This window comes from Mya arenaria, chromosome 4, assembly GCF_026914265.1.
Source record: "Mya arenaria isolate MELC-2E11 chromosome 4, ASM2691426v1".
NCBI classification, from domain to species: domain Eukaryota; kingdom Metazoa; phylum Mollusca; class Bivalvia; order Myida; family Myidae; genus Mya; species Mya arenaria.
The window spans coordinates 40,795,853-40,935,907 of record NC_069125.1 but is presented as its reverse complement, the minus strand read 5'-3'; the positions used below and the strand labels follow the sequence as shown (position 1 = coordinate 40,935,907).

The window sequence follows — 140,055 nt, the reverse complement described above, 5'->3', positions numbered from 1 at the left end:
GTGGCAAAAGAAATGAGTGGGTTTGTCCGACGTGTGGACAAAGAAATGAGTCGGTTTGTCCGACGTGTGGCCAAAGAGATGTGTGGATTTGTCCGACGTATGACCAGTGAAATAACAGTAGCAGGGTTAAGGTCAAGGTCAAAAAAAGAAACATTATATGTGTGTTTTGGCTTAAACTCTTTGGCCGGGATCGTGATGTTCCAATGAGTAAAAGTGGTCCTATGACCTTTTGGCAGTTATATCCATTGAAAGTCGGGTGAACTTTAACATGCTGATATTGATAAGGACATCAAACTTAAGATGTGTTGTGATGGAAAATGGTGACAAATGGTGGAGAAGGGGTCCGTCTTGCAAATTGTGTGGATATGACTTATGTGTATGTTTAGTAAATTGTGTTTATGTGAAAGCGTCTTGCAATATCTAGACATGAGGAGTATTTTACTCAGCTCATCATACCGTTACAATAAGCAATATTTATTATTATAGTGCTGGAATTATTTCACTGAAACTAAACAGATCATAACTGTATTCAAGTGAGTGATATACAGCAACATTCGTGTTTCGAAAATGTGGCGTCTGTTCCGTGTGCGTTTGTTTTCAGAAAAGCAAAAAAAAACAGGATCTTTTTATATGTCTGTTCAAGAATTTAACGTGTTAATAATGTGTTTATAATGCATACATATTTGCATGCCCTTTGAGCTGGCATAGATCTGAATTGTACAGTGTTTAAATCGTTTTTGCAATGTTGTACTTTTATATTCTTGCCATATTTAATGTGTACAAATATGTCATAATGATCTAATACATTGATATAGTTAATTGCCCAATTTGAATTCCTTTTATGTCTGTTGAATGCATTTGATGTTTATTGATTTATGTATGTTTTTTTATATATTTTGTGCAAGTAAAATGAATTGATATTTTAATTAGAATTGTGAATCAGATAATATAATAAAATTTTGAAACGCCAGTCTTGTTAATGATCTTAAAAACTTCAGACGATCTCCATGGTACCCACGTATTTATATTTCAATAGTAAACAATGTATCTGTATGTCTGGGTTCAAACATAGTAAAATGTGAAAAAATGAAAGTTTAATAAACCCCTCTCTGCTATACAAAATAAAGAAAAAAATGACATAAAAAAGGTCAAAGTCTGTAGATTGCTGAAAGGAAATATCCAAGATGGCGCCTAAGATGGCCGCCATAAATTGTCAATTCACTAAAACATTTTGTCCACCTGGAAAACAAGCGATTCAATAATGATACAGTACTGAAGTATCTATCACTATGATGCATACACAATTAATCTTTATTGAATTAAATCAACTGTAAGAAAGAGAAAAAAGAGAGCCTTTTCTCATGTAATGGGTTAACCAAAAAGCTTCGTAACAAGTATTAGTAACCCTTTTCATTATGTCAAATTTCTTTCTAAACCTTGATTTTACTAATTGAAAAAGTTGACCGTGGTTACCATAAAGACCGTGGTTCATTTTAAAGCCGATACTTCTAAGAATGTCAATATTAAACAAATAATACCTAAAATATAGTTAGCTTAGTTTAATCCTTTTTTAAGGGTATCAAGATGTTTCGAAATATTGGGTCATTGTACTGTAGCCACGGACGTCGTGACTGCTTATTAGTTGTTCGAGCACGAATCCAATGTGTAGCATACATCACACTGATCCGAAAATCAACAGTCAAGGTCGCCAATTTTCCATTCAGCTACTAATCGGCTCTACACCTTTTCCATCGAGGTCAAGGTCATATACTATATGTATATGACAATATGGGGCTGTTTACTTTGGTAATGCATTTCAACATTCTATCAAGATAATAAGGGATATAAGGCAAATACATCCACTTTATGTTTATTGAAGATCATACAAGTCCGAAAACGAAAGGTCACGGTTATACCGCCAATATGTTTGCAAATGAAGCTGTAAACTCTTGCAGTTAATTTTAATATCCTATTAAGATTGAATATACGGCAAATCCATCCACTTGATGTTTAGTCAAAATCATAGAGGCCCGAAAATCAAAGTTCAAGGTCGCCCATCTTTCTATCTTTCCAAATGATAAAATGTGAAGTTATCGGCTGTGCACCATTACCGTCAGTTGGAAATCAAAGGTCAAGGTCGCTATAATAAGCTGTAGACTCTTGCAATTTATTTCACCATCGTAATAAGACAATATATGAGGCAACTGTATCCACATTATGTATATTTAAGATCATACCGTACAATAGTTTATATAATCGTTTGACCTTCTTGTATTTCTTATGAAGTTTAGGCCCCAAAAGAGCAAGGGCAGAATTCAAGCACACGGTATGTTTATAAGTGAAGAATAATGCATATATTATCAATGAGAGGACATTATTTTCTTAATGGAAGACTAGAAAGAAAAAAAAATCATTCTTAACAACAAACACACAATAAATAAAAAGTGTAAAGAATATACTATGTGTGAAGACATGTTCATATATACATTTAACCATTATATGTACATTCGGAATTTGGAAGACATATTGAAAATGATATTGCAAATTGTTATATTGCAAAATGTAAAAGGATACAATTCTAACAATATAAATATTATTCACCAAATAGTCAATATTTCTGGTACATTTTACCACTGGTTCCCTTACAAGCCATATCCTATATGCCTGCTGGGAATCGCAAATGTTCATTTTTCACTAAAATTATAGATTTACGAGTCAAATAAACACCAGGGTACACATAATGTGCCATGTCTTAACAAGAGAAATCCTCTAATAATCCACATCTTCACAATTACGTTATGTTCATCACTTTTCGAACCCCTTATTTAAGCCTGCCGATAAAAAGCATTTGGCGTGCTAACTGTAAAGTAGGGAATGGGGGAGAGATTTTGGGGAGAGGGGTTGGTTTATCAGCGGCTGCAGCATCCATTGTTCCGCTCCGCCGCCTTGTCGTGGAGTTGCAAGCCGCATGTCTTTACCTCCAGGTCCTCATTGGCCCGCATCAGTCTGATATTATAAATTAGATATAGATATATTGAGATTGGAAACAAAATGAAGATTGACATTATATGAGGGCGCGTAGTTGACTGAACGTATATACGAAGCTGCGTATTGAAATTTTGACAGGTCAAAGTTTTGTCATAACAAAAAAAACGTATTTGAAATAAAAACCGCAGGTGGGTAGGGGTTTAGGGGCCCGTCAATGAACTAATTTCGATCTGCATAATCCCAAATTGGCCCTAGCTATTCGCCTGTTATGGCCTAACAGTATACGTGAACTAGAAATCGTGACACAGTCAGATGGATTGACTATGTTATAATGACCAAATAGATACATAGACTGAATTAATCATATACAGTCAAAACCCGTTGGCTCGATATCCTAGGGAACGGCCAAACTACTTGGAGCCTCGCGAATATCGAGTCAAGTAAACATTGAGCTTTTCTTATGAAAGCAAACATGATTCTGCTTGAAATGAATATTATAACACAATATAAAAGTAATTAACAACTCATTTGTTATATCATTTGAAGTCCACACAGTACCTGGTCAGTTCACTGACCGCCTCCCCGATATTGGTGCCGTCTTTGGCGCTTGTCTCGATAAACAGGGCACAGTATTCCTGGAAATAAATGGGGAAAACATGGTAGGCGTAGATTGTTCCAACGCTTGAAACTGATACCTATATAGAAATTGTAACGGATACCTATAAGGAAATAAGTAAACATCATTACGTTGGTGAAAGAAGTGTCTAAGAGTATGTTTCTGGATAGTATCCGTTTACTTGTTGTCGGCCTAATTACGTTTTTTTTTTCAGCAGAAATGAATAATTCAGATGTCAACTTAACAACTTTATAGATGGAATTACTGAAGAATATCAATTTTAGAAAATTAAACCAATCTCTGCTGATATTAAGCACGAAATGTGTCTCTGTAAATCAAATAATTGATATAATGGTTCGACCTTGACCCCTGACCATTGGGAGTATAATAGTCCTTATGTTATGAGGCAAGATCAAGCCGTGGTTCGTAATAACTGTGTTACACAATGTAATGTTGATAAGGAATAAATGTCAAATTACCAGTAAAAAGACACTTAATGACTGGATAGATGAGAAGCAAATATGGATATATATAACCTATATTATAGCAATCGTACATATATAACATGAACACGATCGACTGACGGATAGAGAAACACCTGGCACACAAACGAACAACAACAAAATTAAATCTGACAGACCGACATACAAACAAACAGGCAGACAAACAAACACACATCCATACACACAGAAACACATACAGTAAGACATGCACACAGATAAACCAGACCGCTCGAAAGACAGACAGACAAACCTTCACACACACTATAATATACAATAACAGACCATGGGCAAAAACTTTGCTAAAGTCAACAACGTTGTGACGTCATCGATGTTAACTTTAAAAAATGAAATAGGCTATGGTGATATATTTGCATAAAATACGAACAGCTAAAACAGTTTTCGCATATCTTGTTCGAAATAACTGCAGATAACAAGTATATTCATTTAACTTCCAGAGCCATAAAGATTTGAAAGTTAACAACGATGATGTCCACAGCGATGTGAACTTTAACAAAGCTCTGAACAATCGGCCCAAAATTAACTTAAATGCAATGCCATTGCTTAATAGAATTAAAGATACTCTCTTACTTCCAAATAAGATTTACTTCAATTCATAGAATTGTGTTAATATTCCAAAAAGGATGAACACATGTCGAAATGCTGAGAATAATTTGAAAGAAAGATGCAGAAAACACGGTATTTCTACCTTATGAGACCATAGTAGATCACAGTAAATCTTTTAGCATTCACCAATCATTTAAAACTTTTGCGTTTTCAGCTATTCAATCTTGTTATCAGTGTTAAATATTTTCCATAAATGCACTATGTAGTAAGTAGTTAAAGGTTTATCACTCAAAATGTATGTTTGTCATACATGTGTATGTATTGATTTCAAATAAGAGTGTCACGTTCAGACAAAATAAAGAGGAACCTGCAGCATTATGCTCACCGCTCCTTACCCTAGCAAGCCTCTGTCCGTCGTCATAGCTGACGGTCTTCCGGCCCTGCTGGTCAGCCTCAGTGCGCATGTCCGTCTTGTTCGCGCAAAGCATTATGGGTAGTTTCTTGATCGACCCGTCCTGTGAAGACTTCAAAATCAAATTATCTGAATTATTTTAAGGTTATGTGAATAATAATTACATAATATCATTTCATAGTCTTTTATAACACTGTTATAACGTCTCTTTGTGTCAAAAGCCGTATTTATTTACAACACTGCTATGTGTTACTGTGTTGTTTTATTCAGTCGAGACGCAGACGCCTTCATGGCGTTGACAATTTCCTGACATATTTCTATGAAAAACCACAACACCAAACCACAGAACAATCCACGGGCTAAATATGCTAGCGTCTCACTGACTTCCTTATTTTGAATGTATTTCCTTAATTAAAAACTATATTTAAAAAAAACGCAGTCAATAACTCATTGAAAAAATTTCTCCAACCCCAGATAGGTAGGTCCAAATAAATCGACATTCTCGAAACCCTCATCTTGCACACTGGCAAAGATAGAAAGTTACCCGTATGTAATAAAAATAATTTTAAATACCTCAATAGAATCCATCCACTCCCGGATGCTCATGAACGAGCGTTCGTACGTCACGTCATATAGCAGGAGCACGCCATCAGCACGCCGGAAGTAGGATTTGGCGATGCTGCGGAATCTGATAGTGGATAAGATAACAAAAAACTGTCATTATGACGTGTAATCGATGCTTGTACCAGAATCCTACTATTTAATGCACTTGAACAAAGCAAATAAATATGTCCATATGTAGGCTGATCAAAATAGCAATTATTTTGCTGCATACATTGACGTTGATCATCAGCCAACCGTAAACAAGTAATAGACTAGGTATTCCTTATGTATGAATGGAATCGTAAAGCGGAAAGAATAAAATCCGTGTGTTTCACCTTTCCTGGCCCGCTGTATCCCAGAGTTGCAGCGCCACCGTGCGGCCGTCAAGCTCGATCATCTTCGTCTGGAAATCCACGCCTGCATGGGGACAGAGAACAGGGTTAACATAGACAAAGAAACAAACTTGATGTTGGTCGCTTTTTGTTTTTGTTGTCAGAATTTTACTTCAGACACAAGTTGTAAGGGAATGAGGCTTCAAATGAATATTAGAACGTAAAATAGGCCAAGCCAAGTCTATTTCCGGGACAAAATGTATTAAAAAGGGAACGTGTCAAACCATGCAGTTTTGATATGTTGCAAGCGACTGTCACATACATAAACAAAGACCAAGCCACACGTCTTACCGAGCGTGGAACTGAGATTCTCGTAGAATTTTCCCTTACAAAGGCGCATGATGAGGCTCGACTTGCCGACGGCAGCGTCCCCGGCCAGAACCACCTTGAACATCCGCTCAGGCTCCTTGCTCAGTCGTGCTGTGTTCTGGGATAAGAAAAAAGGTAAAAGAAAGATAGCTAAGTTGTAACGATTGGTAAATGACTAAGGGTGAGTTCGGTGGTTCGAGCCTCGAGATGTGCACCACACACCCAAGAGTTAGTGGAGGCGGGCCACACCAGGGTGAAAGTTGTCTAGCGGTAGACTGGTCCGCCAATCATCCAAAAGCTAATGGGCTCAAGCCTCACCAGGGTAAGAGAGGATTAGCTGCCCGCCTTTCACTCAAGAGTTCATGGGTTTGTTTTCTAGCAGAAGAGCTGTCCACCCCTGACCCGGCTTTGGTCTTGCAATTTAGGTGTCCGTCTCTCACAAATCGTGTGTTTGAGCCCCTAAAGGTCACGCGATGGAGGTGTGAACCTCTCACTGAGAGTTTGTGGATTCGAGCCGCAATATGATGAGAATGGTCTTGCATTTTAGGTGTCCGCGTCACACCCAATAATTGATGAGTGTTGTCTAGTGGTAGAGATGTAAGCTCGTGGGTTCTAGCCTCACTAGGATGAGCGTGGTCTAGCGGTATAGGTGTCAGCCTCACGCGCAAGAGTTGGTTGGTTTTAGCCCCACCGGGAACTTGTGTTCTTGGAATTATTAAACAGGAAAACAGCACTTCATTCGACCGAGAGTGTTTTTTTTAGCTTCCAGCTGTCTTAGAGTTAAATTAATCCGTATAACAAAATTATTATAAATCATTTATTATAAATATTCAAGTTTTTAAATACAGACACATTTATGAAAGAGAATAACATAAACATTTTATTTAAAGAAACCTTTTAACATTATATAAATTATACATCTATAAATATATTTTAAAGACGCACAGTCTAGACTCAATTAGTCTTAATCGACCAGCACATCATTACGTGGAAAAACAATCATATCGGCTACTGTAGATGTTTTTGCACTTTTTCCCTAAGCTATTCTGCTTATAGCACTTAAAGCTTTACCTTAGACCAATAAATGCCACTATTCCCGGAAAAATATTGGTTTAGTCGTTTTCATTGACGAAAAATAAGCAAAAGAGTATAATTTCATATCATTTATTACCGACAGAAAGAAATAAATTCCAGTAGTTAAACTGTAATAATAATATACGGGTTTATGCAAATGATGTTTGTTCCTCCACCAGTAATTACAATTTAGTAACCTTTTCTACGGCTTTATGTCATTTCAATTTAAAGAAATGACAATATTACGAAATTAATTGGACCAAACGGCTTTTCCCTTCAATGAATGAAAACACATAAATATATCCTGTAGAGGATTGTGCTTTTGCAAGAATTGAGCAATTACGATGTCTAGCAATGCTCTGTAGTGTTACTACTAATGATTCTGTAATAACAAAAATATCACATACGTCTTGCGTCAACGTGCTTTGACGTCGGTTGGCGTCACGTGACCGTGAGCTGCGCGAGGATGACGACCGGCTGCTGGCGGATCCGAGGCGGCGGCTGTCGTTCAACACGTGCCGGTAGAGACGTCCGTCGCCTAGCTCCTGTGGAAACTCAGATTCTGTTTCTGTGTCATCAAGGGTCTCGTCCTGAATGAAATAGGGTGTTGAATTATATGACATACAATAAAAGGTTTAACATTGTAATTTTACGACTACCAGGTAGCCATATGAATATGAAACATTACGGTACTCCTAGTATATGTTTACAGTTGAATAACACCTCAACATGAAAAAGGGTTACTAATCAACAGAGTAAGTATTTACGTGAGTGTTTCTGAACAAATATTCTACAAAAGTAGATCGAGCCCATCCCTCCCTCGATTTTTAACAGCTGACAACGACCATCATCATCCAGTAGTTAACCGCTCATGTGTATGAAGACTCCATAATCATCATCTGTGGTTTGTTACGCCGTATGTCGGCTAGGACAAGTTTTGGTAGTGTAACATTCTGCGCATTCGGTTCATTACCAAAACTGGTATTGATATTGACATACGAATACATAGTTTACTATTATTCACTGCAATAAATAAAGACTTTTCTGGATTTTAAAAAAGCACTGTTCGATGCTGCTGCTGCTGCTGCTGCTGCTTCTGCTGATGATGATGATGATAATAATGAGGATGCTGATGATGATGATGATTGTTGTTGTTGTTTTTGTTGTTGTTGTTGTTGTTGTTGTTGTTGTTAATGTTGTTGTTCGGTAAGTGTGTCCATATCAACCACTACCAAAACTCGACGCTACCAAACTACGGCGTAACATAGCTTTGATAACTTGTTATGCAACATGAAAACAAATAACTTTAAATCAAACTCAAACATATAACATTATTTAAGATATAAATTGGTGTTTTAAACTTAACAGTGATTGTAAAAGACGCCTTCTTGTAAGGGATGTTTTTCTCTTGTGATTTGTACGTTTCCTAAACCTTTAAATTTCTTCATGTCTTTTTCCTAAACTTTACCTTATTTCAAACTGACGGGTTTGAGGCGGATTTGATTTTGATGTGTTCAACTTCACAATGATTGTATTATAAATCTATTTAAGAGAGCAATTCAAGAGACATTTAATTCAGAATGATGGATTCTTAGTAACGCATCAATCTTTCGTAATTTGCTCGGAAAATTTGACCGTAATTGCTGGAATTTCTTCCTACTATCCCCTAAAATTGAGGAAATTCTAACTATATTGTAATAGGTAGAGGATAAATGCGTTAAATGCGAAGAACAGGGAGAAGGCTGTATATGGTAGGTAGCTTTAAAGTGGGAGAAATCCGGCCATAAGTATAATATCAAGATTGCTTGAGTAATGCATATAATCAAATAAGAGATCTGAGAAAAATACTAAAATCATAATTGGCTTGCGAGTGTTCCTTCTTTATATTCAATTATTAGGCTCCTTTTTATGGTCTGGTTTATAAACCGTTGGATATGTTATCAGGGGCGGATCAAGGTATTGAAGTTAGAGCGGGCTTAACGTATTTTAAAACTTTTGTTCTATGATATTGACATAAAAGTAAACTTGGACGATTTTCGGTGGGCGGGGGGGGAGACGATTTTCGGTGGTGGTGGTTTGGGGGGGGGGCGATGTTTCCGAGTTTCGGCATATTAAACACGGCTATTGTGTAGCACTATGTTTCCTCCCCGACAGAGTACAAATTCGGAAAAAATGCAAAATGTAAGATATTACTGTTCAAGAAACTTACGTTTTGGATACAATAACATGGAAAGTCATACAAATATTCTTTAGACAAAAACATTAGAATACGAATTGGAAAAATATTCCTTTTCAATTTTGTTTATTAAACTACGTGATAAACATATAATGGCAAAGAAGTTGATACTCGACAGAAGCATTATCATCAGCACTTCGGTTAAATGAAAAGAGGATTTGTGTCAAGTGAATTTGAAATCATCCATATTAAAAAAGACTTGCGGAATCAAAGAGCAGACACAAACCATTTGGCAGAGAAGCGCAGACTGGACAAGAAGCAGTCACAGACTGCCATATCCCCCGCCGATATAAATTTAAAAGAATCTAGTGTTTGAAATAAAAGAAAGGGAAGTGATAGGAATTTGCTGCAGACAAAAAATAAGTATATAACTGAACAACGGGCAATTAGCAAATAACACAGAGTTACGGTTCTTTAATTCTACACTCGTCTTTAATAGAATGTATCTGTGTATGAAGTTTGAAATCCTAACCTCAAAGAGTTGAAAAACATATAAAATGAGCAATGGATGATAACTTTAAAACATACCACAGACTGTTATGGTTCCGAAGAAATATACTTCTCCTCAGTAAGATATATCTATTTATGAAGTTTGTTGTCAATACCTTAAAGACTTTTGGAGTAATGCTCCGGAGAAAAAATAAATATATTAAGAGACACTCCAGTTAAATTATGAAATGTATGGTTAAAAAAAATGCGCGCTGTAATTTATCTCACTATCTATCTACATTCCAAGTTCATTTTAAATCGTTCAGTTCTTTTTGAGTTATAGTCCGGACATGCAGCTTCATAATTAATGAAAACTGAAGACAAAGGGAGAGTTAATTCAGCAATGACTGAAGCTATAATTATGGTTCTTGCGCACCGCACGTGTGCACATTGCCCGCTGACTCTGTGTCACTTTTTTACGAAAATCCTATCAGTAGTTTGGGCGCCTTTCTCCAGACAAGGGTGTACCGGACGGACTGAAGGACGGAAAGACGGGCGGACAAAGGGACGAAAAGACAACCGAACTTAAGGTGGAAAGACGGACTGACAAAGGGACGAAAAGATGGACGGACAAATGGACGGACGCACAAAAGGACGGTAAGACGGGCGGATAAAGCGGCGAGTATATGCTCACCCTGCGGGTAGCATAAAAAGTTGCCTCCCTTATTTATTACACTGTTATTAATATTATGTCACTAGTGGTTGAGGCCACACATGATGCCTAGGTAAAGGACATGAAATTACAATGTTTTAACCGCATGGTTTCTTGTTCCAATACATAAAATACATCAAACGTTGCGTTGTGAAAGCAATTATCGACAATTTCATAGTAATTCCAGAAGAAAAATTCTGCCTACAAATACTAATAGTTGAAACTCTAATAATTGGCAGCGCTAATTGGTATGTTCTGACAGACTGTAACTCAATTAAAACACTGTTCCCATAATTACTAGCGACGATTCCGATCATTTAAAATTACATTTAAACATTTATGTTTCCAGATTTGAGTTCTAAAATGTCGACAAACGTCCTAATGACGATGACTTTTAACAATTACATCATTCGCGTTTAATGGTGTGGAGCATAGCCATGATGTGTTCTAATGGACAATTCTTTTTTGTGAGAGTTTTCAAAATTTTATACCTTTTTACAAAATACATTATTTTAACGATCTTGTAATGAGGGGGGTATATTTCTTATTATGTTAAATAATTCACGCACTTATGACATTTAAGTCCAAACATTACAGACTATTACACATACTTTCATCTATAAAAGTCACTGTTATTTGACGGCTCCCAACCGCCCTCCGTTACATTACACACTAATTATGTCTTCAATGCCTGTTCCACGCGTTCTGTTTCTGGTGGTCTCACTTGTGGAAACGAGTGCCTTGAACGACGTCAACAGGGACGCAATGACGCCAATGCGATCAACGTTAGTACATTAGAAAATGCTGGGGGTTGGGCACAATTTGTTTTTATAAAAATATGGAAATAAATTGTTTTTGTCGTTTTTATATACAAAGTTCAACGTGTATAAGGTATAAGGGGGTTTATTGAGCTTTTTTACTCTCGTTTCAGGTTACAGTCATGCAGCAAGCGTGTGTGTTTTTAAAGAAATACAACGTTTCAATACAGTACCTCGAGTAGAGTCGGTTGACTAGAACGGGGACGGCGGGTGCGTCTGGCGGCTAGCAGCCGATGCATGGTCTCGGCGTCCTGTAAGAAGGCCGTGTCCTGCTCACCATCTACGTCATTCCCCTCCCGTAACGTCGAGTGGCCACTGTCTATGGAAATACGTTAAATAATGATATAGATTTACTAGTCCACTACACGGTATTGTAAATATGACAAGGGGAAACAATTCGAATTGTTACAGAAGTATCCAAGCTCTATACAGTTGTGTGTTCTTGCAGAGACCATTTATGAATGAAAGAAACCGACAAAATTTAACACATATGTTTATAAATTATATGTTTATTTCAATATATATATATATATATGCTACATCGCGAGTTTTGGGCTTCGGGAAAAAATAGCATATGTAATACACTTAACTATAGCAAATGTCAAAATTAATGAATTCTCTAGAGTGTTTTCATTTATTCCACACTACTTTCTTTAAAATTGTTGTCATTGGGGTGGCATTCTCTTCATGACAATTAATTTCCCCATGTTTCCATAGCAACAACAGCTCTCGTCTCGACTCATATTGGCTGCATTCAATATGTCTGTTCAAACATACGAAAATGAATCATCAAACATTTCTCTATGTATGTTCCATAAAGATTCCGTGTATAAACAAGTATCCGACACGCACCTATATCCTCGAGGACACCGCCGTCTGACTCGCACGTGTCCTGGTGTGGCAGCTTGACGGACACCTGCCGCGGGGCGCCACGGCCCAGCTGCTGAACGTTCACGGGCGCAGGCTCCGGCTCCTCCACCAGGGAAGTCGTGGAACCCATCCGTGACCGGATACTGTAAGAGAATATATTCATGAATAAATCTTTAATGGACATCTACGCTAAAAGAATGATAAATAGTTTATACCATTTTAAACTTATATTGCGTATACAGCATTTTTCCTGATTCTTTAATTCAAACATATTTCTGTGCTTGAGAAGACATTGCTCGTTTCTTATTTCGATTATAGACAAAGTCGTTTCGCTCATGATCTAAACTTGCAAATGTTTTTTATAAGTTCAACACTAAATGTAAATACTACATTATACTTCAACAGACTCCTTCTACGTACAGTGGTGTGCTTTGGAAGTACTCGCTCATCAGGGAGCCTCGCCTGTAGTCCGGCATCGTGTTCGTCGTCCGCACCGTGCTCGCGTTTGACTAGACGGGAGCAAACAACGTGTAAACCGGTGAAATAACTTATTTAACTTGATTATAAAGGAAAAACAAGTAAAGTATGGTCCGAAATTAAATCACAACTTATTTTAACTATACTACGATTTTACACACGAGGAAAACCGTCTAACGAAAGAGTACTGTACCGAGACAGACTGTTGTCGGATGGGAGAGGCCCGGCGAGCTGCTTCCATGGCCTCCCGGAGGTCGTCGTTTGTATCGTGCAAGCGCTTGTTTGCGTCACTGTAATGACAGTTTTGAGTTTGAAGATGGGCAAATTCATATTTAATTTATATTTTTAACTCACATAATCATATTAGCAACTCGATCATAACTGTTGAATGCGCATCATCAGACCGTCTTAAAGGGCATTTGCAAAAACTGTAATACCGTTGTAAGAAATGAGCAAATATTACCAGTATATGCATGTATTCTCATACTAGTGACAGTGTTTGCTAACCGTCATGCTTTTGTTTGATTTATATTCGTTTTAACCATCCTACACGCCGGGATATCTGATTAAAAACGTGTGCCGCCTTCTCTACCCTGTTTCTATCACATGAGTGTGATCGGGACCGGTGGATGCGTCCTTATCTCACCTATTACAGACCAGTTACTGGTAATTTCAAAATAAGGGATTCGAAAATTCCTCGACTTTTTTTTCTTCGTGCGCCGTCTTTTTCATGAACTGTAAATTATTTGTTTGGTTTGGGGAAGAACATGTTGATTGGATGGATAAGCATAACATAGGCATTCTTATGTAGTTGATTAATTATGCTTGTTTTTTTCTACCATAGATTGGCATAATGACATGAGGAGGAGTGAGGTTCTCCTATTCCACGTGGTCTCCAGTAGAAGACCACATACGTACTATAATTACTCACTGTAGGAGGTGGAGCTGGCGAGTGAGGTTCTCCTGTTCTCGCTGGTACTCGCAGATTGTCTCCTTCTCCCTGTAGCAAGTATAATATATACAAAATATACTAAACATTGTTGATTGTGATAATGTGTATGAAATACTGTGTAATGAAAAAAAAAATAACATGAGAAAAAATGAACGGTTTTAGGATTTGTAAAGGAAGTACATAACATCGAATTAGAAAAGTGTTAGTTATAATACGACGGCTTTACAATTTTATAAATATATGGCAATAAAATGTTATCATTACAATTCAGAAAAATATGAAATATTGTAAATTAATGCAACGATGCAAAACTCGAGACAGAGCTTTCAATGATTTAGAAACAAATCAATTGACGATCGAAAAGTCATTAGCTGGTATATACATAAAACATAGACGTCGTTAAGATGTAAAGATAGCAAAACAACTCAGGGCAGTGAAATGAAATATATCATCGTACATTTCAACCTCATGCGCCTTGTCGCTGATCTGTTGTTTGGTGTTAGCTAGTTCCCCCTTGACTAATGCGAGGTTCGTCTGTGCGTCTGTCAGATCAGAGCGGAGCTGTCGGTTGGCAAATGTCATTTCCTCCACCTGGCCCTTTAGGTGCAGCAACTGCTCCTCGATTTCGCTATTTTTCACTTCCGGTCCCTCCTTAAGATAAAATTGATTATATGACGCGGCGAGATATTAACAACAAGAATACAGCGAAGGCTTGTGTGCTTTGAATTGGCTGTATGAGCAGGCGTTTAATATTTTTCAACACTTTCCAATGGAAGTTTATACAAAGCATACGAATACTGCTCAGCACGTGAAACGTGCCCATGGAAATATATTGTAGCTGGAAGATAAGCCATAAAGAACAATTTGCTACTAGTTTACTATTTCCTTAACCAATCGCATTATTGAATTCTCAGATTTTCTCTAGACTCTTCCCTCTATTTGTCCTAAACCACTAAATTCGATGTCAACATCAGCAAAATATTTAAAAATGTGTGCAGATAAAAAAATATATCCTGGTTAGGTTTTAGTCATTTTGAGCCAGAATGCGGACTATACCAAAGAGTAATTGGCATATACCCTCATTTATGTAAATAAACTGTTGTCTGACCTGCTGCAGTTTCTTTAGATTTTGTTGGAGCATGGTTATCTCCTCCTGAACCTTCTCCCGCATAGAAGCCATCTCCGCCTCCTTCTTCTCTTCCTCCTGAAGAGTAGCAACAACCACGTGTATTATTCAAGAATAGTCCAAGAAAGTCTTAAATGATAATGTTTTGGATTTAAAGTAAAAATGAAAATATTAATCCACCGATAGAATAAAACTTCAGGTTAGTTAAAGTTAATGTTCGAGCAAAATTCATCTTTCAATGTTAGCGTATAGTGTTCCTCTATTAGATCACAGTTTGTTTTTGTTTTGTTTTTTAGAGTTTTATAATTATAAAGGTCTGTCCGCGCCAATTGGCTGCATTATGGTCTAATCCTAAGTGTACCATAAATGAACTAGATATCAGTAGACTAGAAAAAACGGAGAAGGATACAAGGAAATCCTGGTGCGATCCCCTCGTTCTTTTGGAATAGAGCCCTTTGGTGCATAACATGCCAATTGAATAACACCCATACCCTGGAAAATACTTTCCTGGGTTTGACCAGTACTCCAAATTTCCCAGTACTACCATCTACTGCCGAGTGCCAGACAAGGGAGCAATTGGTGCCATATTTTAACGTCTTTTTGGGACCCATACCCGAAACGGACGCTCTACCAGTAGGCTATCGGATCGGTTCGTTTCAGTATAACGGCGGCGATATTAGCACACCCATAGTCACGACCACTGACCCGGATTGTGTTCAGGTTTATGTAACTCACGGAGTGCCTGGCCCGCTGCTCCACTCGCTGTACCTGGACCTCCATCTCGTCCTCCATCTGCCGCATGTGGCGCTCGTGCTGCTCCTTTTCTCTAAAAAAAACGATCCATATACTTATAAACTTCCATACAGAGCTGGAACATACTTATGGATTCGCAGATGACCACATTTCAAACTTTCGGCTTACTTCGGTGGCCAATGAACCAAATGCGGTCAAAGAACTTGAACAATGTACAGTGGCAATAAACAGATGGATGAATGAAAACAAACTAAAATTAACACCTTAAAAAACTGAAATTTATCAAGCTTGGCAGAAGAGCACAGTTCAATAAATGTTAAACATACAAAATAGACATAGCTGGTGTATGCACTTTGGTCTATAGTCTTGTTATAATGTATTTAGATTCTTACTTGGACGAGACTTCAAAATTGTAGGTTCTACAAAACCCCTTGTACGTTCATTAGTAATTTCGTACTCAGATTATATAGCACTTTTGTTATAGTAGTTTAATACACATAGCTGAAATATATCCTGTTTTCATTGGCTTTATTGTCGTGTCGTTCATATAATTTAAACAAAGTCTTTCATTCTATTTTTTATGTACATTTTTATAGTTTCCAATGTCCGTTTGTGTCTATTTGTATGTATAATTGTATTTACATGGTTTATACTTATGTACAACGCCATTGAACGTGACTTTGTACAGAAATAGGCGTTAAAGATCGGTTCAAGGTACTCATCATCATCATCATCATCATCATCATCAGCAGCAGCATCAAAATCGTCGTCTACGTCGTCATAGTCACCACCACCACCACCACCACCACCACCACCATCGTCATCATCATGCACTTCCAAAACTCGTCGCAACCGAAATACGGCGAAACAAACCTCAATTAATTATTATAGAGTCTTCATGCACATGGGCAGGTAGATACTGGATGGTGATGGCAGCAGCAGCATCGTCTCCACCATCGTCGTTGTTGGGTAGAAACAAAGTAAGACAATAAGCAAGTAAGGTGCTAGTAAATGAGCTTACCTTTTGAATGATTTTTCCAATCTGTCATTCTCGACGGTCTGCTGTCTGAGGTCGCGGAGGACGCTGAGGATGACGGCCTCGAACGTTTCGAGGAGAGTCGGATTTCTGGTCTGGTGTAACTGCTGATACAAATCAACAACCTGCTCCTGGCTGAAATAGTTGAAACACGGAGGTTAATGGAGTAGATTATGCAGTATATTGGTAAGTTTCTAGGTCTGGTCTTACGTCTGGAAGAGCTTTAAAACATAGGTTTTACCAGTTAGGTCAAAGGTCGCCTAAGCCGATAGTCAGGTGCGCATTTATTTTATTCAGAAGTATATCCGCTATATTTAGAAGCCCGCCTCTATTATAATGTTGGTATTTAGCCTCTAAAAACAGATATCTTGAATGAACTTGTATTCAGTAGCATAGGAAAGGATGCACTTCTATACTTACGTTTTATATTCTACCAGAGCTTAAGGCTCTGTTTTGTCATGTTCGTGGTAATCAAATATCAGATTCAAACCCCAGAATGGTTTAGTATTTTTTTTATAAAGGTCTATATCAGTAGCACACATTTTTAAAAGATTGTCTTACCCATACCCATATATGGTCACACCTATGTCACGTACATAACGAAAGAAAGAATCTAATTATAAAGAAATATGGCTCTATTATTGTAACACTAATTTTAAATACGAGCCTATCACATGGTATCGCGATGTCTTGGACAAGCAATTTGTGACCCACCTATTAGCGAATCTTTGTCATACATCAAAGCGATATTGCATACACATTTTCTGCATCCTTAAGCGGATTTCATCAAACTAATGATTGTACACAAAGTTACATATATACGTAAAGACTGCAGCCATTCATTCCTATATCAGTTTTGTCATTTCTGTCTGACCGGCGGCAACAACAGCAGTATAATATGATGCAACATCAATACCAGCCCGAGTAACATCTTTGTTGTCATATACTCGCTAATCTCTGTGAAACAGGACACTCTGTAGGCGTGTAACAGTATATCATTGATTTGTGCACAATGGCAATTTCTTAATTAAACATAATCCTAAGATATGTGTAGTGGTGAGAGTATATCTTGTATAATATATCTTTCCATACATTGACAGGTCCTCGATATAGCTGACGCATTAAAATGATGACTAAGAGGCAATCATCCAAGATGTTACCTTCCAGATAAATAGCTATGATAATAGGCGAAAAAATACAGTAGATAACACGATATGATATTATTTTTACATTGACTACAGGTTGGTATTTGAAATAATTATAACCATGTCTACATTCAGGTGAATTATTCGAATAATTCATTGTTGAACATTATTAAGCCCGTCCAGTAGATATTTCAATAAAGATACCCATTCAGGTCGTGTCAAAACGAATAATTCCATGTAAATATTACGCTTGTAACAGATGTACGTCGTCATATGAAGTTTAGATTAAGATCTCTTACGTTCATAAACAAAATGTAAATATAAAAGAAACTCTTTTATTCTGCAAAAAAAACCAAAAACGATTGTAACGATATTGAAAAGTTGTTGTTTTTGTCTGGAGTTTATTGACTGACAAGTTTCTATTTAAATATCTGTATGTTGTAGTGTAAATAGTATTGTTCATAATCTGACATTTAAAAAGATTACTCTGTTTAAACACATTTTAAGCATGTAATATATCTGAGTCAATTTAAGGTATTAACATATCATAATCTACTAAAACGTCATTATTATATGGTTTCTTTTAAGGTATTCCTTGTACGAAAGGTTTATATACGTGTACTATAAATAAGGATAAATAAAAAAAAATCGATCAATAAAAAATGATTCAAGCTTTGTCCATGATGTATTCTAACTAACAATCCACCACCAAAGCAAAGAAAAAGCAACTGACCAATCATCAGCAAATAATGTGAGGTCATCACCCAGTTCTGAGAGGGTATCCACTTCATCCGGGCACTTTTCAAACACAAGGGGGTTTTCCCGTTCCAGCGCCTTCTTACGGAGTTCCTCTGACGTAATCACTCCATCCTCGTCACTGTCAAGTGCGGTGAAGATAATGTCTACTTCCTGATCCGTCAGGTTAAGGTCCTTTGAGATCCTTGCCAGTGTCGATCGAGTTATTTTCACATCTTTTTCGTTGCCTGGGTTACCGTTCTCTTCTCCCGAGATTATCGCGAGAAGTCTCGTGGCATCGAGCTCAAACGAGTTCTGGGAAACGAGACCGAACGAGCGTTTCTTCTGAAGTGGTTGTTTGGTGACAGACGACATGATCTTCATCCCATTATGAGTCAAGCAAATGTTCTGTCACATTTTTCTTGTTTAAAATCACATGATATCATCATAATAAAAGCATAGTTCACCAGAAAAAATATCACGATTGTGGATTTATATGCTAATGATTATTGATTTCACCTCAAATATACATTTCTCAAAATTGAAAGTACTTGTATGACCTTACGGATGTTTAATATCGAGAGCTAATTTCTTTCAAGAAAATTGAACATATATCACTTGATAAGATTCACTAATGTGTTCGCCCATACAATCATGTGTCCCTGGCTCAGGGTACTTGAAGATTTCTACAGCAACCATTGTAATTCACCAACCCATCTCCTTATCTATACCCCTTGCTGAAGGGTTTTATCATAGCTCCATTATCCTTTTGGTATGTAGATCTGCATTAAATGACATTTCTTCGGTGTTCTTTAATCTTATATATTGATAGTTCGATTTATCCAACGTATCATAAATGTAAGGTTTACTCCGCATATGTACCATTTTAACTTAAATTAGACTCCATTACCGATAAAATTATCTTTTCATCAATTGTTCAACAGGTGTGATTTAAAGTATTCGCCCACTTGAATAAAGCAAACTATACATACATACATATACAAATAATCCAACTCAAACCCAGCTTCCCGTATATTCCCTTAAGGTAATCATTTGTTGTATTTGATAGATATCAATTTACAAGATTTATAGTCTTTCATGTTTCGAAAGTTTGAAAGTTTCAACTAAGTGGATATGTTGAAGTTTTGAAATGTTCTTCCTCACTATATACGGGTACGCCAGGGGTAGTTTTGTATGCTTCATTGAACCAACGTCTCATTATGTTTGTATATTTGCTTTAAGTTTAATTTCTTCAGCACGAACCTGTAGTATTTATACACTTTAGAATAATTGCCCACCAATATTTGTCTTTGTAAGTGGATATCATTCAAATTATGTTTAACTGTTTACAAAATTAGTTAAATTACTAATATAAATTTAAAACTCTAAATAGAATTTAGTAATTTTCTTCTCTACTTAAAATAGATTTACTTACAAAACCTCTGTAACAAAATTAAAGTATTAACACTTAAAGTACGTTCATTTTATTTCAGTTGTTTATATATTTTATGGCTGTTTATTTTTCTTTTATATAAGTATAACACATGTCATGATAGCAGTATCTCTACAAAAGGTTTTAAGACATTTTATTACTTTCAACTGATCGATGTTTAAGATTCAATCTGGGTGCTGCATAACCGGTCCGGTGATTACAACTACTTGAGTTTTGAAATAAAATGAACGAATGTTTATATATTTTATTGGTGTTAATGCTTTCACATCATTTAAAAAAAAAACAATCGAAAAGGAAAATCCAGATTCGCATAATAATGTATTGTGTGACGGTGTGTATTAGCCAGGTTTTAAGAAGGGCAGGGTGCTGCGGAAGAGGGACAGATGCTTAGGGTCAATATCACAGAACATTTAGGGTTTGCGTTTACTTGAAAAGATATTAGGTTAAAACTGCCAAGTATGTTAAGTGTGCATGTATTTATAAACACATAATAAGTTTTAAGAAAAATAAATATATTTTATTATCTATGGCATTTAATTCTATAAAGACAGAAGGGTGCACATGCTGATCTCCATGAGGGCAGAAGGGTGCACATGCTGATCGCCATGAGGGCAGAAGGGTGTACATGCTGATCTCCATAAGGGCAGAAGGGTGCACATGCTGATCTCCATGAGGGCAGAAGGGTGTACATGCTGATCTCCATGAGGGCAGATGGGTGCACATGCTGATCTCCATGAGGGCAGAAGGGTGCACATGCTGATCGCCATGAGGGCAGAAGGGTGTACATGCTGATCTCCATGAGGGCAGATGGGTGCACATGCTGATCTCCATAAGGGCAGAAGGGTGCACATGCTGATCTCCATGAGGACAGAAGGGTGCACATGCTGATCTCCATGAGAGCAGAAGGGTGTACATGCTGATCTCCATGAGGGCAGATGGGTGCACATGCTGATCTCCATAAGGGCAGATGGGTGCACATGCTGATCTCCATGAGGACAGAAGGGTGCACATGCTGATCTCCATGAGGGCAGATGGGTGCACATGCTGATCTCCATGAGGACAAAAGGGTGCACATACTGATCTCCATAAGGCTGAATGGTGCACATGCTGATCTCCATGAGGGCAAAAGGGTGTTAGAAGGGTGCATAATGAAATGTGAACTTCAAGAGTAAATAGTGCGATCAGGCGGGCTATCGAACTTGGCCGATATATTAAACACTGTAACTAAGTTTGGTTGAGATTGGATAAGAAAAAAGAAAACTGAAGTCGCCCATCACCAATGAACTACAAATGACCTTATCAAAAGAAAAGCGTCAAAAATAAGTGGAACTCACCAACTGAGCGTCTGCAGCCCCTCATCCAGGTCGCCTATAAACTCCTCTACGTTCACTTCATCAAGGGAGTTCGTGCTCTGCACGCGCGACCGCCGCCGCCCCTTCAGAGTATCACTTATCTCGCGGAAGCCTCGCGAGAACTCGTCCTTCCCGATCTTACCGTCGCCATCTTTATCGAGGGCCACAAAAATCGCGTGCACCTCCGAGTTTGAGAGTTCCGGGCATATGTTAGCTAGCTCCGCCTCGTCTATGTAACCGGAACCGTCCAAATCGCATGCGCGAAACAATGATGAGACTGAGCCCGCGCGGTCCATTCTTCAAATAAAGTTCTACGTTGCAATTAATAAACACGTAGCTTTTCCATGGAAAAAATCACACACTTACATTGTTGGCGATTGTTTTTTATTGGTAAAACGACTTCACGTTTGTTTTTCAATTATATAAATACTTCACGTTTTCAAAAAATAACCGATTCACTCACAGCATTTTACACATGCAAATCAAATAAAATTACATTAAGAACTGATGCCACTAATTCTTTAAATATGTATATTGAAATAAAATCCGGCTTATCGACTTGCAGACATTAGTTTTAATATATATTATCTTACTGGCAACTTGTCATAACAGAATATTACCAATCATCCCGGGAATGCGCAGGGCACTGTCGAGGTTGGCGACAGCTGCATGGACAATCCGCCAGTGATATTGTAGCTTATAAACACAATTACATACCAACGTATATAGACATTTTCCATTGATCGACGATGATGGCAAATGAATGTTTTCTCAAGTTTTCAGACGGTTAATCTCATGTGCTTATTGGTGGTGTAGTTTCTGGGGGCATCCTTCATCTTCAGTGACTTTTTAACTTTCCGGTAATGAAAGGAACGTTCTTATGAAAAGTGTGTTTTTAAGCTTTAGTTTTTAATACATCCACAAGCGACAATTTAGTAATCTACTTGCATCAGATGGTGTTGTCCAATAGCTCATTTATCATATTTGTTTTCTTTAATTGCATCTGCAGATTAGCCGTACTATGCCTGTATGTTATCAGCAAACTTTCTATTATTTTTATCAGTTCTATCAAAAATATTGTCACAAGGACGATGTCGGTCAATGAACGACTGTTTGGAATCAATACCAACCCTAGATTGAATCGTGTGGCATTGCAACACGACACGATGCATAATGTACGTACATGTCACACGAAAGTGACTAATGCTCCCCAAAACAGATTTCCGTAGAATGCCATGCATGTTTGTGGCTACATGTTGTTTTTTTGTGACGTAATTTATTATGTGATAACATTCCAAATAAAATATTGAAAAAATATAAGGTTATTCAAGTTAATAAAATAATAGGTATATTTTTAAAAGTAAAAGTGTGTTTTTAAACCCACTGGAAGTTTTGATTTGTTAAACATATTTGGGCTTGTAACCATAAATAAGGCTTTGACCATTTCAACTGACATTTAAGCAGTACCTCAGAGCCCTCAAACATTCTCACAGAATTGGTACAAGCCCAAAATCATTTCTGATAATAACAAATACGATTACATGTTTTATATTGTTCGTACTACAAGTTAAAGACAGTAAATGTTTACTATGTGGCCCATTCTAAAACACAGATATTTACTACGTGTGCCATTCCAAGACAAAAATGATTACTAATGGGCATTTCAAAGACATGAATGTTTACTATTACCTTATGATACATAAATGTTTACTACGTTGCCCCTTCTGATACATAACCGTTCACTATGTTGCTCCTTCTGAGACATAAATGTTTACTACGTTGCCCCTTCTGATACATAACCGTTCACTATGTTGCTCCTTCTGAGACATAAATGTTTACTACGTTGCCCCTTCTGATACATAACCGTTCACTATGTTGCTCCTTCTGAGACATAAATGTATACTACGTTGCCCCTTCTGATACATAAATGTATAGTTCGTAGCCCCTTCTGATACATAAATGTATACTTCGTGGCACCTTCTGAGATATAAATGTTCACTACGTTGCCCCTTCTGAGACATAAACGTTTACTACGTTGCCCCTTCTGAGACACACAACGTTACTACGTTGCCCCTTCTGAGACACACAACGTTACAACGTTGTCCCTTCTGAGACATAACCGTTCACTACGTTGCACCTTCTGAGACACACAACGTTACTACGTTGTCCCTTCTGAGACACACAACGTTACTACGTTGCCCCTTCTTAGACACACAACGTAACCACGTTGTCCCTTCTGAGACACACAACGTTACTACGTTGCCCCTTCTGAGACACACAACGTTCACTACGTGGCCCCTTCTGAGACACACAACGTAACCACGTTGTCCCTTCTGAGACACACAACGTTACTACGTTGCCCCTTCTGAGACACACAACGTTACCACGTTGTCCCTTCTGAGATACACAACGTTCACTACGTTGCCCCTTCTGAGACACACAACGTAACCACGTTGCCCCTTCTGAGACACACAACGTTACTACGTTGCCCGTTCTGAGACACACAACGTTACTACGTTGCCCCTTCTGAGACACACAACGTAACCACGTTGTCCCTTCTGAGATACACAACGTTCACTACGTTGTCCCTTCTGAGACACACAACGTAACCACGTTGCCCCTTCTGAGACACACAACGTTCACTACGATGCCCCTTCTGAGACACACAACGTAACCACGTTGTCCCTTCTGAGACACACAACGTAGCCACGTTGCCCCTTGTGAGACACACAACGTTACTACGTTGTCCCTTCTGGGACACACAACGTTACTACGTGGCCCCTTCTGAGACACACAACGTTACTACGTGGCCCCATCTGAGACACACAACGTTACTACGTGGCCCCTTCTGAGACACACAACGTTCACTACGTTGTCCCTTCTGAGACACACAACGTTACTACGTGGCCCCTTCTGAGACACACAACGTTACTACGTGGCCCCTTCTGAGACACACAACGTTACTACGTTGCCCCTTCTGAAACACACAACGTTACTACGTTGCCCCTTCTGAGACACACAACGTTACTACGTGGCCCCTTCTGAGACACACAACGTTCACTACGTTGTCCCTTCTGAGACACACAACGTAACCATGTTGCCCCTTCTGAGACACACAACGTTCACTACGTGGCCCCTTCTGAGACACACAACGTTACTACGTGGCCCCTTCTGAGACACACAACGTTACTACGTGGCCCCTTCTGAGACACACAACGTTACTACGTTGCCCCTTCTGAGACACACAACGTTACTACGTGGCCCCTTCTGAGACACACAACGTTACTACGTGGCCCCTTCTGAGACACACAACGTTACTACGTTGCCCCTTCTGAGACACAAAACGTTACTACGTGGCCCCTTCTGAGACACACAACGTTCACTACGTTGTCCCTTCTGAGACACACAACGTTCACTACGTTGCCCCTTCTGAGACACACAACGTAACCACGTTGCCCCTTCTGAGACACACAACGTTCACTACGTTGTCCCTTCTGAGACACACAACGTTCACTACGTTGCCCCTTCTGAGACACACAACGTTACTACGTTGTCCCTTCTGAGACACACAACGTTACTACGTGGCCCCTTCTGAGACACACAACGTCACCACGTTGCCCCTTTTGAGACATAACCGTTCACTACGTGGCCCCTTCTGAGACACACAACGTTACTACGTTGTCCCTTCTGAGACACACAACGTTCACTACGTTGCCCCTTCTGAGACACACAACGTAACCACGTTGCCCCTTTTGAGACATAAACGTTCACTACGTGGCTTCTGAGACACACAACGTTACTACGTGGCCCCTTCTGAGAGACACAACATAACCACGTTGCCCCTTGCGAGACACACAACGTAACCACGTTGTCCCTTCTGAGACACACAACGTTCACTACGTTGCCCCTTCTGAGACACACAACGTTACTACGTTGTCCCTTCTGAGACACACAACGTTACTACGTTGTCCCTTCTGAGACACACAACGTTACAACGTGGCCCCTTCTGAGACACACAACGTAACCACGTTGCCCCTTCTGAGACATAACCGTTCACTATGTTGCCCCTTCTGAGACACACAACGTTACTACGTTGTCCCTTCTGAGACACACAACGTTACTACGTTGCCCCTTCTGAGACACACAACGTTCACTACGTTGCCCCTTCTGAGACACACAACGTTCACTACGTTGCCCCTTCTGAGACACACAACGTTACTACGTTGCCCCTTCTGAGACACACAACGTAACCACGTTGCCCCTTCTGAGACATAACCGTTCACTACGTTGCCCCTTCTGAGACACACAACGTTACTACGTTGTCCCTTCTGAGACACACAACGTTCACTACGTTGTCCCTTCTGAGACACACAACGTTCACTACGTTGCCCCTTCTGAGACACACAACGTAACCACGTTGCCCCTTTTGAGACATAAACGTTCACTACGTGGCTTCTGAGACACACAACGTTACTACGTGGCCCCTTCTGAGAGACACAACATAACCACGTTGCCCCTTGCGAGACACACAACGTAACCACGTTGTCCCTTCTGAGACACACAACGTAACCACGTTGCCCCTTCTGAGACACACAACGTAACCACGTTGCCCCTTGCGAGACACACAACGTTACTACGTTGCCCCTTCTGAGACACACAACGTAACCACGTTGCCCCTTCTGAGACACACAACGTAACCACGTTGCCCCTTCTGAGACACACAACGTTACTACGTGGCCCCATCTGAGACACACAACGTTACTACGTTGCCCCTTCTGAGACACACAACGTTACTACATTGCCCCTTCTGAGACACACAACGTAACCACGTTGCCCCTTCTGAGACACACAACGTTCACTATGTTGCCCCTTCTGAGACACACAACGTAACCACGTTGTCCCTTCTGAGACACACAACGTAGCCACGTTGCCCCTTCTGAGACACACAACGTTACTACGTTGCCCCTTCTGAGACACACAACGTTCACTACGTTGCCCCTTCTGAGACACACAACGTAACCACGTTGCCCCTTCTGAGACACACAACGTTACTACGTTGCCCCTTCTGAGACACACAACGTTACTACGTTGCCCCTTCTGAGACACACAACGTTGACTACGTTGCCCCTTCTGAGACATAACCGTTCACTACGTTGCCCCTTCTGAGACACACAACGTTACTACGTTGCCCCTTCTGAGACACACAACGTTACTACGTTGCCCCTTCTGAGACACACAACGTCACTATGTTGCCCCTTCTGAGACACACAACGTTGACTACGTTGCCCCTTCTGAGACATAACTGTTCACTACGTTGTCTCATCATAAAAACACAATCGCTTTCTACGTGGCGCATCCTGAGACACACAACGTGTACTACGTGGTCCGTTCTAAGACACAAATGTTTACTACGTGGCCCCTCTTTGGACATAAACGTTTTCTTCGCGGCCCCTTCTGAGACACACACCGTTAACTTCTATCTATTGCGGATGTTAATATCATCATTTCTCCATTGCAATATTTTATAAATGCGTTAGATTATTATAGCCAGGGCATAGATATTATATTAGTTCAAGTGGTTTGTACCCCTAACAGTATCATCTTATTATCATCCGTGTGTTCATGCAATTTTACCTTAGAACAATTCCTATTAACCTAAATTAGGCCTAACTATTTGCGGTTGGTCAAGCGTAGCAAGAGTTAAAATCTGCCATTTCTCTTGGCAATTGCTTTATAATCAACGCTTATTATACGTTCTTATCAGTTGTTCTACCACTGCATCATTAATTTGTTACATTTGTATTGAACCGTTTATTTCTTTATATGACTTTAGTTAGGATTACATTCAGCAGAATATCATTATTTATGTATACGGTATTATTCGCTTGACAATTGCTTAACTATCATAATGGTTTAATGAAAAGTATCGCAAAGTCAGACGCTTTAAAACAAAATCACCCTTAATAAAGCAAAAATAATGTAATGTGTGTGTGTGTTGGGGGGGGGGGGGGGTTCACAGCCATGTAAAAATCGTGTGACCCCTTCTGAGACACACAACGTCACTACGTGGCCCCTTCTGAGACACACAACGTTACTACGTTGTCCCTTCTGAGACACACAACGTTACTACGTGGCCCCTTCTGAGACACACAAGGTTACTACGTTGCCCCTTCTGAGACACACAACGTAACCACGTTGTCCCTTCTGAGACACACAACGTAACCACGTTGCCCCTTCTGAGACACACAACGTTACTACGTGGCCCCTTCTGAGACACACAACGTTACTACGTGGCCCCTTCTGAGACACACAACGTTACTACGTTGCCCCTTCTGAGACACACAACGTTACTACGTTGTCCCATCTGAGACACACAACGTTACTACGTTGCCCCTTCTGAGACACACAACGTTACTACGTTGTCCCATCTGAGACACACAACGTTACTACGTTGCCCCTTCTGAGACACACAACGTTACTACGTGGCCCCTTCTGAGACACACAACGTTACTACGTGGCCCCTTCTGAGACACACAACGTTCACTACGTGGCCCCTTCTGAGACACACAACGTTACTACGTGGCCCCTTCTGAGACACACAACGTTACTACGTTGCCCCTTCTGAGACACACAACGTTCACTACGTTGTCCCTTCTGAGACACACAATGTAACTACGTGGCCCCTTTTGAGACACACAACGTTACTTCGTTGCCCCTTCTGAGACACACAACGTTACTACGTTGTCCCTTCTGAGACACACAACGTTCACTACGTTGTCCCTTCTGAGACATAACCGTTCACTACGTTGCCCCTTCTGAGACACACAACGTTACTACGTTGTCCCTTCTGAGACACACAACGTTACTACGTTGTCCCTTCTGAGACACACAACGTTCACTACGTTGTCCCTTCTGAGACATAACCGTTCACTATGTTGCCCCTTCTGAGACACACAACGTCACTACGTTGTCCCTTCTGAGACATAACCGTTCACTACGTTGCCCCTTCTGAGACACACAACGTTACTACGTTGCCCCTTCTGAGACACACAACGTTACTACGTTGCCCCTTCTGAGACACACAACGTAACTACGTGGTCCCTTCTGAGACACACAACGTTACTACGTTGCCCCTTCTGAGACACACAACGTTACTACGTTGTCCCTTCTGAGACACACAACGTTACTACGTTGCCCCTTCTGAGACACACAACGTCACTACGTTGCCCCTTCTGAGACACACAACGTTACTACGTTGTCCCTTCTGAGACACACAACGTCACTACGTTGCCCCTTCTGAGACACACAACGTTACTACGTTGCCCCTTCTGAGACACACAACGTTACTACGTTGTCCCTTCTGAGACACACAACGTTACTACGTTGCCCCTTCTGAGACACACAACGTTACTACGTTGCCCCTTCTGAGACACACAACGTTACTACGTGGCCCCTTCTGAGACACACAACGTTACTACGTTGCCCCTTCTGAGACACACAACGTTACTACGTTGCCCCTTCTGAGACACACAACGTTACTTCGTTGCCCCTTCTGAGACACACAACGTTACTACGTGGCCCCTTCTGAGACACACAACGTTACTTCGTTGCCCCTTCTGAGACACACAACGTAACTACGTGGCCCCTTTTGAGACACACAACGTTCACTACGATGCCCCTTCTGAGACACACAACGTTACTACGTTGCCCCTTCTGAGACACACAACGTTACTACGTTGCCCCTTCTGAGACACACAACGTTACTACGTTGCCCCTTCTGAGACACACAAAATTCACTACGTTGCCCCTTCTGAGACACACAACGTTACTACGTTGCCCCTTCTGAGACACACAACGTTACTACGTTGCCCCTTCTGAGACACACAACGTTACTACGTTGCCCCTTCTGAGACACACAACGTTCACTACGTGGCCCCTTCTGAGACACACAACATTCACTACGTTGCCCCTTCTGAGACACACAACGTTACTACGTTGCCCCTTCTGAGACACACAACGTTACTACGTTGCCCCTTCTGAGACACACAACGTTACTACGTTGTCCCTTCTGAGACACACAACATTCACTACGTTGCCCCTTCTGAGACACACAACGTTACTACGTGGCCCCTTCTGAGACACACAACATTCACTACGTTGCCCCTTCTGAGACACACAACGTTGACTACGTGGCCCCTTCTGAGACACACAACGTAACTACGTTGCCCCTTCTGAGACACACAACGTTACTACGTGGCCCCTTCTGAGACACACAACATTCACTACGTTGCCCCTTCTGAGACACACAACGTTGACTATGTGGCCCCTTCTGAGACACACAACGTAACTACGTTGCCCCTTCTGAGACACACAACATTCACAACGTTGTCCCTTCTGAGACACACAACGTTGACTACGTGGCCCCTTCTGAGACACACAACGTTACTACGTTGCCCCTTCTGAGACACACAACGTTACTACGTTGCCCCTTCTGAGACACACAACGTTACTACGTTGCCCCTTCTGAGACACAAAACATTCACTACGTTGCCCCTTCTGAGACACACAACGTTACTACGTTGCCCCTTCTGAGACACACAACGTTACTACGTTGCCCCTTCTGAGACACACAACGTTACTACGTTGCCCCTTCTGAGACACACAACGTTCACTACGTGGCCCCTTCTGAGACACACAACGTTACTACGTGGCCCCATCTGAGACACACAACGTTACTACGTTGTCCCTTCTGAGACACACAACGTAACTACGTGGCCCCTTTTGAGACACACAACGTTACTACGTTGCCCCTTCTGAGACACACAACGTTACTACGTTGCCCCTTCTGAGACACACAACGTTACTACGTGGCCCCTTTTGAGACACACAACGTTACTACGTTGCCCCTTCTGAGACACACAACGTTACTACGTTGTCCCTTCTGAGACACACAACGTTACTACGTTGTCCCTTCTGAGACACACAACGTTCACTACGTTGTCCCTTCTGAGACACACAACGTTACTACGTTGCCCCTTCTGAGACACACAACGTTACTACGTTGTCCCTTCTGAGACACACAACGTTACTACGTTGCCCCTTCTGAGACACACAACGTTACTACGTTGCCCCTTCTGAGACACACAACGTTACTACGTTGTCCCTTCTGAGACACACAACGTTACTACGTTGCCCCTTCTGAGACACACAACGTAACCACGTTGCCCCTTCTGAGACACACAACGTTCACTACGATGCCCCTTCTGAGATACACAACGTTCACTACGTTGCCCCTTCTGAGACACACAACGTTACTACATTGTCCCTTCTGAGACACACAACGTTACTACGTTGCCCCTTCTGAGACACACAACGTTACTACGTTGCCCCTTCTGAGACACACAACGTTACTACGTTGTCCCTTCTGAGACACACAACGTTACTACGTTGCCCCTTCTGAGACACACAACGTTCACTACGTTGCCCCTTCTGAGACACACAACGTTCACTTCTATCTATTGCGGATGTTAATATCATCATTTCTCCATTGCAATATTTTATAAATGCGTTAGATTATTATAGCCAGGGCATAGATATTCTATTAGTTCAAGTGGTTTGTACCCTTAACACTATCATCTTATTATTATCCTTGTGTTCATGCAATTTTACCTTAGAACAATTCCTATTAACCTAAATTAGGCCTAACTATTTGCGGTTGGTCAAGCGTAGCAAGAGTTAAAATCTGCCATTTCTCTTGGCAATTGCTTTATAATCAACGCTTATTATACGTTCTTATCAGTTGTTCTACCACTGCATCATTAATTTGTTACATTTGTATTGAACCGTTTATTTCTTTATATGACTTTAGTTAGAATTACATTCAGCAGAATATCATTATTTATGTATACGGTATTATTCGCTTGACAATTGCTTAACTATCATAATGGTTAAATGAAAAGTATCGCAGTCAGACGCTTTAAAACAAAATCACCCTTAATAAAGCAAAAATAATGTAATGTGTGTGTGTGTGTGTTGGGGGGGGGGGGGTTTCACAGCCATGTAAAAATCGTGTGGGGACAAAGGCCCTGATTTCACCTTCATGCGAATGCTGTCGACGGCCCTAAAAAGGTAGTACGAATACCAACGACATTGTAGATACAGTAGATAACGTACTATTGTACCACGATACGTCACGATCCTATAAGTATTGACCACAGTCTAATAAGCTTTTCCACGATTGCGTTCAGACCTTGTTACAAAAGACGATTACCGGCAATTACGTACGACCATGCACGTTTGCAGTAAAACAGTAGCAAGATGGATGACGATGAGTTACGGTGTACGACAAACCAACACTTTTCAGGTTTCAGGAAGATAACATACATATTCATCCATATTTTTGAACGTCTGATAACTCTCCGACATCGGTCTGTTTAAAGTATTTGAGTTATTAACAAGTGATAAAAATATTGCTGGCACCTGGCTTTAAAAAACCTATAACTTTACAGAATTGCAACGATAAAGAGCGGAAAATGATACTAGCACCTCGAATATAAGGCACAACTCGTTATGCCTTCCCATCAAGAATCGTACTGTTAAGACAAATCGTAGGTAATCCTTATGAATCGTACAGAGGTCGTATGGAGTGCACAGAGAACGGTACAGTGTCGTACTAGAACGTAGGCCTTGCTTTGTTACCTGTCGTGATAGAAAAGAGCGGCGATCATTCTCGACAACCAATATGGCTGTTGTACCAACGTGCCCGATCGAGCTTAGAATATACTGAGATTGCGCTTCGGTTTCAACAATCCGTAACTGCACTACAAAGGTTTTGAACGCTTCTTAAAATTGTCGATGTGCTTCACGATTCACAAGGGTCACGCAGGACTCGCCAAGATTCGCGAAGATAACTAACGACTACAGTCACGATCTGTCAAGAATCAAGAATCAGTCACGATATTTTATCTACCGTGGCCAACCGTAGCCAAAACTATATAATATTTATGCCGGTGAGAGCCATGCTTTAGCCAAATCCATTCTGCACAAATGAGTCAACAGTCACTAGTTGTAAATACATACGTAAGAACAGAACGCAAACAGTTTTCTTTGACGTGGTAACACATTCCAAAGGACATGATTAATGATAAGAAACAAAGTGCACTAAAGTTATTTACAGCCCGCATTATGCACAAGAATTAATGTATTAACTTCCAAAACAGTACGGCTTAATTGTGCTTAGGCAAAATTATGATTTTTTTTCTCATTGAAAGTACATTTTTTTAGGGTGACCAATGTGTACATGATTTAATTATTGTTTTAACGGTGGTGCATGCGTCGTTAATCGCTTTAAAATTAAATTGAACGCAATACCCTTTCAATTGACACCAAAATACCATGGGGTTCAAGCATCAAAAATAAACATTAATATGGTTTATCGAGTTACCACAGGACTAGCTGATGTTGTGGGTCTGATTTCTTAAAATATATGTGCCAACAATTTGCACCAATTGTTTAAACGTACAAAACATTGCCGGAACTAGCACAAACTTAGACGGTAGGAGGTATTACTCACGGTGATCAATACATCCAGCCGTCACATCTGGTATATCTCGGTCAAGCCATGTAATAAGTATTGCATTAAAAAAACTATGGCCCGAGTGTTCAGAACTTTGTTTAAGATAACAACGTGATTTACGACATCCTTGTTTACTTTGGAGTTACAATATTTTACGATGTGCTCATTTATTTAAAAAAAATAAACAGTTGTCTAAAATCTTTTTAGATCTTTAAAAAGAACTGCAGATCACAATGGTATCCGTTAAACTTTCAGAGTAATACAGATTGAGAGTTAAAAATAATGACGTTAACAACTTTAACAGAGTTTTAAACAATCGCTCCATTGAGCCATATTTCTATTTTACATACAATGACCATGTTTAACATTTCCTGCCTTAATAGTATATGTTGCCTCCCAACAGAACCTAAACATTGAGATGTGAAAACTGTAAACGAACAGTGTAATTTTTTACCTTGACCCCTTTGGTGCCCTTAAGAGAGAAAAATGGTCATTTTAGTGAAACTAAAAATGTTGTTAGTCAATGCTGAATTTTTGGCGGCATTTTCATGAAGACAACATTGTTTTGATGAGCCTTATATTAAGCGAGGACTCTAATAATAAATAACTTGTAACTGCAATAAGGGAAACATTTACGGAATCCTGTAGGGCCATTGCGTCTTTGCCCTTCGCCCTTTCAAAAGTATTAACATAAGGCAATAAAGCAAAAAATACAGCACCCAGAGCGGTGGTTTTTAGGCACTGCACGTCTGCTTCATGAGATCTATCTGTATATTAAGTTTGAAATCAAAACTTCAAACACTCTTCAAGGTATGCTCTGACGCACTCACGGCAACACGCCCGCCATTCCTATGTCCCCTTTGCTCTTAGGTTGGAGATAAAACAAAAATAGTGCTGACAACAGCAGATTTAAAGTGGGGTGCATCCGACGCCTCACCCCCTTTCCACTAATATCGTCCAAGTTTACTTTGTATGTCAATTTCGGAGATTTTTTTTTAGTAAAATACGGTTTAAGCCTCATTTTCCGTAAAGACTCCAGGGTTCATATTATCAACTTACATGAACGTATCATACACGCTTCTTCCACTCGATCTTTTTGCGGCTATGCCGCTTTTGTAATGACTACATGGGAATTTGAGGGGGCTGAAAACGCCGCTTCACACATCTCAGTACGAGGCCAAGTAGCTCTCAAACTCATGAAGGAAAATCTAAATACATTGAGGTTTATCTTGTTTAACGTTTCATCGGCAGTGATTTTCATCGATAAATATTGAATAATCTACTTTTTTTTAAATTTAACGTACTTGTTATGCACAAATAAAAATGAATATATCACTCCACGTCTATATAAAAAGCCGAACAATTTTGGATAAGTGAATTGTGAATCCGCCCGAAAAAGAGTTTCTAGATATTCACCGTTTAAACGTTATTTGATTTATGATGTTCGAATATTAAACAATTCGACCAATTTAACAGTTTTTGTTGCTAAAATGGCATGTACCTGAACCATATTGGAGTTTCCAAGATGTTATTTGCGGACATCTACTGTAAGTCTACTGTGGCGATAGCTTTATCATGTACCATTTTCTGATACCGGTCGAATAAAACAGCAGCCATGTTGGATTTTACAAAGAAAAGAAAGAAGCATTTAGCATGAATTTTATACAAGTTCAAGAATCAAGTGAAGTTATTCAGCAAAAGCAGATATTGAGTTTGGCTGTCCATGGAATGATTTACATTATCATATGGATTAATTTTACACTAACCGTGAGTAACATGGAGTAAATGAAATGAAAATTTTCATGAAATTCAATTTCGTGGCATATCATTGCAACATTGCAACCGGAACGGAATTGAAATAGAATTGAATTTAAAATATGTACATAATTATGCATACGGTGTCTTCCACAATGAAGCCCAATCATGAATATGTACAAAGGCACGTAAACGATTAACAGATGAAGGTGATGCAGGAATTGATCAAGGTAATTAAAAATATGATTTAGTAGCATTAACATGTTAGCTAAGTGCGCTTATGTGTGCTGCATCAATAGATATGACGATCAAAAACAAATGTTTCATCTCACCATGTAGTTCTAGTAATGCGCCAGTAAATTGTATTGCTGGGGATTTTACGCGGGATTGGCTGGACCGAAAGTCAAAGTCCCCGCTATTCCCCGGACCTGGGGGCGTGCTTACAATTGACTAGTGCATAACCAGGGAATATACAGCTATACATACTAAGATGTAACTTAATTCACTTCAAGTATTAAAGTAATGTCAGCATTGGGATAAAAACTATTTTATAGTCCCAGAACAGCAGCAGAATGTGTCTTCAACGCTTGACCAAATGGTAATAACTAGTTGATCATTAGGTCTATCTATTGCAGAGGCAAGACCAAATAATTGTATGTCAACATATATTTTTACGACTTTTGATATACCAAATCCTGGAATAGAAGAATCCCGTATAACACATCTGTTAATATAGACTAATGAAGAGGCTTGCTTGCCTGGTAGTATTCTGATTTAGTACATCAAAGTTCGCCGAAATAATACATTCAAAAGCATAAAATAATGGTCAAAAACTCACAATTTTGACATTTTTGAATAAAAGGCCATGATATTATATTTCATTTCCAACCTCATCAAGCATTGACTGATTAGTTTGACTAATTTTGCATTGATTGCGAAAAAGTTGTATCGATTTATCAGTTTATATAACTTGTTTCACAACAGCCCATTCCACACTTGTTCGGCCACACGTCAGAGACTTTCGGTATTTCAAGTCATGTGACGAATGATTGACTGCGTTCGCCAATCAAATGACGAAAGAATTTTTGCTTGTCAAGAAACATGAAATGTATATAATCAAAATAACATTACCATCAGTTTAAATCAGGATATAACCTTATATGCCATATTAAACAAGCAGGATGCAGGATGCGTGTCTTTTTGAGGCACCCGTCAGATGTATACAATAGGATATGGGGTTTTTCATAAACGCATGACGTAAGCAGGTTTAAAGAGCCGCCGTAGGAAAGATTTTCAATCGGTTAAATTTGCATTTGTTGGTGTTTAGGGTTTAGTTTATCATTGTCCATGTTACAGAATTGAAAATAGACACTGGAAAAGCCCCCCCCCCCCCCGTGTTTTTAAGACATGCACATTTAACATTAATGGTATGAAAATATCTTGATTTACGACGTAACCGTACACACATCCGCATAAATTCAGATGAATAAGTGTGCATAGCGCTAATATAAAGTGGTAATAACAGGTACAACCCAATATAGGGATGAACTACAAATACACTTCGTCTGTTTCACTCAAATTTCGCAAACAAACTTATTAAGTAGCTGCCAGGTTGAAATATTGCAAAAACAAACCTGAAATATTGAGTGAAGGAATAAGCTGTGAAGGCCTTTTACTCTCGAAATGTGCTGACCAAATTCGCAAACCTTCAAATTTTGCACTTCTTTTTTTAACAATCAACCCGAAACAACCATTCTTTGCAAAAGTGTATATTTTTACATTGAAGTGCAACCCTTTAACCAAGCAGTTTGTATGCATAAATGACCTGGTACACTTGGTCAACCCCCTACACATAACTATGTTTTACAGTTGTATGTCTATTTTGAACGTTATTTTTTTCTACCAGCATTTCATTGGCCAGACAACCATGTTCTTGGATACTAGTGTCTGTCGATTTCCAAACAGGTCCGCAAAAATCGGGTGAAATGGACTTTGGTTGTAAAATGAATACTAAATCACTCTCATTGGCATGATAGTATGCGAGCGAGTTGTGTTGTGTAGTGTTGTGGAGATTCACTTGTCCCGCTCGATGACCACCAACCAATGCAGCCTCATGTAGTGGTTCTTCACCAAGACTGTACAAAAAATGGCCTGTGGTCAAAAGAAGCCCGGTCCAAGCGGTCCCTGCTTTCCTTTTTACTTAATTAGTAAGAACTTTCTTTAAAACACAAGGCCAAGACTTTTAATAATGTGTATGTATCCTCATGAAGTGGCTGTTAACCTTAACCTAAAATAGTTCAAATTATGTTCCTGTTGTCAAAGTGTGCCTTGCCTTGGGGTTCCTAGGATTTCTATACGGTTGTGCTCTTAAACCGCAGACCCTTGATATAAGGCATGAAGCCACATGTTATGGTTCTTTACCCAATGTGTCCAAATTATGTTCTTGGGGTCCAAACAAGGCCCTGCCCCTGTGGTACCAGGTTTTAAAGTATTATTTTTAAAATATTTTCATATCAAAACTAAATTTCCCAGACCCGTCTAATGAAGTGGCTCTTACCAAAATTGTTCAAAAAATGCCCCTGGAGTCCAAGCTGACCAGCCCCCTGAATTGGTATTGATAAAATATCTTATGATCAGTAATAAACTGAACTTTGAAATGACTTATGCAGGGAAATGACTGAAGATGTTTTAAGAATACTGGCCCAGGGATCCCAAGTTTTCTATATACTTATACAGTTATATCTCATCTAATACTGCACGACCACCACCTTTGATCATTGGTATTTAGACTCATGTAGTGTTAAGTAACTAACTGCTTCTATAGTAACCAATGACTTTCTTAGCAACCAGTGACTTCCTTAGCTGTTAATGACTTCCTTATCAACCACTGACTTCAAAAAAACTTTCTCAGCAACCAGATAAATACTGAGCATCAACTTACTTACTTCATTTTCAATATCATCCACAAACTTATCGGCAACCACTCACTTTCAGAGCAAGCAAAAACAACCTTAATACCCACTGATCTGTTGGTCACTTTAATTAGGTGAGCGACATAATGTCATTTTGTCACTCTTGTTTTGTTTTTGAAAGTTGAGCTGAAACGATATACAACATTTCACAATAAGAATCAAACTTTGCCGCGGCATCGAATGTTGAAACTACAACATTTATATAATGTACAAATGGCGACTTTGCAAGTTTTATATTATGTTCTTTGCTAAAGATGCTTCAACAATTTTTTACCAAATTTCCTAGACATATACAGTCGAGACCCATTGGCTCGAACTTGATTGGCTTCATTACCTCATTGGCTCGAACTTGATTGGCTTCATTACCTCATTGGCTCGAACTTGATTGGCTTCATTACCTCATTGGCTCGAACTTGATTGGCTTCATTACCTCATTGGCTCGAACTTGATTGGCTTCATTACCTCATTGGCTCGAACTTGAATGGCTTCATTACCTCATTGGCTCGAACTTGATTGGCTTCATTACCTCATTGGCTCGAACTTGATTGGCTTCATTACCTCATTGGCTCGAACTTGATTGGCTTCATTACCTCATTGGCTCGAACTTGATTGGCTTCATTACCTCATTGGCTCGAACTTGATTGACTTCATTACCTCATTGGCTCGAACTTGATTGGCTTCATTACCTCATTGGCTCGAACTGGAGGTAAAGGACTGATTTCTTTAAACTGAAGTTAAGCATTCCCGCTTCGCTCGAATTCCCCAATACACGAGATACTTTCGCCCGTCCCTGGGAGCTCGAGCCAATGGGGTACGACTGCATGCTTAATATTTTGACATTTTTGTTTTCCATTTAAGCTTGCAATATTTTGCTTTTCTTTTAACATTGTATTATAAGAATTTTTTATAGATATAAACATAACACTACATTATGGGGACTTGGAAATTGTATTTGATGATATGTTCATAAGCTTGAGCTTTACTCAATTCAGTCGAGATTATAAGTCTCAAGTATTCATACTTGATGTAAGCCTAAGAATAAAGTTTCAGTACCATTTGATAACACACTTGACAGTTTTTTTAATGTTGAAAGCGTCTACAACATCTTCGAGTCTCAGACCAATGATTATTCACCAACATTTCAACGTTGAATAATGGCTTCCAATGTTAAATTGTCGTATCTACTGGATCTTTATAAAATGATGAATATCGACTCAGTCAATAATTAACATTATTGCACATTTAAAATTCTGATGTTGCTACTTGAACCAAAGGTTTTTAAGTTGTAAGTTTTAATATTATTTAATTTATTTTCACTTTTAGCAAACAAACAATCGATAAAATCAAGGCATTGCCGCATTCAGCACTTTCAGTGCTTTGATGTAATATAGTAACCAAACCCAACTTAAATGGTCAGTTGAGGGTATTAACGTAATACTTCATATTCAATGTATGACACTTACTTATCAAATTGAAATTCATGATATTTGATATTTTGTTCTGCACTAATCATCATCATCATCATCATCATCATCATCATCATCATCATCATCATCATCATCATCATCATCATCATCATCATCATGATCACGTAGATTGATTGTTTTAGAGTTTCTGAGGAGACTATAAGTTAATGTAATTGCTTTAAATGCCTGCGATGCAAAGCGTATTTTGTTTGTATAGAAAGAACCTGTTCTACTAAGCAGCACATGCACTTAGATATTTCCGGGGGGTCCGACGTGTTTTGTGTTTTCCGAATTTTTAGTGAGGGAAATGTATGATGCGGAATAAAATGGCGGTGTTCGAAGAGATTTTGGTGTTTCGGGGGATATTTTCACCAGGTAAGTAAGTTTTATCACTGTTCTCGCAATATAAATATGACTAGCCGGCGGCCACAAGTGTCAGCTTCTATCAGTTTCTTTTAACCTCTGTTTTTGGAGGCACCAACAAAACAGTTATTGACTGTATAAGCTGAATTCGGCCGTATATAGTGCCTATGTGAGTGCACTTATCGTCGAAAAGAAAAATATCAATAAAAATATCTAAAATAGGTACAAAAATGGTGCCCTTTGACTAAATACACAGTTTCAAGTCACGAAATTTTCTATTTTCACTTTGTAAACAACCAATTATTCAGCTTAATAATAGCTGCTTGTTCATTAAATAACTTTTTTGTTTCTATCTATTACTGTATCAAGGGGTTGATTATTTAGTGAAAAAATGTGTCAGTCTGCATCAAACGTAAAAAAGCTTCAGGACCTGGGAAAGTTCATTGCCCTTAGTCTGACTGAAATTCCGACTGCGGCTGACTTTGACTTGACTTGACACGTTGATGTTGAAGGGACGTCATAGACTTTATTGTTCACGTCCACCATGTTTCACGTTATACCCAATGTGTAAATAGCCTAAAATAACGAACCATTTATGAACAGTAGTTATGAAGTAGTTTGTGCTATTAATTTCTGAGGTAACATAATATTGTCACGTCTAGAGTTTTCTTTGAACTGATGCTGCTCAATTTAGTTGAAAGGCATTATATATAGAAATAACCGAGAATTTACGCCTAGAAGCAAAGGGAGGTTAATATCAACTGAACAGCTGCATTCCCTTAATAGAGGTTGTTTCCCTTAGAAAGTATTTTTCAATGCAGCTGTGTCGCTGAATAATAACACTTTCTAATTATTGATTATTTTCTCTTTTTCCCATATTTTTCAATACACATTAGATGAAAAACCCTTTAACACTTTGAATAAGATATTCCGGATTTTTAAATAATTTGGACGGAAAATATAGACAAATGTAAGTCCATGTACATGTAAACGTACTTCTGAATCATCCCTGTGGAAAATGGTGTCGACCGTTTTAATGCATATACATGTAGGTTATATGGGCATTAGTAAAATACAATGTTATGCTCTAAAGAAGGCAAAACGTAAATATATAAACATAGTAGCCACCAAAGTTACCTCGAATGCTCCATTTGCAACTCTCTAAACAAATATTTCAATCTCGTTCAGTGCGGTGTACGAATATCTCGTTCAGTGCGGCGTATAAATATCCCCTTCAGTGAGGTGTACGAATATCTCGTTCAGTACGGCGTACGAATATCTCGTTCAGTACGACATGGATATCTCGTGCAGTGCGGCATATGGATATCTCTTTAGTTTAATCCTAGTTTATTGCTCTTTTCTGTAAACAGTAAAAAATATATACAATTTACACGTACACTTAAAATCAAATCAAACAAAAAGAACAAATTGGTTGGCTTACAAGTTATTACAACAACCCTTCCCAGGCGTCAATATAACGTCAGTGTCATTTAAATATATGCCCGCAAATAGAAAAAAGGAGAAAAGGCTAAGTTAGTTAAAGGATAAATCGTTCAGTGCAGATCTCGTTCAGTACGGCGTACGAATATCTCGTGCAGTGCGGCATATGGATATCTCGTGCAGTGCGGCATACGGATATCTCGTGCAGTGTGGCATATGGATATCTCGTGCAGTGCGGCATATGGATATCTCGAGCAGTGCGGCATATGGATATCTCGTGCAGTGCGGCATATGGATATCTCGAGCAGTGCGGCATACGGATATCTCGTTCAGTGCGGCATATGGATATCTCACGCAGTGCGGCGTACGGATATCTCGTTCAGTGCGGCATATGGATATTTCGTGCAGTGCGGCGTACGGATATCTCGTTCAGTGCGGCATATGGATATCTCGAGCAGTGCGGCATATGGATATCTCGTTCAGTGCGGCATACGGATATCTCGAGCAGTGCGGCATATGGATATCTCGGTCAGTGCGGCATATGGATATCTCGTTCAGTGCGGCGTACGGATATCTCGTTCAGTGCGGCATATGAATATCTCGAGCAGTGCGGCGTACGGATATCTCGTTCAGTGCGGCATATGAATATCTCGTACAGTGCGGCGTACGGATATCTCGTTCAGTGCGGCATATGAATATTTCGTGCAGTGCGGCGTACGGATATCTCGTTCAGTGCGGCATATGAATATTTCGTGCAGTGCGGCGCACGGATATCTCGTTCAGTGCGGCATATGGATATCTCGAGCAGTGCGGCATACGGATATCTCGAGCAGTGCGGCATATGGATATCTCGAGCAGTGCGGCATACGGATATCTCGTTCAGTGCGGCATATGGATATCTCGAGCAGTGCGGCATACGGATATCTCGTTCAGTGCGGCATATGGATATCTCGTTCAGTGCGGCGTACGGATATCTCGTTCAGTGCGGCATATGAATATTTCGTGCAGTGCGGCGTACGGATATCTCGTTCAGTGCGGCATATGAATATCTCGTACAGTGCGGCGTACGGATATCTCGTTCAGTGCAGCATATGAATATTTCGTGCAGTGCGGCGTACGGATATCTCGTTCAGTGCGGCATATGAATATTTCGTGCAGTGCGGCGCACGGATATCTCGTGCAGTGCGGCGTACGGATATCTCGTGCAGTGCGACATATAGATAGCTCGTGCAGTGCGACATATGGATATCTAGTTCAGTTCAGCACATTTTCACACATATTATGTTGATTAACATTATCGTTCAATATTCTAAAAAAGGATTTCCACAGCCCAAAAAGTACTCGACGAGTAAAACTCAAAAATAATTCTAAAAACAATCTAAAAGATATTGACCAAATTTTTTAATCAACATAATGAATGAGAGAATGCGATTTTAAAAAGGTTAAAACATTTACAATTTTGAATCATATGATGCTGTAATTTGATAAAAAGAGTTGAGAATGAGATTGGGATTTGACTTGAGTATTTTCGTGATATTGGGGCTTTGTCTATTGACCGACCTACCAATCGACAGACCTACCATCCAACCGACATTTGCAAATTGATATATTTTCCCTGCATCCGCCTCTGAACATGTGTATCAAATTAAGAACATATTAATGATTAGAAGAGCATGTACACAGCAGTAAACGTGTTTGTATGTATGTAAAAATACCGGTGCTGCCGCCACTTGTGTTCCGCCGTTGTTACGTCCGGTGACATAGCTGTTCGCCTTGATGTAGCCGTCCATCGCCAGCGTGTGGACAACTTCCATAATTATGTAGCATACAATCGGTTCATATGTTGGCATGTTCTGCGGTACCGAGAGTCCACGTACTTGATCATGAGTACTGTTACTATAGCTTAGTACATAATTGTCAACTAATCGTACTCCTGTCCAGTCCCAAGATATACGGAGGTAAATTTCTGTCACTTGATTGTTGAATTATATTTTTGTTTGGTCTTGATTCTTGAGACGATTTTTTGTGATAAATAATCACATGCCAACATATAAACGTCGACGTCCATGTACTGAAATATTTGTTTCAGATAAATGGTTCCGGACAGAAAAATCATCAGTTTCGTGTTTGGAGGATATGTGTCAAGTGAATTTGAAATCATTCATATCATTTGCTGAATAAAAAAGCAGACACAAACAGTTTGTAACAGACGTGAAAATATACAAGATGTAGTCACATACTGCGATTTCCCCCGCCTAAATAAGAACAGAAGAATATCAAGTGTTTGGTATAAAAGCAGGGGAAGCCATACGAATTATGTTTCAGACAAAAAAAATAAGTATAAAAATTAACAAAAGGCACTAAGACTATAAACAGACTTCTAATCCTTGTGCACTACACTCCTCCTCAAGAAGATCTATTTATGTACGAGGTTTGAAGTCCTTACCTCAGACTTTTTTTAAATATGCTACGGAAAAAAACCAGTTAAATTGCAAATATTGGAATAGCCATGCACAGTTCAGACTTTGGTTTAATGAATAACGGTTCTACAAAAATATCGTGTTCGATAACAAAACGAAAAAGTGCGGATCGAAACCAGTTATGTAATACAGCTGACAAAAGAGCAATATGCAGTTTTCATATCTACGTTTGAAAATTGGTGTTTTATGGCTAAAAGGGTTACTAACGCTTTAAGAAAAATAAGATTTTCGGCAGTTTCCAAAAGAAATAAGATGTGTTCTATTGTGAGTTATCTGATATGACTGAATTGAAGGCAATGATGCCAAAAAGAGCTGATTCTGAGACAGAAAATAAAAAAGGTTAAAATTAAGTGTAGTTTTAATTGTAATTAAAGTATGTTCAATAACCTAAAACAATAAATAACTATTGGATTAAACACAACAACTATTATTACTGATATTTTAATATTTTATTTCAGGTTAATAAATACAAGAAATAAAACAAAAAATGACAAATAAATAATTGGATATGACTATGAATATTCCAAATGGATGAACATTGAAAATGCTCAAAATATACTAGAGGATAAAAGAAACTGTCCCAAATACTTAGTTTGTCCACCGGGGGCAGAAACAATTTAGTTTTGATTATTTAAGCCTATATGTATATATATAGAATATATATATATATATAAACATATAAAAAAAATATTTTGTTTCTGCCTCCTGTGAGTTTGTCTAATATAGTGTCAAGCCATTCGATGAATATACGATGTTTACCACAACTATGCAAGAAATTAATGTAACCGCGATACAGAGAGGTACTACCTCAAAGCAGGTACTCCCTCAAAGCAGGTACTACCTAAGAGCAGGTACTACCTAAAAGCAGGTACTACCTCAAAACAGGTACTACCTAAACAGTGAATTTTTTTTCGTGAAATTTACCGCCGAATAACGGCTGTTTCCCCTCGCCGAAAATCGTCCAATTTTCCCAAAAAATAGTCACATTTTCCCAAAAATTGGTAATCAATTCCCCTCAGAAATGAATAAAAAATACAATTATGAATTGTCAGGGTTTTTTTTCGGCAATATTTAAAGCCGGTTGTCATGTTCTCAATGGCAAAAAGTACCCTTTTTCCCATTTCTGAATAAAAATTTCCAATCTGGAGTTCTAAAACTTTAAAAGAAATTAAGAATAAAAGACGATGAAATTATAAACAAAACAGTTACTTCCCCTACATGCAAGCGTCTATTCACAGAAACATACAATGATGTAATATCCGCGTCATGGTGAAAGGTGGATTTTCATTGGTTTAACTCCATTTTTTCATTTAATCAGAAAGCATGTAACAAATTAAGAGTTAAAATCATTGTGTTAAAAACATGTGTCATTGTCAACGAAAGGATTTATATATTTTTTTATATTTTACCACATAAAACCATAGTAGGATTCAAAATCTTGTATTTTTTCACTCTTTTAAAAAACGTTAATTCTCACAGAATGTGCTCTTAAAAAAAACACCTTTTGTCAATGTTTCAAAGAAAACTATTTCTAAGGCAATACTATAATTGACTGATAATTATTGTTAAAAGCCAAGTTCAGTACTACTCAAATACATTTTTTGCTTTAATCTTTTTACCAAAAGTTTTTTATTAACATATTCTATGGGGATATGCACCTGAAGTGTAAAAGCATACAATTTTAATAACTGTGGATGTTTTGTGGTAAAATAAGTTGAGATTGGGGTTTGTCTTCAGTGCTTTCATGATATTTTGGCCAGATCTCAATAAATAAAATTTAAACAACAAAGAAGTACAGAAATACAAAACCTCAACACAACCAGACCACGTTTATCATATATTTAGCATATAACATCACAGGGCACTATATTTAGGTCACTGATTTCCAGAAGGGCTTATCAGCATATGAAATTAAAAGAATGATAAGCTGTTTTGGCCGAAATTTCTAAAACGTTCTTTAACTATACACACTTGAGTACCTTTAATATTTCAACTAGCAAAATTACTGGTTTTACAAGACGAAAAATTGTGTTATGTGATTAACTTAAAAACATAAAAACAGCTCTCTTAAAAAGTATCTTTAGGGAAGATAATACACAATTTAAACAGAGCAAATATGCTGAGCTTGAGTCTAGTAAAAGGGACAGACAGTTGAAATATTTGGGCACAGAGCTCTCAATGGTCAATTTTTTCTTCAGAGAAAATGTAAAATTATACAGTTTGTACAGTTTATGTAAGAACATACATTTAAGCACCAAAGTACCTGTATGATTAAAAACACTTTTGTGATCAGTTCATACCAATTGCTCAAATGTTGGCCGAACACACTTTAAATTCTTTCGATGTGGTAGTCTTACAATATTCTATGGACAATGCCTGAGATTTGTACAGCATCATTTTCCAAAATATGGGATAAAATGTCCTTGTCTATTTAAAACAGTTGACTATTTAGAACAGTAAAGCAAACATACTTGAAGTGTAACAACTTCACAAAGGGACTGCTTTGTTATGGTGCCCTTGTTAGAAAAATAATAAAACAATGTACAATATATTACCAAATTACATTTGACATTACATTGCATTTCAGTACATAATTTTCAGTAATCAGCAAAGATGTCAAAGGCTTTAAAGTTTGAAATGAAATTTTGCTTGACCGTTATAAAACAACTTCCCAACTAAAATAAGTGTTTAGTGAAAATAGAAATAAATAAAATAATAAACTAGAGGTCAGACTTAGCGCCACACAGATATATTAAAGAAAAATAAAAAAAGATATTGTTCTGCAAAAGAAATAGGCTTTTTTTCCAATTTAATGCCATAAAGCCAAAAATATAACATACATGTACAACACGTAATAAACACGTTAAGGGTTATAAATATTAAATAAACTTGGAGAACAAGCAGTAGCTGAATATGGTAATTTCTGTCTAGTACATGTACAAAGCATTAATCTCTCCACATAGTTCACTCTAGCTTGGCTTTGAGTTTCTTTTTAAAGATGACAGGAAGTAGAGAGATGACTGCGAAGACGGCGAGAATTCCCATTGAGCGGTACGAGACGGCGTCACCTGAGGACGTGAGTTGATGTAGGGTTGTGCCTCCTTGAATGGCTACAAATGAAGGGGGAGCCACTCCTGCAATAAAAATAGAACAGTTGCAATTGGGATATTATCCCTTTGGCTTAAATGTTCAATTGCAATACTTCTAAACACATTTAATCTTTGCTAGATTGATGACTAGAAATAAATCGTTGGATAACAGTAATCCTTTGATGCATGTACATGTATGCATGATCTGTCTTTTAAGGTGACGGAAAATATTGATTACTGATAACAAGATTAAAAGGGTGTTTTTAGTAGCTGAAAACGCACTAATATTAAATGACTGATGGGTCCTTAAAGGCTTACAATGAACAACAATTGTCTCATAAGGTAGAAACAACATGCTTTCTGCACCATTTTTTCAAATTAAACACTGTTTCCTTCATAAAAACCATTGCTTTCAATATTTATTCATCTTATTCAGTAAATCAACAAGAGCTGTCACAGTATGTGACGAATGCCCCCGAATGTGACATTGACCTATGAACAAGGTCAGTACAAGAAAAGTTGATCTTGCCTTTACGTGTCAAATACATATGGCAAGTTATTTTAAATTGCCACTAAACATAAAAAAATACCACCCAAAGTTGACAACCTACACTGTTATGTCCTTATAAGCAGCATTCCATTGTGAATAAAAACCAAGTGTGACCTTGACCTTAGAGGTAGGGACATGGGTCTTGCACGTGACATGTCGTCTTGGTATGTGGAACACATGTGGCAAGTCATTTTAAAATCTGTCCATACAAGGGAAAAATACAGCCCGGACACGACAACCTATACTCTATGTCCTATATGCAGCACTCCATTGTGAATAAACACTAAGTGTGACCTTGACCTTCGAGGTAGGGACTCGGGTCTTGCATGTGACATGTCGCTATGGTATGTGAAACACATGTGGCAAGTTATTTTAAAATCTGTCCATACAAGGGAAAGTTACAGCCCAGACACAACAACCTATACTCTATGTCCTTATATGCAGCACTCCATTGTGAATAAACACTAAGTGTGACCTTGACCTTAGAGGTAGGGACACGGGTCTTGCAAACAACACATCGTCTTGGTATGTGGAACACATGTGGCAAGTCATTTTAAAATCTGTCCATACAAGGGAAAGTTACAGCCTGGACACGACAACCTATACTCTATGTCCTTATATGCAGCACTCTGTTGTGAATAAACACCTAAGTGTGACCGTGACCTTAGAGGTAGGGACAAGGGTCTTGCACGCGACACGTCGTCTTGGTATGTGGAACATATGTGGCAAGTTATTTTTAAATCTGTCCATACAAGGGAAAGTTACAGCCCAGACACGACAACCTATACTCTATGTCCTGTATGCAGCACTCAATTGTGAATAAACACTAAGTGTGACCTTGAACTTAGAGGTAGGGACACAGGTCTTGCACGTGACACGTCGTCTTGGTATGTGGAACACATGTGGCAAGTCATTTTAAAATCTGTCCATACAAGGGAAAATTACAGCCCAGACACGAGTTATTGAGCCGGACACACGGACGGACGGACGGTGCGATTTTAATATGCCCACCTTCGGGGGCATAATAAAAATTGTATTAATTGTGGTACATCTTATTTGGGAGTAAGAGTGCATCTTTTAATAGATCTGCTAGTACTTTAAAATATTTTTTATTTATAATCAAGATTCCATTCAAGGTTGTAAGTATGATTTAACCACTTGAATTATGCATACATATCGAAAAAATTTCCCCATGATATTAAATAAACACTATAAATCAAAGTAACGGTATCAATACTTTATACATGTTTATAAAAAATGACTACAGCAAGAAACATACAGTTACAGATCTGTACCAAAGTGAACAAACTCATTCCCTAATATTTTTCAGTCTGTATATGTTCAAAAAGTAAAGTCTGGTCCTGGCAATCTTACCAAGGAATGTGCCTAGAAAGAACGGAAGTAGTGGAACGTTGATCACAGGTGATGCTATATTGATGAACCAGTTAGGCAGGAATGGAGTAATACGCAGGAATATTATGTAGTTTAGCAGGTGTTCTCGATGATGATTTACCTGGAAAACAAGTTAATACATTTCTTATAACAACAAGTACCCGACCGATCAATGCAATATGCCTTTATCCAAGAAGAGCTAATAATAAATATAAACTATCAGCATATCTGATATAATGTATGGATGTTCAATTCAAGTGTGGGGAAGCAATGAAATAAGAGGTAGGGAGCTGGGACTTGCATGTGACACACTGGTCTATAAGGACCTGCTTCTTGAACCTGTCGTAACGCCTATATGTGCTGATCTGCCTCATGCTATTTCAAAATCAGCCCTTGCATAACAGAGTTACAGTCCGGACATGACTACCAATACTCATATATATCAAGTGCATATCATTATGATTGACCTATATGACCTTGACCTTTATGGTAGTGACATAGATTTTCCACAAAACACATCAACTTTGTGTGCTTAACATCTTTGGCATTCTATTTCAAAATACTCCCTTGCAAGACAAAGTTACAGCCCGGATATGCCTACCTATATTCTATGTGCAAATATGCTGCATTCTATAATGTTTTACCTCAAAATGTGAACATGACCTACAGGGAAGAGACAAAGGTAATGGGCTCAAAATGGCACATTGTGCCTAACACCTTTGTTCAAAATATTAACATGCATGACAAAATTACAGTCTGGACATGAAAAACAATGGACAAAGGACGAAACAAATTTAATGCCCATCTTTGGGGACATAAATAATTACAAAATATTTAGAAAAAGTTCCTTGAATATTTTTTTCAAGGTATTTGTTTTGATAGAGCAGTCTTCACAATGACTTCAACATTTTGTATAACACATTCACCAACAAGAGACAAGATTACTAACATGCGCCTGCCAGTCTGCGACCCTCTCTGGTATATATTTGATGACAAGCCTTCTCCCGACCAGCAGAGATAGCAGGTAACAGAAGGTTGCACCCAAGCCTGAACACTGAAACAAACATGCCAAATGCCAAACTGAAGACAATTTTTTTACAAACAAAAAGTAGACCTTTCAGGCTTTCACAATGTTCTTGGCCAAGTAATATAATAAGAATTCAGGTTTATTAATGAAGATATTCAGTAACTGGGTAACATTACAGAGAGATTTTTAATGTAAATAAATAGTTTACTTCACATTGTGATTTGTACAATTCTTGAAATAAAACATCAGTATTTGACTGATTTGTGTCTCTATTTTACAATGACATCAATTTCAAAATCAGAAATCAAAATTAGCACACGCCGCAAGTCCTGCACTGATAAATGCCTTCTGATAAGTTAAATGTTAAGCACTAGTATAAGAAGTTGAGAATGTTCATCCCAAAGCCAATGATTGTAATGGATGTAAAACCATTATGTCCCTGTATGTAATTACCAAGCAGACCATAAATAAGGCCAGTGGAAACGGAAACAAAAACCCAGACAATATACTCAAGAATATTGAGCCTGGTATTGCAAAGGACTGGAGGCTGAAAGACTGGTTAAGGAAAACAAAGTCATTGGAACAGCTCAAATCATAAACCACCATGTTACACCTGTTAATATATCAACCCGAGTCGATTACTTCCTAAAATATTTTTTGAATTATCAAATCATTGAATATCCAAGTTGTATAATGAAGACTACTGAAAGAGCCAAAACAAATGTAGAGCAACCTCTAAGGTATATGCTGTATTAAGTTTTAATCATATTATGTTTTATACACCATCTTTTCAACTGCCAAGAACAGGAGAATATTTTCAATAAATTAAAAAACAGCCCAAATGCAGCCCAACCCACAAACAAAATAAGTAATTTCTGATTTTATTAGTTTCTGAGTACTAAGATATAGTCAAAAGTGACATATTGCAAATAAGCAAACAACTCATTATGAGTGAACACCTGTTATATGCCATTCTGTCATGACTAACTTAAGTAGAAAGGATACAATATGTATGTGATGAAATATCCTGAAAGCACTTGGTAGTAATATGTGTCTGTGTATCCGGACAAAACTTTCCCTAGGTTCTTTGCATCTTCTATATCTCGAGGCAGCTTTATGTATTGCTTTTCATCCCTGAAAACATTAAAATGACATTAATACATTCTTGAGTCACAGTCTTATATTTCATTTAACAATTAATAATGATTTTCTAACACCGCTGTATTCATACAATACATTGTTTAAACTCATAATTAAAATTAATGGAAAGAGTCATGATTTATTGTCATTCAGAATAATTAATTGCACCTTAATGCCATTTCCTTAGTTAGTTGTGGACATAACTTCACTGCTTTAAAACCTTTATGCATTTCTATGTCAGGTTTCTTATAACAATAATATTAAAAGCAAAGCTAAGGTTATAACAAAATGTTACTGTTACGCATAATTAGTGTTTTAGCTAAATATGTATGATAGATGGTGCACCTTGGCTTGTTTGCTACCACCATTCTACCTCATGGAGACCTGCATGTGCCCCCTTCTGCCTTTCTTACGTGAAATGATCAAGATTTTCAAAAAAATGTTTAGTTTTGATTAAAACTTGTTTTTTATAATGTTATTATAAAAGTATACAAACGTTATTACCATATTTGGTAGTATGAAACAAAATATAACATAAGTGAAACACAATTCCTAACATTTCCTGTCAAATTCATAATGTTAAAGTGAAACAATGTGTCCTTTTCTCACTTAGCACATAATTTTCTACTGCAGCACTCTGTCCCTTTGAAAACCTTCCCAAAACCCTAAATGCTGCATTCTACATTATTGAAGATCACAAACAAATTTTAATAATGAAACTTAAAAGAAACATCAAAGTTGGCATACTGAGCGAGTTGTGGAAAGTTGAGATAGACTAGACCGAGGACACCCAGGGCTGACAGGAATATCAAGAGCAAGAGGATGAGTGGTTTGGTGCTTCCCCCTTCATCCTGTGTTGGCTGGGTCAGTGAAGCTGGCTCCTTGCTCTTGAGCTGAGTAAACTCTTGCTCATCTGGGGAAAGAAAAAGTCATACAGTAATGTAGTTAGAATTTTTTAAACATCAACATCTTAGTCTATGAGTTAAAAAAGAAATTCAAATTAGACCAAACATCATGTATTCAATAGGGTTGATCCTACAAAACCCGTGATATTCAGACAATATTGTATTTGTTTTGGGAAATATCAACTTTGTTGTACAGTTGTTCAATGCAGTAAATCTAATACAGGGCTTTCATTTGACCCATAACATCAGCTAAGGTTTTCTACATTTAAACGAGATGCATTGTGTTACTTGAGAGTTCATTGGAAGCATCAAAAGAACATAAAACATTCATTCACTATAGGGCTTTCTTTATTTTGAGTGACTCTGTGTGAAGTCAGCAGCTGGTCGAAGTCAGAAAGAGGTCATATTAGCCTTTTAAAGCTATCTTAGCCTGATCTAGCAGAATGTTGAGATTTGTGGTGTTCAAAAATAAGTACAAAATTTAATCTGATCATGCCCTCCAGATAAATTTGTGAACATACACGGATTCAATTCCATTTTCAGCAGCTCTGGATACATACTGCTTGATAAAACAGTTTTAGTTAAATCTCTTACCATTTAGTTTATTTTGGCTCTAAATTATCTTAATTATTTGGATGAATGTTACCGGGTTTATTTCACATTTGTCTAGTTTTTCTTTATTTATATTTTGGAACTACTTTTTTGGTAGAGTTACAAGTTTTGGTTGGTTAATATAATGTTGTTTTTATTTTTGGCGCAAACTCAAATTTTCTTCAGCGCGAACTCAAATTTTCTTCATGGTTTTATATTTACATATCTTCATTCTGTATTTGGTTTAAAAGCAGATCACATCGTTAATTTGAGAAGAAATATAAATATTCCCACCCCTTTTCTTTTTTCTTCATAAATTCAGGTTTAAATTTTATTTTATTTTTTTATGTGATTTATACAATAATTGTGTTATGATTAATATTATAAAATCATTACATGTTTGATTTAGATTGCGTTTGTGCGAATAATATTTTTGTGTTTATATATATGTGACTTAGCATGTTTATGTTTGTATGTAATGATATGTTTGTCGCATGATATTATTTTTGTTTCACATTTAGTTTTGCTTGCTTCAGCTATGTTTATCAATGTTGCTTGATATCAATTTGTGTGTTATTTACTGTTTGCTTGCTAAATGTTTTGTGATCCTTTACACATGCATGCCTAAATCTTGAATAATATTTCTATAAATCGCTCAGACTTGTTTTCCTTTATCTTATAAGTGATTACACATAATTTTGTGATACTCGGGTTATAAAATGTAGGCAGCAGACACTGGGGTAAAGTTGCTTAGGCTGTATTCAACTTTTGATATGAGACCATTATTACTGTTTGTAATAAAGTAGCCCTATTTATACATGTTGTGCCGATTCTTACAAAATAGTATTCCCAACATAATGTATTCACAACATAATGTATTCTCATCATAATATGAATTTGTACCCAGCCATTTACAGCTATAATGGCTTTAAGAGGCTAATATAGACACATTTTCTTAATTTAAACCTTTCCCAGCCTGTTGCCACAGTGTTGGTTGTGCCAGTGTTTTACATTCATTTTGTAATCTGACCAGTCTATGTTCACTTATGCACCAGTCAATTGTAACCACGGCCCCCCCAGGTCCGGGGGTATACCGGGGAAAGGGCCATGTTTTTACTTTCCAGGTGGCCCAGCAGGACTGGGTGACCGCAGTGGTTTTGTCATAGCGTCAAATTTAGCGGAAATTGGGCCTTGTATAGAGTCTCTGGGGTGCGGGGGCATTTGGTGCATTACTTATATATGATTTCATCAAAAAAAGAACTTTAATGAAATATAAGTTACAAAATGACTTCAAGTCATGAACGAAATTACTATCCAACGGATACCAAATGACCGAAAATCGGAAGATTCGAGATCGGAAATGCCAATACGTCACTTCGTGCGCCTGTAGCCGTAGGCAGTGTTGCTTACAACTTTCAAACATCTTTGGTACAATTCAGTTAATATTGAATAAAAAATACATAATTCGATGCTTATTGAAAATGGATATGTTATGTTATTTAGAACTCATAAATTAAGTAAAAAGGTAACCATTAGCATCCAATATTCTGTTTTTCTTGGTATGACGATGACTTGATCCTCTGGAGGAATCCATTTTGATCACGTTATATTGTCTGTTTGTAATATTTGCAAATTCTGAATCCCGTTTACTTCCGTAGCTGTCAACTTGGGGTAAACGGGGATCAGTATGCACATTAATAGACCTTAATCTCCCCCTCTCCAAATAAAAACAATGAATAAAAACTATAATAGTTATGAAATAACAAACATTAATAAAATAAATATATATATAAAATAAAAAATGTCAACATCACGGTACGTTTAATGTTGATATCATATACATGTGAAACCAATATATATATGTGCAGAGTGCACAAGAATATACAATTTTAGACTTTAAAATAGCCATCCTATAAGCCCCTCAACACCCCGAAACATTTATAACAGATGAAATGTTTCTATACAAAATAATTGGATTGAAGTTGTTATAGTGACTTCAGTTATTTGGAGACTATTTTCAATTACACAGGTACATTTGCCAGGAATCATGAACACATAGTTAAAAAGCCCTTTAGGCACCAAATGTATTATTAGCTAATTGTAATTAGAATGAAATCAAGCCAAAAATTAGTTGTCAATTCTTTGATGCCTTCGTTGGCTTAATACAAGGTTATGGGTATGATGTTTGGGGATTCAGAAAATCAAAAAAAATCGAGCGTATTCATTTTAAGCTTTGTAAAAGAATATTAAATGTACGCAGGAATACTTCCAATTGTGCAATACATGGTGAACAAGACCGTTATCCTCTGTATAAATTACGATATATTATAAGTATTAGTTCAAAGTTATTTAAACAGATAATGTTATATAAATCAATGGAACATATAAAATGTCCTTTAAAGACTGTCAAAATGGTAAACATAATTGGGATACTGATGTTAAAAATATTCTAAGCAAGCATGGCTTTGCATATGTTTTTGATAATCCACTGTTATACAGTGTTAACACATTTGTCAGTCTATTCAGGGAAACATTAATTGGTACATTTACATGGAGCTGACAAGGCTAGAAGTAGTGTTCTAAACCTACATTATACTATTAAAAGTACACAAGAACAATACTTGAACCTTTTACCACATGACTTACGATGGTATATTACTGGATTAAGAGTGTCTGCTCATTCATTAAGAATCCACACCTGTATATATGCAAAGACCAACATTCCTAGAAATGAACGAGATTGTACTTTCAATGATTTAGAAGATGAATTTCATTTTATATTAATATGTCCGTGTTATTATCATATCAGAAGGAAATACCTTAAGAAACATAATAAATTATTTATGTCAGATCAAAACATAGAACTTTCATTACATGGAGTGATTAGTTAATATCAGCTCATCCTCATATTTTATAATTTGCATATTTTTCACGTTTGACAAATTGTTCATATTTACATATAACCGTTGCATGTATAGAATCTGTATAATGTCACATGTTGAAAACACTTTATATATGTATTTATTATCAAGTACCTTGTGAGTATACGTCAAACAAAATTATGTTTTGTTCTCTTTTGTTTTGTTCTATAAGACATATAAATCAATATATCAACCATATTTTGGCGCAACAAGCACCACACATTTTTTTCTTGCTCTAAGCACAATTTGACCAATATCACTTGAGAAATATTTTAAAGCTAAACATTGGCATCCCTTTCTTTTTGAGAAAAACACCTATGAGTCCTAAAAGTGGAACAACTTGCGACATGTATTTCACAATGCTAAACTCACATAATATTTATTATTATCGTTTAATAATATAGTTAGAAGTTTCTTCAAAACTATTAAATACTAGCTTTTTATTACGAATACGGGTATTTCGTTTTCTCCTGAACAATTTATGTAATTCTTTGTGATTTTCTCGTTGCTATTCGCTGAAATTAAATTAAAGAGATTTCAGGACACTTTTTGTCCTTAAATAATAAATATAAATGTGAATATTTTGTTGGATTAATTTTGCAATAACAACAACATAAAACTCTTTTATGACATGTATCGTTTTAAACAACTCACCCAATATACAACGCATTAAATTTCACCACAAAAAGGACCAGAAAATACCAAAGGTTGTATTTTTTACTTTGGCCTAGTCATGAAAAAAATATAGGTGACCTCATGCTACCTAGGGCGTTCCGACAAATGCGAACACTCGTGTAAACTATTAGGTGTTCATGTTCATCTTGTTTTCCATTTATTTATCTTTTTTGACGGATTGTTTAATAAAGCGTTAATAGGAGTATTATACAATATTATAAGAGGAAAGAAATACATCAGCTACAGGGCGTTGCTTTTAAAACTTTTATTCTGATATACTTTGAATCCGTCAGTGATTAAGGATACTAATTTGCGGAACAAACTGTAATCGGCGATTAATGTACTAGCCAAAATTTCTCGAAACTTCGTAAGTCCCTTATAAAAGGATTAAGCTAAGCTCACTATTTTTGTTTTTCAATAAAATCGCGTAATGTTTACTTCTTTAAGAGTTTTTATACTTAAGATAGGAGTTATCTTTATGATAATCACAATTAACCATTTTTCAATTATCAAAAAACAATTTAAGCATATATTTTGGATAATTGTAATAAGCTACTTAAGCTTGTTTAGCTTAAGAAGTTTCGAAAAATTGGGGCCTGGTAGCTACGACGACGACGACATCGACGACGATGATTATATGACAGAAAGAGATGGCAATATTGAATTTAATGCTGTTGTTGTTTATAATCTCTTTTTTTTACGATTTCAGTGTATTCACGATTTTCCGACTCTTAGTGAAAAAAACTATTTAAGCTATTTTATTTAATGTTTACGAGCGTGTATCCACGTGCATGGCTTCATATTTGTTTTACTTCATAAGATATTAAATCCACAATTAAACATTGATCACTAAAGGCGGAAACGCGTATGTTTGCTCCGCTGGCACAATTCTCTGTTGCTAATTCTAAAATGACAACGTGTAAAACATCCGACGGGAAGTCTAAAAGCAGGTTACTAATGTAATGATAGTTGTACAAAATGATAAAAGACCATGGTGACGGATGGTCACTGGTCAAATAATCGTTATTGGCATGATTTTATCATTAATGGTCAGGACGTATTTGGTCGTAAACTCTGGAAAGCGTCTAATAGTTTGTTTAATGGTCACTTGAACTGTCAAGCGGTCTGATTCTATACATGTTTGGCCAGAATGCAGCGATTGTTGACCGACCCATCCCCCAAGAAACCGCGTGATGATCTACGTTTTATGAACGAAATAAAAGTACAAATATAAACAGATGCGGCCATTTACTTTTGTACGAATATGCAATCGCTTCGTTTTCCAGTAGCCTTATTTTGATATATATACATTCATTCCATACCTAATAAAATTCCGTCTTAAATTTTGCTTGATTAAAACAAAACATATGAAAAACGGGAAAACACCCATGTATTACACACTGTGTTCAGTTCAATTCAATTCAATTCATATTATTCAAGTAAACATAGGACACCGGCCCAAAATACACAAAATGTACAAAAACATATTATTGTCGTTGCAACATAAGATTTACATATTTATCATGTTTAACAGATGGTATACATAGATTGTTAGCTTCAATATTGTATTATCATTTTCAGTAGACATTAAAGAGTAGAAATCATTTAAATTATTACCAAATGAATACCAATTAAAAAAAATATTGTCTACGAATAATATCGAATTTAGGACATTGAAAGAATGCATGATATTCACAATCAATAACTGTCAAACTTTGATTCAGACAATATATACAAAGTCTCTCGTCTTGTGGAGTATTTATATATCTACCAAGTTCCATGTTTAGTTTTAGCAAAAGCAATCTTATATTTTGTGTCATACGGTATCATAGCTTCTTACGCAAAACTACGTGAAAACATAGAACGCTTTCATCGAATTAAAATGTTCTTTACAAAAAAAAAAAAAAAAAAACAATTATAATTAGACGTATGAAAAAAACATCTGTTAATAAGTGGACTTGTACCACTTCTCGTTGCTTGTAAACATACTTCAGTCTCGTGCAATATGGAATTTACGTAAACAATTCGAAGTAATACAACCCCATGCACTTATCAACCGACTATTAAACATAATATTCCGTATGTATTATTAACATACAAACACTCTCTCAATAAGTGTTTTAAAAGGAATACCATAATTTATTACAAGTAGTTTGGGGACATCACCAAGATTGTCAGCATTAGAAAGTCAGCTCGAATTTCTTGAACAAGAAACTGCCCCATTCGGTTCTATATAAGGCAAACACTTGCAATGATGTTAATGTGCAAGACAAGTTCCATGAAATCACACATACACGTGTAGGTGCGCATATATTTTTCTTTTCCCTTCTTGTTTTTATTTAAATTAAAAACAAAGCAAACTAAAAAAAGACTAAGGTTAATGCCATTTTTTAAAGATCAAAGACACCATATAGCATTTCAATATGGTCAGACCGCATGTCAACGCCGAAATGGATAAGAAGGCGTTGCTCGTTTGACCTACTCTCGGGTTTTTAGCGGGTTATTGTTCTGTGGTCGCTTCCTGAGAGGCCGGGACATAATTAGGCCGTGCGGTTTTGACAACCTGATCTCACCGACGTGAGGAATATCAAACATATATGGTGAAAAACGTGATGTTTCATTCATTCATGAAACTATTGCATGATTAAGCGGTTTGAACTTGGCAGGAGTTGTCTTGAAATACATCCGGTGAAGTTTTTAAGCTCAAGATGCCATCTGTAACAGCAAGTTGAGGGATTTAAGAGTTTTTAACTCCGTGAACTTCACCGATAGATTCCAATCACGTTGACAATCAAAGCAAAGAAAGTTCAACATTACAATAAAATAACCAAAAAAAAGTTGACGTCAACTCTAGAATTTGAAATGTGTGTGGGATTGGTTAAGGAGCACTTTGCATAGTCATAGCTGCATAACTGTCGGTCCGAGACAAGATGACTATCTTCGTGAATGACGTTTGTCAACGGTACAAAAATTTTTCAATGATAAAGCTAGACGTCATGGTGGTTTTGCTATCAAAGCTTTCTCCAGTTTGTCACGTTCAAGAGCCATTTCCAGGGAAGCTTTAGGGTTTGTTGCTGAACGTCTGAGACCAGCGTCATCAAGGCAGCAAATGTCGCCATACGGTTATCAGTCAAACCTCGCCATCTTATCTGTGAAACTATCGAAAGCATACATGTCAATGTCATATTTTTGTAGATTTATTCAGTATTGCGAGTAAATCAGCTATTATTTGCAATTAGTTAAGTTAGGGCTGCGTTAAGTGGACGAAAATCACTTGTAACTCACGCCTCGATTGGTTAGAGGTGACGAACTCGCTCGAAGAACGGATACGCTGATTGGTTATTGAAGACTGAATAATGCCTTGCTAGGCAACGCACGCGCTCTGCGAGAAAATGAGTATATAAGAAGGCAAATAGCTTCATTATATGGCAATTTAAAATATTTCTATACTTCTTGGATTTTTTGTACTTAAACTAAAGGCAATTAATTTATAAGGTAAGAATTTGTATGAATAAAATAGTGTGTATTTTAGGCATTGTATTGTTGGTTAAATGTTGTTCGATGCAAATGCATATTGTGGAATCATTTAACTCTACATCTAGTTATTATTTTATACGAAGCCATATGTTGTAAAGTGAAAGGTTCATCGCTTTTACTTGCAAGGAAAAGGGTTTCTAGTTATAAGTTTTATGTTAAGAAGACATGTTAATGTATGCGAATATAATGTGATAAGCATGGTACATTACGGCACTTACGTAATTACATGGAACAAATCACTTTAAGAAATTTATATCACATGCTTAAAAGTACAGCATTGCTGCCTTTGTTTATTCCAAATTGAAACTCGACTAATTTCCGATTCTACAAAACTAATTTGAATGTTTTTACTGTATCTGTGGATTAATTACTTTTTAAAAACAACAAATACTATTACAAAACAAAGATAAAAGAAGAAATACCAAGATAATTATATTTAAACTGGATTAATTTACGCAATTCTAACCTAACATGTTAATATTGCATCGTTGATTTGCACGTGCTAAACGATGCACTGCGTACCAGAGATGTATACATTAGGTTCCCATTTAAATCAAGATTTTAAATTGAAAATGTTAGTTTAATATTCTTGCTATTTTGCTATATATTTTTATTAACTGAACTTAAGCAGGTATTAACTTTTCAAAAATAATTGAATGTGAAAATATGCACGTGATGACATCTCTGACGTTCTTACGGTTTTAAGATTTTTGAAGTCACGATCGAGTCATCTTCCCACCTTAACGGAAACCTGCTTATATCGAACTGCTCGTGTCGAAATTTAAATATAAAAAAATAAAGTTAAAGAAACTAATACTTACTACCTTGTCAGATTTTGGAAATTGTAATGTTCTCGCCATTAAGGCAAAATATCTTATCTCTAAAAAGGGTAGGTAGGTATGTGGATAGGTAGGCAGGCATTGCTTTTCTTGAGAATCAGGATTCTGTACCAACTTTGTAGAATTGTCAAAGTTTAACATGTTCACTAAAAAACTCCATTTTGGGGGGAATTTACGAAAACAAATATATCTACAACAAAAGAAAGAGTGTAAGGTCGGGTGGAAAAAATAGGGTCGGTCGGGTTAGTGGAAATGATTTTTTGTTTGCCTTATTGGTGATGTTTTATCAGTGTCAAACTGCCAGTATTCTGTCTGAAAAGTGTTACATTTGCTTGTGTCATTTGTTATTGGGGTAAGTTCACATTGTTATGCTTTGAAGTTCGTTTTTGAGTCTCACACAGTACGAGAAGATTGTAACGATTCTTTCATTCTTTATAGAGTTTTATTGATATCCTTCCTCCGCCATCATCTGTACTTGCTTTTGAATAGTCCATTAGCCATTAGCCTATAATGTCTCTTTCAAATTAAGCTGCAAGTTTAAGCCTTTCCTAAAAATGAGTTCGATTTAAAAGTTAAAAGCAAGTATAAAAAAAAACAGCAAAACATTTTGCAAGAGTCATATTGATGTAAAAATATGGTTTATTTTGATGATTTGTAATGGGTATTTTGAGCAACATATTTTTTTCCGTTCGGCTTAAACGAAAGAACATTGGTATCTTTCAGATAACAAAGTATTACTTTAAAATATATTATGTATTTCTTTCCATGACAACTAGTCAATAATACAATGAAAAATACAATGGCATGCCCAGTAGTCGATAATTAAAAGATAACCACTGTTAAAGGACACAGGGTAAGGACCCAAACGACATTAAGCTATAGACACAAATATATTAACATCGCATACTCAAATTCAAACACAAAAAACAAACTAACACCACATACACAAATACAAACACCAAAAAAACTAGCATCACATACACAAATACAAACACCAAAAAAACTAGCATCACATACACAAATACAAACACCAAAAAAACTAACCACACACACAAATACAAACACAAAAAACAAACTAACACCACATACACAAATACAAACACAAAAAACTAACACCACATACCCAAATACAAACACAAAAAAACTAACACCACATACACAAATACAAACACACAAAAACAAACTAACACCACATACACAAATACAAACACAAAAAACAAACTAACACCACATACACAAATACAAACACAAAAAACTAGCATCACATACACAAATACAAAAAAACTAGCATCACATACACAAATACAAACACCAAAAAACTAGCATCACATACACAAATACAAACACCAAAATACTAGCATCACATACACAAATACAAACACCAAAAAATAGCAACACATACACAAATACAAACACCAAAAAAAATAGCATCATATCAACAAATACAAACACCAAAAACAAACACCAAAAACAAACCATGCCCTCATCAAAATTGCTTTACTGTAACATGCTGGGATTACCGCCTTAGAACGGTCAGTGAAACACGAGTTTACTAGAACTCGAGTGTACTGGGGGCTTAAACTAGTTAGTATGGCCACATCATCACAATTTCCCATCGTTTATCCATATTAAATCAAAATGTATAAGCCTCATAAGAAAAATTAATTATTTGATTACAAAACCATACACATATAATTGATTAATACATAATTTCAAACATTTACGTTTATTAACTATTCTTTCACTAATGTTATTCCTTGCCTAAAAAGTGAATATCATTTTGCAGGATATTATTCTGATGACCTGTTGCCCGTCTGAACAATTGATTGAGGTTGCAATCAAACTGCTGAAATACCCTTTATGTGACCCTCTTTCAAAATGTTCTAAGATTTGTATTCCACGCCGAAATAAATCTCCCATGAATGCATGACTCTAGTTGGAATGTCAACTGCGTTAAAAATGAGAAACTTGAATGCCCACATTAAGAACTCGTCATTACACAGGAAGACATTTGTGGACATGTAGACCTTGGTGAATAGTTTGTTACCTCTGGAAACATTTTAATAGTAATTATTCTTTGTCTCGAACCAAAACACATCGATGATGGATTTTTATAAATTTATAGTAAATATCATGTCCCTTGACTTGGGTCTGAAATGGCGCCACTCTCGGCCTCAACCAGTATGATCTCGTCTGCAACCAGTGGCCAAAGTCCCTATCTACCATGTAATTATACCATGGACCAATTGCTAGTAGTTCTCTAACAAGCGCACTCCAAATAATGTCGCTGTAGTCAGGGTCATTTGTACGTTTTTGGCATATTTTTGATATATGGTACTCAATAGAAAATGAACCACATCTTCGTATCTGTAACATAATTGCCTATATGAAAATGCTTCGAATAGTAGTCCTCTGCACGTCTGAATGAATTGGACGTCATCTTCGTATCTGTAACAAAACTGGCTATATGAACATGCTTCGACTAGTAGTCGTCTGCACGTCTAAATGAAATGGACGTCATTTTCGTATGTGTAACAAAATTGGCTAATTGAAAATGCGTCGACTAGTAGTCTTTTGGACTTCTCTGGAAATGAACCTCATTATATATGTAATCAAACAATCAAGTTTGTGTAAGAACTTGGTATATTCGTTGTTAATGTTCGTTTTCGATCCTTCAACCGGTATCAGCAAATCTGAGAAGCATGCAAAATGCAGACATTCTATCTAAGAATAATGTGTATTTCTAAATCCTTAACATTACGAATTAATGAATAAACAACAACGATTTAGGCAAATGATGTGATTGCTGTTATAAATATGCAGGCGTTGTAATGCGATATTTTAATTATGGAAGGCAATTGCCATCATTTATTATGTTTTATATCATAACAGCAGGTTTTATGTTCATGATTTTCTTCCCCAAAGCAATTTTCTCTCGTTTTCAGAGCAATTTCGTTCAAAACGTATGGCTTGCTAAATAATTGTATAACTTTCTTACTCATACCCGTAGATTTCACATGTTTTTAATCTCAATCGGATTCTCAATTTAAAGAAAATTAGTTTTGGATGTGTGGCAGTGAGTTCGGGTCTATGCGAAGTAGATATCATTTACTTTTAAAACTGTAATTTAGCACAGTCGCTTGAAGTTTGGTCTCCGTGAGACCACTTTTTGATTGTGATAGAAACTAATGCTTCTCATTGAATAATTTTAAAAGAATAAGATACGGATAAAATGTGTATTTCAAAACTCAGTACAATTGAATTCGATTAATACACAATTAAGAAATTCTTTGTGCGCGGGAATAATTTAAAAACTATACAAACCAAAACACCTTATTGTTGTTGTTTTTTTAATTCACCATAGCTTAAAATAATGCAAATCCTTACAAAAAGATTAATTTAAGGTGCATATTACACGTAAAACTGTGATGGACGTCAGATTTACTTGGTCAGCCAGATATGTATGAATCTGTGACGTCAAAAATTATCACCCGGACTGTTAGCTTAAGCCCTGGTAACGATTACTCGGCGACTTTGTCGATTCCTTCCGCGGAACGTGTCCAAAACTTAAGAAGGTAATTCAGACGATAAGTGTTTATCTGGGTATTTCATAGATTACCGATCGTGACCATGGAGTGGACCATCTGTTACATGATTTACTTAATTTTTCCTAATCGTACTCCTGTCCAGTCCCGAGACATACGGAGGTAGATTTCTGTCACGTGATTGTTAAATAAGATTTTTGTTTGGTCTTGATTCTTGAGAGGATATTTTGTGATAAATAATCACATGGCAATATATGAACGTCGACGTCCATTATTCCCCGTTCACGATTGCTCTCTTGAACATTAGAGAGAACATGTGAATTGATTTCCAGTATCTAATACCGTTCTGTTGTATTTGCTTAATTAATTTTGTAATACAGAGAATAGGTTTGAAAATTTCAAATCGTTTTATGAAATTAGATCGAATTTGATTCACTTTGGATTTGTAAAAGAGAGTCGTAGAATACCAACATTTTCTGTTCCAAGTGAACAAGTTTAAATAATAGTTGTACGAATTCGCTAGTAAACAGCATAGTTTCTACATCTTCGTATTACGATGTCCTTATGTTTTGTTGGTTCATTCTTATCTGACTAAAACACAATTCAATAAAACAATAAATTGATCTCGGTATTACGTTATATAAGTGAAAGTGGACGGACAAGAGCGTCTCCAGCTGCGTCGAAATGTCCATTACATCTAACAACGTCCTCGTGGCCGCCCTCTCTTGCGGCTTACAACGTAATCAGCTCAATTGAGTCTGACAAAATATCGTTTTAATGGCCGAACACAATAGCTGGAGCGCCTACAATTGTCTCCCAAAACATTTGCATTTCCTTTCATAAGAATGGTTCCTGTCCACTCACATATCACAATGGAGCGACTGTCTGAATTATGATCCACTTCAATTTGCATGACGTTCATCAATGTTTTCAACGCGAAATGTTATCACTGAAAATGACTATCTAGTACTTGCAAACTTATTCGTCGCAAAAGATATCCTCCCAGACCGTTTTACAAACATCTCTATTTTTTTACCAGGAAAACTTTAATATTCGTGAGTGTTTTTGACATATGCGTTAACGAGTTCCGTTCAAATGTACATAATTAAAACATCAGTTCATATTTGGAAAATATGAAATTGTCTACCAGGTCTGGCATTTCAATTTCACTTTATTCTCAAATTTACCTTCTTGTACTGACCGTCAATTCTTGAACTAAATCGGCAAGAGGGTACAAATTCCACGAGCAGCGTATACGTACATTTCAATAGCCAGCATCATCAGTGAACTCCGTAAATGCCTTTGTCCCGCCGGAACTATCAGTTCACCTCTATCATTACCCTCGTCCTTGGTCTATGTTGATCACACAAAGTGACGTGTGTCGAGCTGTTATCATGCTATGATCTCCCTAAATTAGGGGAAAATGAACAGCTAACAATTTTGCACGTAAAAGACATAGTGAACTCAAGTGAAATCTCATCAGAACTTCTTTGCGGATTACTGGAAATATGCCTACATTTTTCAAACTGTTAGATTTTACATGTTTACGATTTATTAAATTTATCTTGATATAAAGACTATACTTGTTATATTTCATCAATACTCAAGACGTTCATATATTTACATTGTCACGGAAAGTGTTACAGTGGTTCATATTTTACATTAGTACAACACAACACAATACTGCTATATTTCAGTATAGTGTAATAGGCATGTATCTTCTGTTTTAACATTAGTTCAGCAATGCATTACGCATCAACATATTTTGTTATAAACTTGCAATGGACAAGGTAAACATACCTCCAGCGGCAATGTCTTGACAAAGTTTAGCAATGTTTTGGGCGTATAAATCTGGTTGTATTCCAGCAGTGTGTAACGCGTTCATATCTTGTTGTATTCCAGCAATGTGTAAGGATTCATATCTTGTTGTATTCCAGCAATGTGTAAGGATTCATATCTTGTTGTATTCCAGCAATGTGTAAGCAATGTGTAACGCGTACATATCTTGTTGTATTCCAGCAATGTGTATGGGTTCATATCTTGTTGTATTCCAGCAATGTGTAAGGATTCATATCTAATTGTATTCCAGCAATGTGTAAGGGTTCATATCTTGTTGTATTCCAGCAATGTGTAAGGATTCATATCTTGTTGTATTCCAGCAATGTGTAAGGCGTAGATATCTTGTTGTATTCCAGTAATGTGTAAGGGTTCATATCTTGTTGTATTCCAGCAATGTGTAAGGGTACATATCTTGTTGTATTCCAGCAATGTGTAAGGCGTACATATCTTGTTGTATTCCAGCAATGTGTAAGGCGTACATACCTTGTTGTATTCCAGCAATGTGTAAGGTGTACATATCTTGTTGTATTCCAGCAATGTGTAAGGCGTACATATCTTGTTGTATTCCAGCAATGTGTAAGGCGTACATACCTTGTTGTATTCCAGCAATGTGTAAGGTGTACATATCTTGTTGTATTCCAGCAATGTGTAAGGCGTACATATCTTGTTGTATTCCAGCAATGTGTAAGGCGTACATATCTTGTTGTATTCCAGCAATGTGTAAGGCGTTCATATCTTGTTGTATTCCAGCAATGTGTAAGGCGTACATATCTTGTTGTATTCCAGCAATGTGTAAGGCGTTCATATCTTGTTGTATTCCAGCAATGTGTAAGGCGTACATATCTTCGGTAATCTTGGTCATATCGCTGGTGCTGGCCACAGTGGCGTCGGGTCGCTTCCTTGCAGACACAGAAGACAACAGGTAACTAGGAGACATTTTCTTAATTTACAAATGTGTTTTTTTTCACGGATTTAACAACGGGTGTCAGTGAGTAAATATATATACTTCGGAGTATTAAGCATTGAAATCTGAACACTTATCGATGAAAGCAGATAAGTTGAGGGTGACGGAGAATTTGGTCGTAAAATGCTCATCTACTGGTTTCAATGAAAATGCTATTATTCCATAGATGATTGTCTTCTTGTTTATTTTACAAACATTATGAAAAACAATATAACAACATATTACTTTATGTAATTGAATTGCTCTATCAGGGATATTGTAATTTTATGAAAACGCTCATTCATGTTAAAGCTGTACTCTCACAGATTGAACCTTTTGTCAACTGTTTTTTGACACGAGCCAATTTATGCGAAAATGCATGGAAACCAGTGATATAAGGCTGCTGATAAAAATAAAATGATGGCAGATGTTCATATTTAAGCTCAAAAATTAAAAAAATATCCCACATTGTTCTTAACCCGTTAGCAATGCTTTAAGCCATACAACATTAATATTCGAATGGAAATATAAACATCTGCGAACTGATCTTTTGTCCGCAGTCTTATATCACTGGTAAGCTAATATTTACGCAAAAATGGCTCATTCCAAGACAAAAATAAACAAAAGAAGATGTCGAAACGGCAAATCTGTGCGAGTGCAGCTTTAAAGATCTTCCTTAATCAAATGCAACTACGCGTGTTACAGTGAATGTTGCGGCTCTTTTGTGGTTTGATAGTAACTCTTCTAAAGAAAACATTTACTTAAACAACAAGTTATTGATGTTACAAACAAAATTATTTACGACTGCATTGCATGTATGACCTTTATCTAAAAGCATAAAATGGAGTGTTATGCACTCTCCAAAATGTATTTTAGAATTGGATACCACAGTCCGAGAGGTTTGTTTTTTTTCTGATATTTAAGGGACTCGCTTATAGATTTCGTGTTGACAACCTTTGACCAGAATGTTTAAAATGTAGTCTTTTCTAATTTTACTTGGGTAAACACAAAACAACCACAGACAGATAATCAGTGGATCTTTGTTTTAATCTAAAATAATTGAAATTGTAATTGCATTAATACGAAGCACTGTGCACTGTCTACCACATTTGCAAATTTGCTTTTCTGTTTAATAAGGTTACGATCGCGTATAAAAAAAAACTGTTAACATGCAAGTTCTGATTTCAGAGACAAACGGCAAATAGGGGACTTGCGAGCGGCGGAATATTTAGCAAGAATTACGCTTGACAAAAACAAAATGTTGCGCTATCTTCAATTACCTTCGCATTGCGCAGAGCTAGCGTGTGGACTGGTTGATGTTTTTGAAAGGTAACCGACGCGAATATGTGCACCAGTTGTTCACGGAATGTTGCACCTCGAAACAGTACACACCTGCACGGCAAGCTCCCAATGGCATTGCATGCGTTGTCGTTTCTAGACATGCATTATGTGGTTACCGAAGCTTACAAGTTTTATAACGTTTTTGTTTGTTTTTATTTAAGTTTACCTTTTTCGTTTGTTCCCGAAGTGTTCGCACATCTTATATCAGTTATGAGCAAAAGCGTGCATATGCACCCATTATTGAGCAAGCACTTTATCCAAAGCATGCTGCATTTAGCTGTTCTTGTATTGTTAGTGTAAGTGCGGTGACCTTAGGCAAGTTTGTTTGCTTGTTTTCAAATAGCGGTTGCATATTGTCTTGTCTCAATGTAATATGTGAAATACCCAAAACGTTTTCGTCTAGTCACATTGACAACCCTTCGTGCGGCCATGGGCAGTGTTTCTGGAACCCGTTTACGTATAGTTTGTGTGTTATCCGTCTGAGTTGTGTTTTCCGTACATGTTTGTATATCACGTGCACATCCGTATCACACCACCATGTATTGCACGAAGCTATATTATAACAAGCATGTCTCCCCTCTACCACGCCCCGGCAGGTTGGAGAAGCGGACGATGTCAGACCAGCGGCTGGCGGAGCTTCAGGCCCTCATCGCCCTCGGGAACGGCCAATACACACCCGTTGGGCACGGGCAGATTGATCCCTGGAGAATGTATGTATCCAGACCACCTTTCGCATGACCAAGCATTTATGTAACACCTATAATGGGTATACCCGTTTTAAAGCATGAAACAACTGTAAGAATGGAAAATGATGAGTGGAGTTTCGCTTTTTTCTCGCTTTTTATATTTTAAGCAAGTTCGTTAATATAACCTACACATTTTAGCGTGACGATTATTGATTATGTATGAATTTTGTAAACGATAAGAACTTGCACATTCAAAAGAAAATTCGCCCAAAAATGTTGATGGTTGTTCTTGGGAGGCACATCTTTACATCCTGATGATTTCATCGAAAAAAGGGGAAAAGTATTACTTGGGTGTACTTTCCAGCACCGATAGGTTTTAGTCATTAGTCGTTTGTCTTCATTCGCCGTCTGTTGGAAAACATATGGGTGCAGGTAATATAGTAATATATCAATTTGCAACATGATGATATTAAATAATTCTTCTAATAATGGTTAAAAGTTTCAATACCGTATAAACAATTATACCTATTAGACAGAAACCGATTAAATGACAGAGATATCAGGATAAAAACTCCAGACCTAGATCAGACAATAATTTAATGTAATTCATTGTCAGAAAAGCTAGACGTCGCGAGAATAGTTCTTAATCATATACTTTTCATTTTGGGGAGTCTCATAGAATTCGTGATACGATAATACTACTTTCAATTATGGGTCTATACTGAACTTTCCCCAAATTTGCAACTTATTGTATTATAAAGCTTGCATAATGTTAGCACAATGTAAAAATCCTTTATCTATATAAAACTTAACTAGCGAACTGAAGAAACTGTGCATAAACAAATCTATTAGTTCTGAAATAACCTAAGCAGTAGCAATGTTTTAACACGAGCGACCCCCCCCCCCCCCCCACACACACACACCCAGAATGCACCATTTACCATTTCGGATAAGAATTTGTTACACTTTTCAGCGGGAAGGTACCCGTTAACCTCCCTGCCAACACTTTAAACCATTTAATTTTCGGTTCTGGAGGAGTAGTGTAGGTAAAAAATACGCCCCCTCTTACGTCAAATCAGTGTAACTGCCCTTGTTAAGCATGATTTAATTCTTAACATTGTAATATGCTTTTACCTAGTACCTCTCCGTTATATGGTCACATGTATCCAATAGTTGAGGTAAACATATGCCATCATGTATCCATCGAAAGGCTTCACCTTATTAAAGACAATAATTTAAGTGTATTAGGCACAATTACTCTTTTACCGCTAGTTTACATGTACATACGTGGACAATGGCATCCGTTGGCAGCGTGTAATGATATAAACAGTTTTATTTTATTTTAATGTGCAATCCCGTTTTCTGTGTTTTAGTTCGGCGATCAGATAATTAAACTCAATGCATCAAAATTCTGTAACAAGCTTCGAATTAAAGCCGCCACGAAAAAGAATTAAAACCAGGATAGTTCTTCCTTTTCCAGCATTTTATCTATAAAAAATGCGCAAAAATATGCCATCCTTTGTTATAAAGGCACTTAAATGTATACTTTTAATGGTCTTCTCTAACATATAGATGCGAACTACAATAGAGTGATTGTGAGTAAATCATTCCTAAGGATTCAAAATATGTAGCCATTGAAATGTCAATTTAATGAAACCTTAAAACGTGTTCTACCACTTTCCCAATGTGACTGATTTAGTGGAGCTATAAAGCGAAAAAAAACGTAGTCTAAGACTATTTGCGTATGTATATTTTCGAGGGTTATTCAAAAAGAATTCTTCCTAGCCCTTTTAGTTTCATTCTCATTCATCAGAGGTTCGATCGTGATTAATTTAACGCATGTTGTACGCATAGCATCATCACTCTGGTGAACGAGAATGTTTCGGTTTATGTCTGTCGAAAAGCCGGGTCCCATAACTTTCCGGCAATATTACAATTGTAACAAGTCGGCCATCTCCGGCAAGCTTCGGGATAGACTGTGAGGGTACTGGCCGAGGTGTTCAGATTGGCAATATTAGTGTTATCTTTTGCACTTAAGTTGTCATGTGATAAAACTGTACACCAACGTCTAATGCGACGTCCTAAGATTTATGCTCATATTTTGAATTTTTGTTCATAGCAACGGCATCATTAATTGACCTTTGTTGCAGACATTGCTTGTTACAGCAGATTTAAATATGTGATCTGTGAATATATGTATGGTAAGAGATGGTACAATAGATACTCGTGGTTACATATTAGTGTGCATATGTCCATGCATATACATTATATAAATGGTATACGTATTTTAACAGTGGTAAGCGACGCAAGCGTTCAGTGGACATGGTGTTGAGCGGCCTGACGGAGCCCCAGCGCTTCCGGCTTCTGGACATCCTCATGTCGCGGTCTGAGGACCAACTTACCTTGTAACCGAGGCTCACAGGTATAATAAACATTTATCTTAACTTTAAAGCTGCACTCTCACAGATTGACAGTTGTGTCATTATTTTTCTTGTCTTAGAATCAGCCGATTTTGGCATAATGCAATCAATTCAGTCAAATAAGATAACAGATCTCAATTGTAAGAAAAATGGCGATTTTTTTAATTTTCTTAAAGCGTTAGTAAGTCTTTTAGCCATACAACATCAATTTTCGACCATAAGTATGAAAAACTGCGATCTTATCTTTAGTCACCCCTCTTATATCACTGGTTTCAAGACATAAAGGCATAAATATTCTAATTCCGAGACAAGACATTGAAAAATGTCGAAACGATCAATTTGTGAGAGTGCAGCTCTAATATATGTATTCGAATTAAGTAAGCAGAAAACCATGCAGCTTGTCCTAGCAACTTCTAGCATCGGATGTCACTGAATGTTGAGCGTGGATTCCAGCCATGGACAAGCTATTCCACCAAAAAAATATCGCCGTGTCTATTAAAAGACGGGAAAGTGATTCCTTGAGCAAAAGCTCACCGTATCGTTTATCATTTACACTCATTGTTTAACCGTAAATTTATTGCATTATACGGACTCAAATGCAGTGCATCAATTGCTCGGCGACTACTGCCACGCCTAACATGGACACTAGTCATGGGCAAGGACAAACATTGCATGTTGTTGTTAACGATCTTAAAGCTACACTCTCACAGATTGACAGTTTTCACATTAATTAATTTTTGTCTTAGAATCAGCTGATTTTGCCCTTAATACGTTCAATTTAGACATAATATAACTCACTATAGAACAGATCTCAATTGTTTGGTAAACTGCCGAAAATTAGATCTTCTTAGAGCGTTAGTAACGCTTTTATCCACAGAACATCAATTTTCGAACGAAAATGTGAAAAAAATAATAGATCTGATCTTTTGTCAGCAGTCTTATATCACTGGTTTCCAGACTTTTGCACAACGATTGGTTCATTCTAAGACGAAAACTGTCAAAACGGTCAAACTGTAAAGAAGTGCAGCTTCGACACAGCAAAACAACTTGAATTTAATAAACTTTACGTACCAGACAAAATAATCTCCAAAAATTCTCTCTTTTTTAAATAAAATAAAACTGATGTCATCATTTTATTCTTTTCAGGTGTTCGTTTGTATGTGTTTTGTTCCGTCCTCCAAGAAAACGTAACATCGTAATAACCCACGGGCCGCCCGACCCATGAGAGAAAAGACGAATGATGTCAGTGCAAGAACATTGTAGTTAACGTGTTATCAGTGCAATAATTAAACTTTGAACCTTAATGTAACATCCTTAATAAATCTGTGTGGCCGGGCAAATATACATTCCATCTATTTCTGAGAAAATCATCTTCAATATAAGAAACTATCATAACAGGTGCGGACCGCGCCAATGATTTTTAACTTTCGATTTCTTCAATTAAGAACAATTAATGAAAGTGATAGTAACGATCTGCAATAGAAACGATGATATATTTATGTGGCAATGTAAATTGAAATAATAAATTATGTAGAGCTAGTAACATATATTATTATCCATACTATTAGATTTTGTTTAGTTTGCGATCTGACAGATTTTGAAATAAATGCTAAGAACTGATTTGAATGGTGTTCTTCTTTTCATATTATTCGGTCGATTGTTCAGAACTTTGCTTAAGTTAACAACCCCCAACGTTGTTGAAGTCATCGTTGTTAACTTTGAAATATTTACTGCTCTGAAAGTTTAACGGAAGCCCATGTGACCGGCAGTATTTCTAACAAGATTTGAGACGACTGTTACAGCTGTATATGTTATATCAAAGAAATCTTGCATACCACTGAGGGTCATATGACATTATAAGGACCGGCCAGTCAGCCTCCGAAGGTGTATATAGCGCCTCGGTCCATCCAACTTCAGGGGCTGACTGGCCGGTCCTTATGCCATATGGCCCGAAGTGGTGTGTAAATATTTCTTATATTATACCGAACATTTTCTATTACTATTCAATATGTTTTAGGCGCTTTAGATGTGTCTTATTGAACAAAGCTAATACTAGTAATTTACTTGCTTTTATTTACTTGTTTCGCCATCGTGAACATAGCAAGCCGCACTTACCAGTAGTATGACGTCACCGGTCTATATTACATTTTGGCTAGGTCCGGACCGGCCAAAAATATGATATGGACCGCTGACGTCACAAAACTGGATTTGAGTACAGTGATATACGGACCGATCGACTTTATATACACAAAGAAGGGACGCATTTATGTACGGTATAATATTAGAAAATAAGTGTACGCTAGTGTACGCCAATATCGTATGCAACGTCTAATATCAATACTAAAATATCATATGAACACTGAATGCTCTTTTATAAAGTATACATTCCATTTTCTGGACAAAGATACTAAAGTGAGCTTTAATAAAGAATAAATAAAGAATAAAAAGGCGATCATGAGGATGAAAATATCATGCAAATACAAGTTCTGAGTGACGTATTAATTGTTTTCTTATGAAGATGGCGTCAGCTTAAAGAACCCTTTTTACAGAACACATGTATTATCGAATCTTTCCACGAAAATATACAATAGATCGGCCATAAATCTGTGATTTGATCATTAGATACTCTTAAGGAAAGATGCGAGAGTATGAATAACAATCATAACTTATGACAAGTGTTCATGTTTTGATGAAACGATTCTTATGTAGCAGATTCCAGCCCTGTTTATCATAGAAGGCTTTAGGAGTATCAAGTGCTATATAATGTCCTAGCTAATTGATTTTCGAACGGTAAACAAAGGGTCAAAACGTCATCACTAAACTATGAGCTAGTACCAGCTTGTCCATCGTTACAATGAGCATTTGTTTCATTGTCAGAAGTCTGTCCAAGCAACTAAAGACGGAACTCTATAGACCAATACAAGTCTAGGATATTAATGTTTCTTCATGCGTTCTTTGGTTGTGTCTCATAAATAATAATCATTCAAAGGTCGAACATTCAAACAGACACAGTGTTGCACAAGACGCATCTTTTTCAAAGCAGCCATTGATAATGGTTGTGTAGTATCATCTGACATGGGCCTGGATAAGACCATTTGAACACTGGTCCCGGATTTTCAAACTATTTCTTTTAAATCTAAAAAAGATCTAATGACTCCAAATTATAAATACAATACCACAAATGTGAAAAAATTATTGAAAAATATCATATTTTTTTCATTTAAATGCACTTTTTACTGTGTATATAGAAATTGTTTTAAAATCCGGCGCCAGTGCATTTGAAGGAATATTCCATAGACACTGGAATAAAAGTAACCTTTCATTGTAAAAGCTCTCTTTTGAACTAAGTTAAAATCAACTATTTTTCACATACAAGAGTGGACGGCAGTTTATGATGACGAACAGGATGATACATTAGCGTATTGTGAGCCGATGGCAACGGGGCAAAGTTTAACACATATTGTAACTAGAGTTTTGGGACTTACCCAAAATATGTATATACCATCGTCATAAGACGATGTGTCCAACGTTTTATGGTTTCACACAAAAACGACACTTTCGGCTTAAGGCTATGCTATAGTTAGTGTTTATTTTTGCTCTTCTAAGCAATGAAGTCGACAGGCCGGGCGCAAGCCTCTAAATGGCTTACTTAAAACAAATTAATTACTTAATTGAAACTTGGCGGTTGTTTTTGTAAATAAATGGACTGAAATGGAATTTTGGTTGTATTCTGGTTAATGAATTTCAGAGTTCTTTGAAATGATTAAATGGGAATCTGTCTAGCGATTCCATTGGCGGAAGCATGAGTCAAACACTAAATATATTTAGAATAAAGCCTTCATTTTCAGCCAGTGAAATCAGGGTAAGGCACTCATCAAGGACAAGGCCTAACCATTAAGTATTTTTCAATTTTCAACTTTCACGGGTGTTTAAAGGTCCACCTATTGCTACTCATCCGATACACAGTCCCTGTGTCAGGTATGCGTTGAAAATGAATCTGCCAATGAGGTCGTATTCTAAATCAGTTAGATGGCCTGAAGAAAAATCATAATCCAAACTCCGCCATTTCTTAATCGTGAATAATTTGCTTCATGTCACATTATTACATAAACAATGCGGTTCTATTACATACCACACAATGGTGATGAGCAACTGAACGCTTAAGTCGACAATAACAAACCCTATAAGTTTTAACCTATGCAATGTTAATAATAATGCCCGAAAAAAATCTCACCAGAAGTCTGAGTTATATCTATTAAACGAATTTGAAGACAGTATTAGGATGAGGGTAGATGCGGGTAAACCTACGAAATTAACTTTCCCAGTCGCGACATTTGCAATGAATTCTTTGTAGGCAGACTTATTTTTGCTTAATATACTGCGATGTTTACCCAAGTAATGAGCAAGAATATTCACAGATCACATTTTTGTTTTACACTTTTTTTTAATTTTACAACGATTGTGAAACAAGATATTGCAACTAATATTAATCACTCTCGTTGACACGATGTTGCGCGAGAGTGTGGTCTTGTGTTGTGGGGGAAACCGGAGTACCCGGAGAAAACCCACTTGTCTGGCTTGGTGATCACGATTTTCAGAGGCGGTAATCACGTGGTACATTGTTTTGATACCAAGCACTATAAAATGCTGCGCACAGTGAGACGGTATGTATTTTTGTTTATTTTCTCTCCATAATTAAACAATTAAATTTCCAAACATCAACCATGTTCCAGCGCCCAATTTTCCCTATAATATGGTACCTTCATTTTGTCAGACAGTTCTGTAGTTAACTTAAAATGCGTGTCACAAGTTTTCAATCGAGGCGAAATGTGCTGCGGAAATCTTTGAACCAAGCATGAACTGTCCATTTATTTTCTAAACTTCGTCATTTATATACGCAATTTCGTTTACAGAGCTATATATGAACATTGCATGTAGCCCTATCGATATGCCCTAAGTTATGTTACCATAGCAACGTACGCATTTTGCGGTAATAACACTACAACCGTTTTTCGAACCAAGCACTTACGAAATACTATATAATTTTTATATTGTTGCAGGTTATGTTATGAAGTGCGCACATAAGTGATTAAGTGAACTGTTTTTTACATTTTTTAAACAGACTAATGTCATCATCTGCTTGCGATGATCGGTTCTTAACCCAATTGAATGTTATATCAATCTGTGATAATCTTCAGTTTATGTTTGCGATTTGTAATTACTATGTTAATGATACAGTTCTCGAATTTTGTTTAATTGCTGTAATATGTTCGTGGTTGTATGTATTTGCATAAGTCAGAGTATAATTTTACAATATTTATTACATGAATATAGCATGTTCATGTTAACAATGGTTTATACACGTTCTATACATACACTCATACTGTTACGTTAGTTATTTGTGTTGTTTTCACACTGCATGCTTTTGTTATAAAAATAATGAAAATAATAAACATTTATTCGAATTGATTATTTGTTCCTCAGCCATTTCCCGAAACTAATACTCTTAAAGTATAAGAAATGTATAAGCTAACTGTTAATTGATATAGTTTTGATGCTATAAAATACAATATTTTAAGGTATGCAGATCAATAAGAGACAATTCGACAGACGCATACAATGTTAAGAGCTAAAATGTATAGCAACATATAATTATTCTCTTGGTTTATTTTAAACGTTAAAATATGCGAAAATATTGTACTCAGTAGAGATACAATGTACAATGATGTTCAGTACACTTCACAATGAATAAATACTATGGTAAATCGTTATTTATTCCAAGCCTATTCGTTTTGTAGTAGCCATTTTCGAGTCATTTTTACTGGCTTTCTCCCAACGCACACCCAGATTGCCCTTTAGCGAGGCGTTTCTATCTGTTGAAACAGTCGTAAATTTTCCGGCCTGGCAACCTTTTCCTTGCTGATAGGTCAAATGCATATGATACCTGTTAATTGAAAATACATGAGTTTAGTTATGAGTTAAAATAAACGATCACAACAAAATAGTACTTAGGAATGAATTGTTGTAACGTATACAAAGAAATGGCCATTATATTATGCGAGTTAATGTATAGACGAAAATAAAATACCGCCAACATGGTGCAGTCATTGCAGAAACATTTCCTGATATATTTTTTTATAACTTCAAATCCATATCTTCGATGAATGTTTTAATAGATCATGATAACTCTGAGCGGAGAAATTGTGTTATATTCTTTTTAAATAAAAGTATTACCATAAAAATAACATTGCTCGGACTGTTCAATAAAATTCTTCTTGAAATTAAATGGTAAAGTACATTATAAGAATACATATACAACCTTTATAGTACTATGCTACAGGAGTAGTATGCGTTTCCAGCTGTTGAACGGCTTGTTTATCAGCCTGAAAAAGAAATACATTAAGCGAATAAAATGATGATGTGCTTGGTTCGAATAATATTTCGTAAGTGCTTGGTTCGAAAAATGGTTGTAGCGTTATATCCGCAAAATGCGTACGTTGCTATGAAAACATAACTAAGGGCACATCGATAGGTGTACGGTCAATGTTTATGAATAGTTATGTAAACGAAACTGCGTATATTACGGACGAAATCTTGAAAAAATGGACAGTTCATGCTTCGTTCAAAGATTTCCGAGCATATTTCGCCTCGATTGAAAACTTGTGACACGCATTCCAAGTAAACTACAGAACTGTTTGACAAAATGAAGGTACCATATTACAAGGAGAATTGGGCGCTGGAACATGGTCGATTTTAGGAAATTAAATTGTTTAATTATGGAGAGAAAATAAACAAAAATACATACCGTCTCACTGGGCGCAGCCATTTTTTTTTATATATTTTGGTATCAAAACAATGTACCACGTGATTACCGCCTCTGATTTTGATTATAGTATTCACAATTGTTAACAATTGGATTATACTTTTTGAATTTTGAGCTCGATAAGGCAAATTCAACATGTTTCGAAGCACATTTTTCAAAATTATTTTTTTGTACTTTTTTGTCATCGAGCACATTTTTCACCCTTGTTTTCGTCTTTTATGTCAACATGTTCATTTTTCGGTTCGCCGAATTCCCCCCTCCCGTTGTTCAAGTGAACCTTTAATGCAAATAGGGTAAACAATGTATGAATTAATATAGTACACACTATTTTATACTGAAACATCTAACACAACTTTAAGAGCATACATTTCACATTTGAGCTTTTTGTGAAAAATGTGTTTTGTGAATGTTGTGGTCCAACCAAGCCAAACGAATGCTGCTAAAACGCGAAAGGAATTGACTGACAGAAATCAACTGAGAAAAACAAAATGTTATCATATATTACTGTAATAAACACTAAAAAAAGTTTTACGGACGTTCAGCATGGTAACGCACCATGACCAGAACACTGAGAGCAAAGAAGGCCCTATACCGTAGACCTCAATGTCATGGCACCATGACCAGAACACTGAGAGCAAAGAAGGCCCTATACCGTAGACCTCAATGACATGGCACCATGACCAGAACACTGAGAGCAAAGAAGGCCCTATACCGTAGACCTCAATGACATGGCACCATGACCAGAACACTGAGAGCAAAGAAGGCCCTATACCGTAGACCTCAATGTCATGGCACCATGACCAGAACACTGAGAGCAAAGAAGGCCCTATACCGTAGACCTCAATGACATGGCACCATGACCAGAACACTGAGAGCAAAGAAGGCCCTATACCGTAGACCTCAATGTCATGGCACCATGACCAGAACACTGAGAGCAAAGAAGGCCCTATACCGTAGACCTCAATGACATGGCACCATGACCAGAACACTGAGAGCAAAGAAGGCCCTATACCGTAGACCTCAATGTCATGGCACCATGACCAGAACACTGAGAGCAAAGAAGGCCCTATACCGTAGACCTCAATGTCATGGCACCATGACCAGAACACTGAGAGCAAAGAAGGCCCTATACCGTAGACCTCAATGTCATGGCACCATGACCAGAACACTGAGAGCAAAGAAGGCCCTATACCGTAGACCTCAATGTCATGGCACCATGACCAGAACACTGAGAGCAAAGAAGGCCCTATACCGTAGACCTCAATGTCATGGCACCATGACCAGAACACAGAGCAAAGAAGGCCCTATACCGTAGACCTCAATGTCATGGCACCATGACCAGAACACAGAGCAAAGAAGGCCCTATACCGTAGACCTCAATGTCATGGCACCATGACCAGAACACAGAGCAAAGAAGGCCCTATACCGTAGACCTCAATGTCATGGCACCATGACCAGAACACTGAGAGCAAAGAAGGCCCTATACCGTAGACCTCAATGACATGGCACCATGACCAGAACACAGAGCAAAGAAGGCCCTATACCGTAGACCTCAATGTCATGGCACCATGACCAGAACACAGAGCAAAGAAGGCCCTATACCGTAGACCTCAATGTCATGGCACCATGACCAGAACACAGAGCAAAGAAGGCCCTATACCGTAGACCTCAATGTCATGGCTTAAGCGTTTGCCATTGAGAACTAAACCAAGTGGAAAACAGCAATACTCTCATACTCCATACCATATGTACAGTACAAGAGTAAGGCATTTTTGAAATCCCTAAAGTAATGTAGTATACTCAACAGATTTTGAAAATATCTTTATCATCACAAAGATTAAATGTATCTACAGTAAAAAAACAACAACACAAAAATAGGTGAAAATCAAAGTTTTTCTTGGTGCGTGGATCCAAATTATCACAAGCATTCGGTCATTGTAGAAATATAATTTCCTACGTTTGAGTAAAACGAATTAGAAGGAAATTAATTTCCCTTGTTTATAATGAAATAACCGTCAGGTGGCGATTGATAAGCACGAGGAATTCGTGCGAATATGAATGTAAAGGCATTCAGCTTTGGGGAACCGATCCGTTCACAATTCAATTGATTGTTAAATTTGAGGTCGTACCGGGCAGTATGCAGCAGTCCGTGTTTACTGAATAGGCCGTACAAAGCATGGTTTACATCCTCGTGCAGAGGGTAAGTCGTATTGAAAATATGTTTGTTGGATTTATATGACATGACGAATTACATGTATGATCATAATTATTCACTATATGTAGTGGAAAAGTGAAAAATTATGAAATGATGAGTTTATTCAGTTCATATATACTAGTGAGAACATGTTATTTGTTTTTTAAAGGCATCTTTAAATTTGTGCTAGAGAAAATATTTCCGCTATTTTCATATTTAGTGCTTCGAGTTTTACTTATAAAGAGTGTTTTTCGTTGACATATTATCAAAGAATATTTAGGTGACATTTTTATTTATGTTTTGCGAGCTACACGTTGGAGAAAGATGCAAAACAATGACGTCGGGGCTACAGGATTCCGCGGTTCAACCACGTGGGTGTGAACGCATGAGCTGGTCAAGCTGGTCATCTCGTTACAACCGTTTTGGGTTCATGTCATCGCCTGTTCACGTGCCACGCTTCCGGTGGATTTCCCTCGACTGTTGGGGTTTTCTGTTATAATATCACCAGACAGCGTCAGCCATCGTTTTGGCCATACAGGCAACATAAAAAGATAAGTATTATAAATGAAATTCAATCATCTCTGAATTGAAAGAGAAATATTTGAAGCAATGCTGTTAAATCTGCAAAGCATTACAAGTTATGATACTTATGGCAGAGCCATTGGCTTTAAGTTCAATTATGAGGCGTATTGAACGTTATGGAGTCTGTCCGTGTGTATGTCAGTTAAAAATGTGTTAGATATAAAAGGAATTTATATACTCTTTATTCAATATTCAGTTTGTAAATGGTGTGATACTACCGACATATTCAAGTACTTACTGTTTCTAAAAGTGTATTTTCATTCATTTTCACTCGATGGGAAAGGCATGTCTAAGTTATACGCAAGGCTTATCAAAAGTAGTAAGTTTTTAAATAAAACTGCTCGCAAAATGTCATGAAAGATTGCATGGGCAAATTTGGTATGATCATATTTCATATACTTTCGTAAAACAATTATATTGCTTACAAAAAGAGTTTTTGGATTTGAAAGATAGTGTTATATTTAATAGTGTGGAGAACACTTGTATGATGAATGGGGTACTTTGTCTGGAGTGGTTGATTGTGATGATATGGCATTTTACACATCAGTTTTTCAGTTTTTGCAAGTAGAATTTATACCTGGGTGTATAGTGTCAAACTGTTATTTACTCAATGTCTTTGGAACTTTAATAATAATAATAATAATAATAGTAATAAAAAAATAAATAATAATAAGGACGATAATATGAAGATCATATGAGTTTGTCTGTTGTTGCTTCTCTTTACCTAAGATTAAAGTTTAATAACATCGTAGATTCAATGGCAGCATCACCAAGACTATACAATTGTTATTAAGTTGTAAAAAAAAAAAAAAAAAAAAAAAGGCGGCATCGCTGATTCACGGCGAAACGCCAGAGATGAAAACATAAAATTTAGATGACATGAAGTAAATTCTTGATGATTAAGGGGAGGCGGGGTGAGTTTATTCCTCATTGGTTGACGCATTGTCAATGACGCAGGGATTGTGTACAGAACGAGTTAAAGTAGGCGGAATATACGACAAGAGCGAAAGTTGAAATTGTTAATGATTAAGTTTAGCACTTAATAATTGCTTATCTGCAGGGTCGTTCAGTGAAAATAAAGGCTGTATTCTTATTATAATTTACGGTTGCATCACCAGTTACGGTACTTGTAAATATGCAAATATTGTTATTAACTTATAAAAACCACCATTGCTGATTCATGGAAGCATCGTCAGAGATGTTTCGTTATAGTACACGGTGGCATCACCAGTAATAGTTTATATATAATTATTGTTATAAAGTTTTAACAAACGATATTGTAGATTCATTACGGAATCGTCAAAAAGATGATTCGTCTAAGAACACGGTGGTAATACCAGTAATAGTATATAAATGTAAATATTGTTTTAAGTGTATAAAATCAACATTTATGATTCATGGAGGCCTCGACAGAGATGATTCGTTAAAGTACACGGTGGTTTTACCAGTAAAAGTTTTTATGTAAATATTGTTATAAAGTTATAAAAACAACATTGATGATTTATGGCAGAAAGGCCGGATGTGATACATATGAAGTTATAATAAGCGGCATCGCTGATTCATGGCGGAATCGCCAGAGATGAATCCTTTTAGTACACGATGGAATCACCAGTACTAGTTAATATATAGATACAGCTGTGTGAAGTTAGCTAAACATACGACATTGGACATTGGACATTCAAAATCGAATGTTGTGCTGGCACGACATTGGACATTGGACATTCAAAAGTGAAAGTCGTGCTAGCACGACATTGGACATTGGACATTCAAAAGTGAAAGTCGTGCTAGAACGACATTAGACATTGGACATTCAAAATCGAATGTTGTGCTGGCACGACATTGGCAATGGACATTCAAAATCGAATGTCGTGCTAGCACGACATTGGACATTGGACATTCAAAATCGAATGTTGTGCTGGCACGCCATTGGACATTGGACATTCAAAAGTAAAGTCGTGCTAGCACGACATTGGACATTGGACATTCAAAATCGAATGTTGTGCTGGCACGACATTGGACATTGGACATTCAAAAGTGAATGTCGTGCTAGCACGACATTGGACATTGGACATTCAAAATCGAATGTCGTGCCAGCACAACATTGGACATTGGACATTCAAAATCGAATGTTGTGCTGGCACGACATTGGACATTGGACATTCAAAGGTAAAAGTCGTGCTACCACGACATTGGACATTGGACATTCAAAATCGAAAGTCGTGCTAGCACGACATTGGACATTGGACATTCAAAAGTGAAAGTCGTGCTAGCACGACATTGGACATTCAAAATCGAATGTTGTGCTGGCACGACATTGGACATTGGACATTCAAAATCGAATATCGTGCTAGCACGACATTGGACATTGGACATTCAAAATCGAATGTTGTGCTGGCACGACATTGGACATTGGACATTCAAAATCGAATGTTGTGCTAGCACGACATTGGACATTGGACATTCAAAATCGAATGTTGTGCTGGCACGACATTGGACATTGGACATTCAAAATCGAATGTCGTGCTAGCACGACATTGGACATTGGACATTCAAAATCGAATGTTGTGCTGGCACGACATTGGACATTCAAAATCGAATGTCGTGCTAGCACAACATTGGACATTGGACATTCAAAATCGAATGTTGTGCTGGCACGACATTGGACATTGGACATTCAAACGTGAAAGTCGTGCTAGCACGACATTGGACATTGGACATTCAAAATCGAATGTTGTGCTGGCACGACATTGGACATTGGACATTCAAAATCGAATGTTGTGCCAGCACGACATTGGACATTGGACATTCAAAAGTGAAAGTCGTGCTAGCACGACATTGGACATTGGACATTCAAAATCGAATGTTGTGCTGGCACGACATTGGACATTGGACATTCAAAATCGAATGTTGTGCCAGCACGACATTGGACATTGGACATTCAAAAGTGAAAGTCGTGCTAGCAGTTAGCACATTTAAATCAATGTATGACATGTTTTATGAATGAATGTTTTTTTTTACCGACTTTAAATTAATTTTGATTGCATGCATTATTCGGATTTTTTGTTTATTTGAGATATTGTCTTGAAATTATTTGAAAAGTGTCAGAGATCACAAAGCAATGAACCATTATAAAATTTATTACCACCAAGAGAGCATTGTCATGACGATTCCATCGCAATATTTGAAACTTAAGCATGATTCAGATATATATGATGTCACATATGCAGAGAAAGATTCAAATGAATATACTTATGAATGGTCGTGGATTATATGTAGACAAACAGTGATAATGCTTTCAAAATGGCATATTTTTAATAAGCTTAATTGTTTACACATCACTGCTACACATCTAGTACCATTTATAAAGGAAGTGAATATAATTATATCCACAGTATATAATGACATATGGAAAATATAGGCATGCATTGATGATTCCTACAAGTATAAATGTAATCGTCCGTACATCTTTTTTATCTGGTTTTACGTAAACACAAAAACATATTGTCAATGAGTCGATAAAGTAACCTATTCCTGCCTGTCGACTTGTTTTTTTATCGACTCAGTTAGTCGAACATGCTACGTCGTCTTCATTTGGTAAAGTTTATATGAAATAATTGTGTTCGATAAACCTTTTTGATAAGTCGACAGAATTACACAAGGCGTTTTATAATCAATCGCATCGACATTAAAGAATTCAAAATGACGTCTTCATCACATACGACATAATTTCTTATAGGTTTTACAGAATATACTATTTATACATGTAAAATGTGACACCAGCGCCATTGGAAATGGCATCTTGGGCAGAACTGACAATGGTTGAAAGGGTTGAAAGGAAACAAAGCGCAAATAATTATATAAACCCAACAAATGTGCACTTCAGTATGTGTTTATCTACAGAGCTTTAGAATAATTATATTACATTAATGATTGTGTCTGCATTTACATGGAAATATGTATGTATATCAATCGAAAGGATTGTTTTAATACAACTCTCAATAACAATGTTGCGGACTTTCAAATACAAGTTTCTTTGTTAAATATGTGTTAGGTACCTCAAATGTATAATATTGTCGGACATGGATGTGACTTAAGGCAACATACACACACAGCTAAACTTGTCAATGCATAAACCATTGGCGATAATGCTACATTTTGATGCATGGGGATCCCATATAATTTTGGTATTATTTTAAAGGGTACTCCTGACAGATAATTAATGAGTAAAAATGACCTTTGTCCAACAATTATTATTTGTATACTGGTTGTCGTTTCATTATATTTTTTCTCTTAATATTTACCACTTCCATTGGATGCCTAAATAATATTTGGTCACTATGAATAGACAGATATACGTTATTATAAACCATATTTAAAAAAATAAAAGCCAAGTTGAATGTCGTTATTAAACACAATAATTTGAATGGACAAATTAGAATTGCAGCCTTATCACCAGTCCAAGATTTCGGATATATATATTTCTGCCACCTCAGAAAAGTAGATTCAAACATTTGTCCATGCGTGAAATTCTTATCTTCCCAACGGGCAAAGATAAACAAGTACCCGTATGGAACTCTTTTTTATTGCCTTCACTTTGCTGCATCCAGAACTATTTAAAGAACGATTTGACTATTAACATAATCTGAATCACTGCGCGAATATCTATGACAACCAGGAACTTTTGAATGTCCAATGTCCAATGTCGTGCCTGCACAACATTCGATTTTGAATGTCCAATGTCCAATGTCGTGCTAGCACGACTTTCACTTTTGAATGTCCAATGTCCAATGTCGTGCCAGCACAACATTCGATTTTGAATGTCCAATGTCCAATGTCGTGCTAGCACGACATTCGATTTTGAATGTCCAATGTCCAATGTCGTGCCAGCACAACATTCGATTTTGAATGTCCAATGTCGTGCTAGCACGACTTTCACTTTTGAATGTCCAATGTCCAATGTCGTGCCAGCACAACATTCGGTTATGAATGTCCAATGTCCAATGTCGTGCGGGCACGACAATCGTTTTTGAATGTCCAATGTCCAATGTCGTGCCAGCACAACATTCGATTTTGAATGTCCAATGTCCAATGTCGTGCTAGCACGACTTTCACTTTTGAATGTCCAATGTCCAATGTCGTGCCAGCACAACATTCGATTTTGAATGTCCAATGTCCAATGTCGTGCTAGCACGACTTTCACTTTTGAATGTCCAATGTCCAATGTCGTGCCAGCACAACATTCGATTTTGAATGTCCAATGTCCAATGTCGTGCCAGCACAACATTCGATTTTGAATGTCCAATGTCCAATGTCGTGCTAGCACGACTTTCACTTTTGAATGTCCAATGTCCAATGTCGTGCCAGCACAACATTCGATTTTGAATGTCCAATGTCCAATGTCGTGCCAGCACAACATTCGATTTTGAATGTCCAATGTCCAATGTCGTATGTTTAGCTAACTTCACACAGCTTATAGATACTGTTATGAAGTTATTTAAAATGGCAACTCTGATTCATGGCGGGATCGTCAGAAATGAATGATTATAGTACACGGTGGTATCATCAGTACTAGTTTATATGTACATATTGATGTTTTGTTGATTCATATGAATGTAATAATGCTCAGTCATAAGCCATGTTTGATCACTGAATTGATTTATGTGAATAAGTTATAAATGATGGTTTTGCAGAAATATTTTCGTGTATACGTCTATTTTTGCAGATGCATAAGGATGGCATTTTACCAGATGCTTTATCAGAAGACTTGGCGGGCAAGATGGATCTTCTCCCGGAACTGCTAAAGAAGTGGATGGCCAAAAGTATTATTCTCGAACGAAAGTTATTCATTCAGTTGGAAAAGTAGGAATCAATTTACGGTTTAGGGAGAAGGGATATTTTGCCTGCTAAAGTTTTTACTATTGCAATATATTCATTTTCAAAAGGTTGACGTGCCTAAAGTGTTTTGTGATTTTCGCTCTTGCAACTGTTCTGGTTTAAGAACAGTATTCATGAATGATATGTATTTGGTATAAATCTATATAGTAAACTCATATGAGACAGTTCGTCGATTATCATAGCTAGAGCTCATTCCAGCTTGTGTCAATTTCAACTGTTGAAAAAGGATTTAATTGATTTGAAATGAAGGATGATTTTATCCGAAATGTGTACTGACTATACATGATATGCTGTTTATTGACACTTGCACCTGATAATGACGATATTAAAAGTGTTATGCTGTAAAATTCCGAGTACTTTTGTGTAATGAAGTTTTACGAAATGTCATCAATACTTTTCATGTTTCATAATTTTAGAATAATTTGGCTATTATCAAAATTCACTTTAAGCACCAGGAATGTGTTTCTAACAGACAAAATATTCTAAAATTATGAAACATGAAAAGTATTGATGACATTTCGTAAAACTTCATTACACAAAAGTACTCGAAATTTTACAGCATAACAAAAGCAGTGAACAGATTAAGATCTGCTGGAGAAACAAGTGTGTTCAACAATGGAGTTAAGGACAGAATGTCAAAAACATGGTGTTAATTAAGTGAATCTATTAAACAAAGACACGTGTAAAGGTTTTTTTATTGTTTGAAATCGGCATTTAGTCTGTAAACGGAAGATTAAAATTCCATGTCAGTTATGAATATATTTGGAAAAGATCATCATATTAAGAATATTTGGTTATTAATATCCTCTTACCCGTTCTTTGAACTTCATCGGTTTCCCAAGTGCTTCACTCACTGTGACTTCCAAAATAATACCATTGAAAAGTATTGATTTTGTTGTTTTTTATAGGAGGATATAGAATGGTATTCGGGGAAATATAATTTCCTACGTTTGAGTAAAACGAATTAGAAGGAAATTAATTTCCCTTGTTTATAATGAAATAACCGCCAGGTGGCGATTGATAAGCACGAGGAATTCGTGCGAATATGAATGTAAAGGCATTCAGCTTTGGGGAACGGATCCGTTCACATCGATTCAATTGATTGTTAAATTTTACAAGAAAATGTTTGTGAAAGGTTTGTTACTATGCAATTTCATCATATGAATGATAAATATATTTTTCATTTGTCTTCAAAGAACAAAATCATAACATACATTTGTATAACTTGATAAAGTACGTATACATGAATCATAAAAATGATATGTTTTCTATACATCTTTGTTAAGGAGCTTATGGGTGATGAGGCCCGACATATAGTGGTACGGGACTAATCCTGTAAATCTGGATGACAAACGGGCAGAGGTTTCTGAGTTTTCCCCAGAAGGAGGGTTTTATCTCAGTTTTTCCTCGGCCAGTCGACCACGTCTGTAAGCTCATTTTTGTCAGGAATGTTGTTACCAAGAAATATTTTGCTCATGTTGCTAGTTCATGCTGTATGTGTTAATCGGTTTCCCAAGTGCTTCACTCACTGTGACTTCCAAAATAATACCATTGAAAAGTATTGATTTTGTTGTTTTCTATAGGAGGTTATAGAATGGTATTCAGGGAAGTTGTGTTTTCCTATTGATGGTATCATTAAGTTTTATGTTGATGGGGAGGGAAATCATCTTTGCATCTAAACGGTTAATCTAGTATGCTAAAGCTATGAAACAATCACTGTATCGTGTTTCTAATTTTCTCCCAACAAATTAAGGTCGCTGCAGCCTACTCCAATAGCACAATAAACAAACAAAAGAAAACCATTAGACTTAATGACATTTTTATTTATTAATTTATTTGTACAATTTTGACATACATTTATTGACTGGTTTTGTTTAGCACAGAAACATTTTTTTATGCAGCAGATTAACATACACATGCTTTACTAACTATTATATTGTCCTGTGTGTATATATATATAAGTTGTATATGTACATACTGAAAAGGTCATAAAATTGACTTAATTTTTCTCATTATACCTAGGGACCTGATGAAGATTAAAGTCGAAACGTGTTGGGAAAGCGGGAGTTTGTCTTTCCCTTTTTTGAATATTTACATATATACAGTGCAAGTGAAATACAAAATAAATATCAAGCAATTATCTGTATAAATCATACAAATATATGTGTAGAAATACATGTATAACATGCATAAAAAGTTCATAAGAAGTAATCTCTTAATGGATAAGATTATACATTAACAACTATTTCAGTAACTTTTCCATTATATTTGACTATTAAAAAGTATATCAAACATACAGATGACGTCATAATGTCAACTTGTTGAATGTCACTTTTGGGTCTTAAGACATGATATGTCACAATAATCATGTCACTTTTGGGTGATAACATGACATGTCTCAATAATTATGGCACTTTTGGGTGATTACATGACATGTTACAATAATTGTCACTTTCGGGTGATAACACATGACATGTCTCAATAATTATGTCACTTTTGGGTGATTACATGACATGTCTCAATAATTATGTCACTTTCGGGTGATAACACATGACATGTCTCAATAATTATGATAACATGACATGTCGCAATAATTATAATGTCCCTTTTGGGTGATAGCATGACATGTCGCAATAATTATGTCCCTTTTGGGTGATAGCATGACATGTCGCAATAATTATGTCACTTTTGGGTGATAGCATGACATGTCGCAATAATTATGTCACTTTTGGGTGATAACATGACATGTCATAATAATTATGTTAACTTGTTCACTTATTAACTAGTCATGTTAACAAAACTATAATTGCAACATTGCATGTTATATCTCACAAGTCGACATTAAAGAAGTTGATGGACCAAATCACCTGTACGTTTGATATACCCTTTTGACAACCTTTTCATTTGCCGACACTTAAAAACCAATTGAAATAATGTTTAGAAGGAAAGGGGTTCCATATTAGCCTTTGGCATTCTCCTCAATCATTTACTTGTACATTATATGTAATGTTGTATATATATATATATGTGTGTGTGTGTGTGTCTGTGTTATGAAATAAACACTGTTTAAACTGAATCATGTTCTTTGGGGGGTAAATGATAAAAAATAGTTATTTACATGTGTAATAAGCAAACATGATTCTCCCATGCTCATAATTTTGCATTGGTTCAAGTTAGCAAGCTCAATCTAGACAACCATACCAAAATACTGGACAATTTAACATGTACTGAATAGTTGTTGTTGTTGCTTAAGAGTTTATAAAGGTCTGCCCACTGCCATTGGCTGCATTCTGACATGACCCAGCTATGTGTCCTGTCACAACTTAAAGCATGTTTAAATGCTGAAACTGACTTGAGTTATAAGTAACTGTAACTCCAAGTCACACTTAAATAAACAAATTAAATAGTATAACAGTAATATTTTTAACTTCTATTCAATCAATGATTCATGGTTCAAAAACTATTTTAATAACTGAAATGATGCTTTTGGAATGTTTTAAAGTAAATACAAAATAAAGTTGCATTCACACACTTCTAACTAAAAAAATCATAATTCATCACATCACAATCACAAATTCAATATTACATGTTTCAAACAAGTACATATATGTCCAAAAACAGTGTCTGCAAACAACACTATTTATACTAAAACCACTACTATATGATTTCTTTAAGATTTTTAATTATCACTCAGAATAAAATCTAATTTACTTACACATCTTTTGTGATTTTTTTTCCAAATATGTTGTAGTAATCCCACAGCATAAAATCTAATTAATCTACATAGCTTTTGTGATTTCATAAAGATGTTGTTAAAATCCCTCAGAATAAAGTGTAATTCATCTCCATGTACATAGCTTTTGTTTAATCTACTAACCAATAATAATCACACTAACTAAGGCATTACACTGTCCTGTAAGATAGCCGCTACAATGTATGTGGAGTAGGAATGTATCATTGCATACTTGCATCAAATACAAAAATATTCAATGGCAGACATGTGAACCCTTCCAGCTAAAGTTAAATCTACCACTTTTGAGACCCCCTTGCTGCTCTTCCAACCAAAATCTACTGCTTTTGAGACCCCCTTGCTGCTCTTCCAACCAAAATCTACTGCTTTTGAGACCCCCTTGCTCTACTGACAAAATCTACCACTTTAAGAAAAACAAAATTGACCTTGAAATTGCATTTTACAGCCAGTGATGACATAAAATGTAATACAGTAACTTAGTGCTCTGGTCATACATTCCTGCATGCCCCAGATTTTACCAAAAAAAATGAACTAAACAAAGAATCATTTTTCATTAAGCAAAATTAATTAAATTTGATTTTACAATCATAACTCTTCAAAATGAGAATATGGTATTAAACAAGATATACCAAAATAAAAACAGACTATTAGGACAGACACAGAGAAGTTAGTTGAGTTTTAAAGCTGCACTCTCACAGATTGAACTTTTTTTGTTTTTGTCTTGGAACGAGCCATTTTATTCGAAAATGCATGGAAACAAGTGATATAAGTCTGCTGACAAAAATTCAGAACACAGATTTTCATATTTAAGTTCAGAAATTGATGTTTTATGCATAATGCTTAAACCATTAGTAACAATTTAAGACATAAAACATTAATTTTCGAACAGAAATATGAAAATCTGCGATCTGACCTATTGTCAGCAGTCATATATCACTAATTTGCAGATATTTACAAAAAAATTGGCTCATTCCAAGACAAAAAATAAAAAAGTTGTAAAAATGGTTAATCTGTGAGAGTGCAGCTTCAACTACATGTAGCTTTGGCAATGTCATTTATAAGTCTTGGCCAAAGTGAATGGCTCTTCACTGGAAGAGCTTTTGTCCGGGTGTTTTATACAGCTGAGGTAATAATGATCATTTATGCAAATCACTCTGTGCCTCCATTTACACTAAAATCCATGACTAATTTTAAAATTGTACAATTATAAAGTTTGGATGTGGACACAGCTCCCGGCAGCTATCAATAGTTGTGTGTAACCGCATGTAGAATGCATTAGTGCTATCTGCGTGGCTTCTCCATATCTTCTAGCATAGAAACCAGTTTCTGTTTTGCCTTCCTGTTTAAATGGTCCACTGCATTCACTAGCGAAGTCAACTGCTTAAAACTGTACTCCTGTAAAAAAAAGCAAGTCAAAATAAGACCAAATACAAGTAATGTTAGTTTCTAAGGCATATTTGTACTCAATTTTATAACCTGCAGTCTTCTTTAATATTTCCATTCTCAAAAATATTGTTTATTCCATCTGTCAAAATAAACTACTAAAAGCTAATTTTTGATTACTGGTAATATACTTAAAGCTAGTAAGTAATAATCTAATTTTTGATTAATAATAGTGACTTGCTGATTGTATTATTTGTTTGTGTGTTTATTTCTAATCAAATTAACGAGACCTACTTTTCAGACTGTGCCAAGTCTTAAGATAATTTTTTCCTGGTGAATCAAATTTTGATGGCTATCACATACAGTCAAAAAATAAAATATTACTTTATCCCAGACCATACCCCCCTCCCTCGAATGGATGTCCTTATAATCGCCATTCTTATTACACCTCCCAAGAGCATTAACCAATTAATTTACTGAATGTAATGATAGCAATACTAGAAGTGTGGCAGTAGATTTTCCTGGACATAAAACTACTGTTCAGGTATGTTGTGAATGATATTGATGCGGAAAATAAAACAATTATCTCAAAAGACTGCAGTATCAAATTTCTCTGATAAATATGTCAACAAAACATGGCAGCAGTGCTTGAAGACTATGGACAAAACTGTTTCAAATGCATCTAATGAGTATGAAGGTATAGAGAAAGGCTCACTTAATAAATTTTCCTAGATTTGTTTAATATTTTTTTGTATTTCATGGCAACTCATGTAAGATTATTTTTATCACGTGGCACATGCGTCGCTAAAACTGAAGATAAAATTCATTTTTGATAAAATAACATCAATGTTAAGTTATATTACAGTTGTGTTATATGTAAAATACATAATGGTTATATTACACTCAAAGCAAGTATAATGAACATAATAACAAAAGCTCTGAGGCCATGATTACAAACAGTCCCTTTTCAAGTCACACTCAGAAAAGAACTTTAATACCTGTAAATCACTGTGTATAGGACCCCATCATAGGTAGGACACAGGCAAAAAATATGTTTTGTTTAGTCAAATTTGAATGAATCGTAAAAATGGCAAAGGTTATTTATCAATACAGCAAATGTACATAATTGATAAAATACATTTTGAAATAGCAATGGTACAAGTGGTATAAAGCACGTAAATAGTTAATTGAAATACCCTATAAAGTAATCAATAAATAACAATCTAATTCTGTCATCCCGATTTCGCTCTCCACCAATGTCCTCAAATTATTTGTCGTAAACCCGAATTGTATAAGCAACTGACACAGACTCAGAAAAGCACTTTTATTACCAGATAAATTAGAAAGATTAATCTTAACTCTTTTTGTATTACTAAAAAATGTGAATAATTGTGCAATTTCGAAGTTATAACATTCAGCAAAACTCACATCATCAAAATAAAGTTACAATGATATAAAGATTTTCAGTTTTGCCACTTGAGTCTGAGACTTGAGAGTCTGTTCCTAATCATGGCCCTATGAACCCGATGCGAACGATCATCCTTTTTTCTCATTTTACTATAAGAATGTGCATCTTAATTGTGAACATGATTGTGTTTAATGTTGAAGGCCAACGATAGTTTTTGCATGCAGATATCTAGCAATTACTCTGTTGACAACAATACCTCTACTTGTTTCGAACAAAACAGTGCAAATAATTCATCGCTTAAATGATTTTTCATCTGATATATTTTTATATAAATTTATTTGACTTTGAAAGTAAAGATAGATGAAAGTAGTGTTGGGAATCGGTTTCAATTTATTATCGATAATCGGTTCCACTTGCTGAAGTAACTGATTATCAATTGTACAATCGGTTTCTGACAATGTTTTAATTTTAGTTTATTCTTTATTAGTATAAAAACTAAGAATTGTTAACAATGCTAATGATATGTATGTTTGAAGTTACTTATTGTTGTTGTTGATTCTGGCCATAATGTTAATGATAACAGCTGAATACTTCCGCATGTATAAATGAACTCAAAGGGGAAAAATACAGACATAAACCAAAGGCAAATAATGACAGGAAAGAAGAAAAACAACTTGCCAGTTGAATGGATGATTGATTATTACCAAATACAATTGATTGTCAGTGATATAAGGCCAAACCAATCAATTTTCGATTATAATCGATCATCGGAACATCACTAGCTGAAAGCTTAAATTAATTATTTTCAAGTACGTTTCTTGGTAGAAACCAGTAATAAAGGGCATGAGAAAGTCTTGGATGTGTGGCAGACCGATACCACTACACCAAAAGACCAATCTACCCTGGTGGAGTCTGAACCCCTATCCTTTTGGGTGAGAGATTAAAAACTATACTCCAAGACAACTCCCACCTTGCTGGGGTGGGGCAAACCCATAACCTCTTGGGTGAGAGGTGGGCACCTATATCACTAGACCAATCTTACCATGGTGGAACCTGAACCCAAAACCTCTTTGGTAAGTGGCAGACACAAATACCACTCCAACCTTGGTGGGAACTAACCCACAACCTCTTTGGTAAACAGCATATACATTTCTAAATTTGAGACATACCCTGTGTTCTGGGAGCCAGATCTCCAACTGATTCTCAGGAAAGTAGTACGCTTTAATGTATCCTTCCACATACTCACGGTCCGGAATTGGCCTGAAAAAGGGCCATAAAAGTAGTCCATAATACAGGTAATATTTTACAAAGAAATTAATCAAATAGTCTCTTACAGTTTTTACAAGTGTTCTGTATAGCAATGTTTTATACTAATTTTATCTGTTAAACATGTACTGTATATGAATGACTGAAAACTCATTTAAGCACTGTATTTTTGTTTGCGGACACCTTATAGAAGCTGAAAACATATATTCAAACACAAGATGTCAAAACAAACCTTAAGTCCACCAGTTTTTCAATATTCTTGAGGTATTGCTGAAAATCCAGCTGCATTAGGGCCCTGCCTTCTATGCTGCACTTCTTTGCGTTGGCATATCCCTCGACGAATGTGCGTGCGGACAGACGGAGGATCTGGTCCCAGAGGTGGTCATATGTGGCGCGGGGAACCGGCATTTGCTTGCACATATCGGCAAGCCGGGTGTCGAATGACATATAAGCCTGAAGAAGAGGCAACAATATTTATCTTAAGTGACCTTTGTTAATTTATTAAGAAGCAGATCTCTTTCCTTCAAAACATTGGCTTAATTGGTAACTGTACAAGAGATTTTAAAGAAATTTTGATTTTTGAAGTTTCCAATAATTTAAAATAAAGGCTTGTTTTACAATGGTGAATTCTGTACAGTTAATGACCAAAATAGATTTTGAATGTATTTTCTTAAATGTATACATTCAGTCAGAAATAGTTTATGCACTATGTGGTCAGGTATAACATCTTTCAGACAGTTTTGGATAAAGCTTTGATGAAAAGAGTAAAGACAATCATCACCCTAAATGTTTGCTCTATAGTACATTGATGTAGACATGATAGTATATAATAGGAATAAGACAATGATCAAATATTGTGGAAAAACAGTCAATTTCCCATGCCTCCAGGTGATAAATCCATTACGGTTTTCAAATATCTATTCTCACTAGCATTAAAATCATAAATCATGTATTGAAATTTACATGGTAACATTTCAATGAGATTTTTCCAATATCAAGCTATCTATACTATTAGGTTCCGTCTCTAAAAGTGTACTTTTCAAGGAGAAATTGATATTTCTGATGCTAGTTAATGAATATCAGTAGCGAGATCAGATCCCAAAATACATATTTCCACACAGTTTCATTGAAGAATATTCAATATTAAAGGAAAAACTTTAAATCTGCAGTAATTAAACACACAGAAGTTTGAATCACTGAATCCCACCTGCATAAGTACATCCACATATGTGTTATGCTGTGACATGATCTCCTTAACATCCCAACGCACAGTGGCCATATGTTGTAGCACCGTGTCGTACGGGATTACACGCAGGGACACGGACCAGTACACAGGTTTCCGTAACTCAGCTGCCATGTTCACTGTCTGGATGGATAGAATAACAACCCGTTAGAGCAATAATCTCAGATACCGCTGGAAATACAACAAGAGCACAGCAATTGGTTTAAACAATATAAATGTAACCTTATAACATTTACAATTTACAATTGGATGCTAATGCTTATCTCCCATGACATCAATGAAGTTGCCACTGCCAAGACTGTGACACCAAGTCTATGACAATACCTCACACAAGATAAATAGAGTAATGCAGAGCATACACAAACACTCCTGTTTCTGTTTTTTAAGTTTCACATGAGGCATAACTCCATAATTATTTCAGCCAGAGTCATGTGCTTTGCTATACATGTTTGTATTAACTTTGGCAACATTTGAAGCAGTTTTATAGTTTTTTTTAGTTTTATTAACAAATACAATAGACAATATGTCCATGAGTATACATTTACAAATAGAGAATTATATGCATTTAAGTAATCAAATGGTCAAATAAATCACCAATGATCATATAAATAAATATTCATGTTTCATGTCATAATAGAGACACAATATAGCATTATGTACATGTATATGACAGCGAGGGATCATTGTGTACATGAAAAACACATATTATTCATAGTAATAATGGTATTGGTTTCTAACATTAAATGCCTTATGTATATACATAGCTAAATTTCTATTCACTTTAACATTGTCCGATTGCATTAACTCAACAAACTTTGGTACATTTGGTCTAGTCCAATAATATTTACTAATATAAGTTTTTCTTAAATCACTATACAATGAGCATTCTAAAATAAAATGAAAGGTTTGAGGTTAACATTTTTGCAAGATGAGGACAACACCTTGGCTGTCACAATAGCCCAAAATTAACAGAGCTTATATGATTGAAGTACATATATCCTGAGAAAGACCAGTCAGCCTTTCTTATGCTTGAAAGAATAAGAGAACACAGTAGCCGCACAAAGATGAAATGTGTTATAATCTAGTTATAAGAGACAAATCGATGATGTCTATATAGTGCACCTGTGAGTAGAATTGTTGGAGGAAGGGCCTCTTGTTGACCGGGATCAGGGCCTCCAGGTGGGGCTGGAGAAACTCAAGCTGTTCCCCAAGAAACACCCTAGATATAGATAACAGATGTTGCTAAGAAACCAAGGCCCTAACAACTCAGACAACTGACACTGGAACTAAGATAGACCAAGGCCATGGCACTTGAAACTGGATGAACAGTCTTAAAGCTATCATACTTTCAAAGGAATTTTAAGGCATTGAAAGTCTAGTCTTGAAAAAAAAAAAAAATATAAAGTCATTAAACTTTGAGCTACTGGTATCAATTCACCAGGATATAAATAAAGAGTTGAAATAAGATCAGCGTCAACTTACAGTGACTCTGCTGCCACAATACGTTCTGGGAGTCCAAACATCCTCTCTGGATTGTTCAGGTCCACAATCGGGGACAGATGAGGGGCTGGGATTTTCTCCTGTATATACAAACACAGACCTTACATAACGAGGAGCTAATAATGACTTGACAACCACATTTTATTCTTGGAGGTCATACATTTTGTGCCTCAAAATACATCAACCTTAATATTTGAGCATCCGAATGCCCCATGTAATATCTACCTTGGCAAATGTATGTATATGTATATCATTTAATACCGGTAAGTACACGAGGTCACAGAACATACAGAATACTGAGTTTAATAGTTACCATAAAGGACATCAAAGGGCTAATGAAAGGCGTGTAAATATCATTACCTGCACTATGCTTTCTCCATGCTCAGTTAACAGGGAAATAAAGGTGCAAGCCAGCAAATTTTGAAACATAGTAAACCATTCTCCATATGAACATTACCACACATTTCCCTTATTCCTGTTTTCCACTGGCATAGCTTCAAGTAGGCACTGTAAGCCCTGGGTCACCACTTCTTTTCCAGAAAAAGTGGGTATTTTTTGTCTTAGATAATTATGCAGAATGACTTTTGCTCCCCCAGAATTATTTTTTTTAATTTCTGGACCAACTTAATAGGAGGGGACTCTTTTAACTCACCCTTTGTTCCAGGTCGTCAGAGGTATCAGATGCATCCAGATCCAAGATGAGGCTATCCTTTATTCTCATCAGTGTCGACTTCAACCGAATATTTATGGTTCGGTTATCCATGGACGACTGTAGTTATTTAAGTTTAACATGTAGTACGTATATTTGTGAATACATAAAATGACTCAACTATTCTTAATGTTACAACTGAATGATTTAGATGTAAAAACAATGAACATATTTTTGACCAGGCCTCAACTTTTCTGAATGTTCCCTAACGATTAGACAGATATAGATAAAATATATAAGCCAATCCTTCAACCATTCTCAAAAATCCATTGTAACGGTCCGCTGTAGGCTGCTGATTAGTGTAACGGTCCGCTGAAGGCGGCGGATGTGCGTTCATATTAATATTCCGTATAAAACGGAAGTACGTTCATACCGGATGTAAACTTGGTTGGTAATATGCAAATTAGCAAATCCCGGGCTATGTGAGAATAGAGAAGTTAGTGTATATAATGACCAGTGGACCCCTTTAGGGTCGAGCATGCTTTTCCCTGAAGGGATCTGTTGGTGTTTGGTGTTGCACGTTACACCATTATGTTGTTTCAACTTACCAAAGCAGATCCATAAAACAGGTACACCTGCAAAGAAAAGAAACCAATTTCATATAAATTTTACAACTAGAATTCCGCCAATCGGATGTGTTGCTTGTCCGGGGCACAATGGTTGCCTGGACCTTTGACCTACTGGCTCCAAAATAAATAGGGGTCAACTACTGACTATGACCAATGTGCATACCAAGAATCCACAACAAATCTTCATATGAAAATTGTGAAGCCAACAACGACGGCACAAAGCTCACCACATATCCATTCGTGTCCCTAATGCTTCACAGACTACACAAAAATTAGCTTATATCTTTCACCAACTGCTTCTAACATGTGCTATAAAGTGCTACATTAAAATTAAATAGAAACCCTAATCTCTCTAAAAATGAATGATTATACATAGAAGCTGATCTCGGAGCACCAGAAACATCTACTTATTCAACAAATAATAATTAATTCCTCTCCAAGTATTAAGAATAGAACAGTTTGTTTCATTACACAAACCATATTTATTTCATGCTTTCCAGTGGTTTATTGTAATATAACAGTGGATTATATCGCGATAAACTCTCCTTTTGAATAAGTGAGTTAATCAACATATTATTTCACTGTTTTCACAGAGTTTACCCATTTTATTGTAAAACTGGTAACATAAAAGCTTACAATGCCAGGAAAGTTGCAATTTCAAAAAATGTTTGTTTCAGAGTAAGATTGCAATATACAGTGGAAACTCACTAAACCGGACAAGGTCCGGACTGGGCAAAATTTCCGGTTTAGTGAGGATTCCGGTTTAGTGAGGATTTGATGTATGGAGTAAGTTTACTCAAAATATCAACTTAGTTAACCTTTAAAGGGAAGTTGACGTTTAGACGGAGGTTGAAACATGATTAAAGCACATGCAAAAGTGATAAACATAATTAAACATTTCTGCGTTTTTATAATCATCTTTTTTTCCAAGTCTTAAAATAAAACAACTCGCGTAATTTAATGCTTGTTAAGTATGTTAGATAGTTTAATTAATGAACCGCTCTAATTTGATTCAATCATAGAAGTCTTTAGATAAAACAACCCTCCAAAATGATCACTTAATAACCAATAACCGTTTCTAGTTCTTTATTTTCTGCAACAAACAAATTTAATGTTTCAATCAATTTTCTTTTCACAAGTTTGATTATCATTTGAGTATCACGCGGCAGTCAATCCACAGCGCAATCATCATTATCGATTATTGAGTTAACACAACATCACAGATGCAATATATAACGACGCGCCGGCTGTCAAAACAAAGTGACACGTGATTCGCGAATTCCTAATACACAAAATCATTTTGACATGTTTGAACAAATATACGTCCGGTTTTGTGAGGTAAAATTACGTTGACAACTAACAAATTTTCTCGATTTTTTGTCCGGTATCCGGAATTCCGAGGTTCCGGTTTTGTAGGGATTATTTTACATTGAAAATAGAAGGGGAAAACCGGGACTCTGAAAAAAGTCCGGTATCCCGAGGATTCCGGTTTTGTGGAGATCCGGTTTAGTGAGTTTCCACTGTATTTCACTCATGAATATCAATAGTAAATATTACACAAGTTTCTTTTTAAAAAAATTCTTTTGGTGCTCACTTGGTGAAATATATTGCATATCCAAATCTAAACCAAACAATTATCCTCAATGTGTTTTGTGAAAAGGAACATGAGCGCAAGTTTTATAGGGATACCTAGAGCACTTTTTGAGTTGCCACTGACACGAAGTTATGACATTACCTCAACTTTTTTAACTTTAAAAAACAGACAAGCTATTGATAACTCACAGAATACATGTAGAAATCAAAGAGCTGGGCCATGGACCACATAACATCGAAGGCCACAGGCTTTAACAGTCGCATCATCTGAATATAACGACCTGTAACAAAGAAACAAAACTAAATATAAAATCTGAAGACTCTTTCAGAACATGATTTTATTTGATTACATATATATACAAGCATGTGGGTGCCATTTTGTTCACTAAATCAAGGATTTTTCAAGTCCTCAAACATGTTATGTGACTTGCTCCACAAAAGTAACTTGTCACATGACTCACAGTAAACATTTCTACTACATGTGAGTTTCACATATTATCTTACATGACCCCAATTTCTAGAAAAATCTTATACATAACACGCTCAAGTATCTTATTGCTCAAAAACTCAACTTAACACTTGATTTTACTGAACAAAATGTAGTGTATTAGGATCTTTAAAATAATTTCCTTCGAAATTTTTAAAACTCTTTAAAATGTGAATATCACAATTTTTATTGTAGCAAAAATAGTAGGGATGTACGATGATGTTGATAAGATATATTGCAATTCTCGGCAGAAGCGAAACGTATCGATCTGGTCAACAGTACCAGTATTGATTTTTTTATATTATTTATATATACAATATAGTGAATGCATTTTGATAACTTTTGGCAACCTGAATCATCGATGTGTTTTACAATGAGGAATAAATAAAAGAAATCCACTCGAATAACATGGTGTTATATAACACTTGATGTTTTGTACTATTTTCTATGTTGAATTTATGTTAGTCAAAAAATCATAGGTATATTTTAAACGTTAGTACCGGTATCTGTTGTCAAACATGAATTAAGATAGCTGGGTGAAAAAAAAATAAAAAAAATAAGCATACATTATATAAATTATTCTTAAGTTCTTTGTTCTTTATTTAAAATGATATTTTGCGAGACTTATAACAATACCTGATCGCAATATTTGTTTTCGGAAATTCTCATCTTACTCAAAATACTTAATCAAGTTCTTAGCTTTTTCTTCTCATAAGCAACTCAACCTTTATGATTATCATTTTAAAGATGAACGAAAAACACAAACTTCTTTATATTTAATTATCATTCATATACATACTTTCAATTTAAATTAATTTACGAGTTAGCCTTTATAAGTTTTCTTACCAATGACCCTGAACACATTGAGCGAGGTATTTGTTACTATGGAAACATGCTTCTGGAAACTTCTGCTTCTGGAAAATTTCCTTTTCCCAGGCCTGAAAAAAAAACAATCATACAAAATTTCATAATGTCAATATTTCATCAACTTCTTGTGTCCAACCATGACCAAGAGTGAGTCGACACAAAGAATATTATTGTTAATATGGTGAAAGTCTGAAATGTTTTGAGAGTTTAGGGATCTTGGAATCTCTAGAAATGAACAAGAGTGCCATGGAAAAAGCACAAACAATTGTCTGTTATGTGCTGTCCAAACATTTGGGTGTATGTCAACAATAATTATTATAAGAATTTCGGCCTTGCTATGCATGTGCATATTTTGTGTCTGTCAACATGTGTACTAAGTTTCATTTGAATATCTTCAAGCTATAGCCCACGGTTAGAAAATGTGCACGCCGACGACGAAGAAGACCACAGTACCGACAACAACACCAAGCTTGGCTCCAATTTCCCACATTAATTTTTCTGAGCAGTGAAGTGAAGAAGAACATTTCTAACCATTTCTAGTCCTCACCTTGAATGTGTTTCTCCTGTGAGCTCGTCAATGAAATCATGTTTGAGCTCATCGGGCACGTCAGAGTCACTGTCACTGAACTCCTCCTCTCCATTACCGTCATCCTGAATTCACACATACACACAGTCCATGATTCAAGACATACATTTTTACATGAACATATAAAATACTTATAGCACTAGGCAATAACACTTCTTTAATTTTAGCAGAATTACAAAAAGGAAAATAACTCTATTATTCAGCTGTCACTAAACACCTCCCCTCCAATACCCTCATCCTAAAAGAACATGCAATAAATAGCATTACATATAAATGAATATTATAAAGAAAATAATTCTTTCGATGTATTAATAATGACAATACAGTCAATTTGCATGACATTGGAATTTAATGTTGTCCAAATCTTTCACATGCAAAATTCTACTTTTTATAGGAAGAAGATTGGGATCCATGACCACATTGTTATAATGAGAATTGCATTTTATCCAATCTGTATGATAGTGCATTAAATAAACCACCAATCAAAGTAAACTAAAACTCACTTCAGAATAGTTTGACCCAAACTACATCATTTATTTTTTAAACAAATCTATAAAAACACAAATTCAATAATATTTTTCAATCAAAACATTACAAACCCCTGTGCCAGCGAACACATCTTCATTTTCTTCCGACTCTGTCTGTATATCAAATGGAGTACTGTCCCCTGAAAACTCTTCAAAGTACTGACGCTTCCTGGAGGATTCAAATTGGCCGTTGTCCTGCTCTGCGAGGTTCTGATTGGCCAGAATCTTCTGAGAGGACGCTGATTGGCGCATGAACTTAAACTCCTGAAAAGAGTTTATATTTCAGGAGATATATGGTAATTAGCTACCAAATAACATATCGGTAACTGAATGCTTAAAAGTGGGAAATAATCATGAACTAAATTTGTTGTAAATATGTCAAAGGTAACCCTGATACACACTGGTCTTTCCCTTGAAAAGTTCTGCAACCTGAGAGCACATTTGAAAGCTGGAAACGAGATTGCCCAATGATATTTTTTCTTGCATAGTTAATACTTTATACTTCAGTAAAATTGTAAACCCTGTTATTGTTCAATTCACCAACTGCATACTGGTACATAGCTTTTACTGACATCAACGTCATGATGCGCAAAAAATTGAAGTCAACGTCAAGTAGTTCCCAAGAAAAGTCGCCATTATAAGGTTTTGAAATCATGCTTTATTTTGACCCTGCCCTTTTCAAACACCATACTTTTAATCATGTTTCATTATCCTTTAAAATATTATTCTTATATAGTGTGTCAGCTGTTAATGTGGGTTGTCTTATGTTGGCTGTTACACATTCCTATTATGGCAGAATTGTGATTCTATTTTCATGCATTCCACAAGGTTTAGAACGGGGAAAGATGACTCCACAAGAGAAAGCTCACAGCCATTTCCAAACCCTTGTAGACATATTAATCTGTTAACATTTCACTGAAGTATTGTGTTTGGAATGACTTATTATGTAAATGCAGGTGAAAAAAGTTTGAGGTTTTGGTTTCTTTACAGTTTGCTTTCTAAAGCTTAATCTCTGCAACAACTTGATTGTTGAGAAAATAAGATCTTTTTTTCCAGTCCATTGTCCAACAGTCAATGATGAAGAAGCTCCCAGCCCTCATTCTCCAGGAAAATGTGTTACCAGATATACATGATGTAAGTCATGCTAAGTCTTACCACAAGGTTGAGAACATGGAAAATGACTTGACCGGGCACAGCTCCCAGCCCTCATTCTCCAGGAACATGTGTTACCAGATATACATGGTATAAGTCACGCCAAGTCTTACCTCAAGGTTGAGAACATGGAAAATGACTTGACCGGGCACAGCTCCCAGCCCTCATTCTCCAGGAACATGTGTTACCAGATATACATGGTATAAGTCACGCCAAGTCTTACCACAAGGTTGAGGACATGGAAGGATGACTTGACCGGGCACAGCTCCCAGCCCTCATTCTCTGGGAACATGTGTTACCAGATATACATGGTGTAAGTCACGCCAAGTCTTACCACAAGGTTGAGGACATGGAAGGATGACTTGACCCGGCACGGCAGCCAGCCCTCATTCTCCGGGAACATGTGTTACCAGATATACATAATGTAAGTCATGAAAGGTCTTACCACAAGGTTGAGAACATGGAAGGATGACTTGACCGGACACAGCTCCCAGCCCTCGTTCTCCAGGAACATCTGTAACTCATCCATTTTGGCCCTTCAAACAGAGTAACAACTTGTGTATTAAATCAACAATAGAGCAAAAATCCACAGTTCCATGATGGTTTAAATCTTGGCTCTTGAAGCCATATCAATTTTATAGTTTTATCATTTTAAGTTTTAGCCCACTCTCAGGTCCAAAATAAACCGCAGCGTGCACAGGGTAAGGGCTCAATTTCAAACAAGTCATTTTTGAAATGACATAATGTTGACATAGACTTTGGCACGCTATTTTGAAAAAAATGCAATTACATGTCATCTTTTTAAGGCAAATAATTCACAAAAATTTTCACTTCATGAATACAAAAAGCATTCGCTCCTGTCTATGCCGCTCATATAAACATATTAATATATAATAATAATTTGATGCTCACTTGCTGAATTATATGACAATCTTACACTGACACATACAATTATTCTCTATATATCAATTTATCTTGTTTATAGCATGGTGTTAAGCTAAAAATGTAGTATCGTTTTGTTGGTGAAACAAAAGTACCCGGAGAAAGCCCACTTGTCTGCACTGCTAACAACAAACCAAACTCAAATCCCGGACCTGCCTTGGTGAGAAGCAGATGCCCTAAGCACTTTGATCACCAACAAATCTTATACCTGATATATACACTGCAAAGTTCATCTAATTTAAGTATTTCAACCTACAAATATTTTAAGATCTCAAAAAACATGTACCAGACTTGAATAAAGTTATTTTAATCTATAACATGTACAGCATATGGGGAAAATGCATGTAGCATAAATGTACAATATTCACACGTCAATAGTGACATACAATAGGCTCTTACCTGTGGTGGTTCTTGAAGTAATTGAGGCTCTGTTGTTTAAGGGAGTCCTGGAGACCCTCGGACTTGCTCTCACAGAAATACTCCCCAATATCTATCATCCTACAAAACATTTAACAATGTAGTAATATTTAGTAAGTAGATTCTACCCTATTCAAGAGAATCAATAAGTTCCTTGGCAAATTAATTTTAGAAATATTGTTGCCAAATTTGGTTTAAATTGACAAAAAAATATAACGGTATATTTCTATATCATACTAAGATGATGATGATGATGATGACATGCGCAACACAAAATTTTAGTCAAATAAAAACATAGGACATATAACGTTTGTTGTTCAATTCCTCCATAAACAAACAAACAGCAATAAAATAATGCAAATTCACAATGATTTTGAAAACAAGAACAGTTGTCTACCCCAATGCTTGTCTTGTTCTATTCCACCACATTTGTAGTAGGGAGATATGGTACAGCATTTGGGTGTTGTGATGATGAGGTGCACATTTTACCCAAGTTTCATAATCCTTTAAGGGTATAGCAGATATGGAGCAGACATGAAATCAATGACTCTAACCTTTGTCCTTAAACTGCGATCCAGCTTGAACAATGAGTGCATGAAGGTCTTTAAAGACTCTTAATATTGTGAATATTTGACCTGAGTTTCATGAAAATACTTCAAGGGGTTGAGAAGGTATGGAGAAGACACAAAATCTGTGTCTGTAACTTCTGTCATTGAACTGTGACCTTGACCTTGACTGGTGAGCATGGAATGTGGGCTCTGCAATTTGTCATGATGTGATGAAGATTTGAACTGAGTTTCATGAAAATCCTGAAAGATGTTATTAAAGGAGATATGGAGCTGACATGTAAGTGTGACAGACAGATGAACATGCATTTGTGCTAAAAACAATATATCTCTCCCTTCATAGCATGCGGGGAGACATAATTACAGCATAAAGCTGATGTATCGAGGAGTGAAAGCTAAAATGCTATAAGTAACATTTAACAATGAATTAAATAGAACTTCATTTCTTTCACCCCTTATACATACTACACTTAGTAAAACACAGCCTACCTGTTGACAATGTCAAGGAACTGTATAAACTCCTCCAGCTTGTATTCCGAGAGGCTAACAGCGAGGATGTAGGTGCGCACCTTCTGTTGCACGTCCTGCCAGATACGTACTCGTCCGTGCTCCAACTTCTGCTTTATGTACATAGCAGTCATTTCTTCACCAGAACGTGCAGCCTCATCTAGAGATAATAACCTTTTATAGAAGTATGTCCCTAAATCAATTCACATATATTTCAACACATATATCTTTGCTCACCAAAACGCACCTTTAAGAAGGATTCACCTTGAAATAATTATACCTCATAATTCCGCAAAAGGTAAGGCTTAAGACCAGGCATGGTGTGAAACCCTCTGATAGCCACATACATATATCTTTCTCTAAGATTGTAACTAGCTCCTGTATTGTGTTAAAATGGTCATGTTTCATATGACCTGCTATTGTTACTCCTCATAATCCCATATAAGGCTTTCCAAAAGCCCACCAGATGTGGCGTGAAAATCTCACAGGTTTTATGCTTATATATTCCACATGAATTGCCCCCACCTTGCTCCATTGTATTAAGATGGTTGTGTTTCTCATGCCATACTATGGTGACTCTTCACAATGCTTTACACAAGCCTGAACCGACATATATATATCAAACTATAATTCCACAGGTCTAGTGGTATAGGTATCCGCCTTTACCAAGGAGTCTCTAATGCTCTCTCAAAATAGACAACAGAACTGGTTTCTACCTAGGAATCTGATTCAAATGGGGTTCTTAACAGCTTTCAGCTTTCATATCAATAGAATTTTTAGAAATTAGTATAAACTAAACTATAATTGCCCCAAACCTTGTGACACTGTGTCAAGATGGTCGTGTTTCTCATGCCAGCGAGCTATACTATGGTAACTCCTCATAATGCTCCATAAGGCCTTGCACAGCCCAACCAGACATGGAGTGAAACTCTCTATCGTCACATGCTGGAAAAACAGAGCTTCACTTTTATATATGTACATCGTTTCACTCAATAATTCATGATGAAATATTGGCCTGCATTTAATGGGTATTGAAAATCTAAATTGTTTTCTCCTCATCCGATGTAACAATAAACAACTAACAAGATCAACTACATAATTTCATAGCTTTATAGAATAACCCCTAACATATTTATAGGGTATATATACATTTTTTGTATAATATATACATGCCATTAAATCATTAAAAAAATATATTATATACTGGTTAGTTTTACCTTGCAGAGGTCAGAGAACTGCATCTTGTTGAAGTTTGTTTCTGTGCTACCATGGTTACACAGCTCCACATAACCAAGGACAACCTGGAAGGCTGTGTTGTGGATTGCACTGGTGAAGTGCAGGTGCAGCTGGTCCAGGGCATTCTGCAGGAACAACAAAACTCATACATGGCTGAGACAACTTGGGGGATGGGGGTATGGTTTTTCCACATCCCTAATGCAACTTTCTGGCTAGAGACCCCCATTTCCAACTTGCTGTGAATCGCTTGTACCCCCAAAATAAATTTATTTTGAGTAAAACAGTTATATTTGAACCCGTTTAATTTATCAGAGGCCCCCAATTTGTCATCAATACAGGTCCCATGACTCATCTAAAACTTGTGATATTAAAAGCGAGTGGGGTTTCATGTATTTTTCCCATTTTGGAGAAGAGAGATTGTTAAAATGACAGGAATGGGAAATAGTTCTGGCATCATTGACCTCCAGGTATCAAAGTATACTTCCCTGATGGTATTCTTGTTGAAATCTGATCTGTTTATTGGTGTAAAAACTGTATGTTCTCCATAAACAAGTGTAATACAAAAGCACATGTTTGGCTGCAGTTTTTCATAAATATTAAATAAATATAACACACACATATAAATACATCTGTCAGGATACATCAATTGAATTTCCAAATCAATATCTAATATTGCTTTAATTTTTTTTAATAGAATTTATTTAAATGTTACCATTACTTTCCTTGAATATTTCAGGAAAAACAGTACATTTCACACTTGCAAAGTGAATGCATTAACATTTCGATGGATCGAATGTCCAGACACAAGTCATTAAACAATACCTGTCTCTTCCCCAGCAAGCCGTATGCAGTCTGAACCTTTTCATAGTGTGTCTCATCAAACTGACTGCAGGTCCGTGACAGGGCAAAGTCCAGCTGCTCCTCTATCAACTCAAGGGTATCCGACAGTTTTGAACTCAACTCACTGTAATCAATAAAATATATCTTCACCATTCTAAAGACTCTCATAGTGTATATCGTGAAAGTGACCTAAGCATACATGCCATACATGCATAAGGTTTGTCGAAGTGTTTGAAGAAACTAAACTCTCAATCAAACTCTGGTAAAAGAATGAAGGCGGACCTCCTTAAGAGGTGTAGATTGCGCTAAGTTTCATCGCAAATGGTGAAGAAATAGTGAAGTTATTCTTGTTTTAAGTCTTCATTCGAAATAAAATATTGCCTTCCGACGTAGCATTTATGACGTAATTTATCACGTGGTATACACACACTGGACTTGGTATCCTTCATAAGAACCATTGTTTTTGACATTAATTCATCCTTTTTGGAATATTAAAACAATTATATTTATCATTAATTGTGGTAAATCTTATATGGGAATAAGAATGCATCTTTAATTGAATGAGGACTTTGATGCTAGGGCAAATAGAAAAGTCCTCATTATTCTTTGAATAATCGAACTAATACACCATCAAGAGACCAGCTCCCCCTTGCACATCTGCTAGAAAACTTGCATCTATAGTGACATGTACAAAAGGTGTTTCACCTACCTGATGCAGTTGTAGTGTTTAAGCAGGGCAGCAGCTTTCTGACACTCCAGGCAGAGCTGAATAGCCCCGCAGAAGTCTTCTTCCTGTAATTGGACAATAAAATAAAAACAGTCAGTGAGATACCCATCCACAGTATCATTGTCACAATATGCACATATTAGCTAAACTTATCAAGAACACTTTCGAGTTATAACTAGACTAAAACTTAAATTTTAATGGATGTCATTTTTCATTGATACTGTGTAGTTTGAACAAACATGAAGTACTGAGGTCATCAACCTAATACATACCACCAGCATTTCACGCAACCTCAGGTCTGTTCTTTGCTGGAAGAATATATGAAAAACATGTAAGTGCAGTCTTATTTTCCACCAATAATCATTTTTTTCTGTGCACTCAATATCCTAATATAATTCTGTATATATGATTTCAATAACTCTGGTAACTCTGGTAATGGGTACAGTAACTACTACTTAAAATATGCATGTCAATAATGCATGTGTTGCCTTGGTTACGATGTTTTAACTATTTAAAAATCAGCTCGAAACTTACCAATGTCTTGATTGTTCTAATTGATTTGAGAAGGCCTTTTAGTTGCTGTCGTTTCCGAACATTAGCCAGCAATTGTAGGCTCGTCATTGTGAACTTGTGGCTCGCCTCAGACAACTGACTGGAATTAATCAAATGTTTTGATATAACAAGTGTTTATGTTGAGTCTTAGTAACTTCATTCTTCAATTGACTAGAATAAAACACAATGAATATCAGCTGAAAATGCAAGGATATTTAAGAGCTATCCCATTTAAACAGGAGGCACATTCCAACTGGATATTCTTCCTTTAGTTTGATTAAAGTGAAAAAAAACACTCTTGACATGGGTTGAACAACAAGCATTCACAGTGACACATATACAGGCGTATGCCTATTAAAAAGACTGATATAATTATGTGATACAGGTGAAACTATTAGGCAAGGTGTGCAGGTCGACCATTTTAATGAACCACACTATACAGCACCTGTTGCAGAGTCAACAATGCTTGATTCACTTCATCCCAAGATGTTTTACATCATCCTTACAATCTTTGGCAATATTTTTTTAGCTACGCCCCTGTAACTGTGTTTTCAATATGTATTCATGTATAGCAGTACTTCAACTGTCTTATTATTTAGCTAGCTTTTATAGTGACAACTTAGTGCCCCCCCCCCCCCCAAGTTGTTACATAATGTACGGCAGCAATATCATGACAAAAACATGTAATGAAGCCTGACTGAAAAAGGGTCCGATTTCCAATTAAAGCAAACAAAATCCTGCTGTATACCTCCTGCCATTTTTGCAGATGATGGTTGCAAGCTGGAGGGTTTTCTGGAGCTCCATTACACGCTGTAGCTCTGCAGCGTATGCTGGGTGATTCTGTAGCACCAGCTCCGATACCTTTTTTGACACCTGAAAGTGAAAATCTGAGGTCTGGTCCAATGTGTCATAATCATGATTTGAACTCTGGGGTGCTATGGTCTATTCAAATACTAAATGTATTGGGCTTTGTAATTGCTAATTTTCATTGGCCCAAATGGATCAAACTCAAACCTGTGATTTTAGTCTTTAGCAGATCACAAGACTCTCAGCAGTAAATCGAGACTATTGTAAAATATAAAAGTTTATGGCATCTTTATTAATTTTATCATCTAAAGCCTCAAAGTCATAGAATTACAATTAGCACTTCATTCAAGAGATTGCCACTTTTTTAGTTATTTTTTTGAAAACACTTAAACATAATACATGATGATATGAAATGTTTTGGTGGTGTAATTGCTCTTACAGACTGAAGCTGACGTCGGAGTCTGTTCCTATCATCATCAACCCTCTCCAGATCCACCACCTCCGGCAGTTTCTGAAACCCAACAAGACATACAGGTAATTATAGCTCTATTTTTATCATTCCTTCAACTTTTTTTAAACATTCACAGAAATCTTTTAGGGTGTAACCCCATTCCCCTTGCATACCCTTTTCTCCTGTACAGATTTTGTACTTGATCCCTGAGGTTACAAATAATTATAATGAATTGGATGGATTGTGTACCAAATACAAGCCTTTGTTTATTGCAGAGGTTTCAGCCTACACTTATGTTACCATAGTTGCATGAGCTGAGACATACAATTTTGAGCCTTAATACTTACATCTGCTACTCTTGCTTTATTTCATATTTCAATGCAGTGACATTTCAGGAAGAAATTGAAGATTTCATGATGATATCATTAAGATAACGATGATAATATCATTTTAAGATAAGGAAAGATATGCATTCACAAGTATTACCATAAGTTGCAAATTTTTACATGCATGACATCACAGTGTAATAAAAAAAACTGTATTAAAAAACTTGCATAATGATAGTAGCAATATTTCTGACTTTCAAATATAGATTTTTCGCTACACTGAATCCTTATAAATCATAAATTTGATGATAATTTTTTACACAATTGGGTGTTTGGAAAAAAAAGTATGACAAAAAATTTGGCTATCATAGAAACTTGGGTTATGTAATTATTTTAAATATGTAAGAAAATTATGCAACTACCTTTCCATTCAAAGAGAGATTGTTCATTGTTCACATTCAAACTTTCACTACATGTATTTTCAGTATTTTTTACAATTATCATTTCATTTGTATGAAGTATATCTAAAGCAGGGTGTCATGGCTCATTTATTTTTTTAGGATTATTTTTATGTACCTTCCAACTTTTGGTTACATTAAACATTTTAATGGTTCTGAAAACACTACAATGTCATGCCATGTAATAGCTGCTCACTGTAAATAAGTACATGTACTAGGGTTTCAGCTAAAGAGTTATGGAAGGGTGCTACACCCTGTCCTTTTTGGTATCACCATTCTGCCCTCTAGAGTCCACAAAGTGCACCCTTCTGCCCTTATAGAATTGAATTCTTAAAATACGAATCAATATTTATTTTGCTTTGTTTAAAACTTATAATGAAACCTTATAATAACCATATTAAACACAATTTCCAACAGTTTCTGTTAAATTCATGTTTAAGTTATTCACAGCATGATACAATGTACCCTTCTCTCATGTATCATCCTGTCCTTTTTCTGCCACACCCCGTTATTTATAAAACCTGGCTAAAACTCTAGAAGTATCCATAACATATCACCCCGATAAGGCTGTAAGTCATGGTAAGCAGTAGATGTGAGGACTTTTCAAATCTATAAGATCATGACACTAACCTCCAGTTCATACTGGCTGGCGTCTACGTCTTGGTAATATTCCGGATCAATCTTCTCCATGATCTCCCGATCCTCCTGGGGGTTACTCTGCAATACCTCATGCTGTAATACAGTCATAAACAATATACAATCAGGTTACAGGATTCAAACCCTAAATTAATGATGTAATTTGTGTGCAAATAACTATTTTAATTTTTACAAGTTTGGTTTGGTCAGAAATATTGAGACTTCATTTTTAAATGCCTTTCTATGTAATGGTCCTGTAGCTGGCTCAACCTGAGGCTTATTAGTTATAAAGAAGTAAGGTACTAGCAAGCAAAGTGACTAACAACCACCAGGACTTCCATTAAAGGAAGTTTGGAAGTATATTACTCCCTAGAATTGGGCTAAAACTGCCTTGGAAGTACAAAAACTTCCTTCATTTTTTTAGAAAACTTCCAAAGTTACTTTTAAGGTGACATTTTCAATCAGTCTTAAATAACGTGAATTATTATGAGATAAAATTGGGCAAGATAGTTGATTTATTTTTTTTAACATAAATTTGAAAAAAAGTTGAACAATTGCTGTGTTCGAGAGACATAAACTTCCACATTTCAGCGAACTTCCAATACTGGTGGTAGGAAGTTCATACTTCCAGTTTCAAATTGGCCCCTAAGTGTAAATCTACTCGAAACTTGTACATGTATTATTTTTATTGTTTGAAAAATGCAATTATCAATCAACTTACTTTATATTTGGCTACTGCTGGTTCACCATTGAACAGTTCATGGCTTATATTTTCTTCGATGGGTGATGGCAGGGAGTCCTTATGGAAACAAAATTATGCATGTATGTGAAATGAACAAACTAGAGGTTTGTCTTTGACACAAAAGCATATACCTCTCCTAACATTAACCCTTTCTTTGAAGAACTATACTTGTATAAACAACTTAGTGAAGGTTATGACACTAACTCAAATACTTTTAAGATAAGTGTAATAATTTGGTAAAATCCATGCTATACAATGTGTATGCTTACTTCTAATTATGTCAAAGGCCATAACTCCTGCTTGGCATAGGCACAAACAAAATCCCAGACGCACAACAACAGACTCTATCTAATATTCTTAAAGAGATAGAGGAGACAAAAGATTCAATGCTTTGTATATGCACTTTTTAACTAAGTCAAGGCTGAGAGTAGGATTACACAGAGAAGAAACCAAGCTATACAGCATAAGTCAGTCTAAATATGCTGTCGTTGGTTGATTTTATCACTGATAATAATTAGATCGATATGAAGGCGCGCTTCAAGATGTGTATGCCTTTACGAAAATCGTCATAACTTGAGTATTAAACTTGAGATTTTTACAATTTATACACCGATATAAAGCTGAATAAATTACCTTTCATTTGATTTAAAATGTGCTTATGAAAAAAATTGCTTGGTGTTAAAACCATGAGTTAAAATAGCCGTTTAATGAAAATCGGCAGTACTTGACCACCAGTGTTATTGGTCCCAGGTCAAGGGCAATAATAACTCTACTCTTACTGGAGTTACAGTTAAGATGTTGAATGTAATTGTGCATAATTCCAGAATTTAGAATAACATTGGGTATCTCACATTATCAATGAGTATTTCAAGTCATTTTCATTTTAATGGAGTATCAAATATGAAGGGTTGTCTTTTATTAGTGTGACTTAATAAAGTCGAAACACATTGGCTCCAAATCGCTGGACTTGATATCTTCTAGGCTCAAACTGAATTAAAAGGACCATATTTTTTTTACCTGGTATATGTTTATACAAATTTGATTAGAAGACTCCATTTATCGAGGGAAGATTTTTGGCCACAACATGCTGACAACATTCTTGTCTAGTTTTGTGATTCTGGCTCACACCGTTGTAAGTTCTACAGGTTATTTTATAATTGCTTCAAGGATCATAACTCTGCACTTACAGGATGCAGCTAAAAACCGTGTGCATAAATTAATATGTTGTTTAACATTCCAGGAAAGTCTCATCATTTTGGCTCATATAGGACATGCTCATACTTAATGAGATTTTCGCAACACAAGATATTAAAATGAATTGACAGACAGACAATCATTGCAACATGTTGGTCTTCAGTAGAAAAGCGAGACAACATTCATTCAATATTCCAATGAAAGCTTAAATAGGGCTTAGGCTTTCTGAACAGGACATTATATAACTAAACACTATGTAATCAACAGGTATTTCATTTTTTTGCATAAATTCAATGCTTAGATTAAGTGAAAATTGAAAATGTTATTAAAGAATAAGAAAAAAAAACATTTCAGAACCAAAACAACATAAAAATCACATAATAAATAAATTGACATCCGAATTTGTACGTATCCGATTACTACACCCTTGTACAATAAACATATTTGGCATTAATGTTCGTTCCTTTTAAACCCGTTATATGAAATATTTGTTACCTGCTTTCTTATGAGTGATTTCAGTTTGTTTTTTAAATCCATGTTCATAGAATTAATTGCTTTTTTGCCATTTTATGTTTACCAACTCACACCTTCTTATTCGTACTCATTCATTTTGGTCCCGTTCAGGATTTCGCTCCACGCAATCAAAATTGGGTGTAGAGGAATAGCAGGATATCGATATCAAAGAGTTTTGAAATGTACGCGTGATAAATTGTATTAAACGGGATGCTGCAGATAATCAATAGTCGTTTTCTTCCTTTAAACTAAAATTGCACACGCGGATGTGACCGTGAAGAAAGTTCGGGAGCGGCAGTTACTTAGACCCAATGGCCTCAGTGGGACAGTCCATTGTCCCACCACTCTCCGTACATAAAAGCAATAGGAAATTCCCCAACTATATTCATCATGCCATCCTACCTAACAACTGGAGGGGGGGGGGGGGGGGTAGAACCCAGCCAGCGGTTAAACCTTTTTCACCACAGTAGCAATCGAGATGCAGTTTATATTTGCACTTCTCAATGTTTGCCAAACCGGGCCGGTGATCGGGTCACAGTGGATTTAAAGGAACTGCAAATTGTGTGGTCTAAATCTAATGGAGCAGGTCAATTTGTCAAAATCCGTTGGCTCGATGGTGTTTCGAGCATAAAAAACAAGCCAAGTCCAGGCTATTTCCCGGGTGGTGTCAAGGGGTCACGGACACTACGGACCATGGACATTACGGACCAGACATTACGGATCAGATTTAGGGACACTACGGACCAGATTTAGGGACATTACGGACCATATTCAGAAACGGACCTGGTAAAACACTGTCTGTCGGGAATAACATGTATATATGCATACCACTTCCGAGGTGATGAACAATATTAAAATGATGGATGCATTATTGGACAGGTAAGAACACTTGTTAACAACTGATAGTAGGATTTGTCCCAGTTAACAAACAGGCCGGTGCATCACGGCTTCCAAAGAAGTTCAGTAGCGATTCAATGTCTTTCTTGTCCGGTTAGCCTCACCTAGGCGACCCGGGTTCGATTCCCGGCTCGGGCGAATGTGAGTTTGGTTCGTTGTCACCAAGGCGGACAAGAGGGTTAAATTTTCTCCGGGTTCCGGCCCACAGCACAATACCACACTCTCGCGTAAAATCGGGCCAACGAGAGTGATTAATATAATGTTGTAATAACTTGTTTCACAATCGTTGTAAAATAAATATGTTTAAACTAATGTCTTTCACAACTGTGAAATTTATGCATGCGAAAGGAAAACAAATATGCTAAGATTGCCGTACAAAATTCGAACTTGATTGTGATAGTATTATCACGGACCTATGGTTTAAATATAGGTCCGTGGTATTATACAGTAATTTTTGTTACGTTTAATGGTTAATTTAATTATTAATCTATTTCATCTTTTTCCATTTAATACTCAAACACATTAAAAAATTATTTTACAACCTTCGTTTCTGATTTGATTAATTTCTACAGTATATGAATTACATCATTCATGAGTTGATACAACATATATTGTTTTATTCACAGGCAGCCTGGCTATACTGTATATTGCTGTTTAGTGCAATATGGTTCACTGCACTTGCTTCTTTTGTTTCTTAGTATAGCATTCACTTATGTTTGTGTTTGTCGAATTTTAATTGTTGGAATTTTGTTATTTTAACTAATATTTATGGATTTATGTAATCATGTATCCAAACACTGTCAGTTTGATTAAATTGATGTTAGACGTGATTTTTTACGACAATCAGAATTTAAATAAAAATAAAATGTTATTGTTCTATTTTCCATTTAGCGTTTCAACTTGAAAACCCACGACCATCGACGTCTGAAAATAATAACAGCTCGTAGGCGCTTCACAACACCAATGGCAGCGTTTTAGGTTACACACCACCATTGTCATTTCCTCTATAATTCAATCATTCGGAACTCCTCGGCCATTGTTTTCAAAAACAACCTCGGATGTATTTGGACGGTTTACATACTCAAAAAGAGGTATGTTTAAGTCCGCTGCAAGTAGATCGCGTAGTAATTTTATTTAGCAGTTAAACTTTATGTCTTTACTCTTGAAAATCTTAATTATGTTTGCAATAATACACTTCACTGGTAATCAAATTAAACTTGGATCAATTTATACAACTCTAAAACACTAAAATTAATTAACGATAGCATTTAAAAAGATACGAACTACTTCAACTGATGTACCAGCATACATCCGAGGTTGTTTTTGAAAAAAATGGCCGAAGAGCTCCGAATGTAATTCAATGTGAAATGATTAATTTTAGACAACATTTAAAGGCATTTCGAGCGAATGCATACTATGATAAACATATATATTCTTAAAGTACAAGCTTTAAATCACCTTTTAAGCCAATAAAAAGGGGGGATCAAGTTATTCCTAAGAAAAATCTCTCCACTTGAAAAACAAACCCTAAAAATTGCACAGTCCGCCATAACAGTTTTTTCCAAAATGACCTTTCAACTATAGTGCGGCAGTTTATGCTTTAATCTCTACTCTGAATGATAAATCAAGCAAGAATAGATACTTAAGGTATAAAAGTTTTAGGAATAATAATATTTTTGATTTACAGTGTATTGAGCATGTGAAAACATATCTATCAATCATAAGAACATATTTTTATTGAGAATTTTCCACACAACGGAAGAACATATGGCACAATGGTGACGTCATACCTATAACTAAACCCGTCCCTGCATTTGTTATGAAAAACACTTTCGATTATTCCTTCATACATAAATACACCAAAAAATAGCTCAATCTGATAGTTTGTGTCAGGTTTTCCAGTTTCACTGCCTGTCACCCAAGTGCCTTTGCGTCTGTATTTTCTAAGGCGTTTTGGCCCAAAATGCCATTCTTTGAGGGTTTTCAACTGAACCTGGACTCTAATGGCATTCTAAGCATCAAATGGGGGTAGTTCTACACATCTTTGCACACATTTCAAGTTTTCGCAGTCAATTTTTCACCAAATTTGGACATTTTCAGTGCTCGTAAGATTGCAGACGACTCATTTTTTTTAAAAAATAGGCGAAAGTTGTGAAAACCAGGAAATAACATATTTTGATCAACCGGACAAGATAAATGCATTTAATTTAATTGCCAGAAATAGTCAAATGCAATACATTTCTTGCCAAAAATGACACTTAAACAAACCATGTTTGGTCCCTTTTAAACGAAAGAACACGCAATACATACAGTAGTTGTAACCTAGTCCTAGTTTTATGTTCGACTGACGTAAGGGTTTAGTTAAGTTTAATCTGTTTATCCTCCATATGTGAAGCTTGGTCACTAATAATCGGAATTGTTTAAACTGTTAATTAATGTGTTCAACCGTGCCACAAATGGTTGGCTCCCAAAACTAGATAATTACTTGCCATATATTGCGGCATCGTCTTTTTAAGTAGGGATGTAACGTGTCGGGCTTTTGTTCAACGTGGGCGACAGTTGCACGTGAACTTTGTTCCTCTTCCCGGCTCCTGGGCTCGGAGTCCGGATTTCATCTCTTTGGAGCAGAATAATAAATATATTATAAAATTATATAAATAATCACGGTTTTCCACCAGGGGCTCTAAAATTGCCATTAATATATCCCAAAACTACACAGTTCAATCCGGATGGATTGTTTTTCTCCCACTTGTGGTCACACCCTTTGGTGGACAAGTTTTCCCCCTATAATGAGCCCGGTGGAAAAATGCATTAATTCTACTTAAGAAGGTACGTGGGTAACAAAACACCACTGACGGCCGTAAGCAAAATGCTCAGTAAAATTGTATTTTATTATCCCCCGCCTATGAAATAGGGAGGGGGGTATTGAAATGGCGTTGTCCGTCCGTCCTTCCGTCCGTCCGTCCTTCCTTCCTTCCGTCCGTCCGTCACCTGAGTTTTCTCAGTAACTAGCCGGTAGAATTTCATGAAACTTAAAATGAATATGAACCACTATACTGGAATGATTCCCGTCCAAAAAAAAATTGATTGGTCAATTGTCATTGGAGTTATTGCCCTTGATTTTTTGAAAAATGCACATTCACAGCCATTTCTCAGTCACTAGCTGGCAGAATTTCATGAAACTTAAAATAAATATGAATTACTATACTGGGATGATGCCTTTTCATTTTTTTTGGATAGGTCAATTGTACTTGGAGTTATTGCCCTTGATTTTTTTGAAAAACTCTCATTTACAGCCATTTCTCAGTAACTGGTTGGTAGAAATTCTTGAAACTTGAAATAAATATGAACCAACATACTGCGATGATGCCTGTTTATTTATATTTTGAATTGTGTAATTTCTATATGAATTATTTGCCCTTGATTTATTAAAAGATCCATGTTTGCAGCCTTTTCTATGCAACTAGCTGGTAGAATTACATGACACTTGGAATAAATGAGAGCCAACATACTGTGATGATGCATGTCTATTTTTCTTTTGGATTGGTCAATTTTCCTTAGAGTTATTGCCCTTGATTTATTAAAAAAATCATTGTTTGCAGCCATTTCTCAGTAACTAGCTGCTAGAATTTAATGAAACTTGAATGTCATATGAATCAACATCCTGCAATGAACTTCTTCGGTGAATTTCTACGGCTGCATTTTTATCTCAACTATTGAGTACTATTTTGCAATGATTGATGTTTCCGAGTAAGCAGTTTCGGAAAAGACAGTTTTATTTAATCATCCCTCTGATTTATTTCGTTAAAAAATTTTATCATAAAGTAGTCCCGGTCGATATTTTATAATTTGGCTCGGAAAGGGATAAACCAATGTGCTTATCTTATTCTTTCTGAGATTTTTTTAACTTCAAGCACAAACAAGCCATCAAGCACAAACAAGCCATCGTTGGCGGGGGATATCTTTTCACTGAAAATGTTTGTTTCATTAGTTTCCTAGTTATGTTGTCTGAATGAAATGAGGGATATCTGTCAGCGTTCAACGATTCCGGCACTGCGCGCGCCACATTGCTTAATATCAGTGTTTCAAGTTTCAATTATATTCGTCAAATTACTTCCTAGTGTATTGCAATTCAGACTTAGGACACAATCATCAAATTCAAAGGTGGGATAACTCTTCTCCATTGAGACCACGAGTTATAATTCTTATGCTGTTCCCAACTTCACCCGGTCATCTATTCCTGCTATTAGTTTTTCATGAATGCTTTGGACAAATTTTGCTAGGGGAGATAGCTTTTAGACAAAATGACCCAGCATTATAATTCTTGCAAGGCGGGCGCACCGCTGTAAAAAAATAATAATGGATTGAGATTTGCTGTAGTGAGCTCATGATTTCTTGTAAGTATTGAAATAAACTTTTAATATAATAAAAGATAAAGTTCATTAGTCAAAGAGCAAAACTTTGATGGTACTCCTCCAATGTAGACAAAACCCTACGATTTTAGTTTCATAATTTTTTGTCCTTTTAATAGTTACACATGTTTCACTTATTTCTGTTTCTCAAGTTGCATAGTAGTAGCTCCAGGTGAACACTGTATTTATAATTTCCTCATGTTTATAAACTCTGTTTGCGTTGAGTTTATGAATCAACTTTGTAATGTTATTATTTAGTAATCGAGGCGGAAATGTTGATTTAACATTCATTTTTATTCAACAATGAGAAAAACAATTGCTGAAAGTTCTTTTACTTCTATCGTGATATTTTTTTTCACGACAAACTTCAAAGGGGAAAAGGGTATGTATATCGGTCTGATTTGGGTATAATTTATCTTTGTGAATGAAATTATTTGTGTTTAATAAATTCAACACTTAAATCTTTGTAATTTGGATTACTTTTTTTTAATTATATCAGACTTCAAAAATAATAAATAAAAATGGCTTTAGTGAAACAAAATAGTCCGACTAAATATTTATCACATTGCATGTTACCGTGTGCGCCAATGAAACAAGGGGTAAATTTGAAGTACGAAATAATTGAGTGTTTTAAAAACTGGTTGTTCAGCCAAACATATAGTATAATCTTTATTTTTTGTCATATTGTCAAAAACTAAAGTTATTTTAACTAAAGTACAGTTTAGCTAAGTACTCCCTGGGTACGAGCGAACCAACATGGCGCAGAAAACCCCGAGTACACCAACAAAGGGCAGTACTCCCTGGGTACGAGCGAACCAACATGGCGCAGAAAACCCAGAGTACGAGCGTACACCAACAAAGGGCAGTACTCCCTGGGTACGAGCGAACCAACATGGCGCAGAAAACCCAGAGTACGAGCGTACATCAACAAAGGGCAGTACTCCCTGGGTACGAGCGAACCAACATGGCGCAGAAAACCCAGAGTACGAGCGTACACCAACAAAGGGCAGTACTCCCTGGGTACGAGCGAACCAACATGGCGCAGAAAACCCAGAGTACGAGCGTACACCAACAAAGGGCAGTACTCCCTGGGTACGAGCGAACCAACATGGCGCAGAAAACCCAGAGTACGAGCGTACACCAACAAAGGGCAGTACTCCCTGGGTACGAGCGAACCAACATGGCGCAGAAAACCCAGAGTACGAGCGTACACCAACAAAGGGCAGTACTCCCTGGGTACGAGCGAACCAACATGGCGCAGAAAACCCAGAGTACGAGCGTACACCAACAAAGGGCAGTACTCCCTGGGTACGAGCGAACCAACATGGCGCAGAAAACCCAGAGTACGAGCGTACACCAACAAAGGGCAGTACTCCCTGGGTACGAGCGAACCAACATGGGGCAGAAACCCCCGAGTACGAGCGTACACCAACAAAGGGCAGTACTCCCTGGGTACGAGCGAACACAAACATGGGGCAGAAACCCCCGAGTACGAGCCTACACCAACAAAGGGCAGTACTACCTGGGTACCAGCGTACACCAACAAAGGGGCATAAAACCCAGAGTACGAGCGTACACCAACAAAGGGCAGTACTCCCTGGGTACGAGCGAACACCAACAAAGGGCAGTACTCCCTGGGTATGAGCGTACACAAAGATGGGGCAGTACTCTCTGGGTATAAGCGTACACAAACATGGGGCAGTACTCCCTGGGTATGAGCGTTCACCAACAAAGGGCAGTGTTACCTGGGTACCAGCGTAAACCAACAAAGGGGCAGAAAACCCCGAGTACTAGCTATCACCAACAAAGGGCAGTACTCCCTGGGTACTAGCGTTCATCAACAAAGGGCAGTACTCCCCGAGTACTAGCGTTCACCAACAAATGGCAGTACTCCCCGAGTACTAGCGTTCACCAAAAAGGGGCAGTACTCCCCGAGTACTAGCGTTCACCAAAAAAGGGCAGTACTCCCCGCGTACTAGCGTTCACCAACAAAGGGCAGTACTCCCCGCGTACTAGCGTTCACCAACAAAGGGCAGTACTCCCCGAGTACTAGCGTTCACCAACAAAGGGCAGTACTCCCTGGATACGAGCGTTCACCAACAAAGGGCAGTACTCCCCGCGTACTAGCGTTCACCAGCAAAGGGCAGTACTCCCCGCGTACTAGCGTTCACCAACAAAGGGCAGTAATCCCCGAGTACTAGCGTTCATCAACATTTGGCAGAACTTTCCGAGAACGAGTGTTCACCAACATGAGTATGTATTGTTGTTTCTGAATGTATTGTATATGATGTTCTTAACTATAACTAAGTGGTTATATGCCATTATCTGTATCAAGTATACTTCCACAAAAAACAGTTCTCATTGCTGACATCATTTTGTTGGAGTTGTAGTGTGTACAAATCCAGCCTTTAAGATTGTATATCCGGACATCTTCCGCATCTCTGACACAGGCACTATACATGGAAATAATTATAAGCCCTTGACCGCCTGCTTTCCAGACACAGGCCCTTCACATGGGAATAGCCCTGGACCGCCTGCTCTCCGACACAGGCACTTCACATGGGAATAGCCCTGGACCGCCTGCTCTCCGACACAGGCACTTCACATGGGAATAGCCCTGGACCGCCTGCTCTCCGACACAGGCACTATATATGAGAATGACTCTCCGACAAAGGCACTTCACACGAGAATGCCTCTAGGCCGCCTGCTCTCCGAATTTATATTACTCTAGTATATTATACACATGTATGTAAGTAGTAAATTTCATACAAATCACCTCTTATTAAAAACAAATCCTCTTTTACAGAAGATATGTATACAGTATAGTTAAGCTCATATACTGAAGAAGGTAGAATAATTAAACCAGTACACAAAATGAAACACTATGAAATACTACATATTTTAGTACAGTTGAACGTTGTATATTAGATGATATATAATTATATATTTAAACCATTCAGATTTCAGACATTGTTATGGACGCATTTCGTTGTCGAGTAATAAGTATTTGAAAAGGTTACATAAGTAGAGCAGCTAAAACGTTACTAATAAGTAATCGATTATCGATTACCTTGATCAGCGTTGACTAAATCAAATAAATAACTGAATGGCTGTACAATCTTGACCAATAACCTCCATAGCAGCACCACCAAATATTGATAAAAGTATTTTGAAATCGAAATTTCATTTAAACACGTTTTGTGTGACAAAAGTCATTTAAAATGGAGAAATATGGGATATTGTGTCTGTGGTTTATAACGTTTATCGGTGGGTTCAATGTAAATATATATATATTTCTTAAATGAACGTTTAATTAAGTAATCGTCAAAAACTTAAATCTGTATCTTATTTAAGGAAATATTGTATATCCACTTCTGTAAAATGCATTTCCTTAGTATGAAGTTACGAATATTTGTAAGTATAAGAAATTAATAGAGATTACACAAAAATACGAATGATAATTGCATACTTACATGGTGTCAGTTAAAAAAAATCAAAGTTAAAATAATGGTTTCAAAGATGAACGATCTTAGTTTCATTGCATATTTTATATAAATTAAACAATTAACAAGTAATGTTGAATGTATATATTTATATATTTAAGATATATATTATACATATATATATATATGATGGTGGCATATAACTGTTTATATTAATACATCCAAGACACTTAAGAATATACTCAAATATCGCACAATTGGGTTTTAAGACAGATAACCATGATTCCATTTCTATCAACACTTTGCCACTGTATAAAAGAGTTATGCACCAGTCAATTGTAATCACGGCCCCTCCAGGTCCGGGGAATAGCGGGGACTTTGACTTTTGGTCAAGTCAATCCCGGGTAAAACCCCCGCTCTGCGGGAACGAACTGATGGTAAGATCCCCGCCAAATGCCCCCGCCCCCATGGGACCTTAGGTTAGGCTCATTCCTTGCTATATTTGGCGCGAATACAAAACCACCGCCTTTACCCGGCACTGCTGGGCCACCGGGATGGTAAAAACACGGCCCATTTTCCCGGCTATCCCCGTTATTAAACCGTATTCCCCCGGACCTTTGGAGGCGTGGTTACTATTGACTGGTGCATTAAAGTATAGATTCCATACTGTAAATGCACTTGGTGTTACTTGTATTGTTGTGAAGACAGAGACAGTCAATGTGTTCTGGACGCATTTTCAGAGGATGTGTTATGTGGTCAGACCTGCTACACAGGCTTGGCCAGGTCCGAGTACTGTACCTACGGCTGCTGTGATGATAATTATGACATCTACGACTACTGTTGTGAACCGTACTCGTGGATATATGGCGTCGCTGTCGTAGGTTTTGTAGCTGTTGTTGTCGTTGTTGCGGTCGTTATATTCTTCCTTAAGAAGAAGCAAAATGCATCCCGAAGAAATGTCCATCCTCAAAACACAACTGCGACAGTTTCAGGTATGTTTGTATGAAATCAAACTAGCCACCTACAATGGCATTCTACCCTATCCGGTCGTATTTCGTCAGTTAAAAACGCTCTCTTACTCCCTTATAAATACCACAAGTAATTTAATTATTTTAATTTACCGAAAACGATGAATAATAATCGAAAAAATGGTTCTTATGAAGGATACCGTGTTGAAATTGAAAGAAAGGTGCAGAATACACGGTACATGTATTTTCACCTCATGAAACGATTGTTGATCAGTGTAGAAGCATTCACCAGTCATTAATATTTGTGCACTTTCAGCTACCAAATACACGGTTATAATTTTGTAATCAGTCATTAATATTTTCCATAAATGCATTATTTAGTAAGTAGCTAAAGGTTTATCGCTCAAAATTTATGTTTGTTATACATGTGTATATACTGATTTTAAAAACGAGTGTCACTTTAAGATTTCTGCACCCACACGTATTAGCATTTTTATAAATACATCAACATTAATAAATTGCTCGTGCCAAGGATAACAGTCCCAGGCGGTATCAGGCCAGCCGTTGAGCCATTGATTGAGTTAAAATAAAAAGACAACTTAACTAAATGCAATATCTATTTTCTAGTTATACAACCTCCCCCATACCAAGCCCAGGGTCAGATGACACCCGCTTACCAGCAGCCCGGGGGATACTCCGCGGGTCCAAATCAGATTTACCCGCCTCCCCCACCAGTCAACTATGGGCAGCAAGACGCAGCCTACCCGCCTAAATACTAATATACAGTTTCCGACATGCTCTGATGTTCGACGAGGCTCTTTACGACGTTGTTTTCTTTACAAATATACATTTTCACATTTCCAAAGTGCTTTGATTTTTGTTCGAACTGGTATTGTCCATAGGTGGCAATAGTAATCTGAGATGTGAAAAAACAACCCAGCAACATAATAATATAACAACTTGTTTTCACCATCACTGACTTATACTGTCACTTATGGTATAGCCTGCATGCAGGCGCATGCCGAATTATGTTTGCCTTAAAGGCTTGTATATCTTATAACTGTTGGAATTGTTTCTTGTAAACCAGTGTCATAGTGTAAAAGGATTGGCAAGATATGGCCGTGAAAACGAACGAACTCCATAATAGGTCATAGTGACAGACGACTGGAAGTCCGAGTGGGAACGAACCACACAAGCCGACAGAGGCTGGGCTGACCCGTTGTATCAAGTGATTATACAAAATGTTATATACAAAATGTAAAAGTAGCATGTTTTCAGAACTCACTGGTGTTTCAACGGTCTTTCTCACATTTCATATCATTACATTTTTAATTTTGCATAAAGTATGAAAACAAAATGTATATAATAAAAAGTATTGAGATATACTACAAATATGCATAAACAAGTTATAAAAAATGCTTCATCTGCGTTTTGAACAGGGAGGTTGTATTCGACTCGCGCAGATATATTATGCGTTTTGAACCGGGAGTTTGTATTCGATTCGCGCAGATAAGAACTGCGTTTTGAACCGGGAGGTTGTATTCGATTCGCGCAGATAAGGACTCCGTTTAAAACTGGGATATTGTATTCGACTCGCGCAGATAAGGACTGCGTTTTAAACTGGGATATTGTATTCGATTCGCGCAGATACGGACTGCGTTTTAAACTGGGATATTGTATTCGACTCGCGCAGATACGGACTGCGTTTTAAACTCGGATATTGTATTCGACTCGCGCAGATAAGAACTGCGTTTTGAACCGGGAGGTTGTATTTGATTCGCGCAGATAAGGACTGCGTTTAAAATTGGGATATTGTATTCGACTCGCGCAGATACGGACTGCGTTTTAAACTCGGATATTGTATTCGACTCGCGCAGATAAGAACTGCGTTTTGAACCAGCAGGTTGTATTTGATTCGCGAAGATAAGGACTGCGTTTAAAACTGGGATATTGTATTCGACTCGCGCAGATAAGAACTGCGTTTTGAACCGGGAGGTTGTATTCGATTCGCGCAGATACGGACTGCGTTTTAAACTGGGATATTGTATTCGACTCGCGCAGATACGGACTGCGTTTTAAACTCGGATATTGTATTCGACTCGCGCAGATAAGAACTGCGTTTTGAACCGGGAGGTTGTATTTGATTCGCGCAGATAAGGACTGCGTTTAAAACTGGGATATTGTATTCGACTCGCGCAGATAAGGACTGCGTTTTGAACCGGGAGGTTGTATTCGATTCGCGCTGATAAGGACTGCGTTTAAAACTTGGATATTGTATTCGACTCGCGCAGATAAGGCCTGCGTTTTAAACTGGGATATTGTATTCGCCTCGCGCAGATAAGAACTGCGTTTTGAACCGGGAGGTTGTATTCGACTCGCGCAGATAAATACTGCGTTTTGAACCGGGAGGTTATATTCGACTCGCGCAGATAAGTACTGCGTTTTGAACCGGGAGGTTGTATTCGACTCGCAGATAAGAACTGCGTTTTGAACCGGGAGGTTGTATTCGACTCGCAGATAAGTACTGCGTTTTGAACCGGGAGGTTGTATTCGACTCGCAGATAAGAACTGCGTTTTTAAACCGGGAGATTGTATTCAACTCGCAGATAAGTACTGCGTTTTGAACCGGGAGGTTGTATTCGACTCGCAGATAAGAACTGCGTTATGAACCGGGAGATTGTATTCGACTCAAGCAGATAAGAACTGCGTTTTGATCGACTCTCTGGGATTTTTGCAGAGTTTTAATTGTATTGTGACTTGAGATTGTTCGAGAAATTGGGGTCTTATGTGTTGTACTTACGGAAACGGCACTAACATTGAGCTTAGGCACATATCTTAGACATGTTGCAATATTGCATTTATGTCGGGACCACTATATGGGTGAACAAAGTGGTCATAATGGCGTTTCAGTGTACATGTGTGCGTAAACTTTTCGCATCTTCTGTACTTACCTGTGCGTCTCTATTAATCAATGCTTTCAAAATAAAAATAAAAAATCCTAATTGCAGCCAGCAACAATATGCGGACAATGGAGAAAAAATTAAGTAAAGCAGTTGTATGAAGTATAAAGAGATAAATAAACTGCAGGTATTTAACAACAATATAGAGAAATCAACTGCAAACAAATTATTCTAGTCGGGGCAACAGTGCCTACTATTTCAAGGTGCATTCATTATTCATATTTTATTTCCTGTCTTTTCATCCGCCATCTTCATTCTATAAAAGTCATGTTTCCTACATGAAAAAAGTTTCAGCACACAGCATGCACACAGATCCATAATTCAAGTATAAGGAAAAAACAGCATATTTTACGCCTCGTAAGTAGTTCACAAACTAAAACTTTACAGCAAACACATGCTAATTTCTTATGATGACTATTGTTGTTGTTGGTTAAGGAATTATTCCAATCGGTTGAATTATCAAACTAAGTTCGTCAAAATGGAGTTTTCTAATATAATTTGGACTCTGAAATATGTCTTTAGTATGAAATTTACAATCAGGTGACGCTACACATGTATATACCAAATATGGGTATCATGGGCGGGTCTAAGAATTTACGTTAGTGGGGGCGCCACTTAGGGGGTGTAACTTTTTGACTTGCGCACCTCCCTCAGAACCAAAATCTTTTTAGCTTAAAGTGTTGGTAAATGGAGTTTGGGTACTCCCTGAAAAGATTTTGAACAAATCAAGTCCGTACTGGTTCATTTTGGGCGTATTTTATTACTTTTTTCTCCTTTATTGAAATAAATAATAAATTTGGGCTCAGTTTATTTCTACAAATTTATTGAATATATGAAAGTTTCCATGTGGCAAGATAAGGAGACTTCATGTTTTACTCTGACTCAACGTTGCAGAGTTCTGTTACAATTTAAAGGAAAAGGCTGGGTCATTTATTATGGTTTAAAATAAGTCCAGAGTGCAATAGTTCAAGTGTTGTTTTATTATTTGGTAAAATATAATTTACAAAGCAAGGGTTCACATGTGCATTCACCTAGGGCCAGGTCTCGGATACACAGAGATTTAGGTCTCTATGGTCGCCTTGCTCGTTTCTGCGAGAACGAGTCTTACATGTATGGTAGGGGTCAATAGGGCTAATATTGCCCATATACGCATAATGTTGGGCTAAGGACGGGCCCAGACTAAAAACATATATAAAGATTTTTAGCCGTTTCAGTTTTTATTTACTCTCATCACATTATACAAATATGTGTTTTGAGGTCATCAACATGAATAATACAGAATGTTGTATATAAACATGTAAAAGAACAATAATATATATTAATATATATTAACCAGGCTGTATGGTTAGTAATGTAGTACTAAATAGGTTCAAACAAAAGTTTGAGTACAACAGATAGAACTATTTATAAGGACAGTTTTAGCGAGAGTCCGATACCAGTCTGTCATAGCTATGCCTTTTCCGTATGCGTCGTATGTGTGAAAACACAAATACATTAACCCCCGCCCTCGTACTCGCCAAATGTAGACCACAGGCGTCTGGCTCATTGTTTGTATTTAAAATGTTGATAAATATCATTTTAGGTACATGTAATGAGATAAACAACACATCTGAAGATATTTAGTTAATGCCGTTGATATACAAGAAAGATATGTAAGGTATGTAACTCAAACCTACCTTATTTATAGGTAGAGTCCATTTTTTATGTTTATTAATAAACATGGAAACATTCCATTTTTATCTAGGTGCCATGAAATGAGGAGTGTATGCCCTTTAAATGGTATGCGATATGTTAGTATACATATATTGTCTTTGGGCGAACAAGCCAGATTCAATGTCTCATTCTTGTCTTTTTCAGCAGTCGGAAACTGTACAATATCTTCAATGTGTCCCCGTGTAAACAGTACTACACGTAGAAACATTAAAGTGATTGTATGCGTCTGTATATAGGTGATACAATTAAATTCCAAAATACCACAAAAAGACAAATGTATGATTTGAGGAACAACCGTATCAGTTTACAAATTTGAATTCACTTTAAAATTTCGAATAAGGCGGTCATTTTTTTCTGAAAAGCGTTCAGATGATGGCCTTAATGTAAACACAAACATCTTTTTACCGACTCGCATGTGCGCTTCATCATCGAGGTTGGGTCCAGCGCTCTTGTAGCTACTCGGCAATCTCCGTAGAGCGAATTCGGCTTCGTTTGGATGTGTGGCAGAATCTACACAACATGAAACTTATCTTCAAAAGAGACAAACTACAAGAAAATTTATTTCAGGTCGGATACTGATAAATTTCAACACTAGTTTGCAGAGCTATTTTTTCCTAAAATGGCCATATCATCGGTATATCGTCACCTTAGTGTAAGAACTTAATAACTGCTTCTATTTCTATATATAATTATTGAGTTACTGCACTAAGGAGACGATATAGTAACATAATTAATACTTCATCGTGTGTGATAAGACCAGAATTTACACTACTAGTATCTTGTAAAACAACATAAGATTATCAAACATCAGAGAAAATAATGTCGAAGACATTAACTCCCATTGGCATAAGGCAAAAGCATAACTAAAAACACATCAGAATGTGAGGAGCATTACTTTACACATGTTTTTACATTCTGATTAATTAAACGAATAACATCGAAAAGATTAAGTGTAGTAATCAAACAAGAAACAAGGTATAGCATTTTGTAAAAGAGAAAAATATTTTCAGTTACAATATTTTTCTATGAGAATTCCTATTTTCATAGATGGCTGAAATGCATATAATTGCAATTTATTGATGTAATTGTTTGTTAAAAAACATGTTGAAAAACAATAGGAGACATTAGCATTCATGTCATAGATTGCTATCCGATCGGAACAGGTGTTATCTTTGCTTGAGATCTCCTTTATTCTCTCACCTTGACCTTCATTATTAACCATCTAACTGATTGGCTGAATGGCTCCTCACACAATTAAGTGCCTGGAACTCCTTTTAGGGACTAATTAGGCCTTTCGCGACAAGCTGAGAACATAATCTGATTGCATAATTACCTTTAATGAGGCTCGAACCCGATTGAGTTTGAGAACTTACTTAAATCGAGAATTAAGTAAAGTGGAAAAGAGTTTGGTATAAAGAATCAACAAGGCTTCAAACTGGCATCATTCAATAATTTCCATCGGAAATAACGAACTACATACACAAGTGCTAAACAATTTATTCAAATTAAGAATTGGAGCTATGAGCATGGTACGTACATACATGTTATTATAGAGATTTAGTTTAAGGTTATGGTATTTATAAGTAAAAAAAATATTTCTCCGATATTAAGTACCGTCCAAAAGGGAACATTCATACGAATAATATTGCTCTTTTTTATTGTTTAACTCAATCATGTTCCATTTCAAAATCGTTAAAACATCCTGGATACTAAAAAGCAAATATGATTTCGTCTTCATTGATTTCTTGTATAAAAGTTTACTCGTTCATTATAAAAGATTGTATCGGTCGCCGAATGGGTATAACCCGATGGCGAGGGTAAATAAGCTCCCCCCCCCCCCCCCCAATCTGGCATTATTCAATGATTTCCATCGGAAATAACAGAACAGAACATTTATTGTTAACTTGAACATAAACAGTTCATCGTTGTTACAATATCATAACACATGGCATGGCAATAGTGGATAAAATAACAAACTACATACCCAAGTGCTAAACAATTTATTCAAAATAAGTATTACAGAATTTTCATTGGAGCTATGAGCATGGTACGATCATACATGTTATTATAGACATTTAGTCTTTGGATATTGTATTTATCAGTAAAAAATGTCTTTCTCCCATATAAAGTACCGTCCAACAGGAAACAGTCATACGAATAATATAATTCTTTTTCTTATTGTTTAACTCAATCATGTTCCATTTTAGAATTTTTAAAAATATTTTGAAAACATGATTTCGTCTTCATTGATTTCTGGTATATAAGTTTACTCGTTCATTATCAGAAATTGTATCGGTAAATTCACATGTAAATGATGGAATTGTATTAAAATGTTTCCTAATGGTATTCCAGATGGCAGAAATCAAGCGTTCTAAGACACAGGACATCCCCTTCGTGCTAGATGACTCAATGAGAATTGTGAAAGCCGTCACCAAGCACACCACCTGCGCTGACGTCATCGCTAAACTGCCAAACCTGCATGTACCCCTGGCCGTATTCCTTTGTGTGGACGGTGTGCTGAAACAACTTCCGGGAAAAACCAAATTACTGAAAGTCTGGCGTGCGAATGCGTCATCAAAGAATGTCGCGTTTGTAATCAGAAAATCAGACATCGTGACAGAGAAAGCGAAACGAAGCACACGAAAGGTGTTTGGTGATAAACGCAAGTGTGATAAACCCCGATCAGAATCACATGTGAGCGATCGTCTGTCACGGGAGTCCATGAAGAGGGTATCCGATCTCGCATTCTTCGCCCGTTACCAGAAGAAGAGACTTGAAGTAGTCCGAAATCTCTCAATGAATGAAGCAAAAGAAGCTGAACACTCCGAGAGGAACAAACTGATGCGCCGCCTGACCGCCCAGTCTTCCACGAGCAGCATGGACGCCTTTCTCGCGAGGGCCAATTTGGATGAGATGGCGGGTTTCCTGACATTCTGTGGACATGTCACCATCGAGGCGCTTCAGAAAGGCACTTCACTGTCCAACAAACAATCGGTTCATGAGGTGACACATCTGGTGAATAAGACAAAGCGTGACATTCGTGAAGGGTTGACGTCAATGAAGCTTTCACTGAAGAGTAAGTTCGGCGCCACGAACAAGCTCACTGTCCGGTCAACGTCCACCGGAACTATCGAGTCCACAGACACTGGTTACCACTCCATGGATAGTGTGGGTGACGGTAGTGATCTACGTGATACAGAAGCGGATATGGCGGCTACCAAACTCCACAAGAGGCACACTCGGCTTCTGGAGGACACAGATGATGGACCGCGGCACAGCACACCGGTGGCTGCATACAGGCAGCAGAAACATTGCCCAGACAACATGGAGTGTACTCTTACACAGGACTATCTTGAAACCTTTAACGAGGGTCAGGGAAAACGTGTGAAATGGAGAATTTTATGGCAAGCAATGAGATTGCCGACGGTCAAACGTTCAACGAACTGCTTTCGAAAAGGCAGAGCATCGAGCGCCAGTGCATGCCAGCGTTTCATGACCAAAAGGACCGCTGTCGCTTCCTGTGGGACCAGTTTTGCGACTCGGACTCCGAAAGCGAGGTGTCCGACCGCAGCTTTGGCAACGTTATTGTGGAAACCACATCAGCCGAGATATTCACGCAGAGGACGCTTAGGCGGGAATCGGCATTCACTGACCTACGCAAATGTACTGTGTCCAATCGGTTCTCCCTTCCCGCGAATATCATCAACACACATCGAGACGCTAAGGAGACGGACTTTGACTATTCATTCAATTGTTCCTTCCCGCGAATGGACAACGACTACCATAGCATGGATTTCTCGTGTAGCTTTGACCAAAGCGACAGCTGTGACGTCATCGACCGGTTGTTGGATGACAAAGAGCCCGTTTCTGACGAGAGTCTGGACAGTTTTATGAGGACGAGGTCATTCTTGGAAGATTGTGAGGGGGATAATACGACGTTTGGAGAAAACCCTCTGGAAATGAACATTGTCTGCTCCGATGAAGGCCATGTGTCTTTTTACATCTAAAGTACTGGACTATTCAAGAGAGGGAAAGTCATTTGGTGTTAAATTTGATGTAAAACAATTTTGTGTATAGATCTTATTTGATGAAAAAGTTACACATGCATACACTTTGCTAATGTTTTGTTAAGAATTTTAAAGTCTTAATATTGTTTCTACATGAACATGCATTGTTACCTTATTGTTAATATTAGATAGATTATGTGCACGTGTTAATGTTATTAAAGATTCGACATGATAAGTATATATGTGTTTTCCTTTTTTAGCTTAGTTTAATTAAAGGTCACTAATTCCACACCGCTAGGCTACCATAACGATATTAGAAAAGAAAGTGCGAAAGCACTTGGAAAAATAACAAGGCAAGCGCCTTGATGTATTAAATGAAAACTCAAACATGCATTTTCTGCAGTACGAACATTCAAATTGGCGAATAGAAGTAAATTTTCCTGTCAAATTCGTTGATAAGATGGCATTATTATTTTACACTGTATTCAATTGAAACTTTAATGTTATTGATACAGAAAATGTAAATAACAAAAGGCCGCTAAGCCGACAAGAACGATATTTAACAAAAAATAAAAATAATGAATTTAGGCACTAAACATATCATACATATGAAATGGCCCTCAGTCTCGAGTGCGACACATTATATTTCAACATATCCATTTGCTTATCGAATTGAGGATGTATCTGGCTTTCGCCCACATTTGCCCATCCCATTGTCCAAGTCATAGATCAATGCAATAAACCCCTAGATTGCAAATTGTTTACATGAAAAAGGGTGGGAATGATGCGTAAGAAAAACCTTTGAGTTATTTTCATATTGTCGTCTGGGCCGTCGTAGTGCAAGATCCGTTCCAGGGCTTGCATTAATAAAACATCTCAAGGCATTTCCCTAAGTTAAGTATATCACTGATCATATAATATAATATCCGAATTTCTATATCACGATTGATTGTATTGAATATGCATTTTGTATTATAAAATCTCTTATAAGTTTCTTTGAATTTAAAATGTAATTTGTAAATTCAGTGGCCCAACACATATTCGTAAGTTAAACGTCACAAAGCTATATTTTAGTTAAACGTCACAAAGCTATATTTAAGTTAGACGTCACAAAGCTATATTTTAGTTAAACGTCACAAAGCTATATTTTAGTTAAACGTCACAAAGCTATATTTAAGTTAGACGTCACAAAGCTATATTTTAGTAAGACGTCCCAAAGGCATGTTTATTTTCGAAAAAAAAAATGATTAAACATGAGCAATATTAATATCAAATATCAAATTAATGTTTTTGACATACAAATGTAATTTGCTTTTTCAAAAGTTAGTTGCGAAAATTTGGTCAAAGATAATTAGCTTATTTATGATACGATAGTGATAACGCAATTATTCGATGATGATAACGCGACAGTTCGATTATGATAACGTGACAGTACGATGATAATAACGCGACAGTACGATGGTAATAACGCGACAGTGCGATGGTGAAAACGCGACAGTACGATGATGGTAACGCGACAGTACGATGATGAAAACGCGACAGTACGATGATGATAACATGACAGTACGATGATTATAGCGCCACAGAATGATGACGATAATGTGACAGTACGTAACTACGATAACGAAAACGCGATATTACGATGGTAGTTTGAGGAAACACTGTTTTTTGCTAATTGTTGGACAATCCGGTGTCTAGTCCCTTTAAAACATTATTCGGACAATATGAAACGTCCGGGATGGTGTGTCCTTAAGCAATGTCCAATCATTCCATTTTAGTTTTAGAAAACAATGCGTTGATTTCGGCTTTAAACTTACAAAGTTTATAGCAGTGAAAAATCACATATGAAAAGTGGTGAACAGAACTTAACAAAGGGATGTTATGTATAAAAACATATGCATGAGCTGTTGTTACATACATGTATATTATTCCAATATAACAGTACAAAAAGTCAGATGAAGGTATAATTTTTCTTAATTTCATTGCAAAAAATATGTATTTCGCAATATTCATTTGACATTTTTTTGATTTGGAGGACATAAGCGTTTCGAATATTTAATGTAGGCCAACTACAAAAGTAAGGTTTTAAATATGTTTTTCTTAGGTCTCTATATACAGGACATACAAGCAAAAAGTGAAATTCTGTTTCTACAGCTGTCATTAAACAAACTCGACAAAGTCGTTCGTTTCTTGGTGTATTATCATACCTCACACGACTGACACGGACTCAAAACAGACGCACACGGCCCACGTGACATTTTGTGAAAAACATGAACGCGATGGGGTTTCAACATTAGACAACTGTAAAATAAATATTCCCGGGTTGAGATGTGTCCTTAATCAATATCTAATCATTCCATTTTAGTTTAAAAAAACTGACTCACACGGCCCATGTGGCATTTTGTGAAAAAAACATAAATGCGATTAAGTTTCAACATAAGAAAACTGTAAAATACATGTTCCCGGGTCAGGGTGTGTCCTTGAGCAATATGCAATCATTCCATTTAAGTTTTATAAAACAGAAAAGCCAGTTTCATTTCGACTTGTGTCAAATGCAGGTGTAAATACTTTTTTTTTTTAAATGACGTATCTTTATATCGACTCACACGGCCCATGTGACATTCTGTATTAATGTTTGTACACACATGAATGCGATTGAGTTTCAACATAAGACAAAAGTACAATACACATCGTATTTGGCAGCAAAGATTTTTTTTTTTTAACTTCAATCATCATTAGCAAATTGCATATGCAATGACAATTCTTTTATGAAATCGAAATTAATGTTCGTAAATTAGTTTGTTTATACATATTGTAAAACAATAGAAGACATTAGTTTTCGTGTCATAGATTGCTATCCGATCGGAAAAGGTGTTATCGGTGCTTGAGATCTCCTTTATTCTCTCACCTTGACCTTCATAATTACCCAATTACCTGATTGGCTGAATAGCCTCTCATACAATTAAGGGCCTGGAACTCCTTATATGGACTAATTAGGCCTTTCGCGACAAGCTGAGAACATAATCTGATTTCATGATTACCTTTAATGAGGCTCGAACCCCGGTGAGTTTGAGATATTACTTAACTCGAGAATTAAGTCAAGTGGAACCGTGTTTGGTATAAAGTATCAACAAGGCTTCAAACTGGCATCATTCAATGATTTCCATCGGAAGTAACGATCTACATACACAAGTGCTAAACAATTTATTCAAATTAAGTATTACAACATTTTCATTGGAGCTATGAGCATGGTACGTGCATACATGTTATTATAGAGATTTAGTCTAAGGTTATTGTATTTATAAGTAAAAAATGTCTTTCTCCGATAATAAGTACCGTCCAACAGAGAACATTCATACGAATAATAGTGCTCTTTTTTATTATTTAACTCAATCATGTTCCATTTCAAAATCGTTAAAACATCCTGGATTCTAAGAAGCAAATATGATTTCGTCTTCATTGATTTCTTGTATAAAAGTTTACTCGTTCATTATAAAAGATTGTATCGGTGAATTGACATGTACATGACGGCATTGTATTAAAATGTTTCCAAACTGTATTCCAGATGGCAGAAACCAAGCGTTCTAAGACACAGGACATCCCCTTCGTGCTAGATGACTCAATGATAATTGTGAAAGCCGTCACCAAGCACACCACGTGCGCTGACGTCATCGCTAAACTGCCAAACCTGCATGTACCCCTGGTCGTATTCCTTTGTGTGGACGGTGTGCAGAAACAACTTCCGGGAAAAACCAAATTACTGAAAGTCTGGCGTGCGAATGCGTCATCAAAGAATGTTGCGTTTGTAATCAGAAAATCAGACATTGTGAAGGAGAAAGCGAAACGAGGCACACGAAAGGTGTTTGGTGATAAACGCAAGTGTGATAAACCCCGATCAGAATCACACATGAGCGATCGTCTGTCACGGGAGTCCATGAAGAGGGTATCCGATCTCGCATTCTTCGCCCGTTACCAGAAGAAGAGACTTCAAGTAGTCGGAAATCCCCCAATGAATGAAGCAAAGGAAGCTGAACACTCCGAGAGGAACAAACTGATGCGCCGCCTGACCGCCCAGTCTTCCACGAGCAGCATGGACGCCTTCCTCGCGAGGGCCAATTTGGATGAGATGGCGGGTTTCCTGACATTCTGTGGACATGTCACCACCGAGGCGCTTCAGAAAGGCACTTCACTTTCCAACAAACAACCGGTTCATGAGGTGACACATCTGGTGAATAAGACAAAGCGTGACGTTCGTGAAGGGTTGACGTCAATGAAGCTTTCACTGAAGAGTAAGTTCGGCGCCACAAACAAGCTCACTGTCCGGTCAACGTCCACCGGAACTATCGAGTCAACAGACACTGGCTACCACTCCATGGATAGTGTGGTTGACGGTAGTGATCTACGTGATACAGAAGCGGATATGGCGGCTACCAAACTCCACAAGAGGCACACTCGGCTTCTGGAGGACACAGATGATGGACCGCGGCACAGCACACCGGTGGCTGCATACAGGCAGCAGAAACATCGCCCAGACAACATGGAGTGTACTCTTACACAGGAATACCTTGAAACCTTTAATAAGGGTCAGGGAAAAAGTTTGATAATGGAGAAATTTATGGCAAGCAATGAGATTGCCGACGGTCAAACGTTCAACGAACTGCTTTCGAAAAGGCAGAGCATCGAGCGCCAGAGCATGCCAGCGTTTCATGACCAAAGGGACCGCTGTCGCTTCCTGTGGGACCAGTTCTGCGACTCGGACTCCGACAGCGAGGCGTCCGACTGTAGCTTTGACAACGTTATTGTGGAAACCACATCAGCCGAGATATTCACGCAGAGGACGCTAAGGCGGGAATCAGCATTCACTGACCTACGCAAATGTAATGTGTCCAATCGGTTCTCCCTTCCCGCAAACATCATCAACACACAGAGAGACGCTAAGGAGACGGACTTTGACTATTCATTCAACTGTTCCTTCCCAAGAATGGACAACGACTACCATAGCATGGATTTCTCGTGTAGCTTTGACGAAAGCGACGGAAGCGACTACGTCATGGACATGATGTTGGACGACAAAGAGCCCGTTTCAGACGAGAGTCTGGACAGTTTTATGAGGACGAGGTCATTCTTGGAAGATTGTGATGGGGAGATTACGTGTGATGAAAACCCCCTGGACATGAACATTGGCTGCTCCGATGAAGACCTTGTGTCTTTTTACATATGATTAATGGACTCTTCAGAAGAGGGAAAGTCATTTGATGTAAACTATATTGTATATAGATGGAAAACTTACGTGTGCATACAATAGTGCTTATATTTTGTTAAGAATGTTATAGTCTAAATAGTATTGCTAATTGAGAATGCATTGTTACCTTATGGCCAATACCAGATTGATTATTTACACGTATTAACATTATTAAAGACTAAAACTTATTAGCATATGCTTGTCATTTTTTAAGTTTAGTTCAATTTTAGGGTTACTTTTTGAACGATACTTACAAAAACAAAAAGATACCGAGAAATGGGCAAAATACACATGACAGGCGCTTTGATAAGATTCTAAAACATAAATCTAGCTATGTATTAAATGGAAACGCATGTGCATTTTCTACAATATCAAAATTCAATTCGGCTAACAAAAGTTAAGTATCATAATTTTATGTAAACATATCATACTTTCGGAATGGCCAATAGTCTCAAGTGCGACACATCATATACCAACATAACCACATGTAGATCGAAATGTGGATTTACCTGGCTCTTACCCTTCTTCACCTATCCTATTGCCCAAGTCTTAGATCAATACAAGAAACCTCTAAACTGCAAATAGTTTACATGAAAAAGGGAGGGCACGATGAATAAAAAGGTGGAGCTATTTTCATATTGTCGCCGGGGCCGTCGTAGTGCAAGAACCGTTCCAGGGCATGTACTCATAAAACATCTGAAGTCATTTCATATCTTAATTCATTTCCTAAGTTAAGTCATTTCCTAAGTTAAGTCATTTTCCTAAGTTAATTATATCGCTGATCATGTAATGTAATATCTAAATAATATCTGAAATGCTTTATGGCCAAGTTCGTTTTAATCTAATAATGAAAAAATAATGAAATCGACTTTAGTTTTGAAAATGACTTGAGGTGTTTTATGAATACCGCCCCTCCAGCTGGTATCTAAAATTAATGAAAGTTCGTTCAGATATTGCCAGAGACAATACGCATACAAACAGCAAGGTTCACAATTAGCTTTTAAGAACGAATGAGTTATGCACCTTTAACGAATGATGTTAACACGACAATACGATGATGATAACATGGCAGTACGATGATGTTATCGCGACAATACGATGATGATAACGCCACAATACGATGATGATAACGCGAATATACGACGATGATAACGAGACAATACGATGATGATAACGCGACAGTACGATGATGAAAACGCGACAGTACGATGATGATAACATGACAGTACGATGATTATAGCGCCACAGAATGATGACGATAATGTGGCAGTACATAACTACGATAACGAAAACGCGATATTACGATGGTAGTTTGAGGAAACACTGTTTTTTGCTAATTGTTGGACAATCCGGTGTCTAGTCCCTTTAAAACATTATTCGGACAATATGAAACGTCCGGGATGGTGTGTCCTTAAGCAATATCCAATCATTCCATTTTAGTTTTAGAAAACAATGCGTTGATTTCGGCTTTAAACTTACAAAGTTTATAGCAGTGAAAAATCACATATGAAAAGTGGTGAACAGAACTTAACAAAGGGATGTTATGTATAAAAAACATATGCATGAGATGTTGTTACATACATGTATATTATTCCAATATTACAGTACAAAAAGTCAGATGAAGGTATAATTTCAGGTTCAATATTTAACTTAATTTATTAAGTTGTTGGTAAAAATTTCATTTCTTAATTTCATTGCAAAAAATATGTATTTCGCAATATTCATTTGACATTTTTTTTTATTTGGAGGACATAAGCGTTTCGAATATTTAATGTAGGCCAACTACAAAAGTAAGGTTTTAAATATGTTTATCTTAAGGTCTCTATATACAGGACATACAAGCAAAAAGTGAAATTCTGTTTCTACAGCTGTCATTAAACAAACTTGACAAAGTCGTTCGTTTCTTGGTGTATTATCA

The 140,055-nt window shown here is 36.9% G+C and overlaps 5 protein-coding genes across 10 annotated transcripts; 2 read left to right on the top strand and 3 right to left on the bottom strand.

Moving 5' to 3' along the window:
- Positions 1–2,146: 2,146 nt before the first annotated feature.
- On the bottom strand, positions 2,147–22,311 carry LOC128233047 (ras and EF-hand domain-containing protein homolog). 6 transcript variants are annotated; one of them, XM_052946917.1, is made up of 18 exons: positions 22,176–22,311; positions 21,538–21,852; positions 16,856–17,005; positions 15,817–15,907; positions 15,064–15,159; positions 14,413–14,606; positions 13,935–14,003; positions 13,197–13,293; positions 12,947–13,035; positions 12,509–12,669; positions 11,830–11,975; positions 7,869–8,051; positions 6,370–6,505; positions 6,022–6,103; positions 5,657–5,771; positions 5,067–5,195; positions 3,547–3,623; positions 2,147–3,006 (listed from the first exon to the last, which is right to left on the bottom strand). In XM_052946917.1, the coding sequence occupies exons 2-18, from the start codon at positions 21,849–21,851 to the stop codon at positions 2,910–2,912; spliced, it is 2,226 nt and encodes a 741-aa protein (XP_052802877.1). In that variant the 5' UTR covers position 21,852; positions 22,176–22,311; the 3' UTR covers positions 2,147–2,909. The 6 variants fall into 6 exon arrangements, with proteins under 6 accessions (XP_052802877.1, XP_052802875.1, XP_052802878.1 ...); XM_052946915.1 differs by having other exon boundaries at positions 22,149–22,177; XM_052946918.1 differs by having other exon boundaries at positions 5,067–5,186; positions 22,149–22,177.
- Positions 22,312–44,039: 21,728 nt separating this feature from the next.
- Positions 44,040–53,939, bottom strand: LOC128229806 (transmembrane protein 41B-like). The gene is made up of 7 exons (XM_052941627.1): positions 53,831–53,939; positions 51,552–51,717; positions 50,670–50,798; positions 50,118–50,211; positions 49,587–49,691; positions 48,620–48,758; positions 44,040–46,740 (listed from the first exon to the last, which is right to left on the bottom strand). The coding sequence occupies exons 1-7, from the start codon at positions 53,892–53,894 to the stop codon at positions 46,571–46,573; spliced, it is 867 nt and encodes a 288-aa protein (XP_052797587.1). The 5' UTR covers positions 53,895–53,939; the 3' UTR covers positions 44,040–46,570.
- A 5,373-nt stretch (positions 53,940–59,312) lies between these two features.
- Positions 59,313–72,666, top strand: LOC128232393 (uncharacterized). Its single transcript, XM_052945910.1, has 6 exons — positions 59,313–59,391; positions 66,479–66,578; positions 67,788–67,928; positions 68,537–68,650; positions 70,921–71,048; positions 72,193–72,666. The coding sequence occupies exons 2-5, from the start codon at positions 66,481–66,483 to the stop codon at positions 71,033–71,035; spliced, it is 468 nt and encodes a 155-aa protein (XP_052801870.1). The 5' UTR covers positions 59,313–59,391; positions 66,479–66,480; the 3' UTR covers positions 71,036–71,048; positions 72,193–72,666.
- A 15,676-nt stretch (positions 72,667–88,342) lies between these two features.
- On the bottom strand, positions 88,343–114,595 carry LOC128232083 (syndetin-like). The gene is made up of 26 exons (XM_052945432.1): positions 114,478–114,595; positions 112,768–112,845; positions 112,041–112,142; positions 110,615–110,686; positions 110,117–110,241; positions 109,351–109,468; positions 109,089–109,124; positions 108,799–108,881; positions 108,072–108,213; positions 107,231–107,374; positions 106,829–106,958; positions 105,996–106,173; positions 104,923–105,021; positions 104,027–104,117; positions 102,502–102,693; positions 101,864–101,967; positions 101,296–101,387; positions 100,152–100,243; positions 98,349–98,375; positions 97,744–97,860; positions 97,074–97,171; positions 96,714–96,810; positions 95,556–95,714; positions 94,581–94,801; positions 94,252–94,342; positions 88,343–91,686 (listed from the first exon to the last, which is right to left on the bottom strand). Exons 1-26 carry the CDS (start codon positions 114,523–114,525, stop codon positions 91,573–91,575), a joined length of 2,850 nt encoding a protein of 949 aa, XP_052801392.1. The 5' UTR covers positions 114,526–114,595; the 3' UTR covers positions 88,343–91,572.
- Positions 114,596–122,995: 8,400 nt separating this feature from the next.
- LOC128230016 (cysteine and tyrosine-rich protein 1-like) lies at positions 122,996–125,505 on the top strand. Its single transcript, XM_052941995.1, has 3 exons — positions 122,996–123,071; positions 123,988–124,239; positions 124,843–125,505. The coding sequence occupies exons 1-3, from the start codon at positions 123,026–123,028 to the stop codon at positions 124,992–124,994; spliced, it is 450 nt and encodes a 149-aa protein (XP_052797955.1). The 5' UTR covers positions 122,996–123,025; the 3' UTR covers positions 124,995–125,505.
- The last annotated feature ends 14,550 nt before the right edge of the window (positions 125,506–140,055 follow it).

Bases quoted from the DNA above. Each gene is read 5' to 3' on its own strand.
- LOC128232083 (XM_052945432.1), bottom strand. From the start codon at position 114,525: ATGAACATGGATTTAAAAAACAAACTGAAATCACTCATAAGAAAGCAG. The intron at 109,125-109,350 runs GTAAGTTTCGAG...ATATTCTTCCAG, and splicing joins TTAGAACAATCAAGACATTG to CAAAGAACAGACCTGAGGTT. The intron at 101,388-101,863 runs GTGAGGACTAGA...TTTTTTTTTCAG, and splicing joins ACAGGAGAAACACATTCAAG to GCCTGGGAAAAGGAAATTTT.
- LOC128230016 (XM_052941995.1), top strand. From the start codon at position 123,026: ATGGAGAAATATGGGATATTGTGTCTGTGGTTTATAACGTTTATCG. The intron at 123,072-123,987 runs GTGGGTTCAATG...ACGCATTTTCAG, and splicing joins GTGGTTTATAACGTTTATCG to AGGATGTGTTATGTGGTCAG. The intron at 124,240-124,842 runs GTATGTTTGTAT...TCTATTTTCTAG, and splicing joins CACAACTGCGACAGTTTCAG to TTATACAACCTCCCCCATAC.
- LOC128233047 (XM_052946913.1), bottom strand. From the start codon at position 19,134: ATGAAGATCATGTCGTCTGTCACCAAACAACCACTTCAGAAGAAACGC. The intron at 5,772-6,021 runs GTGAAACACACG...ATCCACTATCAG, and splicing joins GATACAGCGGGCCAGGAAAG to ATTCCGCAGCATCGCCAAAT. The intron at 3,624-5,066 runs GTAAGGAGCGGT...ATTTATTTCCAG, and splicing joins ACGGACAGAGGCTTGCTAGG to GAATACTGTGCCCTGTTTAT.
- LOC128232393 (XM_052945910.1), top strand. From the start codon at position 66,481: ATGTGTAAGGCGTACATATCTTCGGTAATCTTGGTCATATCGCTGGTG. The intron at 66,579-67,787 runs GTAACTAGGAGA...TTCTGATTTCAG, and splicing joins GCAGACACAGAAGACAACAG to AGACAAACGGCAAATAGGGG. The intron at 67,929-68,536 runs GTAACCGACGCG...ACGCCCCGGCAG, and splicing joins CTGGTTGATGTTTTTGAAAG to GTTGGAGAAGCGGACGATGT.
- LOC128229806 (XM_052941627.1), bottom strand. From the start codon at position 53,894: ATGGATTCCTCCAGAGGATCAAGTCATCGTCATACCAAGAAAAACAGA. The intron at 50,799-51,551 runs GTATGCCAACTT...TAATGTTTTCAG, and splicing joins AACTTTCCACAACTCGCTCA to GGATGAAAAGCAATACATAA. The intron at 48,759-49,586 runs GTTAGTAATCTT...CTTGTTTTCCAG, and splicing joins TCGCAGACTGGCAGGCGCAT to GTAAATCATCATCGAGAACA.